Raw genomic sequence first — 144,179 nt, 5'->3', positions numbered from 1 at the left:
TCGTCGAAACATTCAGTGCGTTAGTTCGACGTTAAAACGCTAGCAAAAATAAATTATTATTATTATTATTATTATTATTATTATTATTATTATTATTATTACTGATAATGATCTTCACTGTGAGAGTGCGCAAACTTCTTCCATAAAATACGAGTATTTCTCCAATAATTACATTTTTGGCATTGTTAATCGCTTATTTACGAGGAAAAGTTGCTGTTTTCGGGAATGTTTAAGTCTACCTTTCTCATAATCTAATGGATATCGGAGATATCAAGGTTTCTTTCCCAATAATGTCACCAATTTAAATTATTAGAGGTCTGGAGGGGAACACATTTGTAGCCACGTGATGGCAAAGACGAGATTGTCTGGTGAGAAAACGAATCGTCTCGGAAACTACGTAGGACTGCCTTGTCCCTGGAAATGTGTCCCTCGTTCAATGAGTAACATGAAATAGATATCGAGAGGGTAATTTCCCCATGGACTCACAGCTTATAGGTCGTGAGAGGTGACACGCCGCACCAGTCAACCAGGGTCTTCTCTTCTTTGTTCTTATCTGTTCTCTGTCGCTTTAGCTGTCTCAACTAAAGCAGCTGACTCACGAACCCAAGTTTGAAGGTTCGATAAGGGTCGATGTAACGAATGTGTGAAGGGCGAATGAAAGACGTAATTTCTTGGTATGTTAAATATCTCCGGGCGTGTACATTACTGTGCATCCACCCAATAAAATAAACTCAGGCTTAAAAATCACTTAACAGAGTCCCGTTGCATTCGTAGATGGCAGTGCGATAGGAAAATTGAAATTGATTCACAGGCCGCGTAAATGGGACAACTCCAATTTAGTCACCCAGTAGCTGAGGCCGTACAATTATTATTATTATTATTATTATTATTATTATTATTATTATTATTATTATTATTATTATTACACCATAGGTACACCTTCTCCGGCTATTTAAACGGCGCGCCTTCTCTACGGCCATCTGTGACAACTGATATGAACTTGCAAACTCCCAAGAAATTTCATCTACTTCTGTTAGATGGCGTTACCATCGATGTATTAGTGCATTCTTATGGACTAAAAACTAACCTAGAGCTTAGGAAATTTCATTCTTGTTATTGGTAAACCTTTTTTCTGTGGATTTTTTGTTGTTGTTGTTGTTAATGGACCGAAGTTGTCAAGACTTCAGCTGATTCCTTCTCGATTGTAATCAACCAATCAGATACCTTGAAATATGTTCTTCAGCCAATTAAAACTGGAGGTGTATACAGGAATCCAGCCTATCAGTAAAGAATTCTGGAATCTTCCCCTTATGGAATTATAAAAGCGAGGCACTACCGTTTTGCCTGAATTGCTGCAGTGCTTGGAAGTGCGACTTGACCTAAGGGAGGCAGGGGCGATGCCTGCGTGAGGAAGATCCAGCGGCACAAAATAATGGCAGAATTTACCTAGACGTGTGATAGCTCCTGCGGATAGTTTGAGGGGCATTTTTCAAACTCTTTTCTTTTAATGCGATTTTGTAAACTGGCGGTTTCAATGTAGAATTTACGGCAAGTCTGAGGACTCTGGTTCTATTCCCTACTGGGAAATATGTAATATTAGGGAACAAAGAGTGATGACCCTCTGTCGTTTCCCATTCAGCCTTAAATAGGGTGACTCATGCTTTCAACCTCTAAATTTCGTAAACCTTGTCTTGGCATTAACGTTTTTTCCTATAGTCACCCCCATGTAGTATAGGATTAGCCTCTGTATCTTCAGGCCGTAAGCCCACTTAGGGTTTCAACAATTTCTTTAAGGAGTACTGGTGTTTCGCCTCCTTGCCTTTTGTTTATGGCCAGTTATGTGCAACCTGTTCTATTACCATTAAGGCCACGTAGTATTGGCAATTATGCCCCCGTCTATTTATTTCTGAGTGTAAAGTTTTCTTTGTGATAGTCCTTTTGGGAACAGTGTCTAATGCAGCTGTTGAGCAAGAGATAAGCCCACACTGGGGCAACTGTGTATAAATACTTTAATGTGAGGCCAACCGATAGGTTGTCAGGTGGATTTTAGTGCACCATAAAAAACGGATGCCTTTGCGAGGCTATACTATGGTATTTGGGGCTCAGGCTCCTGAGTAGTGTATCTTTTGGGAGCAAATCGTGTTCTTGAAAAACATTGTACCTGTCAAGAGCAATAAGGCTCCTTTCTATGTAAATTAACTGCCTGGTATTATCACAAGTTTTTTATTTTCGGACTTCGAAGTCCCTGATATTGCTAGAGCTGACGAGCTCATTAATAACCTATTATATTTGTTGGGTATTTAATCAGATTTCTATCTTTCAATTTTAACAAAAGGAAAGAAATAAAATTTCCAAATTTGCTGTGTAAAGTTCTGCTCTAGTTAATTCCTTGTCCAGCTATTCAACCCAGACGCTTCTAACCCCTCTGTAAACTACGGAAATCCCGGAACAATTATTATTATACATATTCCCTACATCTTCATTATAGAAAGTTATGCCTTTCAGCATTCAGTCTGCAAGCCTCTGTGAATTTACTAAACACCACCACAAACATCTAATTTTAACTAGTTCTGTGGACTCGTTTAGCTCTATGCCTCTTATCTTATCAACAGAAACTGAGTCTAACCATCGCCTTCTTGGTCTCCCTCTACTTCTCTTATCCTCCATGACCGAGTCTCTTATTCTCCAAGGTAACCTATCGTCCTTCATTCGCTTCACTTGACTCTACCACCAAAAGTGATTAAAGCGTACTGATTCATCAATCCAGTTCATTCCTAACTTAGCCTTTATATTCTCATTTCGAGAACTCTCCTGCCATTGTTCCCAGCTGCTTGTACCAGCGATCATTCTAGCTACTTTCATGTCTATTACTTCTAACTTATGAATAAGATATCCTGAGTCCACACAGCTTTCGCTCCCGTAGAGTAAAGTTGGTCTGAAAACAGACCGGTGTGAAGATAGTTCTGGAGCCGACTCCCTTCTTACAGAATACTGCTGATCGCAACTGCGAACTCACTGCATTAGCTTTACTGTATCTAGATGCAATCTCACTTGATATACTACCATCCTGGGAGAATATACATACTAAATACTTGAAATGATCTACCTATTCAAACTTTGCATCTCCAACCTGACATTCAGTTTTCTTCGGTTTCTTAACTACGGACATCACTTTAGTCTTGTAAAGGCTTATTTTCGTATCATACACACCGCTTATTTTCATGTTTCAAAAGGTTAAACTGCAGGCTTTCAGTACAATCTGCCATTAAAACCAAGTAGTTGGCATAGGCAAAACTGCTTACGGTACTACATTTCCACCTAACTGAATCCCTCCATAGCACTTTATACCTATCAGCAGATGATCCATGTAAACTATGAACAAAAATGGTGAAAGATTGCAGCCTTGTCACTGATCGCACCCTCAATTCCGAAATGATAGTGAACACCTTGTCCGGTATACTGATCAATGAAGTACCTCGACAGCTGTTGCAACAAGCTACTTCCTGTTCGCTTGCTTATAGATAGGAGCAATTACTGTTTTCGTCCAATCAGAAAGTGCCTTAGTAACAATCCTTGCTAATTACACTATGATGCCATTTCATCCCTGGTGCGCGTAGAGGCGCGCGGCTGTGAGCTTGCATCCGGGAGATAGTAGGTTCGAATCCCACTATCTGCAGCCCAGAAGATGGTTTTCCGTGGTTTCCCATTTTCACACCAGGCAAATGCTGGGGCTGTACCTTAATTAAGACCACGGCCGCTTCCTTCCAACTCCTAGGCCTTACCTATCCCATCGTCGCCATAAGACCTATCTGTGACGGTGCGACGTAAAGCCCCTAGCAAAAGAAATTCATCCCTGCCTTCCTACTATATTTCACCATTTCATGTCTAATAATACCATCTATTACCGCTGCGTTATGACAATGGAATTGATTTGATTTACCCTCCTTTCCACTTCATCAAGCGTAATTACACCATCGACGCTGTCCTTCTTCCCCATAAGCTCGATTGTTCGCGACGTTACCAGGAAGTTTTCCTTTTACTTTGAGAAGATATTCAAAATATTCCTTCCACCTGTCCAGTGATTCCCTGAGGAGTTCACTCGATTTACCCACAACACTATTCATTTCCTTTTTCCCTCCAAGATTCTTCATTTCTGTCCAGAAATATTTCCCTGCTGCTTGACCTTGCCTTTTGAGGTTATTATCAAAATCTTCCCACGAATTCTTCTTGTATTCTTTATTATTTGTTTCGTTCTATTTCGTTCATTTACATACAATTCCCCGTAACATCAGTCCTTGTTTGGAGCCTTTTCTGAAACACTTTCTCTTTACATTTACAAGCTGCTCTCACTTCATCATTCCACCAAATTGTACTATTTTTCCTGTCTTTATACACAGTCGTTCCTAGGTATTCCCTTGCTGTTTCTACTATAGCATCCCTGTATGCAAAACATTCTCTTTCTATATCCTGAGCCTACTTACTGTCCATTGTGTGGAACTTTCCACTGATCATATCTATGTATTTCTATCTAATTTCCTCGTCCTGGTGGTTTTCTGCCCGTATTCGTGTGCAGACAGACTTCACTTTCTCCATCCTAGCCTTGAGACACTTAGTTCACTACAGATCAGATAGATATCTGCATCATTAAAATATCGTCGGAATTCCTAACGAATTTCCGGAATTCAGATTCGGTTATGATATAGTTTGTTACGGATCTGCTGCCCCTACGCTCCCATGTGTAGCGATGAATAGCCTTATGCTTGAAGCATGTATTCGTAACTGTTAATCCCATACTATCACAGAAGTCAAGTAAACTCTTCCCATTCCTATTAGCTTCCATATCTTCCCTACAATTACCCATCACCTTCAGTTCTATTGCCAACTCTCGCACTGAAATCACCCATTAGCACTATACTATCCTCGCTATTGGCCATGACTGTTATGTCGTTCGGCGCTTCATAAAACATCAATTTCCTCCTTATCTGCGCTCTCACATGGTGAATAGACTGAGACCATTCTCGTCCTAACTCCTCCAACTGCCAAATCTACCCATATCATTCGCTCATTTACCGTAGGTGTCTAGCAGAAACTATATCCCGTGCCATAGTATTTCTGATTCAACTGCGCACTCCCTAACACATCCAGACGCATCCTGTTTCCTGACTCAGTCAGTTCTATATTCTTCCATAAGCTCCCTTTAATATTGATAGCTCCCCATCGAATTCCATTTCGTTCACCAACTTGTTTCCAAGGATTCCCTCTCCTGTCAAGTGGAAGTGGGACTCCGTTATTCCCACAGGTCCGAGGCTTGCTTAAAACATTCTGAGCTTTGTAAATTTTGTGAAGTAGTATGCTACTCTACTTACACATAGCCCCAGATAAGATCTCTCCTCTAACGGGTTGGGACCACCGATGGATTGTGTAGTCCTAACCGCCTGAGTACAAGGAGGGCCATGACTCAGAATATGTCCGAGATGCCCACTATCATTCCATAGCAATTGAAATCCCGACACAGGACCACTTACTAGGCCACTCAGCTGTTGCCCTTCGTTCACGAACTAGGACCAAGAACCATTATTATTATTATTATTATTATTATTATTATTATTATTATTATTATTATTATTATTATTATTATTATTATTATTATTATTATTATTATTATTATTAGGCGCGAATAAGCCCAGTCAGGAGTACACAAAGTACTTAGAGGCGTTTGTTTTCGTCCTTTGTGCATAAATATATTTCATTATTTTCCTGTGGACTTCTTATCTTCTTTTGGTTCAAGCTGTTTCAGTTGATCTCTTCGTTTTGTCCTCTTGGTCAACTCGCCATTTGTGAATTTTGGGACTAAATATCTTCGTGTTCTGAATGTCTTCTTATATGATTCCTGAAAATTCATGGTCGTTTTCTATTTCAGCCGTCCATTCTATAGTGTCTGTTTTGTCTTTACTCCTGTTTTCATTAAATTCGATCAGATTTTGAAAGTTTGTCAGAATTCATTTCTTTCGTGTATTCGTACAGTTTTGAAGGGCATTTTCTAATGTGAATATGTGTGTGTATTGTGTCATTTTTGCTGTTTCTGAATCTATATTGTTCGTCTGCGAGTTTTGGGCCCAGAATTTTCTTTCTAATTTTACGTTCCTTGTTCACATTATTTTCGCTATCCGAAATCAGTGTTTCCGAACCTAAGAACATTTTGGTTTAATGACCATACTGTACTTTTTTAGCGTTTTGATTTAGAAAACGCACTTTTGTTGTAGACATTCAATCTGAGTTGATATCCCGTTCCCTCCTTTTTTATCTCATTTTGTTGGTTTTTATTACATTTCCTGTATTATTTCACCGATGTATTTAAATTGTAGGACTCGTACGATTTTTCTGATTTTCTTTAGTGTATAATGGTGCTTGTTTGTTCCAGGTAATGTATTCTGCTTTTTCGAGCGATACCTGGAGACAGGATGTCATCATCATCATCATCATCATCTGTTTACCCTCCAGGTTCGGCTTTTCCCTCGGACTGAGCGAGGGATCCCACCTCTACCGCATCAAGGGCAGTGTCCTGGAGCTTCAGACTCTTGGTCGGGGGATACAACTGGGGAGTATGACCAGTACCTCGCCCAGGCGGCCTCACCTGCTATAGTGAACAGGGGCCTAGTAGGGGGATGGGAAGATTGGAAGGGATAGGCAAGGATGAGGGAAGGAAGCGGCCGTGGCCTTAAGATAGGTACCATCCCGGCATTTGCCTGGAGGTGAAGTGGGAAACCACGGAAAACCACTTCGAGGATGGCTGAGGTGGGAATCGAACCCGCCTCTACTCAGTTGACCTCCCGAGGCTGAGTGGACCCCGTTCCAGCCCTCGTACCACTTTTCAAATTTCGTGGCAGAGCCGGGAATCGAACCCGGACCTCCGGGGGTGGCAGCTAATCACGCTAACCACTACACCACAGAGGCGGCTGAGACAGGATGTACAAAACTAAAGTCGGAGTTACAAGAAGTAAAGGGTGTATTCTGCCCGAAGGCAGGTCCGAACCTCCGCAGAGGTGTGCCTGAGCCGAAGTTTACGAGCGGTAGGGTGGCCAGTTCCTTTCCGCTCCCCCATTCCCTTACCTCCACCAACAGGGCGTGACAACCCATCCAAATCTTGACCAAGACCAATGTTGCTTAACTTCGGAGATCTCAAGAGATCCCGTGTTTCAACACGGCTACGGCCATTGACGTTACAAGAAGGGTGTTTCGAAAATTAACATATATTTTGTGCAACTGTGGCGTCCAATCTGAAACTCACTGGCGTGTCGTGTCACTGGTGCCGCTTTAGGGTGTCGAAGAATGAACACTTAAAGGTTTCATCAATGAAGCGACTGCAAGCCATTGAAATGTGGATGTATAGTAGAATGTTCAAATCCCATAGGTAGACCACGTCACCTAGGAGGGGTTACTCTACAGTGGCGGAAAAGTCTTAACGCTCACCAAATTCAAGAAAACAAACTATTTCGGTCACATCTGAAATGACAAATACAGCCTTATACAACTGATCGTAGTAGGCAAGGCAACAGGGAAACGTCTTAGTGGTTGGAGAAAATTGTCCTGGACGTGGAACCTGTGACAGTGGTTCGACATCCACAACATAGCAACTCTGATGCGGGAAACACAAAATAGGAAAACTTACTGCATGATGATCGTCAATTTTCTGTGAGGAGACAACACCAGAAGAAGAAGATTAATTGGAGGTGTGATGCATCAACAGCCTAAGCCACAATTTTCAAAAAACGGAATACTGGAGCCATCTATCGCCTAAAGAGTCAATCTAACTGCCCGAATACTCATGGAGCTCTGTTTGAATTTAAACAACTGTAACAGAAGAAAAACTTAAGTGCCACTATCATAATGCGGGGTTAGAACAAATACAGTAGAGACAAAAAGGGACACTCAGCGAGATATCGAGGGGCAGCTATTAGATCTCTCTCTGGCGGATTGACCTGGGAACTACTGATTCTGTCATAAGAGCACGTGTATTTGTGTGTGAAGTTTTGGGCGTAATTTGTGCGTTTTCCGAGAGTTGACATAATTAAATAGTAGCGTGTGTCATTCCTTGATATCTCCTCTTAACATGAGGGAAAAGGTATGTGCTGTGTTTGGCCGCAGTAACTATGAAGTAGAGAAGAATGCGCGGTCTTTCTTCCGTTTCGCTCGTGACAAGAAAATGTAAGTAATATTGTGTTTGCATATATATTCTTCCAGTGACAAAGAGATTTTTATAGCACTTCATAATCTTCTCACCTTCTCGACCCACATTTTAACTGGCTTAAAATATAATACGCATATTTTATTGCATAGTGCAGCAGTTAACCTTCAATACCGATGTGCTGTTGTAGGTGTGATCTGTGGGTTTGATTTAATTCAGGAAAATACATATGCATATGAGTGTGGCTGGTTGTGTTCCAAGTTACCCCATTTGGAATGCCGTAATGCGTTGTTAAGCACTGAAGAAGATATGGGTGATTTAAGAAATGTACATATTTTGTTGAAACAATATGATGATGCAAATTTCCTTTACCCTAATGTAATGGCATTATGGCAAGTATTGCTTATAGGGAAAGTTTGAATGTTTTTGAGGCTAAATTTATAGATTTTCTTTCCGTTAGTAGGCTTCAGGTTAAAAGGAAAATTGTCCAGCTCTTAAATGTAAATTCTTTGAAGGATGTGTGTAAGCAATGTGCCGATATTTTTGTTGACAAGTGTTTTAATATGATGATACAATGCTTTTAAATGAAAAAAAAAGAAAAATCTAGCCGTGGACGTTCAGGCAGGAATTCTAAAGCTAAAAACGTAATGCATAAATGAAAGATCAAGCCCTTTCACAGCAGACCATTTCACATCTTGATTGTATGTCTAATTTCAGTTTTTAAATAATAACCCGTTAAATAATTCGTCATTCATTTATCCAGAATTGCTTTAGCAACTTTGAAGTTAATATATTAGTAACACTTTCTTTCTAGACGTAATTTATTTATCCATGTCCGTATATACATTTCTATTGATATTTGAATTTAGCGAGGATTTTCAGGTCAAGCCACTAGGAGCGCCACTTGCGACTTGTCTCACATTTTAACAAGGCTAAATCCGGAAGTGTCGCGTATTGTCTCTACTGTATTTGGTTAGAAGTTACGCATCAATCGTCTATCCACCTTATTCAAAGAATCGATTCGTCAAATCGCATTTGGCGTTCTGTAACATCCACCCATATATCAACAGGTATGCAGTACGAGTTATCGACCATAGGGCCTACAGTGCATTATCATTAGTGCATGCTTGTTTTTTACTGTATCACACTATAAGTGTAAAGTTGGCTGTTTGGATTTAAGCAACTTAATTTCACCAAGCAGGTTAGTAATACATACAGCAAGCTCATAAGCTTTAATTGTTAATGATCAATTATAAATCATCCACTAAAGCCTTGAAGTAGGTGTGCTACCACAGGTGGTAAACGTGTACCTGGAAGGATGTCGATGCGATTAGGTACTCGTCAGGTAATCAGAATTTAGGAATGGTACTACCATTTCCTTTTGTTTCTGCAATGTGTTTTACAAGTTCAACACTTACTTGTTCGACGCTTATTTGTCTGCATGTTTCTGTGAAATTCTTATATAATAAAATAGTAATAGGTATAGGAAGTCCGTCTGTGTGGTGTAGTGGTTAGCGTGATTAGCTGCCACCCCCGGAGGCCCGGGTTCGATTCCCGGCTCTGCCACGAAATTTGAAAAGTGGTACGAGGGCTGGAACGGGGTCCACTCAGCCTCGGGAGGTCAACTGAGTAGAGGTGGGTTCGATTCCCGCCTCAGCCATCCTGGAAGTGGTTTTCCGTGGTTTCCCACTTCTCCTCCAGGCGAATGCCGGGATGGTAGCTAACTTAAGGCCACGGCCGCTTCCTTCCCTCTTCCTTGCCTATCCCTTCCAATCTTCCCATCCCTCCACAAGGCCCCGTTCAGCATAGCAGGTGAGGCCGCCTGGGCGAGGTATTGGTCATACTCCCCAGTTGTATCCCCCGACCAAGTGTCTGAAGCTCCAGGACACTGCCCTTGATGCGGTAGAGGTGGGATCCCTCGCTAAGTCCGAGGGAAAAACCGAACCTGGAGGGTAAACAGATGATGATGATGATGATGAATAGGTATAGGAAACCTAATATTCTATTGCTGGTTCTTGGTAATTAACAAAACCTCACATAGTGGCGCTTAACTTTTTGTTGCATAACTAAATGTTCCTGAGCATTAACAAGTTAACCTCCACAGTTTGGCGTTTAGACGCTTCGGTCCACAAACTGCAAATAACGCTAAGTTAAATTTGAGAAAAACAAGGGAAATATTGCGTGAATGAGTTTTCTTCTGAATAATGGCATTACGCGACGTACCTGAACCATATTTATTTGTTTTTAATAAAATATCTTTTCTAAGATGGTTTTAAATACGAAAACCTTTGAACGCGTTTGCTCAAAACTTAGATTTGACGCATAGCCGCTTGGTGCATAACACCGTCCAATTATATGAATTATGCATCCGTACATCTACGTCTCCTAGGCGGAGAGAATAGCTACAAATGGTCTAGACGTTAACCTCTTCAATCTGAGTATTAATTAATTAATTAATCACCACCATCCGTCGAGTGCTTTGACCAGGTGCACTTCCTGCACAACAGAGGTGTTGGAGTAATGAAAGGAACCGTCGTATGTAGCACCTACTTTGCGCTTGAATGATTGTAGTGTCAAATGTATCAAAGAGGCAATGAGCCGTGACTTGTTTGGCCCCGTGTGCCGCATGTATGACACATGTGAGACATTGGAGGTGGAATGTCATCAAGACAGACCTCGCCCTGTGTTTTCCTTGAGACAATGATAATGCCGAGGTGTGGTTCTCCCCCATGCCATTATTATTATATACCACACGCTCATTGTTACAGCAAGCACACTTTATTATAATAATGGTCGGCTCGCTCGTAGGGTCATTCCTCATTATATACGACCTCTTCTCCTCTGCGCACATGCCTTAACACTTACGCTTTCTCTTCGTGGATCCGGAATTTAGTCTGCCTCCATCACTAATTGATCGACTGTCCGCTTGATGAACTGATAAACTCTCTCGAGGAGATGTCTATATCCTGAAGTAATCTGGCCCACAGATTGTTTCTCATCAGGCTAAACTTTAACAAGTCTCTCACTGAAGCGCTACTGATTGTAAGTCTTTCAAGGAAGGCCATATAGCCGGAACTGATATTTGAACTACTTTAATTTTCTTGATTCCCAGAAGGTAGTGAAAGTATTCGCAGCGGAGTAAGACTCGAGAAGTGGTTTCATCTCATGTATATTGATCGTACTTCCTATGTTAAAACGTAGTACAGATAACTAGTGGTCGTGATTATTGTTTTAATAAAAACAACATTATAATCCCCTCGTAAGAAAGTGTTCTGATCTCTTTAAGAATTAGAATCCATAATCTCTTCGGATGACTTTTATGCCAAAACTCAATGTCACTAAAACAACATTTCTATGGAAGGATTAAATGCCGTAGCTTCTAGAAAAAGGTGTTGTAATTGAAATGCATAGTCAGTACGTACAGACGGTTATAAACATACTTAGTGTCGAAGAAAGTGCCCCAACATTTTATTAAATCGTTCATTTGTACAGATCTGTGTAAAAAATCATCTCCCTCCTTCCCGCAAATGACTTTGCTGGCGGGATATAGTGTTTACAGTGCACTATGTCTTCTGGTATGGACTAGAATAAATTTGTTACTTTCATTGACCTGTCTCAGTCTCATCCTTGGCTTTGACAATATGAAAGTGACCTAGGTGTGAGCGATTCTAGTAATACCGTTCCTTATGCAGCCAGTCCCTGTTATGAATGGTGTGAAAATATCGCTCATAGGGTAGGTTGGTGCATGCATATCAGTGGGCTTGGCAGATTGATATGTAATAGCAACTTCTGGCTTAGTGAGTAAAGCAACGGGAAACTACCTCACTCCTCATTTCCCTAGTATGCCTCTTCATTGACACCTAGGCTATCTATGACAGCTGCTCGTGGAGCTGTAGAGGATCAAACCAGCCTTCGGGCTGAATACCCAACATAGGTACATACTTCTCGCAAGCCGCGTGGCGTAAACGAGACTATTGTTGTCCCTGACAAACAGAGCGCGTGTCCGTACCAGAAAACTCATCACTTGTCCCAAATTGTACAGTTGCGATATTTTACGATTTTGCTTTACGTCGCACCGACACAGATAGGTCGTATGGTGACGATGGGATAGGAAAGGGATAGGAGTGGGAAGGAAACAGCCGTGGCCTTAATTAAGGTGCAGCCCCTGCATTTGCCTGGTGTGAAAATGGGAAACTACAGAAAAACATCTTCAGGGCTGCCGAAGTGGGGTTCGAACCCACTATCTCCCGGATGCAAGCTCATAGCTGCGCGCCCCTGACCACACAGCCAACTTGCACAGTTGCAACGATCGACAGGAGATGTTTTAAAAAAACATTATATAAAGACTTTGTTAACGATGGACTCAGATAACAACCTTGTTGATATACGCAACCCTTGTAAGGCAGACCCTCCGACTAGGGTGGGCGTCATCTACAGTCTATAGGAAACAGCGTGTTAGTGTGGTGGAGGATAGTGTTTTCGGGTGGGTAGGTGAAAAAATGTTTAGGTGGGCAGTCGCCAGCCCACACCCACCTCTGACATTATTCATTTCAACCATCTTACATCAGCTTAAAGAGTTCAAACGTACATTAGAGCATTTGGGAAGTTGTAGATGTAATGAATGAGTACTATGACTACACACTAAAGGTGTGAAAATACTTTTCACAAGCTCTCATTCATTCATTCATTCATTCATTCATTCATTCATTCAATCATTCGGTCAATCAGTCAGTCATTTATTCATTTGTGTATAATATCTGCAATTTATCCCACAAACAATGTGGATTAATTATCCACTAGATTCGCGTGATACCATGATTATATAACTACAGATGTTCAAAAGTTTTGAACGGGGCATTCTATTTTTTATTATCATTAAAATCTGAAATGGAACTTGCCTTCTGTTAGTGCAGCTTATTTTTTTCGGCATTTATCTATTTGTGGATACAAGAAACTGTCAACTACAATGAACTATAACAAAGCAGAATTCAGGGTGACCTTTCATGTGAGGAAAGGGAAGGCGTGTAGTGCTGCTTACCCACTGAACCTCAATGCTTAGCTACTCAGAAGTTTGGAAATTTCACATAGATTTGCTTTCTGTCATAGGCTATCAAAAGTATTTTATTCAAAGAAGGAACATGGAGGAACAGTTCTCACAGACGGCTGATTTCCTGGGGACAGAACTGAATGCCACGTGATAAGTACGACTGATTTCTCCGCCAATATTATCGGTTTACTCGACCTGGGCTGGATAGTACCTCAGTCATTCCCACAAAAGTGATCCTCAGAAAAATTTGAGAGTCGGGTATAGAGACTGGGACTTCAAGGACAGCAACTTACAAGGAAAGCTACAAAGAAGTAAGTACTGAACAGTGTTAAGACTCCAATGTATGTAAAAATAAAATACAATCTTTATTAACTCCTTATCGAAGACATACAGGCTAATCAGTTCATGACGAAAGAGGCAAAGAACTATTATATTCGTCAAGGAAACTGATTAAGAATGTTTAGACGCGGTGTAGTAAGTCAGTGCAGACCGAACTTATTAAACAGACACAATTCTGTGTAGAACTTGTAAATATATCAGTATGATAGATAGGTACGTTCCGAAAAATAGTATTTGGACAGTCTCCATTAATTTTGAGAGAGTAAAAATTTAGTTATAGGGAAGATATATTACAAGCAGTTTGAATAAATAAATAAATAAATAAATAAATAAATAAATAAATAAATAAATAAATATTACTCAGAGTTTTTCAATTAAATCTAATTCACACGGGTCGTGCCGGACTTAAAATGGTCTCACTAGATTTGCTGGACAATCGTGGGATGCAGACGCTAACACCTTTAGAACTGCACCCTTCCTACCTTCCTCCCTGCCTACTCCGTAGACGAATATTACTCAGCTGTACAACTGAATCGTTCGCATATTCATGAGCTTGACGTACAGCTTCTTCCAACGGGATCATTCTTAAATGAACCTTTATCTTTTCACAGTCCGTGCCCTCTTGCCATTTTTTCCGCCTCTTTATACCAACAATTATTCTCCCTACTTTTCTGCAACATGAAAGTGACCGAGGTATGACTGATGCTAATAGTGTGATTCTTTATGCCACTAGGGGTTGCTTGGCCGAGGCGGTAAAGGCGTGCTCGGTTCGCCCGGAAGGACGTGGGTTTGAATCCCCGTCAGGAAGTCGTAAAATTTTAGAAACGAGATTTCCACTTCTGGAGGTGCATATGCCCTGAGGTTCACTCAGCCTACACCAAAAATGAGTACCAGGTTAATTCCTGGAGGCAAAGGCGGCCGGGTGTAGAGCTAACCACTTTACCCCATCACGTGCCGAGGTTAACAATGGTGGAAGCCTTTACCTTCCACTCCTCCAAGGGCCTTCGTGGCTTGTACGGAGGTGACTTTGCTTTGCTTTGCCTTATGCCACTCACTAATCCCTGTTACAAATGGTATGAAAATGTTGCTCATAGAGTCGGTTGGTGCGGGCATTTCAGTGGGCTTGGCAGACATATGTAATAGCAACTTTTACCTCAGTGACGAAAACAAGGGGGAAACTACCTCACTTCTCGTTTCCCTAGCACGCATCTTCAGTGACTCCTAGGCCACCTATGACGGCTGATATCGTAGCTGTTGAGGTTCAAACCAGCCTCCGGGCTGAGCACTCAACATACATACGCTTCAGCTTATGAATTACAGTACGTATCCGAGTCCACGGTACTTTCATTCTCGGACAAGGAAGCTGGCCTGTAAACAGAGATGCAATGCTAAGTTTTGGCTGGGGACCCATTTCACGCCTACAGAATATCGTTGATTCCAAATCTGAGCGCATAGCATTTGCTTTGGGACACCTATGTAATAAAAACCCTTGTGGCCAAAATATTCAAAATAATCCACGCGTTCAAATTTCGTATTCCCTGCAAGGCATTAAATCCTCTTTAAGTTTCCATCAAATGATATCACTTCAGCCTTGAAAATGCAAATTTTATATCAGACTCGTTGCACTTCATTTCAAGATCCGAGATATTAGCTACGCACAATTCGTCCACGTTTATCGGGCGAGTTGGCCGTGCGGTTAGAGCGCGCGATTGTGAGCTTGCATCCGGTAGATAGTGGGTTCGAATCTCACTGTCGGCAGCCCTGAAGATGGTTTTCCATGGTTTCCCATTTTCACACCAGGTAAATGCTGGGACTGTACCTTAATTAAGGCCACGGCCGCTTCCTTCCAACTCCTAGGCCTTTCCTGTCCCATTGTTGCCATAAGACCTATCTCTGTCGGTGCGACGTAACGCCACTAGCAAAAAAAAAATCCATTAAAAATTGTTTTTTCCGCGGGTGTTGGTTTGTTGTTGTGACTAAGGATGTTTGCGATTAACTCGAATTAAATAGCAGATCATGAGAAAATGTTTATTAATTCTAAGAAATGTGACATTGCACAAGCACAATCAAATGAGAGATGAACAGGTGAAGGCTAACAACTAGCAAACACCGCAACTAATCGCTTACTAATGGTTTGCATTCCACACGCACAAAGGATCAAAGAAGGCAAATCTCATTTTGATAGACACTCCTTGGCCACGCTCGTCTTGTCTATCGCACACCAGCCAGGTTCAACCGCCGCAGGCAGCAGGTTACACGGCGGGTAACGCATTTCTATTGTCCCAGCTTTCATACAAAGGGACAATGCACACAACATACGAGATCTTTGTCAGGGGGTGAAAAATAGCGCATCCACCATCTCCAACGTATCTGCACACAGTGAAGGGGGGAGGGACGCTTGACCTTCCACAACCGACCGTGGGTAACATCGAACCTCGATCTACCAGCCACTACAGAGGAGAGCGATTACGTAGTCTAAAGTAGACATACGAACCAAGATGGTGTCGTGGAAATTAAATCAAATTCTCTTTGGTTCTCAATCCGAAGATTGGAGGGCAGCGATTCTTCTTGTCCACTCCTCCCTTAGTTCCGTTAGTTGCTTCATTCCAACCCAAAAACCGCAAGGCACTTAACGCCCCCTCGAAAGGACCTTGGCCTGCCCAGCAACCGCTGCACAGCCCGAAGGGCTGCAGATTACGAGGGGTCGTGTGGTCAGCACGACGCATCCTCTCGGTCGTTATTCTGGGCTTTCGAGACCGGGGCCGCTATCTCACCGTCAGGTAGATCCTCAATTCTAATCACGTAGGCTGAGTGGACCTCGCACCAGCCCTCAGGTCGAGATAAAAACGCCTGACCTGGCCGGGAATCGAACCCGCTGCCTCCGGGCGAGAGGCAGGCACGCTGCCCCTACACCACGGGGCTGGCCGCTTCATTCCAACATTCACTCATAATGGACTTAATTAATCAACTGCAATCTTAGTTTGCCTCTTCTTCTCGCATCCCTATTCACCATAAAAGCGTTATGCCCCGTACAAGTATCACTAAGAAGTATATTTCGAGAAAAATAATTCAGTGACTATTATTAGTTTTAACTGCTCGTAAGAGAGACGTAACCCATTGCTGGTGAGATATAATGTTTACAGTGTACTGTACTCAGTCTCATCCTTGGCTTTGACAATATGACGATATCAGTTGCCTTTCCAGAGTAGGTCTCGAAACGCATAGTGGGATCGATAATCGAAATTGTTGCTGTTGTTAAGGATTTGAAAATAACTAATTTCTCATCTCAAACGCGGTTTAATAATTCATCATCATCATCATCTGTTTACCCTCCAGGTTCGGTTTTTCCCTCGGACTTAGCGAGGGATCCCACCTCTACCGCCTCAAGGGCAGTGTCCTGGAGCTTCAGACACTTGGTCGGGGGATACAACTGGGGAGTATGACCAGTACCTCGCCCAGGCGGCCTCACCTGCTATGCTGAACAGGGGCCTTGTGGAAGGATGGGAAGATTGGAAGGGATAGGCAAGGAAGAGGGAAGGAAGCGGCCGTGGCCTTAAGTTAGGTACCATCCCGGCATTCGCCTGGAGGAAAAGTGGGAAACCACGGAAAACCACTTCCAGGATGGCTGAGGTGGGAATCGAACCCACCTCTACTCAGTTGACCTCCCGAGGCTGAGTGGACCCCGTTCCAGCCCTCGTACAACTTTTCAAATTTCGTGGCAGAGCCGGGAATCGAACCCGGGCCTCCGGGGGTGGCAGCTAATCACGCTAACCACTACACCACAGAAGCGGACGGTTTCATAATTATACCACTAAAACAGATTTCCCACAGCTCTTCATTACTCAACGTAGATTCTTACCCACCCCAATAACAAGCGACCCAGCGCTTGTTAACCTCACTGTAGACTGTAACAGAACTTAAAACTAAATTTATAAATTGGTACGTAAATTAAATGCAGTTTATTTACATCTTAATATGATCATACAAACAGCACCAATGCTAGTAGATGTCATCAGATAATGACTTCGGCACGCAATGTGAAGTATCGTTGGCTTTCTTTTAAAACCTCGAATGTCCCACTGCTCTTTCTACCTATATATTCTTTAAGACTGGTCACGCCTCCCAGCTACATATTAATATGCAGTCCATCAGAATCATTTTTGTTGTGCTCATTTTCCTGTGCTGATGTGTAAAGGAAAATTGACCTTACCATACCGAATTCTGGGGATGTTATCTGCGTGGCGAATTTACCCACTTCTACAGTATAATGTATTTAAGATTCATTTTCCTTTACACATTAACGTAGAAAAATGAACGCAACGAAGATTGTTCTGATGGACTGCAAATAAATATGTGGCTGGGGGTCGTGACCAGTCTTAAGGAATATAATGGGTAGGAAGAGCATTTGGTCCGCCTCTGTGGTGTAGTGGTTAGTGTGATTAGCTGCCACCCCTGGAGGCCCAAGTTCGATTCCCGGCTTTGCCACGAAATTTGAAAAGTGGTACGAGAGCTGGAACGGAGTCCACTCAGCCTCGGGAGATCAACTGAGTAGAGGTGGGTTCGATTCCCACCTCAGCCATCCTGGAAGTGGTTTTCCGTGGTTTCCCACTTCCCCTCCAGGCAAATGCCGGGATGGTACCTAACTTAAGGCAACGGCCGCTTCCTTCCCTCTTCCTTGTCTATCCCTGACCCCTGTTCAGCATAGCAGGTGACGCCGCCTGTGCGAGGTACTGGTCATTCTCCCCAGTTGTATCCCCCGACCAAGAGTCTGAAGCTCCAGGACACTGGCCTTGAGGCGGTAGAGGTGGTATCCCCCGCTGAGTCCGAGGGAAAAACCGAACCTGGAGGGTAAACAGATGATGATGATGATGAATGTCCCACTGCTCTTCCTACCTATATAATCTTTAAGACTGGTCACGCCTCCCAACAACATATTAATATGCAGTCCATCAGAATAATTTTTCTTGTGCTCATTTTCCTGTGCTAATGTGTAAGGGAAAATTGACCTTACCATACTGAATTCTGGGGATGTTATCTGCTCGGCGAATTTACGCACTTCTACAGTATAATGTATTTAAGGTTCATTTTCCTTTACACATTAGCGTAGAAAAATGAACGCAACGAAGATAGTTCTGATGGACTGCAATTAAATATGTGGCTGGGGGTCGTGACCAGTCGTAAGGAATATAATGGGTAGGAAGAGTATTTGGTCCGCCTCTGTTGAGTAGTGGTTAGTGTGATTAGCTGCCACCCCCGGAGGCCCGGATTCGATTCCCGGCTCTGCCACGGAATTTGAAAAGTGGTACGAGAGCTGGAACGGGGTCCACTCAGCCTTGGGAGGTCAACTGAGTAGAGGTGGGTTCGATTCCCACCTCAGCCATCCTGGAAGTGCTTTTCCGTTGTTTCCCATTTCTCCTCCAGGCAAATGCCGGGATGGTACCTAATTTAAGGCCATGGCCGCTTCCTTCCCTCTTCCTTGTCTATCCCTTCGAATCATCCTATCCCCCACCAAGGCCCCTGTTGAGCATAGCAGGTGAGGCCGCCTGGGCGAGGTAGTGGTCATCCTCCCCAGTTGTATCCCCGACCCAATGTCTCGCGCTCCAGGACACTGCCCTTGATGCGGTAGAGGTGGGATCCCTCTCTGAGACCGAGGGAAAAGCCAACCCTGGAGGGTAAGCAGATTAAGAAAGAAAGAAAGAAAGAAAGAAAGAAAGAGCATTTGGACATAGGAGATTTTAGAAGAAAGCCATCGATATGTTTTAACAGCTTCAGGCCCGAATATTTGTGAAAGTACAAACAATACTACAATACAGTTTTATTACGATAATGCCCTACAGAATGCTATATATTAATTATTTTCCCAAAAGTGGCGTGGAAAATCCAAAACTGTGATGCACATAGTCATTTTAATCGGTTAATTTTTGATATATAACATCTGATATTGCAGCCGGCCCCACAATCTAGGAATAGCGAACCTGCCTCTTAATCAGAGAACCTGAGATCGATTCCCGGCAGGATCAAGGATTTTTACCTGGATTTGAGGGCTGGTTAGATGTCTACTTACCGTACGTGAATACAATTTAGGAGTCATCTAACCATGTGATAGCGGCTGCGATCTAGAAAACCAATAATAACCGCTGAGAGGATTCGGTACGCTGTCCACGTGTCACTTCGTAGTCTGCAAGCCTTCGGGCTTGACAGCAGCTTCTTGGTAGTCCAAGGCCCATCAAGGCTGTAGCACCATTGGGTTTGTTGGGTTTATTTTTGATTACAATTCTACACGAACATTTACTGCGCAAACAGTATCAGTAAATCCATACTAGACCGGCCTCGCGGTGTAGGGGGCAACGGGTTCGATTACCAGGACGGGTCAGGGTTTTTTAATGGTAATGATTAATATCTCTGGCCTGGGGACTGGGTGTTTGTGACGTCCTTAATCTTCCTTTCCTCACACACAACATTCCACACTACCGTCATTCCAATTAACTTACACGCAGGTTCATACAATATGGTGCCAGTAGGGGGAAGAGATCCATATGGGTGGACGCCCCGAACAAATAGCATTTTAAATAAGAGAAGAAATCCATCCTGCGCTGTTTTACATATTATAAAATGTAAACAAAGTTTGTAACCCAACCTCGACCAGCTGAGGGAAGACCATTCATGTTTTCTTCACCGTGTCATAGTTCCGTATTATTTAGTCTATAAGGATTCATCACTGCCAAAACTTGGTCCATCAGATTTGAAAAATTGTGCACAACATATCTCGAGGTCTCTAACTGATTTTTGACCAATAATCTTAAAAAGCATGTGCCTAATTATACACGGTGGGTCCGAAGGGGTTGGGAAAGATTACAGATATTCACAAATCCTCTCCTAATACTAATTATAGGGGAAATTGGAGAAGTTTCGACAGTCGTAAGAAAGAAGGTATCGGAAAGAGAAAGGGAAGGGCTACAATGGGTATGAAAATGAAATACTGGGACAAGTGTGTGGAAACTGCCATAACAAGATACAGCTCCCGTGTTCGTCAGCATACAGTACACTTTCAAACTGAGGGCCTATAAGGTATCCCTTCTAGCCCTTACAATGCTAAACCCGTATATATACGTTGCACGACAGGTTGTCGTCGGTGCTAAACCTGTAGGTTACGTGCATTGCTCACTTCAATAGATCCTTGAAATTATGTGGAATATCAGAGCAGTTGAAACTGAGAGCTTCGAAGGTCGGAATACGAGGTACTCCGCTTTTTTCGAGTAATATTGATATGCTTTGGTTCTCTAGCAATGGTGAAATGTCAGCCCCGTGTAGATCCGAACACAACAACAACAACAACAACAACGGCTACGCTGCGCAAGACTAGACATCATGGCGATGAGGAAATTGAGCAAATTTTAGTTGATTGGGTGATTAAAGAAACAATCAATGTGTGACTGGTGATCTGATGACACAAATAATAATGGCAATAAGTGAGAATAAAATGACAGCAGTTGATAAAGATGACAGTAGGAATCAATCTCCACCTCCTCTAACGAAACTGCCAAAAAAAATGATCATTCATCATTATTTTCGTAGATTGCTGGCCGGTTTGTTTCCCTTATTCACACTGTCTATATAAGTAAGTAGACAATACATTAGGTGACAGTTCCGAAGAAATAGAATTATTCCTATATGTATTCACCGCTGCCTTGGTTTAGATTATTGCGCAAGCGAATGAATATTACACGATTTCCTAGAATAGTAGAGTTCAGAAGTGGCGTTAGTGTGGATCAAATATATATTTTGTTCTGACGACGCTAATGACAAGAATGAAAACATTGAAGATTTCATAATATCGCTCCCCAAATGCCAAGTTTTACACCCTGAATTTTCTCTAATTGACTATGGCAAGATACAGGCACCTCATTCCTTTCAACACGCTTCATTTCTGAAACCTTACCCCTACAGAAAATAAGGCAAACTGTACACGCTGAAACCCATTACAGATCATCTCAGAAATACTTTCAAAGACCGGGTGAGTTGGCCGTGCGGTTAGGGGCGCGCAGCTGTGAGCTTGCATCCGGGAGATAGTGGGTTAGAACCCCACTGTTGGCAGCCCTGAAGATGGTTTCCGTGTTTTCCCATTTTCATACCAAGCCACATTCGCTTCCTTTCCACTACTAGGTCTTTCCTATCCCGCCGTCGTCATAAGACCTGCCTCTGTCGGTGCGACGTAAAGCAAATTGAAAAAATTGTACTTTCAAAGATAAACTGCAACACTTCCAAGAACCCAGAACAGAGTGTTTATATATGCATGAGGAAACTGAGCAAATTTTTAGTTGATTGGGTGATTAAAGTAACAATCAGTATATGATTGGTGATCTGATGACACAAATAATAATGGCAATAAAGCATAGTATTGAAATGGCTAGTCACCTTTTACTCCTACGCAGGAAAAGTTTTGATAAATAGATAGTAGTAGTCTGATGCACTCGGAAGGCAATAGTTTTAAACATCAGCAACTGATTGGCTGTTACATAGTGATTGATGACGTCCTCCACTCGGAAGTAAGGCCCCTAATCTTATGAAGGATATGTTTTAATAGAGGCGAACAACTTGGTACACTGGAGACTTTCTTAGAATTTTTCTTATCCTTCTCGTTTCTGCGGAATTTTGTGGATCTTTTATCTCTGTCTGTGGGTTCTACAAGTAATTTTACGACTAGATTCCCTTCTTGTCACCATCTAATGTAATATTCAAAGTACCAAAGGAAGCTACCGGGATTCGAATCGCGCCATCAAACTTCTCTCCTTTTTTCACGAAAAAGTTGAAATATTATGTGCTGTAATAGCATATGTGGGAGTGAGTCTTATTCCTGCACCTGGTGCCCTTGCATAGGTAATTGGATTCGATTTTCCTGTACTGAACTGAACGTCAGCACTCGGCAGTCAGACTATCTGTTAAAGATCTCCTGATAAAATTAGGTATGAAGAATCATTCCATACCCAGAGGCTCTTTCCGGAGTCCCATGATAAGGCAGCTTGGACGTAGCCAAAAAATCGGCTAGCTAGCATCAGTCATTCAAAATTCGACCACTTATTAAGAATTCTCCATGAGAATTCATCTAGGAAACTTAAACATTCAGTGAAGCAGAACTGCAGAAAAGAGGCAAATTCTCTTGCAACTTACTACAGTGTGTATGAAGTATATGCCGGAAAACGCATGAAACATGTTCATCATATTACTTCCACCGCATATGGCGATATTCATGTTGATGATGTTGTTGTTGTTGCCGCTGCTGCTGCTGCTGCTGCTGCTGCTGCTGCTGCTGCTGCTGCTGCTGCTGCTGCTGCTGCTGCTGCTGCTGCTGCTACAAAACACCAGTGGTTTTATGGCCAACTCATGTGCTTCTAATAGCAAACCATCCAGCCACTTTTGCAATCGACTTCAACAGTCACCATGTAAACTGTAAGTACGCCCAGAGTGATAACAATGGTAGAACTCTCACTGAATGGGCTGATGAATGTAATTTACACCCGATCTTCGATGCTAAGGACCGAAGAACATTCACAACAAGAGCCAACCACTGCCCACAATGAGAAGCGTACAACGTGATTTTACTCGTAGCCAGCACAGACCAGTATTCCTAGTAATAGAATTGTCTGTCCCGCTTATAACATTATTCCCTCGTCCTGGATGGCACTTCAATAATGCTGACTGGGCAAAATTTGATAATGAGTTAGATAAATGCATCAGGTGGATTCCTCCGAGATTAATTGCTAGCACAGGTTCGTTGAACTTGTAATGTCAGATGCCAAGAAATGTATTTCTAGGGGATATGGAAAGGAGTATGTAGGTTCCAGAATGCAACGAACAAATTGTTACCCTCTGCAAAGAATATCTGGAAACAGGAAAGCCCTCAAGGTGGAAAAATCTCTGGTTTCGACGGCATGCATCCTGAAATTCTCTTAAATCTAGGGAAGAATTCTAGGAAATGGCAGCTTATTTTTCAGTGAAATATTAAATTCAGAGGTTGTAGCCAAAGAGTTCAAGGAAACTAAAATTTTTGCTCTCTTGAAACTTGGGAATTGTAAAGACCTACGCCACAGGCCTATGACACTGCTAACCTAATGCTACAAATTTCTTGAAAGTCTGATTTATAATAGGGTAAGTCATATCATCCTGTGCCATATTCCTGTCGGGAAGGCCGGCTTCAGATCCAATCGTAGTTTCTGTGACCAAATTCTTTCTTTAACATCCCACATAGGGTCTAGTTTTCAACTTTACAGTAGCTAAAACATCTGTTGTGTTTCTGAATCTGTCTCCAGATTATGATACGGTATAGCGGGAGGGGATTTCGTCTTATCTGTCTCGGTGCGACGTAAAGCAACTATTAAAAATAAAACGAGGAAGGGAATTCTCTAAACACTGTTGCAAGTAACACCTTGTAAAAATACAGTTCAAATTATTGCTAATAAACTCCGCAGCAGACTTTTTTCACGTCATCTTAGGAACAAGAATAAGCAAACGAATGAAGATGAATAACGGGCTTCCCCAAGGATCAGTTCTGGCTACCTTTCTCTTCTATCTGTGCATATCGAATAAGTATTGTTACGCTTAAGATACAGCTCTAGCTATAAGGCACCATAAAAGTACTAATATCATGGAGAATAAACTGAATAACGACCTCGCTATACTTGGACGATATTTGAACTGATGCTCCATTTGAACAACAGAATGGCAGACAGCGGGATACACATACCGTATGAGGGATCAGTTCTTAGGTATAAAACATTCCCCAAGTATTTGGGAGCTCCAGGGAACCGAACGGCTTCTTTCAAGAAATAGCTCGAAATGCAACTACCAAAACTAGAAGCCGCAATAATATATTGAAGTTGCTTTGTGGTACAACTTGCGGTGCTTCTGCAACAACTGTGAGGTGCTACGATTTAGGTGTGGTCTTTTCTAAAGCTGAATTCTGTTCTTCCGTTTAACTGAACAGCCCCCATACGATTAATCACTGGCCTAATCAAACCGACTCCCACCTATTGAGTTCCAGTTCTCAGCAACATCATGCCTCCTCATCTGCGACTGAATGCTATCCTGACTTGAGAATACAAGAAGATCGTAGGAAACACGGAACTGCCTATTCGCGAAGACCAACCTGACCTCAATAGCAACTATACTCCGAACGGCCCCACTTCTAAATTGACGTTTTGGCAGATTTTGGCTCCGTCTGGTGGTTATGAGCTGAAGCATAGACATCCAACCAATCCCAAGCTGCCATTCATATCGATTTATATCGGCAGAGCACGATCTCGAAACCTAGTTGCCAACTCTAATATTTACATTCACCACGTGGTTAACCTATCTCGCTCAGTGTGAATGGTATTCGGTACGGTTTGCGATCTTTTGCATTTCCCTTCAGTAATTAGTGTGTTTTTCATATTGTTGGAGAGTTCCTGTGACTCTGAGATCAGTAGAATGTTCCCTTTGTAGGCCATAACATCTTTATGTGCCAGTCATTAGCGGTGAGTGATGTGTTATTTCCTCATTCTCTTTTATTCTTAATAAAATATTCTCTCTTAGTGTCAGATGTTAGCAAGTGTTTTTGTGAAATTGTTTTCAATCCATATTCATTAGTTTTTCTGAGTACGGTACTACATGTGACAAGGGCTGTATTGCATCAGCTGTTCTCGCGGGTGTAGCGGGCTGGCAACAGAGGAAAGGCGATGCTCATTTGTTTTGCGAAACTTCAATTTAGAAGTAAGGCCGTGCGGAGTATAGCTAAATATTACAAATATGGACCAATGAGTTATGTCCAGAGATTAACAGAGAGTCACTATGATGCAAATGCCCTGGAAAGAAGAATGGGTGTTGAACACGTCCTCAACTTTGATCTTGTTCGAAGTTAAACAACCTACATCTGGTTTCAGTCTACCAAGGAAAATTTGGATTTAAAAGGATTACGACCAATGATGGATTCTGCGTTGAATCTTTTTATAAATGGGACAAAATCCCATCTGGGGAGCTCCCATACAGTCTATTTAACACATTGTGTCCGAATGTAAGACAAGGGCACATCAAATATACTTTTCTAATTTTCAGATAGTAAATTCCCGGAGCCCTAGAGTGGAGTAGCACAATATATCTGAGGCTAGAAGCCCTTCTTGTCACGTGCCAGTTAAATAATTGTAAATATTGGTACATAATATTGCCATACAATACATAAATAAATAAAATAAATAAATAAATAAATAAATAAATAAATAAATAAATAAATAAATAAATAAAATAAATAAATATACTGCATGTAGCATAATTAATACAAATTATTCAGTCACTTAAAAAAATGAACATCCACAGCCTGTTTCCAGTCATTCGACCGGGTCAGGAATGGAATGAATGAAGCCCCTATCTAGCGGCGAGGATAGGAATTGTGCCGGCTGCCGAAACCTGCCGCACTCTTCTGAGGCAATGATTAATGACTGACAGACGAAAGGAAATGATATTGGAGAGTGTTGCTGGAATGAATGTTGACAGGGAAAACAGGAGTACCCGGAGGTTAACATATACCGCATCCGCTTTGTTCAGCACAAATCTCGCATGAAGTGACCGGGATTTGAACCACGAAACCCAGCAGTGAGAGGCCGACACACTGTCACCTTGGCCACGGAGGGTATTATTCAGTCATATTATGTAATAAGTCAGACTCCTTCGCTAAATGATTGGAGCAGCAGCCTTCGATTCAGAGGGTGCCAGTTCGATTTCCGACCGGGCCGGGGATATTACGCATGTCTAATTAATTTCTCAATACTGGGTATTTATGTTTGTTTTAACACATCCATTTGCTCAGAAAACACCGCTCTAACAACTACCATAGAAATACGTAAAAACTTAACACAACGTTCCAAGTAAAGTTGGAATCAGGAAGGATATCCGGCCTTAAAAACTGGTCAAATCAGCATTTGTGTGACAAAGATTTCAGGCGTACCCACCACAAGTTTGAGAGAAAAAGTGGTGAAGAAAGAAGTCATTTTTTGGAACAAAAGGTTTTTTCCTCCTATAGTGAAAATGGCTGTGGGAAATATCACTATTTGAGCAATAGCAGTCTATATTAAGCCATGTAATAATGCATGACAGTGTATCAGTGAGGGGATTGTTAGCTAGTTTGACATGTTGCAAGAACAGAGAGGGAGAGTAAAGGAGTGCTCTGTACTCCCGGGAAAACGTGGGTACGACTCCCAGTAAGAAAGCCAAACAAGTTTGTCTCAAGATTTCTACACATAACCCTGCGATTCTTCTCAGACTACACTAAAAATGAATACCAAGTTAATTCCTGGGAGGATTCCGGCTCCATGGCTAAATCGACAGCGTGCTGGCCTTTGGCCACAGGGGTCCCGGGTTCGATTCCCGGCAGGGTCGGGAATTTGAACCATGATTGGTTAATTTCGCTGGAACGGGGGCTGGGTGTATGTGTCGCCTTCAACATCATTTCACCCTGATCACGACGCGCAGGTCGCCTACGGGAGTCAAATCTACAAGACCTGCACCTGGCGAGCCGAACATGTCCTCGGACACTCCCGGCACTGAAAGCTACACGCCATTTGATTTCCTGGGAGGACAGGGGGCCGGACATAGAGCTAACCTCTCTTATTCCTCCTTGCCGTTTCCCAGTTACCTGGGTCGGCACTTTGAATGGATGAAGCCTAGTTTTATGGCCAGATGCCAATCCTATGCGAGGGATACATTCAATATTGTATATTTCTGTGGTGGTGTGTGGTGTGATGTATTGCATGTATTTTTAGATTTGTATTAAGACAAATACAAATATACCCATCCCTCTCCCCAGAGAGAGGAATTAACCAGAGGCGAGTAAAAACCCCGGCCTAGCAGGGAATCAATCCCAGAGCTCTCTGAATTGAAGGCCAGTACGCTGAACATTCAGTCAAAACGCCAGACTACAAGAACTAACCACTTCTATCCTTCTTAGTACCGAGTTTAGAAATAGCGGATGCTTTTACCTTCCAGTCCTCCATGGACCTTTCGAACATGTACTGATGTGTTGTTTAATAAAAAGATATAGCATCTAGCCCGTAATGACTGATGATAAATCAAAAAGTATAAGATCCGGGTGCAGAATTCCTCAGTCCAGATCTTTTTTTTAATTTTCTTTTCTTTTTTTTTTTCTTTACGTCGCACCGACACAGATATGTCTTTTGACTTCGATGGGGCAGGAAAGGCCTAGGAATAGGAAGAAAGCGGCGGTGGCCTTAATTAAGCTACAGCCCCAGCATTTGCCTGGTGTGACAATGGGAAACCACGGGAAACCATCTTCAGAGCTGCCGACAGTGGGATACGAACCCACTCTCCCGGATGCGAGCTCACAGCTGCGCGCCCCTAACCGCACAGCTAACTCGCCCTGTAGTCCAGATCTAAGACATGGCAAACAACAGTTTTCAAATTTCGGACTGCGAACTATTATCAGAAATAGAGAAGTATCGCGCCCCAGCCAGTAGCCACATCGCTCAGAGCAGTGTGAATTGAGTGTGTGTGTGTGGGGGGGAGGGGTGATCGTTTGAAACAACTACGAACTAAAATGTATCTAAAGAACCGTACGTTGACTATCATCTTATACATTCAAGAGTGAAGGTAAATATGTGAATACGACTGGTTGAGTGGTTAGTGCGGTGCGTTCATACACTTCATTGTTATTTTACCTTTTCACTGTCCAGACACAAAGGTGTTTTTTCCTTAGCGACCATTTGCATTATAATGGAGTCCTCCATGCCACACTTCAACTTCATACTATGTTGAGATGGTTAGGGATATGTACTGGTGTCCTTTTTTACCCTCTTCTGCAGCCATTCCTTCCGTAGTTGCTCCATACCTTATTTCAGTTTCCCCAGTTGAGTTGTTTTTATTCTGAGTTGTATGCTTATTGATTCATCACTTTTCAACCCCTTTTGAAGCTGAATGACGGAGATTTCTCACTTTTCTAGTCCCTTATTTTGAAATAGTTTACATTTTTAACCGGGCAAGGTGGTCGTACGGTCAGGGGCGCGCAACTGTGAGCTTGCATGTGGGAGAGAGTGGGTTCGAACCCCACTGTCAGCAGCCCTGAAGATGTTTTTCGTGGTCCCCCATTTTCACACCTCGCAAATGCTGGGGCTCTACTTTAATTAAGGCCACGGCCGCTTCCTCTCTACTCCTAGTCCTTTCCCATCCCATCGCCGCCACACGACCTGTCTGTGTCGGTCCGACGTAAAGGAAATTGTTTGCATTTTTAAATTTCATAGGTTTAATCCTGTCTGTTGACCCTATATTTCAAATTATTTCACTCCTTACGTCAGGACATGACCGACTCTGTGGTGTAGTGGTTAGCGTGATTAGCTGCCACCCCCGGAGGTCCGGGTTCGATTCCCGGCTCTGCCACGAAATTTGAAAAGTGGCACGAGGGCTGGAACGGGGTCCACTCAGCCTCGGGAGGTCAACTGAGTAGAGGTGGGTTCGATTCCCACCTCAGCCATCCTGGAAGTGGTTTTCCGTGGTTTCCCACTTCTCCTCCAGGCGAATGCCGGGATGGTACCTAACTTAAGGCCTCCAGCAAGCTATAGCTGATATCCTGGATTCAGAAGGTTATATTGTCTATATTGCGATTGACCATTGATAGGCATTTGATAGGGTAGATCATAGGAGACTACTGGCAAAAGTGAATGCAGTTGGACTTCACAAAAGAGTGACTGAATAGGTGGCTATGTTTCTAGAAAATAGAACTCAGAGAATTAGAGTAGGTGAAGCTTTATCTGTCCCTGTAATAATTCAGAGGGGAATTCCTCAAAGCAGTATTACTGGCCCTTTATGTTTTCTTATATCAATGATATGTGTAAAAAAGTTCAATCAGAGGGAAGGTTGTTTGCAAATGATGTTATTCTGTACAGAGTAATAAATAACAAGATTGTGTGCAACTGCAGAATGACCTCAATAATGTTGTGAGATGGACAGCGGGCAGTGATATGATGATAAACGGGATTAAAAGTCAGGTTGTGAGTTTCACAAATGGGAAAAGTCCTCCCAGTTTTAAATACTGCGTTGATGGGGTAAAAGTTCCTTTTGGGGATCATTGTCGGTACCTAGGTGTTAGTATAAGGAAAGATCTTCATTGGGGTAATTACATATATGATTCTAAATGAAGGGTACAGATCTCTGCACATGTTTATGGGGGTATTTAGGGGTTGTAGTAAGGATGTAAAGGAGAGGGCATACAGTATGTCTCTGGTAAGACCCCCAACTAGAGTGTGGTTCCAGTGTATAGGACCCTCACCAGGATTACTTGATTCAAGAACTGGAAAAAAATCCTAATAGCAGCTCGATTTGTTCTGGGTGATTTCCGACAAAAGAATAGGGTCGCGTTACGCAAATTTTGGGCTGGGAAGACTTGGGAGGAAGGAGACGAGCTGCTCGACTAAGTGGTATGTTCCGAGCTGTCAGTGGAGAGATGGCGTCGAATGACATCAGTAGATGAATAAGTTTGAGTGGTGTCTTTAAAGGTAGGAAAGATCACAGTATGAAGATAAAGGTGGAGTTCAAGAGGACAAATTGGGGCAAATGTTCGTTTTTAGGAAGGGGAGTTACCTAGGGAGATGTTCAATAAATTTCAAATTTCTTTGCAATCATTTAAGAAAAGGCTAGGGAAACAACAGGTAGGGAATCTGCCACCTGGGCGACTGCCCTAAATGCAGATCATTAGTGATTGATTGATTGATTGATTGATTGATTGATTGATTGATTGATTGATTGATTGATTGATTGATTGATTGATTGATTGATTGATTGATTGATTGATTGATTGATTGATTGATTGATTGATTGATTGATTGATTGATTGATTGATTGATTGATTGATTGATACGGCCGCTTCCTTCCCTCTTCCTTGCCTGTCCCATCCAATCTTCCCATCCCTCCACAAGGCCCCTGTTCAGCATAGCAGGTGAGGCCGCCTGGGTGAGGTACTGGTCATACTCCCCAGTTGTATCCCCCGACCAAGAGTCTGAAGCTCCAGGACACTGCCCCTGAGGCGGTAGAGGTGGGATCCCTCGCTAAGTCCGAGGGAAAAACCGAACCTGGAGGGTAAACAGATGATGATGATGATGACGTCAGGACATATGAAAAGTTCCTTCCTTAATGTTTAATCCAGTGTGCATGTATACATTTAAATATGGGTAGCCAGTTGTCGAAAGCCATACAGAAAATTCATTTTTCTTTCACATGGACTCATCATCTCAGTCACTTTGAAAACACTCTGACTCCGTCCACAAACTGATGGATGTGTGTCTTCATGTATTTTTGTTTTCTGAATGACAAGTTTTACCCCGCGGATCCAGTACAGGGGAAGGAGGGATGAGGGCAGGAACCATTTGAAAGTCGGTGTTATGATTCCGTGTATACCAAACAAAATTAATAATCGAAAGCGACTTTCAACCTATTAGGTCGTGTTACGTACATTTAGTACGTGTTGAAGAGATGTTAAGTACAGAACAAAAATGGCCAACCAGACACCTGTGCGATCCGAACCCACAACCTCCCGATTTCGCGTCGGTTGCTCTACCAATTGAGCTATGGTGGCCTAGGCCATCTTTGTTCTGTTGGAAGGAATCTAAGCTACAGGTCTGGTACTACTACCATCACACTGCAGAGTGCGTTTAAGTTGCCCATTGAGGGCCAAGTCAATAATGCTTATCCGTCCGGCTCCATGGCTAAATGGTTAGCATGCTCGCCTTTGGTCACAGGGGTCCCGGGTTCGATTCCCGGCAGGGTTGGGAATTTTAACCATCATTGGTTAATTTCCCTGGCACGGGGGCTGGGTGTATGTATTGTCTTCATCATCATTTCATCCTCATCACGACGCGCAGGTTGCCTACGGGAGTCAAATAGAAAGACCTGCACCTGGTGAGCCGAACCCGTCCTGGGATATCCCGGCACTAAAAGCCATACGCCATTTCATTTCAATGCTTATCCAAATAAACAATTCACTGTTCAAAAGAACAAGGATGAACGAATGTTACGCAGCATTAAACTTAAGCGCGTGATGTCACACGCCCCCTCAAGATGGTCGTCAATTTAGAGTGGAAAATTATATGTTCGCAGCGTGGCAAAATTAGTATAACTCGGAAAATGTGTACGCGTGGGACGTTGGGTGAGGTGTCGCTTAACAAAGCTCGACGCTTACTATAAAGTAAAATAGTGACTATTGATTAGGGTTTCGGAGGGATGATTGCTCAGTTGTACTTCCTCTCTTAAAACAATAAACACCACCATTTTTGTCTGGAAGTTGAAAGGATAGACCATTTCCGCAGCGCCATTTCCCTCCAACTTTAATCCATAGGAGTTTGTGCAAGAAGGTAACTGATATATCATTCTGTAATCATTCAGACTTATACTGAACATATCAAACGTGAAGAACATGCCATTGGAATAAACAGCTGACCTATACATAGGCCCATCAAATAAAATCTCCGGTCGGTGTTATTGTTTCCGTGAGCAAATGTCGAGAACAGCTAAATGGATTTTCACTATTGTGTAGTGAATTTATTTACGAAAGTTTAGTTGTGGGAAATATTATTTTGTGAAAAATTGGAGCCGAGGAGTGATGAGTTTACTAAAGAAATTCAAAGAAAAAAATGGCCCTTCGAGAGATTTTTTTTCTTCTTACGCTACCTAAATCATAAGCAGTACACTTCAAATATATGTCGAAGAATGTCGTAGAGCAAGAAAATCTCTATGAAGGAAAGTAGGTCGAATCAACAGTGAAGATATACTGAATATGGTGAGTGAAGAACGATTTGGCGATATTTGACAAGAAGAAGAAAAAGACTGATTGTACACATCTTGAGACCCCCAGGACGCTTTAAACTAGTTTTTGAGGAGAATGGGGTAAAAATGTCGGAGTAGACCAAAGTATGAATATGGCAAGTAGATTAGAGCTAGGGTTGCCGTAAGGTTCAGGATGAAATTCAGGACACCAACATCGACAAGTTCCAACCATAGGCGCACGACTCCATGGGAGCACTTGCCCCCATACACATAGCAGTACGGGGACGCAATTGTGTTTTAGCTCCCGTAAAAATATTTTGATATGTTCATTCTTGTCCCCCGTGCTCAAGACCAAAATTTGGCGCCTATTGTTCCAACGAGTGTATTTGGGTAATTCCATGTGAACTGCCCCATCGATTACCAAAAGACACAAAGCGGAATCACGCTGCTCCCGGGTGGAAGTAGATAGCGTTAGCGTAGGTCAAGCCTGTTACCATGACAATGTCCGGTAATGACGACAGACTCTGCTTCAAGATGACCAACCAAAAAAAGTTCCATAATTTTCAAAAACTTTTCAGCAAAATTTTAAATAATTTGCTCCGATTTTTAAAATTTAGGACATTTAGGGATTTTTGAAAGTTCAGTCAGGACGTCGGGATACATGCTCAAATTCAGGACAATCCCGCATTTTCAGGACGTATGGCAACCCTAATTAGAGCAGATGAAAGATGTAGTAGTTATGTAGAACTGGAAAGGCTAGTTCAGGATAGACTGACTATGAACTGGTTGACCTAAGCAACATGTTATAATTTCCACAAATAAAACAATCTTAAAACAAGAAACCATGTTCTGAGATCGATCACGTAATCCTTATCAAAATATACATTTTATTTTATTTGTTGTTCCTTTAATCGCTTAGTATTCCGATAAGAAGCCACTTGCTCTTCTCCAAAACCTTCCCTGGTCCTTCACGGATATTCAAAGTTTTCAGAAAGATGATGTTGAATGTGCCAATTTAATGAAGGAGACCTCTATGGGCAGATGTACTCAGAAAGAATTTTTAGTCAAGCGAGGTTTGCTGAGGTATCGAGGCATTCGCGTAAGCGCCTAATAGTTTCGTCCCTGTTTCTTTAAAATGATTCTGAATTATTTCCATGATTCGTATCTGGGTGCTCATCATGGACAGTATAAAACACTCCATCAAATTTCCGTGTCATTTCTTCTGGTCCGGTAGGAAAACTGTTGTTCTGAAGTACGTGAGAAGGTGCGGTGTAGGCCAGAAATGTAAGCCGGCACAGAATACTCTGGTGGGATTCCACTCTGCTGACATTGCAAACTGTAAAATATCTATCTTGGAAATAACGTATCAAACGCTGATTCAATTACGACCAAACGAGAGAAATGCAATTCCCAAAATATTGCAAGTTCTGTAGTAAACGCAGAAGAACGAACTCCTTTCTATACGTAACTCAGCGCAGATCTGTATTCGGTCAATTAGCGAATCCCTAGTTAGCATAATATGGATAAATACATTATTTTAAGCAATAGAAAATATCGAAATCAATAGGATTTACCTTAAAAATAGCGAACACTCACCTAGAAATAACGGCACATAGTACTTGAATCATTCTTATATCAACAAACAAGTTTGTTCGTCATCTCAAATTCAGTCCACTGTCTTTTGACGAGACATATTGTACTTCCTTTTACATTTCCGTTATATTCTGCAGAAAAACAACTGTCATCTGCAGTGGTTATAAGCGGGCGTCATTTCCAAGAATTAACTGTTCGAACTTCTAATATCACTCAATTTCTTTTCCTAATTTCTTGGAACTCTTGGATTTGGTATTCATATCCCGTAAAGTGCTTGTCACTTCTCTCTGTTGGAAATTACACCTGTTTATGCAGTAGAGAAAATTACTTGTCAACACGTTCTACCTCCCCGTTGATTAACTGAGAGTTTAGTGGACCATGGATGGTGTTACGTACAATAGTACAGCTTATTTACATACATACATACATACATACATACATACATACATACATACATACATACATACATACATACATTCCAAGAAAGTGGCCGCGCGGTTTGGGTCACGTTGCTATCAGCTTGCATTCGGAGATAGTGGGTTCGAACCCCACTGTTGGCAGTCCTGAAGATGATTTTCCGTGGTTTCTCATTTTCAGACCACGCAATTGCTGGGAATGTATCTTAATTAAAGCCACGGTCGCTTCCTTCCCACTCCTAGCCCTTTCCTATACCATCGTCGCCATAAGACCTACCTGGTCGGTACGACGTAAAGCAAATTGTAAACATACATACATACTATACCCGTCTCTTCTGTTCATCTTGCCGGGCCGAGTGGCTCAGACGGTTGAGGCGCTGACCTTCTGACCCAACTTGGCAGGTTCGATCCTGGCTCATTCTGGTGGTGTTTGAAGGTGCTCAAATATGTCAGCCTCGTGTCGATAGATTTACTGGCACGTAAAGGAACTCCTGCGGGACAAAATTCCGGCACCGCAGCGTCTCCGAAAACCATAAAAGTAGTTAGTAGGACGTAAATAAAATATAATTATTATTCTTTTCATCTTGTTGCCGACTGTTCAGGGAGAATCTTCTCTAGGGCTGAAGTTTCGAATGGGTTCCGACGGGTGAAACTTTTTTGTTTCGACGCAGACCTTTTAACGATAGCTACTGTACAATCTGGCTTCCTAATTAATTAAAAACAGAATATATATAGCCTTGCTGACAAGGACTTACCTGTTTACTCTATTTTAAAATGAAATAAGAATAAAGACATTACGAAAGTAATAAACTCTTTTAATCATGTGTCAGTTACATAACAAAGGTTACACGGTTCGTTATGATTCATTTGGTATACATTCATTTTCTTGAGAAATTATATCCACACATCTATATCTCATTAATATTTAATATCGACACTGAGACCAAGAAACGCCATCCGTTATTCACGTTTAATAAATTACGTTCATCCTCTTTAAGACAAGTACTCATGTCATTCACTAACAAATCAACATGAAAGTATTTAAAGTATGAAAATTAAATTTAAATTTCAAATAAACAACGCTACAAATACGAATCTGACTTATGATTATGTATCCTTCTTTCATCATGGTGAAATATATTGGCATGATACCATAGAAAACAATATTTACCTTCCCTGCATTATCGGCTCCTATTTCTATTCTATAACTTTTCTTTAAGTTCATGAAACTATACTAAAAATTTCCTTGAGTAAATTTAAATTGATCCAATTAATAAAATACAACAGTGGTCCCTTCATGCAAAGAATAAAATCGACATTATTATTGCAGGAATATTTTTGTGGTTGATATTGTTTATTATCAATGCAATGACGTAAATCACAATCACATAATCGGATATAGGACACAACCAATTCATAATTATTGACCAAAAGTGGAATAAACAAGATCAACATAACTAACTACTCTATAAGAGAACAAATTCTACTAATGTCTCTTCTTCTAATATTTCGTTTGACAGATGAAAAAATGATGACTTCACATACGTTATGCATGACGATTTTAATTCTAGGAGATACATACTGAATACACATGGGAATTCATCTATAATATTCATATGGCCATTGCGTATAATTATTTGATGACCACTGACATAATGTTGAATATTTCCCATAATTTCACGTTCATTGATATTCTTTGAATAATATACGCCCTCCTTTCTTCTGTCTTTCACAAGGAAGACTTTCATTCAACACAAAATATTCGCACTCATAGGTTAATCTAAAAAATTATACATACTATACGTCTTTACTCATTTTTCAAGCACATAATTTCATTTCTAAGAATCAGTTATCTCAATGTACGTCATCTACATCCTAAAATCCTATATCATTACCACGAAGATCCGTGTGAAGTTTTTCTCGAGGCATTCTCTATCATTCATTCCGAATATATCCTATCATTCATTTAATAAATAACAAATTGAAAGCACAAGTTGGGTTTCAAGCGAAGATCACGGAATACTTCGTGTTTTATCATCATTCTATGAATCATCTTCCTATCTCAAACCACATTGATTATCACACGAAGCTACATCTCCACATATTATCATCATCAACATTATCATACAGTATATCAAAGAATTTATATAACGTCAATTATTATAAACATAACAGAAATATCAGAAGATCTCTAATAATATTCGCCATCAACGCTCTTCCTCGCTATATCGTCGGAGTTCAAAATGCAATGATTTACAGATCCGAATGAAAACCCTTTATTCGCTTGAGGTTATATTATGACTAAACGTTCATTATAGGTTTGAAAGATCCGAATTCTTTACTCTACAACTCGCAAATGGGTATCCCTACTTACTGAATACGACATGATGATTACAACACGAACGAATAATCCCAATAAAGCTACGAAGACAGAGTTAAAAATCAGCTTACTTAAGTGAATGAAATAGAAAATCCTAAATATAGTCTATTGTAAAGAAAATACTAGAATGAGAAGTCAATAACTTACAACAATAACTCAAGAGAAGATATATAAGAGAAAAAAGTTTACTTATATTTGGCGTCTTTATCTCCATGATTTAGAGAACTCAATAACTTACAAAAATAACTAAAGAGAAGATAAATGAGAGAAAAAGAAAAGTTTACTTACAGTTGACGTCTCCACCCCATCTCCATGATTTCCTCATCTCATGATCCATCATTTCGGCTTCCAAACATAGGGAACTTAGCTAGACATCTCGGCCAATTTACAGTTCTTACTCGGGATATTCTATTGTGACATTCCAGAAACTGACGACTTCATTAACATCTGGAGACTTTTCGGGATGTTAATCTTTATTCAATTCAAGATCACTTCTCTGGCGTATACGTAATTCAAACTACTCGTAGATCTCATGAAAATGCTTTGTTCGATTAAACATTAACCGTTTATTCTCTTATGCATTCTTAATAACGTAGTTACAATTATTCTTTCACAATGTGCACCGAATTTCTTGAATTACGATGTTAAGACTCTCAATTTACTTTTTTCTGAATTGATGCAATGAACTAGATTCGTTAGTATATATTCATCAAAAAGAAAGGAACACATTAATCTGAAGTAATCAAAATGACTGGCATATTAACGTGAAAACTAACAAAATGGCGTAACAGTGGTTCATCACACATACAATATTGTTTCACATACACAAATATCTTAATCTCAGAATATTAAATGTACCTTCATTAATATGAACCATTAACCTTTTCAAATCTAAGTTAAGTGAAAGGTTATAATACATACGAGTTGTATACATCCATCCATTCATCAGAATGCCTGCCAAAACCTTTCAAAATTATCAAAGTAATTGCGGTTCTAAAACTGAACAAACCTCCAGATGAAGTAGAAAATGGCCGTCCAGTAGCGCTGCTTAATTGCCTCCATAAACTTCTGAGAGACTTCTACTAAGCACAATATCCCCGACGACCCTGAAAACACCCTAGTGAAACAAGCTGGTTTCAGACTTAAGCGGAGCTGTACAAACCAGGTCTTAAGTCTAACTACACACATCGAAGTGAGATTTCGAAAAAAAGTAAAGATATCCGTAGTTTTTGAAGACCTGGCCACTGCTTACGACATGGTACGAAAAGGACGGATATCGATGTAAATGTTTGGCCATTTTGAAGCTGTTGCTCTCTGAGAAACATTCTCTAGTGATCCAGGGCAATCTCAAAGCAAGCAAATAATAATAATAATGGCCTACCTCACGGGTCGGTACTATCCCCTGTAAATTTCAACCTTTATATTTCTGACTTCTTGAACCTAGTGCAAAGAAGTTCGGATATGCTGATGACTTTACCCTGGCTGTTCAACAAAAGGAGTTCAAAATTGTTGAGAATGCTCTAGCTGTTGACCTTAACAAACTACATAAATATTTCACCCAGTGGAGACTCATAAAAAATCTTTCAAACACAGGGATCAGAAGCTTTCATTTACAGATTTGAACTCAAGGTTCATATGTGCGATGCTTTTCTACGACAGTCACCCAAATTATCTTGGAGTGACTCGGAAAAGGATATTATCTTTCATTCTCTTTCAAAAACAACTTGAATTTACATCTCAAAAATGAATCACTCGAAATGATTTCGTTCAAAATCTCTGCATCACCAACTGGGAAGCAACAGTAGATACGCTTCGAACTAATGTGACCATCTTAGTGTTCTCTACGGCCGGTGTGGACGAATAGCTCTCACATACAGAATATAGATACAGAGCTGAATATATCAATGAAAACCATCTCTGGATGCATAAAAACTACTCCACTACATTGGCTCCCAACACTCAGCCATGTAGCCCCCTCCGCGTTAAAAAGACAAGATGCACTGCTGAAGGTATATTTGAAAACAATGAACAATTCCAGAGTTTTGATTCATGATGATTTCCCATTTTTTGCAACAAAATTGCTTCGTTCCAGAAATTCACCCCTGCGACTATCCCAACAGCTTGCTAATAGCAGCTTCAATTTTATGCTAAGTGGCATGACTTCTCAATGAGAGTACTCCATCCAAAGTGCGTGACCTCATCTACAAAAGAAGTCATCTCCGTACAGGCCATGAAGGCCCTTGGATGGGTGAAAAGTAAAAGCTTCCACTATCCGTAACCTCCGCACTTCATGCGGTAGAGTGATTAGCTCTTCGCCCGGCCACCTTTGCTCCCAGGAATTAACCTGGTACTCATTTTTGGTAGCCTCCGTGGCTCAGACGGCAGCGCGTCGGCCTCTCACCGCTGGATACCGTGGTTCAAATCCCGGTCACTCCATGTGAGATTTGTGCTGGACAAAGCGGAGGCGGGACAGGTTTTCCTCCGGGTACTCCGGTTTTCACTTTCACCTTTCATTCCAGCAACACTCTCCATTCTCATTTCATTGCATCTATCATACATTAATAAATCGCTTTGGGAGTGGCGACCCCATCGTACTAACAGCCTATATCTGCCTCATTCATTACATCCCTGACCCGGTCAATGACTGGAAAACAGGTTGTAGGTTTTCATTTTCATTTTTGGTGTAGGCTGAGTGAACCTCAGAGCCATGTGCACCTCCGGAATTGGAAATCTCGTTTCTTAAATTGTTCGCCTTCCTGACGGGGAATAGAACCCACATCCTACCGGGTGAACAGAGAACACCTTTACCGCCCTGGCCAGGCAGCCCCCGCCCGTATCGACAGTATACAGAAACCTAAGGGCTTTGAACTTCCGAGATATATTGTACCCTACAGGGCACAACAACACTGCAGGATCATACTTACCTGCTCACCTGTTATTACATACGGGCACCAGCTCAACTGCAGTCGGCAGAAAGGTCGTTTACTGGGTTCTTGTGACGAGAGGATTATGGGGAACAATATAATTACAGTAAACTACTGAATGAGGAACACTTTGGCTACGATATGAATTTTGAGCATAAGACAGTATATTAGAAAAATTAGGGTATTTACAATAATTGCACCTGTAATGCCAAAATAAGTGCCTCGAGGGCTCACATCTACAATTTTAAAAGAAAACAAAGAAAATACATTTTGCGTGATGACGTGCTGAAGTTCTAGATCTGTGAACCAGGGAAAAAACGGATGTGTCCCCTACATGGAAACAGCACCACTATGCCTACGACATAAAAGGCATGGTGGTAGAATTAGGGATATTCCGCAGAAACTGGAGCTATTATTAGAAAGTCCTCTCCCATTTTGGGAAATTTATATATACCTAAATAGCAGCACAAATAAATATATTAAAAAAACGCCTCAGATAACCTACTCTACAGCCATGGTTTACATATATACCTGGACGTGAACCCACGTCCACCAGGCAAAAACTTTGTGTCAACAGATGGACTATCATTACCAATTATATAGTGTCAAGATAACTTAAGTATAATACGCAACCATAAGAAATGCGAAACGAACAAAAAAAAAAGAAAGGTCAAAATAAATGAAGCAACTGTGTCCCCAAACCACTTCTCTTCCAAAAGAAGAAATGACCTTCCCCCGGGCAATTTAAAGATGGCCGAGCCTACCCCCCACTGAGCAGGCCTTACATTGACCCTGCTGTCTCGCCAAGGGCCTGGCCGACATCACCAAAAAAATTTGTTAACAAACTACCGCCTGACTTCGTACCCTATATCTGGCGCTCTTCCAGCTCCCTTCACAATGGGGTTTATACTTCTACACATAGCGAAGCAAAATGACCATAAAAATGAGTGAGGAAAAACACCTCGCACTCTACGTATCCGACCACATTAAGAGACCACCACGGGCCGCAATTATATAACATAAAGTGTTCTACCATACTATCTCGTAAAATCATTCTCTTCCATAATACGACGAGTTCCCGGTAACCTTGGGGGTTAGATGTTCAAGCCCGTGTTTGGCAGAGTAGCAGAGTCAAATAGCTGTAATGCCTGCGCCTACGTTACAGTTTACGTCCATCTAAGTCACGTAAATAGAGCCATGCATATAATTAAATACCGTCAGCATGCACACCTTACATTACGCAGATATGTCTGCCCTTGCCCCTGGAATGTAATGGTAATTACTCATAGTAATCCTACAAGGAAAACGTATTCAACGACCGACCCAAAGGAAAATATCCGGTCTATCGCACTCAAACAACACATATCAACTAGGCACACTACCTCTTGCCGCGTTATCAAATTACGTCATTGTTTGCTTTACCTAAAGAGAAAAATCTAACTACCCCTATATATTAGATACATCAAAACACTTTAATATGCAGCCTGATAGGCTACGATCACAACCTATATTAGTATTTACAAGTTTAATCCTTCTATTCCTGCGTAATTCCCCCCAATTCTACTGCATGCCTAGGAAAATCCCAATTATCTCATTATGATGACCGCCTCCTCTCCCCATATGGGTAGGCTATAATGGTTTAGTCCATTATGGTAGCGGTCTCGTCCAGTGTCGATCCTTGGAGTCTGGTTTTCACGTACAGCTGGTCCATGGTGCCGTCTTCTTGAGGGATGACTCGTTCAAGGTAGCGTCTTCTCGAAGCCACGTTCTGAAGGTCTTGCACCTCTCGTCCCTTGGAACATGTCTCGGCCTCTTACTACAATGAGACGCCTACTTCAATTACAACACATCATTCTGGACTTTTATTTAAGGTTTAAGCTAGCGTACAGTTCTAACACTCTGCAACATTACAACTCCTTGTCCTCTATTCTCGTATAACCGTATACTCACTAACTTGTGCACTAAGTCACTACCTGTTTTCAGCCCTCGAACCTATCTACTCACTTATCGTGTTTTCATGCCTGCCTAATTCGGATTCACAAGTCTATCAGAGAATGAATATGGACCTCCTTAGCCTATTGTCCGCACTTCCTCTGCACCTCGCGAGCTTCGCCCTTACCGCTTCTTATTGACGTCTATAAGTACAGCGTTCTTTTGTTGCCAATGAATTAGCCATACGTGACCTCGCTGGTAAGTATCTAAATATTGTCACACCTATGAATCTACCACATGTAACTTTATAGATTACTGATCCACTGAATCAAAGCGCACTGCACTAATTACTCACTGTCTTTGTTCTGAACAAAAAGGTTTCTGGCGCAATCTAGGCAGACGCGACGCGCACGAGCAGCAATGTGATCGTTGAATGAATGCCCTCCTCCTCATCTCTCAGCTCTTATAGGAGACACCAAGCCAAACGGCTAGAGAATGCCCCGAGAAACAACTTGAGTCTGGAATGTGGCCACTAAAGATCTTCCCACGGTGGTTCGGCTTGCTACGTATTTATTGATTTAATTATATGTTAATAGACTTTGACGTATTGTTGGCTTCGTAAAATTCTGGCTATAATTTCCATCCTTTTACTGTTCTGAAAACCCTTCAAATCGAAGAATTATGGCTCAATTCCCGTGGTGTGGCGAACCTGTCTGCTCCCGCTTAATATTTTGTTAGGGTGGCGCTGGGACTTTCCATAACAAAATCTTATCTCTCTTTCTCTCTTCCACATATATTCTTTCTCACTTGTACACAGCCACACCCTGCCTCGGGAATTACCTTCTGGATTCCCGCGCTCTGTATAGCATCACGCCCCCACAAGCGGCGTCCTATTGCGCAACATTTTTACTGCGTTAAATACCCATTCTCACGATTAAACAGAATGATACAATATGTGTAAAAGTCTCAATCGCACCTGAACAAGATATGGAATATGGGTGTACAACTTACACAAATGGGATAAACAATCAAGTCCAACCTGTGATTGTGGAGCACTATACCAAACAATCCGACACATTATCGAGGAATGCAATTTGAGACCCTACACTGGCGATTTGAGAAACATTTTCAATGCTACAGCATTGAGCCTTGAGTGGAGAGATATGCTGGGTGTTAGGTTACAGCATTCTTTTGTTTTGTGCTATTCCATTAATATTTTGTTAGTTGTATAGTTGTTCTGTAGTTACAACAATTTTTCTTCCGTGTGCATTGTCATACACTAAATAAATACATACATATATACGTACACACATACATAATTTCCAAGAATTTTCGTATTACGGTGTTATTTTGTCAGTCTGTTGGAGATCTGGAGAAATTGCTCAATTGTTTGGACAGTCTCCGAGAATGAGTAAGAGCTGAACATACAGTAAACCCTACTATTTCGGACTTCACTAATTAGGGATTCACGATAATTCTCACTATTTTAATCGCGTAGTAAAAACAAGCACTATTTCACTGATCCAGTCCACGGACCAAGGAGTAATGTTTACTTGTAATCTCCTCTATAGATATAAGCAACTTGATGAAAGTATGGTACTCTTCGGTGATGAAACTGGTGATATAAGTTTTAAGTTTTATAGTCTGTCGAAACAAACCTGTAAAAAGCGTTTTCATTAATTGTATTTATTACAGGTATGCTATAGTGTTTCTAAATGTCTTTCTATTTGACTCTCGTAGGCGACCTGCGCGTCGTGATAACGATGAAATAATGATGAAGACAACACATACACCCAGCCCCCGTGCCATTGCAATTAACCAATTAAAGTTAAAATCCCAGACACGGCCGGGATTCGAACCCGGGACCCTCTGAACCGAAGGCCAGTACGCTGACCGTTCAGCCAACGAGTCGGACAGGAAGCCGATGATAACAGCGGAAGTAAAAGAACAAAGTTTACGCTGTTAAACGTAAAATACACTTTTGGGCATTCTTATAAATTTCATTAATATTAATCCGTAATACGGAAAATATTGTCTTGCACTAAAAGAGACACAAATAGCGATAAAACAACAGTGTTGAATGTCAGACGAAAGTAAGTTTCCTCTTTAAAGTCTTTATCAACAGATATTGGGGGCAACAACATTGTCTCGGCTTGAACATCAGGCAGTGGCAGTTTCAGATGACAGAAGCAAATAACTGGTTAAGTACTATTCTAAATGTAGCCTATGAAGTTCTAATACAGAATTTTCATTTTTATTATATATGCTTACATCAGTGTATTATCTTATCTTATCTTATCTTCTTCTTATCTTAATCTGTTTACCCTCCAGGTTCGGCTTTTCCCTCGGACTCAGCGAGGGATCCCACCTCTACCGCCTCAAGGGCAGTGTCCTGGAGCTTCAGACTCTTGGTCGGGGGATACAACTGGGGAGAATGGTCCGTACTTCGCCCAGGCGGCCTCAGCTGCTATGCTGAACAGGGGCCTTGTGGAGGGATGGGAAGATTGGAAGGGATAGACAAGGAAGAGGGAAGGAAGCGGCCGTGGCCTTAAGTTAGGTACCATCCCGGCATTCGCCTGGAGGAGAAGTGGGAAACCACGGAAAACCACTTCGAGGATTGCTGAGGTGGGAATCGAACCCACCTCTACTCAGTTGACCTCCCGAGGCTGAGTCGACCCCGTTCCAGCCCTCGTACCACTTTTCAAATTTTCGTGGCAGAGCCGGGAATCGAACCCAGACCTGCTGTACTATGACAAGTTTAGCTGCTTTTATATTAAATGTACTGTACTGTATTAAATGCCAAGTAATATTAGGGAGTCTTTTTATGCTTACGTACTTTTGTATAAGATACATGCTGTATTCCAGTTTTATTCCCACATTATAGCTTGATAGAAGATAAAGTTAAAAACCAACTGAAATAAATGCTGTAAAGCAAAAGATATTCACACAAACAGCAATAAACAAACGTAATCGTCAAAGCGTCACTAATTTGAATAGCTGAAATAAAAAGTTATCAGCATGGCTGCTAGTGAGCAAACTGTTCCCGCAGTTGACTACTGATATTTAAAGAAGCTAGAGAAAGAAGTAGCTATAATGCTGGATATTCCCAGCTTTAAAGCCAGAGATAGGATAGAAATGGTAAGAGAGGGAGTATTCATTCTGGTGAAAGAAGAATTTGTAAGCTACGAAAAAGTTAAATATGACAAACATGAAATGATAGGCGTAAGGCTTATTTCTAAAGATAATAGGCAAGTTGATGTCTTTGGAGTGTACAGACCGGGAAAGGGTAGCGCTGACGCTGATTCAGAATTATTTGGTAAAGTAACGGGAGATCTGAATTTACCAAACGTCAACTGGGAAGGTAATGCGAACGACAGGAAGCATGACCAACAAATGGCAAATAAGTTAATATGGAAAGACCAGCTGACTCAGAAAGTGATGGAACCAACTAGAGGGAAGAATATCCTGGACGTGGTGCTGGTAAAACCAGATGAGCTCTATAGACAAACCGAAGTAATAGATGGTATTAGTGATCATGCGGCCGTTTTTGCCGTAGTTAAAAATAAATGTACCGGGTGAATTGGCCGTGCGGTTAGGAGCGCGCAGCTGTGAGCTTGCATCCTGGAGATAGTGGGTTCGAGTCCCATTGTCGGCAGCCCTGAAGATGGTTTTCCGTGGTTTCCCATTTTCACACTAGGCAAATGCTGGGGCTGTAGCCTACCTTAATTAAGGCCACGGCCACTTCCTTCCCTCTTCCTTGTCTATCCCTTCCAATCTTCCCATCCCCCTGCAAGGCCCCTGTTCAGCATAGCAGTTGAGGCCGCCTGGGCGAGGTACTGGCCATCCTCCCCAGTTGTATCCCCGACCCAGAGTCTGACGCTCCAGGACACTGCCCTTGGGGCGGTAGAGGTGGGATCCCTCGCTGAATCTGAGGGAAAACTGAACCTGGAAGTTAAACGGATTAATAATAATAATAATAATAATAATAATAATAATAATAATAATAATAATAATAATAATAATAATAATAATAATAATAAATGGCTTACTGAAACCAAAACCCTACACACCAGTCATCCAGCCGGAAGCCTTGTACGCCATAGAATGCCTGTCACTAAATATAAAAGGCTTGGTTTTTAAAAGACTGAAAATCGGAGTGAGAAGTATTCTCAGAAATACGAGTATTCTAGGTCCGGATACTACAAGATGGGGAATACCGGAGGCGTCACAATATTCAGAGCACTATTATCAGACAGAGGCTGTGACAGGATAAGGAGGGTAGCTTTCTATGGTCGTGTAGTGAGGTTGTCTCACCTTGTGGTGAATCGAGAAAGTCTGCACCATACGGCTGACGGAGACTAAGAAAGGCATAAAAGGGGCTGATAGACTTACAAAACAGACAGTCTGTGAGACACATACTGAAGAAAGTCCTTGACTTTCAGGATAAAAACACTGAAGGGGAAAGGTAACTCCTGGTCGCAGGAAAGAAAGGAGCTACGCCGAGAAAAGATGCGGAAATACTGGACAAAGATAAAAGCCCAACAGTTGAACAAGCATGGTCAAAAAATCCATTCGAAAGAAGAAAATAAGAAATGACGTGAAATCAAAAGGCCTGCACACGTTAATTGAGGCCATACTATTATTATTCCACCTACCTGTTGTAATAAATATAACGCAAACTAGCCAAGTCCATGTTCTTGGCCTCTAGTTTGGTTGGCAGATCAAGAATCAGGAATATGTAAGAACAAGCTCGAGGGTGGATCTCCAGCGAGATAGGACTGAACACTCGCGGTGTTGGAGAAAGCTGAATATAATGGGACGTCATTTGTCTTGTGCACAAACTGGAAGTAATAAGTGTCAAAATGCATGAGATAAAAGAAACAAAGAACTGTAATGATGACGATATATCTTTACCCCAAGGGATGTCAGTATTATTAGAGCAAATAGCCAAAATCTCTGAACTGGTTTAACAGGTGGGAATGTTTAATTAGTCACGGTGCTGGCAGGGGGTCCGCCACTCCTCCGCTACCGAGTTCATTCAATGGTCTATTCTACAGCTAAGGAATGATTAGCTTTGAATTCTTTTGAATTATTGTTATTATTATGAAATATAGCAAAACCTGCTTCCTTGAACCAGAAACCTGTCCATATTGGAAAATGTTTCCTGTCCTGCGAATTATCGTTCATTGTTCACTACAGCAAGTTCGTCTGTATAGAGCGGAACTTGTCTGACCGGAAAAGGAAGGAAATTTGATGTTAATAACGGGAAAAATATATAAATTTTGAGCCCGAAGCACCAGATTGTGAGGAGACCACGACAGTGGTGTTTCATATAGTCTGGACAACTTTGCTACTGCAGGAATGCGGAAAGGTGATAGCCTGAGGCCGGGAACATAAGAAACCTTTCATCTTTACTTCATTTTCTCACCCTGCAAATCTAATCTTGACAGCCTTGTAGTGTTATTCACCCACACAGTTATTATGACAGATTTTATGGTATGAGTATGATTGAGGGGATAGAGGAGTTCCGGACAGTGGGGATGCTACCTGCTACCTGCTGAATAAATAAATAAATAAATAAATAAATAAATAAATAAATAAATAAATAAATAAATAAATAAATAAATAAATAAAAATGCCTTCATTTGTGCTGAAGTTAATTTCAAGGTCCTTTCTTACACTTGACCACTTTTACGCTTTACCACTAACTTATAGTGCAGTGCAGTTCTCCTGTCAACTTAGTGTGTTTACCGCAAATAGTCGCGGATAGTTGTCTTGTAGCTGCAGGAGTTTAAAAAGAGATTGAAGGGGTATATCGTTCAGTCGTTGAAATGAACATATTAAGGCAATAATACTGTATAAATACCTTTGACGGTTTTTCGCAGACGCCAAGGTGACGGAATTTTGTCCTAGAGGAGCAAATCTACCGACACGAGGCTGACGTACTTGAGCACCTTAAAATACCACCGGACTGAGCCAGGGTCAGAAGGCCAGCGCCTTAACCGTCTGAGACCCTCAGCCCGGTAACACGTTAAGTTTATAGAAGCTAGTGAGAACAAACTGGCTGTTAAGCAGATCGTCGCAAAGTTTAGGGTCGAAATTATGTGTAATACAGTATAGTGCACTGTGAAGTCCTAAGTAGGGAAGGATTTACTGTTTATGTACCGAAGGTATATATCTAGGTACTTATGTTTATCATTTGTGTCATGTAGTCACGTCCACCTCTGTGGTGTATTGGTTTATGTGATTGGCTGCCACCCCCAGAGGCCCGGGTTCGATTCCCGGCTCTGCCGTGAAATTCGAAAAGTTGCACGAGGGGTGCAACGACGTCTGCTCAGCCTCGGGAATTCAATTGAGTAGAGGGGCGTTCGATTCCTACCTCAGCCATCTTTGAAGTAGTTTTCCGTGGGTTCCCACTTCTCCTCCAGGGATGGTTCCTACTTAAGGCCACGGCCATTTCCTTCCCTGTTCCTTGTCTATCCCTTCCAATATTCCCATCCCCCCACAAAGCGCCTGCTCAGCATAGCAGATGAGGCCATCTGGGCGAAGTACTGGTCCTCCTTCCTAGTTGTATCCCCCTAACCAAAATCTCATGCTGCAGGACACTGCCTTTGAGGCGGTAGTGGCTGGATCTCTCGTTGAGTCCGAGAGGAAAACCAACCCTGGAGGATAAACGGATAAGAAAGAAAGATGTACCGAAGGTTTTATTTTAAACTGCTTTACGTCGCACCGACACAGACAGGTCTTATGGCGACGATGGGATAGGAAAGGGCTAGGAGTGGGTGGGAAGTGACCGTGGACTTAACTAAGGTAATTACAGCCGAATGCAAACCGGAGTTATTTGCCTGGTGTGAAAATAGGAAGCTACGGAAAACCATCTTCAGGGCTTCCGACAGTAGGGTTCGAACCCAGTATCTTCAGAATACAAACCGGAGAATACGGAGGTCGAGTCATAAGTCATGGCAACTTTTTTTTTTCCTCGCGAACAGGAGACAACACGGAAAATCTAAGATATGCATTTGGAAACGTACGGTATGTACTTGCGTATGATGCCACTAGATGGCGTATGTAAACAACAGTGTGGGTCTAAGCATGCCCCCAATTTCAGTGTGTGAGTGAGAGCGTCACAAATTGGAAATCAACAAGCAGGAGCAACGATCGTATATTAAAATAGCAGTTCTCCGCGGCAGAAATACGGGCCAATGCCATGCAGAGCTGCGGGAAGCATTAGGAGTGCATGCCATGCCCTATAGAACAGTGGTGGGCTGGGTAGAGACGTTCAAGCGAGGTAGAGTGTCAACTGCCGATTTGCCTCCCCCAGGCCGTCCAGTGTCCATGGACAAAGATGTACGGGTAATGGTGATCGATCAATGTTTACATGAGGACAAGCGCTGGACTCTTGGGTGATTATTTCGACGGTCTGTAACCAGTGGAGACCTGTCCTTTATACGTAGTCTTGTGTATTTGCTGTCTATATCATAATAAAACAATGTTTAGCAATAGCCTGTGTTCTGTCACTTTCCTACGTGAATCTCCTGACGTCAGAATTTGTTTTCAGGCACTATGCATAAGTACATGCCCTACATTTCCAAATGCATATCTTAGATTTTCCGTGTGGTCGCCTGTTCGCGAGAGAAAAAAATTGTTGCCATGACTTATGACTCGACCCTCGTATATAAGATTTTCATTTGCATCTTTTAGTCACGTTTATCAACAGGAATCCGGCACACAACGTAAATAAGTTGATAGTATCTGCCCCTTGAGATTTTTAAACACGTTTTACCGTACGTTGCAACGGGGAGATATCTCAGTGGCACTGTCAGCTTATCTTCATTCCAATTTCAACTTTCTGTTTTACTTTACCAGATGGCAGGAAAACCAGACCTGTCGAGTTCTAATTTTGTAACTCCCTGTGTGGATTAATGGGAGAATGTCGGTCTCCGGAGGCCACAGGTCCACAGAGTGACCTACCTGTAGTTACCTGTACAAAAACTCCCCCAACAACTTTCATATAGATACACTAGAAGCGCCGGGTTGTGCGACTTGAGGCCCGCTCACACTTACCGGAAAGGAGCCGTGGAGAGAGGAAATTCTGAGAATCATTTCTCTTGTATGCGCTCATACCTATTGGAAGTGCACCTCGTCATTTGGACAGCTGATCGTTAAAACCTGTCAGTCAGCTGTGTGTGTGAAGCGTTAATAATAATAATGGCGTATGGCCTCCGGAGAGGCCTTGTGCAGGTCTTCTTCTAGTAGACGGCCTGTCTGCATGTCTGTGAAGATGAGGGCCCTACCTAGGGTGATTTCTAATGTTGAATACGCCACACACACTCAGCCCCGAGCCATTGGAATTAACCAATTAAGGTTAAAATCCCCGACCCGGCCGGGAATCGAACCCGGGACCCTCTGAACCGAAGGCCAGTATGCTGACCATTCAGCCAACGAGTCGGACTGTGTGAAGCGTTGGCCCAGCCGAACACAACTAATGGATCACATCTTAGCTCTTGTTCTGTTGGTTGAAAATGGTGAAAGGGAAGAACAAAGACAAAATCGGAAATTTTGAGTTCACGTCATTATCTAAAAATAGTTAATTTTCTACAATGTTTCAATCGTTGTTGCGCCCTGAAGATAAATTGAAAGTGTATTTTCTTATGATTGTGAAATTTCAACTGTTATTTCAATGGTATTGCTGTATAGCTTATGACATTTGTCATATAGAAAAGCGTACTTTTCAAATAACTGAATATTGTTTTTTCGCAATTCATCTTCAACACAGTCCAGCGTAATATTCGCAGAGGAAGGAAACACCATGTACGGCATTGAATCAGCGCGATTGCGAAACATTCGAATACTTTACAAACGTTACCGACATTCAATTCCAGCGGGAGAAGCGGAAGAAATATTCTCGCCAAGCGACTTCCTCTTCTTCGGCGCGGCGCGTTTCCCCTCCAGTAGGTGTGTGAGCCACCACATCTACTACACAACGAAAGAATATTTTCCTGCTCTCCGGCCGCGTCTCACACTTAGCGGTAGGGAGACGCGGAGAGAAGAAGTTCCGAGAAGAATTTCTCCCGTATGCACTCATACCTACCGGTAGGGCGCCTCGCCATTTGGAGAGCTGTCACATCTGTCACAGTAGTGTGTCGAACGTAATTAATGGATCGCTTGTTAGCTCTTGCTCTGATGGCTGAAGATGCTGAAAGGGAAGAACAAAGACAAAATTGAAGATTTTGGGTTCACGACATAAATTTATCCAGGAATTTAAATGGTGAATTTTGTACATTGTTTCAATAGCTGTTGTGCGCTGAAGAGAAATTCAGTGTGTAGTTTCGAATGAGCATTGTGAAATTTCAACAGTTATTTCAGCTTGTTGAAGAACATTTAAATAAGTATTTTACGAGATTTCGTGAACCTATATCAGCGACCCTACGACTGGTTGTATGTTTAAAGTGAGTTAATTATGTTGAATATTGTAATAGTTCTAAATGTTCTATTTATTATAAAACTCTAGTGGCATACATATAATAAACACAACTAGAACTGCATGACAATATATATTAAATATTAAAATCAGCGATGTACTAGTACTCAAACGGTTCTGTTAATACATATAAGTTAAAATAATTACGAATAACAATGCCATTTATAACTAAAAGTAGTAACATATAAAATTGCCACTGAACTGAATTATGGGTAATTCCAATGATACAGTGGCCTGTGCCATTCTAATGACCCGCATTTCGCAGTCTGTAACAGTATCTAGCACTCTTTCTTTTACCTCACATGAATTTCGGGTAGGGGGAGAGGGGGAGGGAATGATTTCACGGTTTCAGCCATGCTTTGAAAGAAACTGGAAATGGGATCTTGCACTGCCGAACTAATATTAGTCTTTTCCAGGTACTCTTTGAACACTTTAGCTAGGGAGAGACTGTGATCTTTCTTCCTCTTACGACCCTCATAAGCAGGCCTGTTAATTAGGGATGACGATGCTGAAAGAGGAGAATCCTCAGACACACTAGTAAAGGCTTGTACTTCGGTGGCATCACTTTTCTCTTGTGTGTCTAGCGTCTCAATGTTTGATACCTTACTTTGTTGACATATGAAGGGTTTGAGGAAATATAATTCCTCCTCGTATTTCCATGGTTTTTTCACTTTCACCCCTTTACTGCCACTCTTTTCTCTTGAGGCCATCGCTTTTCTATAGCATTCCCTAATACTTTTCCATTTTACCTTGCATTCACTTCCTGAAAGAAAGATATACTTGAAATTAATTATAAGAAAACAAGACCATGGGCAACAAAACATGCTGCTATGTGTAATTTACAAAGAATCAAAAATCGGACAGTTAGACTACTGCACTCCCATTTGTTTTCAGATTTCTTGCTACTGATGACAGTTTCAAAAAAACTGGATTCAGGTTCTCAGGTTCCGGCTTGGCCATTCAACAGTAGTCACTATTGTTCATGAAACATGCCGGATATTGTGGGAAGTTCTTCAGCCAATAGTAATGCCACAACCGACATCGGACGTGTGGAAAAGGACTGAAGCAGGCTTTCGAGACAGATGGCAATTTCCAAACTGTATTGGTGCAATGGACGGCAAACATGTATCAATTCAAGCACCTGCTAGGTGTGAATCTACATTCTATAATCATAAACACTTCTTTTCTATTGTTCTCCTTGTATTAGTGGATGCTGGCAACAAATTCATTTACGTGGATGTCGGTACAAATGGCTCTAACAGTGACGGTGACGTTTTTCGAAATTGTAATCTTGCAAAAGGATGGCATACAACAGTCTCAATGTACCACAAGGGAACCCTTTGCCAGGGACTGAAGTTTCAATACCACATGTTGTGATCGGGGATGGAGCATTTTCTCCCCGAATGTACTTACTAAGGCCCCATGCAAGATCCCAGTTAGGAAATAACTATGAGAAAAAGCTTTTCAATTATCGTTTAAGTCGAGCTCGCAACGTCGTAGAAAATAAATTTGGTATAAGAACTCAGAAATGTCTGATGTACCAACGACGCTTGCAACTGACACAAGCACACGCTACATACACTGTGTTAGCAACGTGCCTTCCGGAATAGCCAACAACTGCCACGAGACGTACAGTTCTTCAACCGCTAGAAAATATCAGGGGAAATGCTTCGGTAGAGGCAATGGCAATTAGAGACCATTTTAAAGACTATTTCAATACAACAGGCGGAGTTGATTGGCAAAAAAACATTGTGAATCGTGGACGTCAACCAGTTAATTGACTGAAGATTATTATTTCTCTAAAAGCACAATGTGGCTATGACGAAACGTGCATCAAGTACTATGTAGTCTATAACAATATTAGTAACTATATAATAGTATACTGTTCTGCACAAATTAAATTCCTGAAGAACAAAGCACAAAAATGATCTGATTTTACGATAAAGACAAAACTATTCAGCCCAATTTCCATCGTATTCTGAAGTACACATAATTATAAATAATATTTAATGCATTCTCTAAAATAGTTACGTAAGATACAGCATGTTCCATACGCAAGTGACTATATTTAAATATCGTATTCTGTTAACTTAAATGGATATTGAGATTTTAATTCATGACTTGTGGATAAACAGCCTGTTATTTATCATTTTTAAGCTAAAATATCAACATTTTTCCCAGTTTCTTGCTTATCTCATCCCACGCATTATCTCTTGAAATGGTATTGCTATGTAACTTATGGCATTTATCATATAGAAACTTTGACTTTTCAACTAATTGAATAAGTTTCTCGCAATCCATTTTCAGCACAGCCCAGTTTAAGCGTCTCTCAGGAATGTGAATATCCACTGTGTACCGCCAGTGTACCTCATGGACTCAACGCGGTTCCGAAAGCGCCCGACTACTAGACGAATGTTACCGAAGTTAAATTCCGGCGGGAGGAGTGGAAGAAATATTCTCGCCAAGCAACTTCCTCGTCTTCGGCGCGGCGCGTTTTCCCTCCAGTCTGCGTTAGTGTGAGCCACCGCAGCTAATCTTCTTCTTTATCTGCTTACCCTCCAGGGTCAGTTTTCCCTCGGACTCAGCGAGGGAAGCCCACCTCCACTGCCTCAAAGGCAGTGTCCTGCAGCCTCAGACTCTGTATCGGGGGATACAACTGGGGAAGATGACCAGTACCTCTCCCAGGCGGCATCACCTGCTATGCTGGACAGGGGCCTTGGTTGGGGATGGGAAGATTGGAAGGGATAGACATTGAAGAGGGAAGGAAGCGGCCGTGGCCTTAAGTTAGGTACCATCCCAGCATTTGCCTGGAGGAGAAGTGGGGAAACCATGGAAAACCACTTCTAGGATGGCTGAGGTGGGAATCGAACCCACCTCTACTCAGTTCACCTCCCGAGGCTGAGTGGACCCCGTTCCAGCCCTCGTACCAATTTTCAAATTTTGTGGCAGAACCGGGAATCGAACCCGGACCTCCGGGGGTGGCAGTTAATCACACTAACCACTACACCACAGAGGCGGACAACACCGCATCTTATACGCAGTAAAGTAATATTTTCTTGCCTTCGTGTCACGTCCCTCTTCCGCTAGGTGTGAGCGGGCCTTTAGACAGAAGATCACTGACCTACTAAGCTCTAATTCGCGGGTTCGATCCCGGTTGAGATCAATCTTAATCGAAGGTACTCAAATATGTCGGCCTCATGTTGCCAGATATTCCAGCATTTAAAAAAATCTTCTGTGGAACGAAATTTCGACACCTCAGTATCTGAAACCTTTTAAAACAGTTAGTGAGACGTAAGACCAAACCATAGATGATTAGTTGGAGAACATATATTTCACCTCTCATGATGTGCCGGAGGGTACCAGAACGTTCGTTCCTTGACGAATGTTAGAAGCTCTTTCTTCTTATTTAACAAGTTGAGGACTTCCTCTTTTCTCTTCTTTTCTACTGTAAAGGTTCAAATCCCGTTACAAGGTGATATCTGTATTTTTATTATTATTATTTCATCTGTGATATTGTATTATTATTATTATTATTATTATTATTATTATTATTATTATTATTATTATTATTATTATTATTATTATTGCTTGCGTGATCGTAGTTAAATGTATGCATATATACGTGTGTGTAGATTAACACTAAAAACATGTACAGTAAGAGTTGCTGTATATCAGATGTGGATATGACATTGCTACATTGTGCAATACTACTGGCGTTACTGCCAAGTCATCGTTACGTCATCGTGCTTATTTAGCGGTGAGCTCACGTTCTTGGAGATATCTACTAGGTGCCGCGGGCGATTTCGCCATAGTGTGAAACATTTGTCGCGAGGTGGGTGTAGATCATAGTTATTTCTGGAGATTGCGTAGGTGTGTCAACTGTCCCCTATATAAGGTGGCTGTATCTTGTAGCGTGAGTCATTAATCAAACGGAAGGTGAAGAGAGAAGAAGTAAAGAGGACGGTGAACAGTGATGGAGTCAAGTGGAAGGTGAGACCTCAGTCGGTCAGTTCAGTTAGAGGGATACACTTACCATGAAGGCATACAGGACAGACTTACAAAGAAGTCCTCTCGATGGAAAAGAAGCAGTCACATGGATACTTAGTTGTCAGTGAAACAAAAAGGATACATCACCAAATTAGGCTTGATGCATCTACAGTAAACACCATATTAAAGGAATACGTCGTAATTACACTCAAAGTGTTGAAGGTACAGTCAAGTGAACTAGTGAGGGATAAATTTCGTGTATAATTGTTAAATGTCCGGTCAAGAAGAATTCAAACTCATGCCTACTTTCTTTCAGTTGCAATGTCATAATTTTATATTCCCAGCTGTTTAATCGCAGCAGTACTCACTATTTTTATTGAAATTATTTCAAGAATATATTTTATTCTATCAAATTAATTCATCGTTTTATTTAAACAGTAACATTTCTTAACCTCAAATTTAGTGGGGAAACCGAACGCCAGTCTCCTTTTCCCAGAACTTATATGGTATGCTGTCAAAAGTAAGCTTATTATTCATTCTATTATTGCTGCACTGAGTTGTAGCTGGCGCCCTTCAAATAACGTATATGTAAGTAAGCAGGTAAGAACTAAGTGTGAGTACAAGGTCCGACGATTGTGTATTTTATTTAATGAATATTAATTTTCATAATTTTCAATTTTAATTCAGATTAGTATGTTTGTAAATTCAGTAGAAAGAGTTTAGGAACTTTTTCACTACCTAGGAAATTCTAAGCATTCTTCTTTATAATTACATTTCTAATGCTTAAATCCGTCTCTCCAGCAAATGACAAATACCGATAAAATAAATTCTAGTTCGTTTAGCGTTGCGTTTTCGGCGACGCAAGGAAGAGAAAGGGCTAGGATTGGAAAGGTAACCATCTTCAGGGCTGCCAACAGTAGGGTTCGTACCCACTATCTCGTACACACTATCTCCGAATATAAGCTCACAACTGCGTGCCCCTAACTTTTAAATATTTATTTCCGCTTTAGGCTCTTTGTAATTGTAATGGAAAGGACATACCAGGGATATTTTGTCCCCCTATATTGTGGTCAGTTGCATCACAACAATGCTCCCCACTTGTATGTGACCACAGGTACCGTCACTTCACATGATGCTTCCCAAATATACAATCTGGTGAATCTGGTTCACCACCTCATTTCTGCCAATCTTGGTAACAATTCAGGTTGTCACGGTCCACAACATGATGTCAACACCACGAGGGCCCATCGCTTTTATATACTCAGCAGTGGTCATGACAATGGGGTCCATGGGGTCAACCTGTTTATTGCGTCTGGGAACTGAGATCTCAAACTGTTGGGATTTGTGTAATGAAAATGTATCGCCGTTTTCACTGGAGAATAGATTTTTTTTTATTGTACAGGTTTTTCACAGGATTTCCTCCGAATTTCCACCACATCCTCAGTTTCTGATAATAAGACGCCATTAGCATTGCGAATGGCCCATGAACGAGGTGGGAAATCCCGAGTGATCTGTCACTGGTTTATGCGGAGTCTGCATGCGTCTGGTTGTCGGAGCATATTTTATTAATGTATTTATTCTTATCTCGGTGGCATCGATCTCTGCTGATCTGCATTTAGGACAGTCGCCCAGGTGGCAGATTCCCTATCTGTTGTTTTCCTAGTCTTTCCTTAAATGACTTCTCCCTGCATAGCTCTTAAGAGCTCGGTGTCTGGTGAATGCATCAGTTGCCCAGTCCTTTCACTGTCAGTTTGCGTCGTTCTTTAAGAAGCATGTTGTCAGAGATCCACGTCTGTTCAATTGGGTGTAACTTAGCCCATAATGTCTCTGTTGGAAATTTCTCGAAGTTGATAAGTTCTCGCTGAATGGTCAGTTCAAGATTCTCAGAGAAAGCGTACTCTACACGGAGAGAAGTTTTAGGGCAGTCGTTCTTGATGGCGCCTTAAGCTTGATGCAAAATGTGGCAATAATTGGCAATCCGAGCCGCAAACCGCCCGTGGCTATTCTCAGTGAGGTGTGCCAACGTGTCCGTGCCAGGACATAATTTATTTGATTTTTGTACATTCTGTTCGGAGATTTGCATGTGTACAGCCGTCTCGAATGCTATTGAAAGAGATTATTTTCTGTTATAAAACCTTGTCAATACAGAACTGAATGAGGAGTTCACCTCTTTCATTACAATTACCCAAGCCGAAGTGTCCTACTACAGAGCGAATGTGGTCATCCGCAGTCACGTCTCTAGTCTTGGTATTGAAATCACCCGTTACTATGAGAACTTCGCTGCCAAGGACATGGGAGACAGCGGCATTAAGGGACACATAAAAGTTCTTAATTACCTCATCTTCTGCATCTGCGGTAGGAGCGCACACCTGTAACATGTATAGAATGCAGGGCTTGGCTTTGATGCTCAGGGATATCAACCGCGGGGTTATAGGTTCGTACCCCAGGAGTAACATACTGACTTACTTACTTACTTACTTACTTACTTACTTACTTACTTCTTTACTTCCTTCCTTCTTTCCTTCCTTCCTTCCTTTCTTCCTTCCTTCCTTCCTTCCTCACTCACTCACTCACTCACTCACTCACTTACTTACTCACTTACTTACTTACTTACTTACTTACTTACTTACTTACTTATTTACTTACTTATGAACTTACTTACTTACTTACTTACTTACTTACTTACTTACTTACTTACTTACTTACTTACTTACTTACTTACTTACTTACTTACTTACTTACTTACTTACTTACTTACTTACTTACTTACTTACTTACTTACTTACTTACTTACTTACTTACTTACTTACTTACTTACTTACTTACTTACTTACTTACTTACTTACTTACTTACTTACTTACTTACTTACTTACTTACTTACTTACTTACTTACTTACTTACTTACTTACTTACTTACTTACTTACTTACTTACTTACTTACTTACTTACTTACTTACTTACTTACTTACTTACTTACTTACTTACTTACTTACTTACTTACTTACTTACTTACTTACTTACTTACTTACTTACTTACTTACTTACTTACTTACTTACTTACTTACTTACTTACTTACTTACTTACTTACTTACTTACTTACTTACTTACTTACTTACTTACTTACTTACTTACTTACTTACTTACTTACTTACTTACTTACTTACTTACTTACTTACTTACTTACTTACTTACTTACTTACTTACTTACTTACTTACTTACTTACTTACTTACTTATGAACTTACTTACTTACTTACTTACTTACTTACTTACTTACTTACTTACTTACTTACTTACTTACTTACTTACTTACTTACTTACTTACTTACTTACTTACTTACTTACTTACTTACTTACTTACTTACTTACTTACTTACTTACTTACTTACTTACTTATGAACTTACATGCCTTTATAATCGTCCATCTATGTGCTAGGGAAGTAAACGACGGTGTCATCTGTCGTGAGTGGCTGCTTCCTTTCCAATGGGTTTCAGAGAGGCTTGCATTGAAGTATTCCAACTATTGAGCTCATTTTGTACAATAGAAAGTTTTCCTATATAAAGAAGGCATCTTACATTCGATGCGTATGTTTGTTCGAACCTGAATAGCATCTGCTTTACTCCTTGTTTTACAATTCTAGATATTATATAACATACCATACGATACACATGAATATTAGATATGGAATATCGTTACATTATAGCATCGATAGCTTGTATGAAGAATTATCCTGTTGCCTTAAAATGAAGTAACTACGTGGTTGCCGACCTCATATAACTGAGGAGGGTATGAGGATGAGTAAGAAGCCGAGGTATACAGAAATGGAGAACTAAAAAATTTTACTCGCTTTTCAATAAACTGGTATGAATCGAAATTGCAGTCAACGAACCGGTTAGAGCCACCGACTTAAGCGTGTTAAATAGGCATTTAGACACTACATATTTTATAATACATATACTTATAATGAAATAATACAGTCCTGGATATTATATAGGCCTACATATGAACAACAGATATGGAATAACGGGTCATTACAGCATTAATAAAATGCTTAAAATATGGGGAAATTATATTGACACGGTTTCATGGTAAAAATATAATGAATGCAAGAATGACGAGCTTTTTGTAGCCCACTGGCCAGCTATGAGTTTAGATCGCTGTACACATCATCAGGAAGGTATAACCCCCAGAACACTTTTCAGGTGACTCTTCCTGGTTCGAGCACGTCTGCTATGGTTGATAAAGCATGCCCTCATCGAGAACACACTTAATTGAAGACGGGTCCTCCCTCCACGTGGCAGTTTTTACCTCATCCAGCTGACTTGGCACAAAAGCTTCCAATTAATATGTAGCTGGGCGCTCGGTAATTGTTAAGCCTGTCCCGTTCCCGTCTCAATTAACCAACACAGCAGGAGAAAAACAACATCAATATTGTCTTAATAATAATTGTGGAGCCTCCAATCGCATTCCATCTGCTGCCACTCCTACTTAACAATTACGCCTTGCAAATTTCATTATATCGGTGATGTCTGTTGTCTTAAAACACCGTGACTACGTCGTATAATTGAGGATGGTATAAGGATGAGAAAGAAACAGAGGTATAGGGAAAGGAAAAATCTTTTTTTTTTTTTTTTTTTTTTTTTGCTAGTTGCTTTACGTCGCACCGACACAGATAGGTCTTATGGCGACGATGGGACAGGGAAGGGCTAGGAGTGGGAAGGAAACGGCCGTGGCCTTAATTAAGGTACAGCCCCAGCATTTGCGTGGTGTGGAAATGGGAAACCACGGAAAACCATTTTCAGGGCTGCCGACAGTGGGGTTCGAACCCACTATCTCCCGAATACTGGATACTGGCCACACTGAAGCGACTGCAGGCAGCTCTTGTTTTTTACTTTTTTTTGCAAGTTGCTTTACGTCGCACCGACGCAGATAGGTCTTACGGCAACGATAGGGAGCTTTTGTAAGGCAGACCCTCCGATAAGGGTGGGTGCCATCTGTCGTGTATGAGAAAATGCGTGTTATTGTGGTGGAGGATAGTGGTGTGCGGGATGTGTGAGTTGCAAGGATGTTGGGGACATTACAAACGCCTACTTTGCTGTACGAGAGTGAGGGCTGAGTGCACTCAGAATACCTTATTGATAAGTTTAAAGTAACAGACATGAAAGCGAGAACGATTGCTAGTATAAATGAGAAGAACGACAAGAAGGTACTCGAAATGAGGAGAAATAAACTCAGTAGATGAAGCTGTAGGCTACGAATCAGCCGATTCCGGCGCTGAGGTCATGTGAGGTGAATTGACGTTGATAGGTTACCTATGAGAATAATAGAGTTTGCCTTGGAGGGTAAGAGATGTAGAGAAAGCCCAAGGCAACAATGGTTAAACTCAGTTCTTAATGAATCATAAAAGGTGTGGAACTGAAGGATGGGTACATTCTGCTGTCATTTATTTCGAGATAATATTTGTGATTATTTTAAATCGCGCATTAGTTTAAAATAGTGTCGCATGTAAACTACTGTCTGATGTCTTGTATGAATATACCTCGAATATTCAGTTCAAATACAACCATATTCTAGTTTTCAAAAATTAAATTTCTCTAAGTCCGCCTCTGTGGTGTAGTGGTTAGTGTGATTTGCTTCCACCCCCGGAGGCCCGGGTTCGATTCCCGGCTCTGCCACGAAATTTCAAAAGTGGTATGAGAGCTGGAACGGGGTCTACTCAGCCTCGGGAGGTCAACTGAGTAGAGGTGGGTTCGATTCCCACCTCAGCCATCCTGGAAGTGGTTTTCCGTGGTTTCCCACTTCTTCTCCAGGCAAATGCTGGGATGGTACCTAACTTAAGGCTACGGCCGCTTCCTTCCCTCATACTTGTCTATCCCTTCCAATCTTCCCATCCCCCACCAAGGCCCCTGTTCAGCATAGCAGGCGAGGCCGCCTGTGCGAGGTACTGGTCATCCTCTCCAGTTGTATCCCCGATCCAATGTCTCACGCTCCAGGGCACTGCCCTTTAGGCGGTAGAGGTGGGATCCCTCGCTGAGTCGAGGTAAAAACCAACCGTCGAGGGTAAACAGATTAAGAAAGAAAGAAAGAAAGAAAGAAAGAAAGAACTTTCTCTAAATGGCGATCATTAATATATAGTTATTTACTGAACTAATGTATCTTTTACCACTAAGAAAAACCAAAAAGCTGGGAACATTTTCCTTAAATAAATTGAAAATTGAATTTTCTGCAAAAATGAGCAAAAGCATTTTCTTCGTACTCGTATGGTTCTCCAGGAAACTCATTTGTTATGTGTTTAAGCACCCGCTCCAGAGCACCCGCCGGACTAGCACCGTTCGGCTGGGTATTTGGCAGGTAGATCCTGCCAAATCAAACTGGACACCGCTGTGTCAGAAATTTGCTGCTGAAGAATTGTATTGTAACCGTCCAGGCTTCTCCAGCCATACTAATTTATTGTACAGTCCTATTAAGTCATATCACTCTATATCAAAATTATCCGCCATCGGCAATTATTCATGAAGACATATTAATTTAACTTCAATCAATTGTAAATAAGGCTTTTGGAATCATATTGTATATATTAGAACATCATTTATTATTTCAATTATAAGAGGAATTCATTATGTACTGTAAATATGGTTAATACAGTATATTGAGTCTGAGTTTGTGTCATTTCATCTCATATTGTACACGGAAAAGTTATTCTTGAAACAGGGAATTTATGATGAGTGATTGGGTTTAACTCACGAGTACTGTATTATACAGCGACCCGCGTGCAAGGCTAGCAAGCTAGGATAGTACATCATCGACACGCCTACTGGTTACGGGTGAAGAATGAAGACAGGGAAGATATGATATATCAACGAATCCTATGCTACGTTGTAAAGAGATTTGGCAGGGAGCTGTTACCAAGAGTGGGGAGAGCTCGTGTATATTATCTGGCGCGGAGCAATCTTCAAGCGAGGACGAGCTTGACTGTGCTAGCGAGAACACGTACGTGTCTCTCGCTCCGCTGTCCCTCTCCTCGCCAGACGATCTGTACTTCCTAAGTGCAAGCCAGGCAACTGTACTTATTAGTACTCGTCCGAAGGAGCATTTGTCTAAGCTGAGCACTTTTCAGTGCTCGCTTTCTCTCTCTTTCAGTATTTATTTTCAGGAGGACAAGGATGGAGAAGTTATCCGTTCCAGTGAGATCGGCCGACTATGACTCCCGACGCTGTTGGTTTACAACCGTAGGGGGCGGACGACTACCAGGAGACGATCCGCATAATCGATCTCCTTACGGTGATCGCGGAGCTCATCGGGGATTCGATCATCGAGACCATCGGCGAGGTGATCACTGGCTGGGCGGTGACCATCCACCCCGAGGACGCAGACCGCTTCCGGCTCTACGAAGAGCTGGCGTCCCAGCGACACCAGGTCTTCCGGCTACCAGGACAGAGGGCGCAGCTGGACGGCCGAGGCTCAGGCTACCAGGAGGCAGCCACCCAGACGGAGCCAAGGACCAAGGACGACGTCGGCGCTCCCGAGAGCCGCGACGGCGCGCCCCCAGTTGGACCGCTGTACTTTACGAAGTACACGCAGACCAACAAGGCCGCCAATCAGGACCGTCGACCACCTACCAGGGCGAAGTGGACGCAGACGCAGGCCTACCAGGAAGGGCCTGTTACCCGGGCACAATCCAGGAAAGCGCCCGGGACGGCGGAAGGCTGCACAGCAGAAGAGGAGGACGCCCCCTGGCGTTCAGAGGTTGCTGTCCAGGCCCAGCCTGCCAGTGTTATTGTCGAAATGCAGAAATCGACGCGCGCCCCACAGGACAGGGAACGCAGTCGAGTGTTAGTACCGACCGACGCCACCGCCGCCAGCCAGGAAAAGGAAGAAGACGGCGACGCAGCGGAACCACCCGCTAAACCGGGATCACCAGGCCGGGAGGAGGGCCACGAGGAAGAGGCCTCTTGGCCTGCCGAGAAGAGATCCCCGAGAGGAAGAAGAAGACGCCGCCCTAGGACCAGGAGGAAGAAGATGACGCTGGCATACCAGGAGAGGGCCGCCAACCGCAACACAGGACTGCTCCCAGGATAGCAGCCGAGCGAGGAGCCAATCAGGAGAGGACCTCAGCGGGTAGCGGGAACCAGGTGAGATCGAAACGTCCCCCTCAACAGCTCTTGCAGTGTTTCCGCTGTTTGAGATGGGGTCACCGGCAGGAGAGGTGTGGGCTCCAAGTGAGGTGCAACCGTTGTGGGGGTGATCACCACTACACGGCCTGCGCAACACTTAAGGAGGCGCCGGTGTGCGCCAACTGCCCGGCCCACCCAGCCTCCCATCGCAGTTGCCCAGTCTACCGGGCCATGGCGCGGGCAGAGACGAAGGAGGCCCGGTGTCATGACCCACCCCTTCCAGGAGGTCCCCGCCCCGGTGGGCTTGGCCTCATTCTCCGGGATCGGAGACTGGGTACGACGGACCCCAAGGAGGTGGTGCTGTGCGGCGGGCCCTAGTGGTACTCGACGCATGGTTCCGCAGCCGGCAAGGCCCGCGCTAGTCACGGCAGTGCCCAGGCGGACTGATCCCCTGGCAGATGGAACGGCGAGACTATGGTTCATGGCTAGCTGGTGCATGATACCTCTTCCCAACTAACACTACCACTGGACCTTTCTCCAGCCCACATCCTTGCATGTGCTATCAAAAGATGTCAAGTTTTACATGTAGGCTCTTTCTCCTCCTGTCTATATGGTTTTCCCCTGACCCTTCAATACCACACCTTAACACTATGCACCCATTACAAACTCTTGCCGTGGTAGCGAGTCTAACTCGGAAACCGGTAGATAATTCTTGTATCACTTCCCACTCTTACCTGCTATCTCTTTCTTCCTAGAAACTAATAGCATGTCGGAGGCCAGGTAGATTGAGTCAATGGTCATGGCGGGGGAGCGGGCTACGGGGGCCCCCCGTAAAACAAATCCTCAACACACAACTGCAATTTAGACAGTGAGTGGTCGCTTCGAGACACAAGTATTTTCGGGGCAGTGAGTTGTCGCTTCAAGACACAGTACGTAGCTGCTGTGATGTTGTCGGATCAGGGTGAGACGAAACAAGTGTACGGCTTGTGATATATTCTATAATTATTCTGGACGAAGAACTACGTTGGTTCAAGTCCACGGAACTTGGTACAAGTCTGTATTGTATCATTAGAATAGCTAAGTTGGATTAAGATTCTGATAACATGGAAAATTCACAACACTAAATTTTCTCCTCATACGATCAACGGTGATCAATTTTCTCAAGCATAGGGCCAATGTCTAATTTAAAGACTAGGCAATTAGGGAGTGCTAGTCCAGATAACCCAAACCATATCACAGAAGGAAGGAAGGAAGGAAGGATGTCCGTGGAGCCAGTCTGCAACTTGAAAAGGGGAACGAGTAACCACAGAATAGAGATGACCTCAACGGAAGCTACAATTTGTGAGCCGCAATTAGACAATGCAAGCAACAGTAAATTACAGTAACGTTAAATTCTTAATCAATTCTTAATTAATTCGATGGGCATGACAGTATTTTCATTTCTTAAAAAGTAAAATTCCTCTTATTCATTCAGCAAAAAGTAATATATTTACATAATTGAAGAAGGTAACTGCTTGATTTTTCACAGTGTTGTTGTGTTGTTTGAATTTCCCTGTTCACTGAATTTTAAATCAGTATTTAAAACTTATCAGGCGTCCGATGATAATACAGTAGCTAGTCTCTAAATGGCGAGTTAGTTTCATACCGAGTGGGGACATTAATATTTACTATCCAAGATTAAAGTACAACAGCAATATACATTGACTATATCGTAAGAGAATTCAGCAATATCACACTTAAAGCCGCAGAAAATTCTGTTCCAAGGACCAACAATACAACTTACAGAAAATCAGTTCCTTGGTGGAATGATTCCTGTAAAGATGCAATTAAAAAGAAAAACCAAGCATTTTACAAGTATAAACGCCACCCCACTTTAAAAAATAAATTACTGTTCCGAGAGAGTCGCGCTGCAGCCCGAAAAGTCATAAAAGAGAGTAAACGAGCATCTTGGCTGAAGTATGTGTCATCTCTTTCTCATCAGACCCCACAAAACAGAATTTTGAACACCTGTGAAAAATAAAAGGGCTTAAAAAACCCTCACGTATCGAAGCCCTCAATAAAACGACTGGATCAGTTACAACTACACATCACGATATTGCAAATACATTAGTGCAGAACTTTGCAAAAATTTCAAGTGATTCTAACTATGAACAATAATTTTTATCCTCTCTTGAAAATTGTCCTGATTTACAGTCACACATCCATCTAAGTGCTGACTAATGCCACAACGATAATATCAGTATTACTGAAGTACTACTTGAACTCAGTAACTGTCGAAGTACAAGCCCAGTTCCTGACGATATTATACAGTATATGACTTCTTAAAAGAACTTCCTCCTGAAGGCCTAGCATTCCTGACTGAAATATTTAATTTCATTTGGTCACAGAAAGTCTTTCCTGTAGCTTGGAGGAAAGCTATAGTAATTCCAATACCTAGCCTGGCTGCGACCACATGTTACCAGATAACTATCGACCAATAGCTCTAAACTGCACTGTGTGCAAACTAATGGAAAAAATAATAAATAAAAGACTAAAATGGGAGCCAGGGTTTCTTCAATTTCTTCAATGCAGAACAGTGTGGCTTCCGACAGTTTCACTCAACAGCTGACACCTTAGTAGTATTAGAGTCAGAAATCCTAGATGCCTTTCATTTCGGACAAAATCTCCTTGCAGTCTGCCTAGATATTCACAAAGCGTATGATATGGTGTGGAAAACTCACGTTATTAAAACTCTACTGCACCATATATTAAGGGAAATATGATCAGTTTTATCTATAAGTTCTTGCAAGAGCGACGTATTCAAGTTCGAGCTAATGAGTCCTGTCCCAGGAAGTCAGTTTAGAAAATGGTGTCCCACAAGGCTCAGTTCTCAGTGTAACACTATTCTTAGTAGCTATAAATGGCATCATGTCATGCGTCAACCCTCCTGCAAAGACCTGCCTCTTTGCTGATGACATGACTATTTTTGCAGAGGTCACAACCTGTCAACCACCCAAAAAATTGTACAAAATTCTTCAAACAAAACTAAATGCATCTTATTTTCCAAACAAAAGAGTGATAGTAACTGCCCAGAATTGTACCTCAAGGGAAATAAAATTGAGATACTAAGTGAAATAAAAATACTAAGAATGACCTTTGACAGAAAATTAACATCTAACTCGCATCTAAAACTGTAAAAGAATATTGCCTACATCGAATTTATGTACTCAAATCATTGGCAGCTAACAACTGGGGAACAGATCTTCAGGTATTAATGTGCACTTACAAATCTATAATTCTCACCAAACTGGATTGTGGTTCTATTATATATAATTCAGCTACAGCATCCTCACTGAAAATGCTTGACCCGATTCAAAACACGGCTCTCAGGATTGCCTTGGGAGCATTCAAAACTAGCTCGATCTCAAGTTTACTAATAGAAGCTAATGAACCCCGCTTCGGACTCGCAGAAAACAACTGACTATCAACCACGCAGTAAAGTTAGCGGCCTCTCCTCATTCCAGAGCACATGCTTATGTTTTCCCACGCTACCATCCTCAACGCTATTCCTCGCAACAAAATAGACATATACCCTTTCACATTAGGTTTACGCAATACTTACAGGAAATGCATTCTTCAGTTCCCCCCGATTGCTTCAAGAGCTATAAAAGACATCACATTTCCTCCATGGAAAGTTGAACCACCACCAATAATATTAGATTTAAGTGAATTCAATAAAGAAACAACAGACAGTGGTCCAGTACAAACATGGCGCCTGCCGGTCGTGTTGCTCCTCAAGCTGTTGAGAATTTTCAGAAATGTAATAGTTTAATGGAAAGCAGTGAGTGCATAGAATTTGATGACGGGATGAAGAAGAAGAAGGTGTCAAATATCAGTGGAAGTGTGGATCAGGACATAGGCCAAAGGAAAAATAATTCACGAAGTGTTTGCGTATGTAACGCACGCATCGTGCATGCGGAAGCGGGAAAGTATGTTGACTGTGTTAATTTATTATCCGAACTGGGCTCAAGGGATGAAATTATTCGAATGTTAAGGGAAGACACTGAAAGTATTAAACGTAATAGACTTAGTTTAAATGGTGTGACTGAAGTGCAAACTGAGACATGGTCGGAAGTAATTACAAGGAGTTGCAACAGTAGGCCTAAAACTAATACTGAACTGGGCGTAGGCCTAAGTTTTGAATTAAGGAATTAGTTCCAGGTCCTTGAATCAATTACCTCTAGTGAAGAAGAATGTGTAAAGATTAATAACCGTTCCAGCCATTACAAGGAAGCCAGCACTGGGGTTGACGAAAAAAGAATGTAAGGTAGTTGTGTACGGGGATAGCCATGGTCGGGGTATTGCTGTCGAACTTGGTGATGTGCTACCGGGGACTGAAGTTGTAGGTTTTGTCAAGCCAGTTGCTCTGTTCAAAGAGGTTCTTAAATCAGATATGGAAGAGATGGGAACACTTAATGAGAATGACTACGTGGTTATTATGGCAGGGACGAATGATTTTGCTAGAAATGAAGCATCAAAAGTGATTTATGGGGTGAAGGAAGCTCTTTGCAAATTAAAGATCACCAATGTAATATTATGTAATATTCCACATCGACATGATTTAATTGAATGGTCTTGTGTAAATAAGTTAGTTGATGATACAAACAGGCGGCTACAGAACATTTTCAAATGCTTTTAAAATACAGAAATTATTGATATGAGTAATATGGATCGAGGATATTTCAAAAATCATGTCATGTATCTTAGCAGAAGAGGGAAGAAGCAGCTATGTAATATGATAAGGAAAAAATACAACATACTCCAGGAACAACTATCATGAATATTGCCATACCATTGCTGTTCGATAAAGAGGAAGTTGCAGAACCTTTTCAGGTAAAGAAAGTAAGAAGAGTTGAGGAAGTAGTTGAGGTGAGTGTTACCACTAAAGAAGGATCCCCAGGAGAAGAAAATCAGCTGAAAGGGTTTAATGTGATTCTACCACAATCATCAGAGACAGCAATACTAGAGAGCACCGAGTTCTCAGGGAAAACTTGTGAGGAAACCATTGAGCTCGTCAGTAGCAGGCACTTGGATGAACGAGCAGAGGAGTTACTGGAGAAGTTGGATGTTTGAGCACCATCAGGACGAACTGAAGGAGGGCAAGCTAAACAACCAGAAATAAGAACGTCAAGTAGGACAAGGAAACGACCAGTATTACCAGAGTAGGATTTTTAAGGTAAAAGGTAGCAATAGTACTAATCTAAAGGGAGAGCTAAATTTGTTCCACCAGAATGTTCAATCGTTAAGAAATAAAATTCTAAGTATGAAGGTTCTGTTGGCAGATAACCTACAAGGGTATGATTTTTATGCTTAACTGAACATTGATTGATAGAGGATGAGATCTCGAGATCTCAAACTTTGTATTAGAAGGTTATGCTCTTGCAAGTAAGTTTTTTAGAAAGAAAATGATGTGTGTAGGTTCATGTATATATGTCAATAATAATATCAAATGTAAGTAGTTGGATAAATTTGAATATCTGAATGTAGAGGAGTATTTCGAGGCTAGCTTTGTTGAACTAGTGGATTATAAGTTAATACTTATATGCATTTATAGAAATTCTTCTAGTAATGTTGAAACTTTTTGTAATAATATTGAAATTATTTTAGATGACCTACAGAATAAGAACAAAAATGTAATAATCATGGGCGACTTTAATGTAGATTTTTTAGGGAATAATGGTGGGCGAGATAAGCAAAGGTTAGAAATGTTGCTTTCCTTGCATGGTCTAAAGGCAGTTGTAAATCAACCAACTAGAAAATCAGGGGATACAAAGTTGTATTGAGTGAGGAAATGTGGAATTATGAAATAGAAGTTTATGACACAGGTTTTTAAGATCCTTTTGCTCAAATTGTGCATTTAAATTTTAGGGTAATAGGAAACCGTAATTTAAAAAATAACAATGTAATTTACAGGGAAACTAGAATGTGTACCAAGTAAAATATTTCATATTTTAACCAGTTATTGGCCAAAGAAACTTGGGGGAGTGTATATAGAAATAACTCAACTAATGCGGCCTTCAGTGAGTTTTGGGGTTTGTTCAACTATTATTATCAAGTGGCAATACCAGTCAAAAGGGTAATTGTAAAGAATTATAGGAATGGGTGGATTAGAACAGGAATTAGAAATTCAAGTAGACGATTAAGGTTTTTAAGCAAATGTGCGAAAGGGTGTAACACCTCATCTGAATTGACGGATTATTATAAGAAAAATAAAAACATATATATCGAGCAGTTTTGAAGGCTGCCAAAAGATTGCATAATGAGAATGATCTAAAAATTCTAAAAACACGTCTAAATGTATGTGGATCATTATAAAAAGGGAGAAAGGTACTCTAGTTCCATTAAAAAATTATATTACTCTTACAAATGCGGGGAAAGAAGTCAGTGATCCAGAAGAAGTTGCAGAAATATTTAGTAACTATTTTCTAGAAGCAGTTTTGAGGTTAACGGAAAATTTTCAAACATCAATGACAAGAACAAACTTGAATACAGTTCACAGGAATGAATCATCCATGTTTCTTACTCCAGTGACTGAGCAAGAGATGGAGAAGATAATAAAACAGATGGGTAAAAAGAAGTCTTCTGGTTTAGATGCTTATTAAAACTACTTTATTAAATGTTGTTACCAATATATAATCAAGCCTCTCTGTTATTTGATAAATTTGTCACTAACCACTGGTAAAAATTTCCAGAAAAATTCAAGGTAACAAAAGTTGTTGCGATACATAGAAAGGGTAGTGAAGAAGATGCTGGTAATTATAGGCCTGTCTGCCTCCCCTCTGTATTCTCCAAAATACTGGAAAGAATTATGTACGATAGGCCATAACAAACTGACTGATGCACATATCTTCTTCTCCAACAAACTTCCACCAATATGTGACACCTGTCAAAAAAGAAAAAGAAATGTTGACCACATTTTAATAGAATGCCATCTATACGATCAACAAAGACAATTGTGTGATTTAATCCAGAATAATAGTGTATGTGACATCTTGAACAAAGACACTCTGTGTAAAAACATCATTAAATCTATTCAATGACATGTAATTAGCGTAATCACTATCTGATCAATATGTACTGTTGTTATTTTTGCAATTGTAAGTCTATCTAATCAATGTAACTATCCTTTATGTATAATTATGAATGTCGCGATATGACTTTCTAAGGTAAAGCGACAATAAATACACTTAAAAAACAACAATGTGAATGTATCTACCAAATAGATGTATAGTATGCCTTCAAATAAATAATCTAACTAATGTTATTCCCGGTAAGCATGATTGGATTGTTGGTGAGTTTATCAGATAATTTAAAACTAAGCAACCACAAGCCACAGCTCATCCACTTGAACTCTGTATTATCTTAGAAATGCTTCTAAAGCACCTCTTAAAATTTAAAAGTGAACATTGTAATTAATTACGTACATTACAAAAATATTTGAGGTTGTTGGCCTAACTCTTTATTGTATCTGGTCAAAGTACATAAACTGCAATGAAAACATAAATAGACCCTAACTTATTTCTTACAATGTAAATTGAAAATGACATGGATTTCTGTCCACTTTCTTTCATTATTTTCTGCCTCGATTTCAAACTCGGGTATCAGAGCAGTGATCGAGAGTGACTGTGAGAACTTCGCCCAATCTCCACGTAACCACGTCACTGGCTGAATAGCATACGTTCATCGCCTGCCAGTGCTGGGAACCCGCAGGACGATTTGCCCAGCGTGAGCACCTCTGATCTACACTAATGCATAGTCACTTATGATCGTGGAATATCACGTCTCATAAAACGTTGCTCGTCGACGAATGCACTTCTTCCGAACGAGCTCTGCCAACACTGCAACTGTACGAGTGTAACTCACCCCACCTCAACCTTATATTGGTCACTCGCTCTGCACGTAATTTCACAACTGTGCAACGTTAAATAAACAGCATTAAGTATTGAACGAAATCGGAGAGTAAATACCTCGAACCAGTTGCGTAGCCAGGATCGAAAGATGGAAGGGAGGAGGGGGTGAGTATAGTTTAAAAAAAATTATGATAATATAATCAACCAATCAATCAATCAATCAATCAATCACTACTGATCTGCATTTAGGGCATCGCCCAGGTGACAAATTCCTTATATGTTGTTTTCTTAGCCTTTTCTTAAATGATTGCAAAGAAATTGGAAATTTATTGAACATCTCCCTTGGTAAGTTATTCCAATCCCTAACTCCCCTTCCTATAAACGAATATTTGCCCAAATTTGTCCTCTTGAATTCCAACTTTATCTTCATATTGTGATCTTTCCTACTTTTAAAGACACCACTCAAACTTATTTGTCTACTAATATCATTCCACGCCCTCTCTCCACTGACAGTTCGGAACATACCCATTAGTCAAGCAGCTCGTCTCCTTTCTCCCATATCTTCCCAACCCTAAATTTACAACATTTTTGTAACGCTACTCTTTTGTCGGAAATCACCCAGAACAAATCGAGCTGCTCGTCTTTGGAATTTTTCCAGTTCATGAATCAAGTATTCCTGGTGAGGGTCTCATACACTGAAACCATACTCTACTTGGGGTCTTACCAGAGACTTATATGTCCTCTCATTTATATCCTTAACACAACCCCTAAATACCCTCATAACCATGTGCAGAGATCTGGGCCCTTTATTTACAATCATATTTATGTGATTACCCTTAATGAAGAGCTTTCCTTATATTAACACCTGGGTACTTACAATGATCTCCATAGGGAATAGAACATAATGAAAGTGCTTGGTGTGTGCGTTACGCGCATGTACGAGTGCCATAATGACACTGATACAGGTAAATGATGTTGATAATAAAATTGCAGTCCCGGTACATTACAAAATCTTACTTTAAAATACAGAACAAGAAGAATATGATCAAACTAAATCGTTTAACGGTGAATGGACTGTTCAGATTACAATCTAAAATCGAACTTTCGAGGCTTCTTAGAAAATAGATTCAAGAGATTTGTTACTTTTACAATTATGTGTCTATGAATATTCAAGAGAACCAACACAATGAATCGACTTTCACTTGTTTATTGTCAGTTTCTATTTATTTTCTTTTGTAAAAATTCCATGGGGGGTTCCAATCCCCAGTAACCATCGTTGGCTACGCCCCTGCCTCAAACACTTTGTGATTGTACGTATATCACACACACCCGCACTGTATTTATTACAACGCATCATGTTTATTTATATTTTAATTTTGTTGTATGGTATAGAGCAGAAACTGGAAGGTCTCAATATTGTATCCTGTTCGTAAGTTAATTTGTACAGTAGTTGGGAAATACAAAGTTAAATACAACATTGCATATACTTTGAGTCACGTCTGCGTAAACAGCGTATGATATCAGTATGACAGTATGGTATCTATGGTCCCCAAAGTTCTATTTCAAGGGGAGGCCTTGCGGGACGACTACGTTGGGGATTAAGTGAGGTAAACCTCTCTCTCTCTCTCTCTCTCTCTCTCTCTCTCTCTCTGTACAAAACGCATGTGTTCGTTACGTTACAAATGCCAGGCGTGATGAACACATAACATCCTATTACATACAGCTACAATGGTTGAAACTCCATGAACGTCGAGAAATCTCAGTAGCTGTTGCCACGCAGAAAATTCTCAAACTGAAGACACCATCTTACCTTTATAATGCATTTAAACCTATGGAGTCGGTACATAACAGAGATAATAGGTTTAAAAAACCACCCTTCAAATTCCCCTTCATCGTACCATTAAATTTAACAAATCCTTTGTTTGCACTGCATCACGTATCTTTAACGTCTTTAATCTTCACCGTTTCCCAAATAACACTAACTGTACACAACTAAAGCAGTTCTTAACATCTATCTTTCTGGAGGAGTACACAAGAGGCTGAGATCAGGCATTCTTGCGTCGAACAATCAGAAATATGTATATTTCGAAGAAAATTGTTTCTCTGCCTTAGCTTTATATTCTTTAAATCCATGTAGTCCAAAATAACAGAAGGGCTTAATGACTTAATTTCTTACTTATTATATATTGTGTGTCTTAACCTTACTGGATTTGGTATCTGTATTTTCATTTTTATTTTTATTTTTTGGTTTCATGTTTAGTTTAATACTTTAATATTATAAAAATGTAGTTACTGTGATCATAAATTTGCATTGTATTATAAGAAGACGCTACATAAAGGGGCTTTTCAGCCTCAGTGGCACGTAAATCATGATCAATAAATTCAATTCAATTCAATTCAATTCAATTCTCTCTCTCTTCATTGGATAGCCACAGTCCAAGCGGGGTACGTCATGACAAACTGGACCCAGTCCAGTGTTCCATTTCCATTACTGGTTAAGAGTCAATAGTGTATGAATATCGGCATTGTTCTATCGATGATACAAGGTAGTCTACTGCTATCTGTATTTCGTCTCATATTTTGTTGTAGCGGATCATGTGCTTTCTTTGACAACTTCCTGCAGCAGGCTTGCTTAGATAGATAATATGTTACCCATGAATAGCAATAACTACGTGGTCAAGAGTAAAAATGCCTAATATTCTACGGCACGGTTCCAAGACATTGATAAGCAGCGTGTGTTTGCTTAAAGTGAAAGTATAATTAAACCAAGTGATAAAATCAGTGAATATAAAAAGGTATAGTATTAAAGTGAACGAATTCAACTCCGGACACTATTTGTTGATGATGAATGTCTGAAACTTGTATTTACACACAAAACAAGTGAAGGCCACCAAATATTTGAAAATAATCGATCTCACTACAAATGGCAGTTCATTTCTCGCTGTATTTCCCAGGTGCTTTTATCACAGGACCATTTTGCTGTATATGGCGAGAATCATCCAGCATTTTCAGTGTTTACTGAGTGTGTTTATATTTTATGTTTATTGTGTGTCGATGCAGTGCTCTTGCAAGCCTTATGGTTATATCAAAATACAGATAAATGATATTTAAACTTCTACAAACTAGGTACCGTTTTCAGAGGGTTAGGTAACGCTCGTAAAGGATGTACCAGTGCACAGCCTCATGTACATGCCCTGGGAGAGTTGAAAAAATAATCATGTTCTATCTAAAATCGAGAGATCAATTTTGGTGAACTCTGGCGCCCAAATTATGGACATTCAAGTAATTATTTTATCTATTTATTCATTCATTTGAATCAAGGTAAATTAGAATCAATAAAATTCCAATTGACGTCCAATGTGTGGAATATTTTTTTTATTTTATTGTTACGACTTCCCTTGTGAGTCTCATCCTTGGCTTTGGCAATACAGAAGTGACTGAGGTATGACTAATGCTAGCAATGTCATTCTTCATGCAGCCAGTTCCTGTTGTGAAAATGGTACTCTCAGGGGCGGCTGATTCATGCATTTCAGTAGACTTGGCAGACTGGTATGTAATATCAACTTCTGGATCGGTAAGGAAAACAACGTGAAAAGATATCACTCCTTATTTCCCTAGCACGCCTCTTCAGTGACGCCTAGATCAACTACGACAGCTGATTGTAGAGCTGTTGAGGATCCAACGAGCCTTCGGACTGAGTACTCAATGTACATAATGTTAATGTAGTGACTATTTAAAAGTATTAATTTTTTTACACTTTTCAGTCTGTATATTTGCCTTTTAAGTAGGCACTCCCAGTTTGCGGTCTACACAACATGCGAGCTGTGATGTAATTTTATAACCAGGTGTCTTTCCTGATGAATGACGCATGTTGCAGTGGATACAAGTGTGATTTGTCATGAATAAATAGAAGGGTGCGTATTTAGACAAAACATATCATGATCATGAATGTCTTTCGGTAAATGAAACTCAAATATTGATAAGGAACGATCTATTTTCATCATTTCACAGAGCATCTTTGACGAATAAGGCTTACGGTAACGACTAATGTGACGTCACTGACGGTACACTTTCTATTTCAACACACTATATTTATACAAATCCACAGCCGCAGCATCTTTAGCGACCAAGACCTACGATAACGACTAATGTGACGTCACTTCCGTAACACATTTTGTCGCGTAACACTAATTTTCGGATGATCCCTAACCATAAGACGTATTCATGTCAAAATAGGCACTGACGGCTGAGTGGCTCAGATTGCTGGCTTTCTTAGCCCACGTAGACGGGTTCGATCCCGTTTGGGTCTGGTGTAATTTGATGGTGCTCAAACACGCCAACTTCGCGTCGGTAGATTTGCCGATGCTGAAAGGAATCAATGTATTCTTGTACGGTGCAGAGACGTGGATCATTCTGCAACGCGATCATACGCGAATAGAAAGTTTCGCTGGAGGAAAATGCTGAGGATTCCTTGAGCAGCTCATAGTACAAACATTTATTTATTTTTCTTTCTTCCTTCCTTTTTCCTTTTTTCTTTCTTTTTTCCTTTCTGTCTTTCTTTATATAGTAGGAATCAGATACAGGTAAGAAGTTCTCCATTTTACGCTGACTGTATAACAATATAAAATATGAACAGTAGGAAAATAAACAAAATTTAACAAAGATGGGACTTCATATTAACAAATTCTTTAGAAATTAAATAACAAGGAGAAAAAATACATAAATAATGCCCGTGTCACTAATTACTATCTGCGTCTGAGGAGAAGTCGCGGCAGCTTGTAGGTACGTCAGGAGTAACGGGTACTACACCGAGCTGCAAACATTAGTTGTGATAAGACAGAACGAGCTCTCTGAAACAGATCCATGTTCATTATTAAATGGTTCATTATTCAGTACTTACAGTAAATACGACCTGTGACATCGTTAATTTTCAGTTCCGGTCCTATGTCTGACCTAGTTCGACACAATGTTAAGATTATACAACCTGTGTCAATAAAGTTCGGTGAATGAAGTCAGAACGGTCGATCCGGCATTACTGCCGACACGCAACGCTGCACTTGCGTAGCAGCAGGTTTTGACCACCTACTCCCAACGTTGTTCAGTTGAGCATCATGTGTGTGCCGTGTAAGACCTCTTTGACACAGTGCGTGTTTAGTGCGTTGGTTCTGAACTGCGAACAGGAACATGAACAGACAAAAGATCAATGTACAGTTTTGTTTTAAGCTTGGCAAGACAGCGAATAACGCATGCGATGCTGGTACGTGTTTATGAAGATCAAGCACTGTCCTTGAAGTGTGTGTACGAGTGGTTCGCCCGTTTTCGAGGAGGCCGGGAAAGTGCTTCTGACAACCCCCGTAGCGGAAGACCGGCGACCGCCGTCAGTGACGAAAACATTGAGAAGGTGAGGACATTAATCATGAACGATCGGTGATTAACTGTGCGCATGATAGTGGATGAACTGCAGATTAACCGTGAATCCGTGCGACAAATCGTTACCCAGAAGTTAGGGAAGAGGAAAACGTGTTCTCGTCTTGTGACACATCACTTAACTCCCCATCAAAAGCAGGCACGGTTAGAGGCTTCACAGGATTTTGTCGAAACGGCGGATGCGATACCAAATTTCTTGAACTGTATTGTCACTGAGGATGAACTGGTGTCTCAGGAACGACCCGAAACGAAACAGCAAAGCATGGAATGGCGTTATCCAGGATTCCCTCGTCGCGAAGCTAGATGGCTGAATTAAGTTGGTCAAAACACCTTAGCCGGGAGGCAAAAACGAATAAAAATAAAGGGATTGTAAGAAGAAATTTCGGTACTTCCGCATCCCGGAAAACCGTAAACACAGTGGAACGTAAAACCAACAACAAATAAACAGCAACTGAACAGACGTGGCCAAAAACCTGACCTGCTAATGAATAGAACCCGCGGCCCTCTGACCCGATATATGTTACGCTGACTATCCATTTGATAAAATTCGATGAAAGTAAAATAACAGCAAATGATTATAATTCAGTATTTCTTAATATCACTCAACCTTTACCTTCCACTCCTCCAGGGACTTTCAATATGTGTACGCACATAGCTTTGTTTTCTTTCTATTTGTTCCGTAGATGTGGGGAAATACTCTGTGCATCTATTGCAGGACTCAATAAACCATGTTTTTCCTACTAGGTTGCGACTAAATCCCGTTTTGTAAGGTTCGCGTACCGTTACAGAATTTGGAAATATAGCAATCCCGGCCTTCAAGAAAGCTACACTACTCTCAAGGTTTATTACAGCCATTGAATAAAAACGGCTCTCGATTTCTTCTCATGACAGTTCGCATTTGTTTTGAACGTAACTGCAGGAGCACCCTGTTGACGCTGTTAGTAAGAATTAATTCAGCTTACACTAACAGCTTATCGCAACATCTCCTGGATTCATTTCAACCCACGCGGCTGTTAAAGGTTATTGCTTGAAGGAGGTGAGTTCCTCTTTCCTCTTCCCTTTGTTTGTTATTCCTCGACAGGTTCAGCTGACTCACGCTCTCTGAACTAACCAAAGGGCGGACAAGAGAAAAGGAGCGCCAATCATTTAATCTTCTCATCACTTTCTTTCGTAAATTGAGATTCAAAATTAATTATCTCCCACGAGTTCGCAAGTGACTCAGTCACGTGGTTGGTCAACGTTTTGACAACGGATATGATGAGGACGTTGAGAATGCAATAAAATCACAATAATCCCTTACTAAAGTAATTAAGTCTTTAATAACCTGTAAATATGAACCAGATTATTCTTGTTTTGTTCTTCTTTTTCCAGTTATTAATTGAACATGTTTGTCCTTACTTCTCCTTTTCCAGTGATGTCATACGATATTTCTGGGTGTTTTAGTGTAGGGGTTTCACCGAGCTCGATAGCTGCAGTCGCTTAAGTGCGGCCAGTATCCAGTATTCGGGAGATAGTAGGTTCGAACCCCACTATCGGCAGCCCTGAAAATGGTTTTCCGTGGTTTCCCATTTTCACACCAGGCAAATGCTGGGGCTGTACCTTAATTAAGGCCACGGCCGCTTCCTTCCCACTCCTAGCCCTTCCTTATCCCATCGTCGCCATAAGACCTATCTGTGTCGGTGCGACGTAAAGCAACTAGAAAAAGAAATAGTGTAGGGGTTTCAAAAGGTCCGCGAATCGCATGCGACCTGCGATATCATTCCAGATCGCCCACAACAAAACACGTTATATTAAGTTTAGCCATAATTTATTAAGTCCTTAATGAATAGTAGAAACCAACTATCTATCTATCTATCAATCAATCAATCAATCAATCAATCAGTCAATCAATCAATCAACCAATCAATCAAGCAATCAATCAATCAATCACACAACTGAATACTCCATTGACAGATATGTATAATTAATTAGACTGATCCTCTCTAAAGAACCAGAGAAACAAGGAAATGCCGTTTGGTCCTTGTTTCAATGACGGTGAAATCCTGACATTTGCATATAAAAATAATATTTTATATGCAGGCGGCTAACGAATGAAGGGACTGATTATCTCCCGGTATAAGGAGATCCCCTATACCAAGTGCCAACAGTCTCTTTGAGAGTGGATGAGCGGGTATGGGTAAGGGCACTCTATTGTCCTGGGGACAAGAAATTGTTCCCAAAGCCGGAGGAACCGGTTTGGTCAACGGCATTAGGATGCAGAAGGCAACGGGAAACCACTGCATTAAAGATCCTGACAGATATTCCAATAAATCCACATGGCATGGCTGCAACGTCAAGATCGGAGCTGGCCGTGTGGATCGTCTACCTCCGTTTGGAGACGACGGCTTAAGAAGAAGAAGAGTTAGACTGATACAGTACAACACTCGATTCCAATAATTGAATGAAACACTTATATCGTTTTCCGATCTACCGTCAGAGGTAGTATGTTCGCTCACAGAAGGAAGAGATTCTAAGATACTTTCATGTTTGGTAGCAGATATATTTGTGATCAGTTTTCTCCCTCTTACATGGGAACAAATACAAATTTAAGAAGTCATCTTCCAGATGAATATTTAAAATATAGTATAATATTATGAGAGTTGTATCAAGTCAAAGCATTTTACTAGGTTTGGACGTATGGTGGGCGAGAAGTCATGCCATTACTTCCAGTACAAGATAATTATTTTATCCTACATGCCAATGCAAACTCTTTAAATTGTATTCTCGCAGAATGTATATCTTGCCTTACAATTTGCTCATTTTAATTTGTTATTTTTATACCACATTGAGGTATATAAGATTCTAATCGAGTAGGATTTATACTTTATCAATTTCAAAATAAATTTGAGACGTACATCCCCCATTTGAAATTTTCTTGTCTCGATAGGTGACCCACTCTGCTACCCTGATAAAATTATATAACTCGATCATAAGCTTGACCTGTTCTATCAGGTTTATAATTCGTAATGAAGCCATGTGGCATGACGATAATTAAACTCGTGGTGTTAGCAGATAGGTGGTAACACTGCGGTAGCTGACCAAGATAAGTGAATATTTTCACGACATATAGGATATAAAAGAGACACTGTTCTTAAAAATGTATGATTTCTGTGATTTACATTTGTTGCTTTGAGCGTGCTTTTAATTTCAAATATTGTCGCATAGAGAGAAAATATTGTGTACTAGTATTTTCGCCCGTTCTTCCAGCGCAGTTTGAATGGATTTTATGTTTCCTTCATGAATTTGTACGAAGTTGCCATCTTTAGGGCTGCCGATATTTGGATTCAAGCCGACCATCTCTATCCTCTTTTTTAATAAGGCATGTTAAACTGATGTTTTTCTCCGAAAGCACGTGGCAGTAACCTGAAGTACGTTAAAGCTGAACAAATTCGAGACAGAACGAGGACGATATCCGAATTTATAATGCGGTACAGCTCCTAGTGCGAAGTTATGCGAAATTCTCCCTGCTTCTCAGTTACATATTGTTTCTCTGACCGCTGGCTGCGATTGAAGACTCACAAAACTCATTATTGATGATTCCTGCCTTCTTACAGTATCTGCTCTATCGAAAGAGTAAAATGGCTCTTTGTTCTTCCATTTAACCAACCTTGAAATAGCAAGCACCACGTGTCCCACGGACTCGAATAAAATAAATTCGTAAGCATCTCAATTATTATCCGCCGTACGATAAATACAGATATAGCAAAAACGATCGTAAATTACATATTCTTAAACGTTTATTATATGCTTTTCTTTGTAGTGGTTTAACGTCGCACTAACACATCGAAAGTTTCCACTTATTGTACAACATTTTAAACACTGTGTAATATTCCTTACTCCTTTAGTAAATTTACAAACATACTTATCTGAATAAAATTGAAATATATGAAAATTAATATTCATTAAATAAAATACAATCGTCGGACCTTGTACTCACACTTAGATCTTACCTGCTTACTTACACACACGTTATTTGAAGGGCGCCAGCTACAACTCAGTGCAGCAATAACAGAATGCGAATCTTGAATATCTCTAGGGTGTGGGGTAATAAGCTTACTTTTGACAACATGCCATATAAGTTCTGGGAAAAGGAGATTGGCGTTCGGTTTCCCCATTAAATTTGAGGTTATCTAATTCTGTTATTAAAATAATACGATGAATTCATTTGATAGAACAAAATACATTCTTTAAAATGTATAGAAAAATAGTAAGTCTTGTTGCGATAAAACACATGAGAATGTGAAATTATGACATTGTAACTGAAAAAAACTAGGCATGAACTTGAATTCTTCTTGACCGGACATTTAACCATTTTACACGAAATATATCCCTCACTGGTTCACTTGACTGTACGTTCAACACTTTGAGTACAATTACGACGTATTCCTTTGATCTGGTGTTTACTGTAGATGTACCAAGCCTAATTTGGTGATGTATCCATGTGACTGCTTCTTCTCCATATCATACGACTTCTTGGTAAGTCTGTACTGTATGACTTCATTGCAAGTGTATCCTTCAATGACTCCATGGTAAGCCTTCCCGTCCGTATCTTCAACTAAGAGACCGACCAACTGTGGCCTCACTCTCTCAATGACCAAAGACTAATGGCTCACTGAATCTTCTCCATCTCGTTCACTCTCGTTGACTGACCGACTGAGGCCTCTGCATCCGTATGACTTCTTCACTGTTCAGCTTCCGTTTAACTAATGACTGACGCTACAATATGCAGCCACCTTTCATAGACGTTGGTTGACACACCTACGTAATCTCCAGAAATAACTATGGTCTACTCCCACTGAACCCTTGAACTTACCATTCCATCGTTGGTCGGCCACGGCTGCTATAGTAGAACAATTTAGAACTCTTAAATCTTGGGTCGTTGCGGGAATACATTCGGTCACGATCTTAACCAAACGATGGGGTTCAGAAGAAAGCCTAACTACTTGAAATGAGGAGCAAAAATGTGCTTACTAACTTTTATTAAACTGAAAGAGCACGATAACATCGTTAATTTAATATGCATTCTTGCCACAAAAATATAAAAAATTGAATTATTGATTTTTGAAAAGTTCCTAACACAGTCACATTACATAACGTCACTTCGTTTCTTCCAATGTCGAAGAGTTGCTTCAGAGAAGCTAATATGTTAGTGGACAGCGAAACTGAAAAACTGAAAAAGGGAAGACCTGAAAACCGGGCACCTATCATTCCAAACGAGAACTGAGAGTTAATCCACACGATCCGTGGAAAATCTGACTTTCAACAAGTAGAACGCCTGATTTTCTCTTAATTAAGGTTATCCACCAGTCAAATACCCTTCACGGATACGGAACATCCGCCGAATGGACCCTTAATCGAACCAAACTGACTATCAGTTGCTTTGGATAGGTTGCGAAATATTATAGGAAAGCATGGTGTTCACTACAAGTTAATGGCATCATTCACAATTGAAATAAAATTCCACCATGTATTTGTCATTCATGACACCCTTAAGTGATAAGGTAGTCCCGATGCTAAACGTGCATCACCCCAAACAACTGTTCGGAAGGAACCAACAACAACATGATCCGGGAGGATCTTACGTTAAGTCGTTCTAAAGGAACAAAACTGCGAACTGCAGGAAACACTTACTAATCATGCATTTAGAAGAAATGCCAAACACTGAAGTTAATCAAAAAGTGAAAAGTCACTTGAAAATATTATTATTGAACCGATTTTCAGGTTAGAAATGGGTTTATTATGCTTAATAAATTTACCAGTCCACGCTAAAATTTACTACAAATTTAAGGAATTCTTTCCCTTGACAACAATGCTACCAGTACAGATCTCTCTATTTACTGTCTGTCCCAACACACTACTGGTAAAGTGATTACTTACTTATTCTAACTATGAATACGAATGAAAATACGACAAGATTAAAATATAAAATAAAATTACTGGCTGACGAATCGAAACCGCATTCGCAACTCAAGTCTCATTCCAAAACACTGAGTGTCAATAATGCACACTATCAATGAAAACGGACGTCAAGACAAGGAAACAATAAAGTCCGTAAAAATAAATTAACATCACGAAGTCATACAGCTTAACACGCACGAAGAAACACAGTAAAAATGTTTAATCTAGATCGGGTCGATGTCCCACACTTGGACAGCCCTCGTTTGTCAACAGCAGTCCCGTTATCTCAATGAGAGCTTCGCATAGACCCTCTGCAATAAATCATATCGCACTGTAATGGCTACCTTCAACCAGGCCACTTCACAAAAGAAACAAAAGAAGGGAACATCTTAACCGAGACTTGAGTGTGTACAGCTACCATCCCAGACCTATCGTCGGGCTCACTTGAAATCTGTACAACCTAAACCTAATCATTATATACATGATGCCTTCCAAGTCCTATCGTCGGGCGTGACCTAGGACGTCTCATCATCAATGACTCCAAGAATAAACACGTGACGTCCTAAATCTATCGTCGGGCGTCAAAGTGGGTCGTACTACGTCTCCCTTAACATATCAGGCGAAATGCAATTCTCAAACAACTCTGATATTTAACACTAGATTTCGTCAAACAAATACGCACGACGGAACCCACGTCTCTATTATCAAATGAATGCAAGTCGAAATACAGCAAGTGTCTACCTCTCGAAAAATACAGTAAGTGTCTACCTCATTATAATATGTGAACTCAAAAAAATAAATAAACGTGACGAACGGTTCTCCACCTCGAACACAATCTCAGCCTGTGCACTGAAGTATTAGGGAAGCAAATGAAAATTCCCAACACACGTTTCCCTTTTAGTGGACGCTTTCAAAATAATAATCATCACCATCGCATTCGAAATTCTCAGATCGCCTATCATCAACTCCAACCATCTTATCCATGACCTCTCCAATGAACAAATTAAATATAACCCAAACCGTGTGTCCAAAGTGCTCTTTGATCCTGAAGATCGTTCATTCTCTTATCATCCATGCGGGCTTTACGTAACATAGATCACTGGATGTGTACTGCCCAGACTTTAACATTTTACAAGAGTCGTTTTCACTTGGAATCTTTCTATAAATTTCACAATGCTTCACATCATAGTCATCTCAAATTCGGATTGATTGCGGAAAACAATACAGCCTGTTTCACACAGCCTGTTTCTAAATACTTCCTCTACAAAAATACAACTTGTCTCAACACTCTTTCTCCTCGCTTTCCAGCGGCATTACTCCCATCTATCTCGTCTCCACATACATATCAATTCATCGCACTCAATTCCTTTTCCTTCAAGATCCTTTTTCATACATCGATCCCCTGGTGAAAACGACAAACATTATTAAACACATCTCTTACTTTACTATTATTAAGGCTTTCGGACCTCAAGAATCCAAGAGCACACATCGACCTTTCGCAATTCAAGTATACACGATGTCTCAAAATTTCCTTCCCATTAACGACTGAGACTCTAACAAATTTTATTGACATTATCTAAATATGCCTACGATCCTTGTAGAAATAACTGGTTAAATGTAATTTAACAGAGAAGAATTTCCTTATCCCGCGGTAAACATTATTATTATTATTATTATTATTATTATTATTATTATTATTATTATTATTATTATTATTATTATTATTATTAACCAGCGTTTCTAAATGCAACTGACACCTGAAATTACAATATTCGCCACGAAAAATTTACACTTATAACGTTCACAAATCCGCACTTTGAATGATATCTCATCTCAACACAAAATTTTAAGCGTCGCATTTTACCGTTCTTGACATGAAATTTACACACTGAAATTTTCACACGCTGACCAAAATTTACAACGCCTTTCGCCTGATAATCACGCATATCACCCGACAATCATCTGGAAATTTTGGTTAGGACAGACAGGAACTAACTAACTAACTACAACATAATGTAAAATAGACAGACCTGCACATTGGTGACATTCTCAGCATTCTGATTACATCATCTCCAGCAACCTCGTACTTAACCACTCATTTTCACGGACAACATTTTCATTTTCAACATTTCACTCATCCAAACACTACCCTTCACACACACACGAGATTAAAATTACCATAAATAATGCACTTTCTTTGTAACTTGCACCACGAACTTCCCTCGTTCTGCAGTCGACTCTAACTGTCTGATGCGCCTCCCAGAGTGGTTTCTCTCCCCGTTGTTTCAACAAGAACAGGTGTTCGGCCGATAAGGGAGTAGAACTATTTTGAATCGCTTCCCCCAGACCTTCTTCACTTACAAGAGTACAGGAAATGATAAAAATAAATTCTGCTGTGTATTTTTCAACCAGCCTACACCTTCCCAGTTCGTCTGCAAACGTTCACAGCTTCTCCAATCACTTTTCTTCTTAACTAATATATGGACTTTAGCCACGAACATGTATTGAATTATTGTCGGTCAATCTGGCGCGAATTTCTAATGACGACGGGCACGAGCTCCCGCGGCTTCAAGTTCCAGATCGACACTGAAAAATCTACGGTGGGGGGTTTCTTTTATAATTTCCAGAAGGACGCTATCCCCTCTATGAGGCTTGGTTGTGAAATCTGCCAAATTTGCTTCTAATAGACCAATTTTGATAAGATTTGTCCCAGAACTCCGGACAGACTTGCACTTATGTTCGATGTTAATTTTATAATTTTCCTACACTCACAACAGGAGGAATAAATTGTTTCTGCCCGTGCGTTTCGCGCGTTTTCTTCTGCCCACGACCTTGGCACGTGTAACTAGCTCGCTGTTCTCACGCTAACACACACTTAGGCTTAACTGCATCTAAAATTGTCCCTGGTGTCACTACCTTCACAGAGGGTGTATGAATAATTTTGCTTATTTATTTCTTCCTTTACTATCTTGTCAAAATCCCTCGTTGTGCAGAATTCATTAATTTAGAAAATTGTCGGGCACTCGAGTTCCACCGAGGTGTCCCGGCAATCCACGAGCTCGCCTTGCGGGAACCTTCCCACGCAACATTGGGCTCTTGGGAGCGCAAAATGGCTGCCCTCAAACATACAGTAGTTTCTGAATACCAAATAAATATTTGTGAAAAATAAAAATTTTTCTCACCGTAGAATTATGGGTTCACCACATCGCGACAAATGTTACACCCGCAGCACCCAGTAGGTAACTCCAAGAACGTGAATTCACCGCAAAATAAGCACGATGACGTAGCGATGACGTAGCAATGACTTGGCAGCATCGCCAGCAGTATTGCACAATGTAGCAATGTCATATCCACATCTGATATACAGCAACTCTTACTGTACATGCCTTTAGTGTTAATCTACACACACGTATATATGCATACATTTAACTACAATCACGCAAGCGATAAGCATTGCAGAACTGAATTGAATTGAATTGAATAGCAATTATTATACAATAATAGTAATCTCACAGATAAAATAATAATAGTATGGGCATAATAATAATAATAATAATAATAATAATAATAATAATAATAATAATAATACGATAATAATATCACAGATGAAATAATAATAATAATAATAATAATAATAATAATAATAATAATAATAATAATAATAATAATAATACAGATATCGACTTGTAATGGGATTTGAACCGTTACAACTGCCCCTCCTCAAAGTTGTACCCTGTGCTGGCAATACACCCTTCCCATCGTTTCTTCCATTTTTGAAAAGCCTCCTGGAATGCACTTTCAGTGATGGGGCACAGGTCCCTTGTCGCATTGTCCTGAATCTCCTCTATGCTTTGGAAACGACGTCCTATCAACGTGGTTTTAAGTTTGGGAGACAGGAAAAAGTCTGCGGGGATTAATGGACAATGTCTTTGCAGTCAAAAAACACAACCAATATCACCTTGATCTTTGACCGACTCATGCATTGTTCTTTTCTTTTTTGGACGAGGAGACTCTTTGCCCACCCACTGCGACGAATGCACCTTTGTTTCAATACCATGTCTCCGTGAAAATTTTGCTAAGTTTGTAGCTAAATTTCATACACACACGTTGTTCTGTGGCACTAATCCAACGAACAGCTCGCGCACGTGCTCACTTTAGCCACTGTAGCTCGCCAACTAACGGTCAGAGCGAAACGCGGCAAATGAACATTTGTTGTCTAAACCTGCCACTTAGTAGCTGCAGCGCGCTCCCTTCTTCCAGTTGGCGCACTATTTCAAAAGTTTGGTTTCTTTTTTAACACACCTCGTAGACCACTTCTCCTGCCCTGCCGGCCAACATTCTGATGGTGAAAATGTTTTCGACCAACGGGATTCGAAGCGGCTGACCACGATGTCATACCATATAGACTTGACGCTTTAACGATCATGGCCACCAGGCGGTTTAACGTCACCGTTGGTTTTAAGCCCTAACTCATTGTTGGTAAACATGTTCTTAAAGGAGGTACTTTCCGACAACTAGCGGACTGAAAACTCTTCCGACGAATGATAATCGATGACAGTGGAGGAGACAAGCAGCTCCTCAGAGGCCACCAGGCGGCTTACGATACCCACACACTGCACTCTTGCCCTAACTCATTGTTGATAAACAGGTTCTTAAAGGAGGTACTTTCCGACAACTAGCGGACTGAAAACTCTTCCGACGAATGATAATCGATGACAGTGGAGGAGACAAGCAGCTCCTCAGAGGCCACCAGGCGGCTTACGATACCCACACACTGCACTCTTGCCCTAACTCATTGTTGATAAACAGGTTCTTAAAGGAGGTACTTTCCGACAACTAGCGGACTGAAAACTCTTCCGACGAATGATAATCGATGACAGTGGAGGAGACAAGCAGGTCCTCAGAGGCCACCAGGCGGCTTACGATACCGACACTCCGCACTCTTCTTGCTAGTTGCTTTACGTCGCACCGACACAGATAGGTCTTATGGCGACGATGGGGCAATGAAGGGCTAGGAGTGGGAAGGAAGCGGCCGTGGCCTTAATTAAAGTACAGCCCCAGCATTTGCCTGGTGTGAAAATGGGAAACCACGGAAAACCATTTTCAGGGCTGCCGATAGTGGGATTCGAACCTACTATCTCCCGAATACCGGATACTGGCCGCACTTAAGCGACTGCAGCTATCGAGCTCGGTACTCCGCACTCTTGCCTGAACTCATTGTTGGTAAACATGTTCTTAAAGGAGGTACTTTCCCACAACTAGCGGACTGAAAACTCTTCCGACGAATGATAATCGATGACAGTGGAGGAGACAAGCAGCTCCTCAGAGGCCACCAGGCGGCTTACGACACCGACACACTGCACTCTTGCCCGAAATCATTGTTAGTAAACATCCCACAACTAGAGAACTGACAACTCTTCCGACGAATGATAATCGATGACGGTGGAGGAGACAAAGCAGCTCCTCAGAGGTGTCGATGTCCATGTCTGCATCCGCAAGTGAATCACTGTCGGTAGTATCCGGACTGCTACGAGGCTGAGCGGTATCATCGGGTTTACGTTTCTTCTTCTCCCCGTAGAGTGACTCGGCACTAGTAAGTAACACCTCCTCGGGATCAACACGAGCTGCTCCTTCTTCTAAATGTCATTTTCTGAAATGCCGCTTGTACAAATTCGGCATATGCCTCAACATTGTCTCTCTTTTTTATTTCTGTTTTGTAACTCTCTAATTGTGCTTTGTACAGAGTGGTCAGAAACAACGTGAGCCGCGCATATGAGCATTAGAGTTGGTCATACTGATAAATAATTTGAAAAACATATTCAATATCTCAGCCTCCGTGGCTCAGGCGGCAGCGCGCTGGCTTCTCACCGCTGAGTTTCGTGGTTCAAATCCCGGTCACTTCATGTGAGATTTGTGCTGGACAAAGTGTAGGCGGGACAGATTTTTCTCCCGGTACTCCGGTTTTTCCTGTCATGATTCATTCCAGCAACATTCTCCAATATAATTTCATTTCATCTGGCATTTATTAATCATTGCCCCAAAGGAGTGCGACAGGCTTCGGCAGCAGGCAGAATAACTGGAAACAGGCTGTGGATTTTCAAATTTCAATCCAATATTTCTCGCCGTTGCCATTTTATCAGCTGCTGAAATTAGCGAATCAGATCGCTTCAAATGTGGTTTGCACGGCAATGCTCCTAAATCTGCATGTGGCATAAGACTGGCTTGAGAGCACCAGTCTAAGGAAGAAAAATCGCCATGGGGGGGTTTTGAACACGGACCTTCGACCTGACAGAATCGGGCCTCAGCAAGTACGCTGCTGGCTGGAACCCACGGTGTGTTTGATGCTGCTTTCTCGGCATGGTTCTCATGCCGATCTAAGTCACCTGCAGATTTATCAACACCGTTGTGCAAAGTCCATTTGAATTCGCCCGCGAAACGATCTGATTCACTAACTTCACCAGCTAATAAAATGACAAAGGCGCAAGATATCGATTTTTTTTCAAATTATTTATCAGTATGACCAACGCTAACGCTCATATACCTAGTTCACGTTGTTTCCGACCACTGTGTATAGCTCAATACAGTATAATCTTCTTCTTCTTTATCTGTTTACCCTCCAGGGTCGGTTTTTCCTTCGGACTCAGCGAGGAATCCCACCTCCACCACCTCAAGGTCGCCTCTGGGTCAGGCATACAATTGGGGAGGGTGACAAGTACCTCGCCTGCTATGCTGAACAGGGGCCTTGGGGGGGGGGGATGGAAAGATTGGAAGAGATAGACAAGGAAGGGGGAAGGAAGCGGCTGTGGCCTCAAGTTAGGTACCATCCCGGCATTTGCCTGGAGCAGAAGTGGGAAACAACGGAAAACCACTTCCAGGATGGCTGAGGAAGGAATCGAACCCATCTCTACTCATTTGACCTCCCGAGGCTGGGTGGACCACTTTTCAAATTTATTGGCAGAGCCGGAAATTAAAACCGGGCCTCCGGGGGTGGCAGCTAACCACACTAACCACTACACCACAGAGGCGGACTCAATACAGTATATTCGGGAGAAAATTATTTTTACGGTTAATGCCCGTTTTCGGTCTGAGACTGAACGCTTGAGAAGTGTATCGATTCCTCGTCGCGGCCTTGAATATTTTCAAGAACCATTCTGATTGGCGGACGGGTGAGCTCTTGCCATGTATACACAACACGACTGTACTGTGCGCTGTTTGTATTTTGAACTTTTTGAAATTCAGCCCTTTTTTTGTCTCGCTCATCTTTGAATGTATACGACATATTGAAGTAAAACATTTCGTACGGTGGTCTTCAAACAATCAGAAGCGTATAAAGGACGTCAATAATCCAATGTTATTGGTTTTACACCCCCACTAACTGCATTTTTATGGTTTTCAGAGACGCCGAGTTGCCGGAATTCTGTCCTGCACGAGTTCTTTTACGTGCCAGTAAATCTACTGACACGAAACTGATGTCTTTGAGGACCTAAATATACCACCGAACTGATCCAGGATCGAACCTGCCACGTTGGACTCAGAAAAGGTCAACGCTCCACCGCATGAGCCACTCAGCTAGGCTGAAAGGCGTCAAACGCGGAGTGAATTCACAAAAAGGACAAACAAACTTTAAACATTACATCAAAAGATAATGAGTTCCCTAGAGGACAACTCAAACCTTCCTCCTCTGCTCTGTTTTGTCGTCGTCGTGCATGTCTGAAGTTTATAGCAGGACACACCTATTCGAGGCATGTTGATGTTCACATTACTCTTTTATTTTACAAAAATTAAAACAGCTAATATGAATTTAATTAAGCTTAAAAGTATGTTATTTTATTCAGCGAGTAGTACTTTATACTGATACACCGACCATCAAAGCTGGCGCGTGGGAGTGATGAGGGATCGAACAGGGCGTCAAGCTTTGGACACAAGCCAGTGGAATGTGTTGATTGATTATAAATCAAATTACATTCCTTAAGCAAATCCTAGGCTATACAGAAATTATTTATTCGCAAATACTGTGATTCAAATGTGAATGTGGTCATGATATGAAGAGAGGTAAGAAAAAGGTAAAGAAAGATAGTTGGGAGTATTAGTGGAAAGTATTTTGTGCAGAAGTGATAACATGTGTAATTCACGACGCTGGTGCACTCGAAGCCACGACAATTCCTTATAATATGGTGATATGTGAGCATCATATCGCAGATTAAATATATATCTTACGCAGCTATTGAGGCTCCGGTCGAGTTTCTTGTTACTGTCGCAGGTAATTTCAGTCAACACAGTGTCACAATAGTCAAGTATAGGTAGTATAAGAGAGTGAATTAGTTGTACTTTAAGTCGAACCAAGAATGCATTGCAGAATCGCTTCAGAGGATATAAGCATTTGTGTACTTTATTACATGTGCTTATCACTTGTTGAGTCCAATTTAGGGTCTCAGTCATAATTATTCCTAAGTTAGTCACTGAAGTAGAGTAGGGTATGATTTTATTGTTTAAAATTATTGGAGAGATGTCCCGTTGCTTAAGGGAATGTAGGTTTTTACTGGTACCAATAATAATAACTTGAGTTTTATTCGGGTTTATTAGTAAACTGTTATCATTTGCATAGTCACTAAGATGTTTTAGGTCGGAATTTATTTTAGTAATTGCAGTATTTCTGCGTCATGGGCATGGAATTTGCTACCTGCGAACATTAGGGACAATCCCTCTCATCGCAAGTTTAAAGTGGCGTGCCGCGAGTATTTGTTGAGTAGATCCTGCTGACTTGCTGGATAATTGTTGAGTGAATGAAAGAATGAATGGGATGAATGAACGGATTATTGCAGTGTATTTTACTTTGTGTATTTTAAAATTAAGGATTCTTTTGTTGTCATTTTTAATATTATTACTATTGTTTTTGCTATTAATATTATTTGTTTTATTTGTATTTGTAAGTACTGTATAAGTTATGTACATGTATACTCGTCTAGTGGTTAAGTGTAAGAGAGGGCCTTGAGCCCTAACTTCGCCACCAATAAAGGCATTATCTATCTATCCATCTATCTATATATCAGTGTTGAAAAAAGAAGCAGCAATCCAGAAAGGTGTGAGGCAAGGCTGCAGTTAGCCCCCTCTCCTTTTCAGTGTTTATATAGAACAGGAAGTAAAGGAAAAGAAAGAGGAGTTTGGAAAGCGGTTGGAAAGGGGTTCATAATTCAGAAGAGGAAATCAAAAGTCTGAGATTTGCCGGTGATATTGTTATTTTATCTGAGTCTGCTGAAGATCTGGAGAAATTGCTGAATAGTGCATCTGACATAAAAGAATGATAAAAGAAAAATATATACCGGGCGAGTTGGCCATGCGGTTAGGGGCGCGCGACTGTGAGCAACATCGGGAGATAGTGGGTTTGAATCCCACTGTCGGCAGCCCTGAAGATGGTTTTCCATGGGTTCCCATTTTCACACCAGCAAATGTTGGGGCTGTACCTTAATTAAGGCCACGGCCGCTTCCTTTCAACTCCTAAGCTTTTCCTATCCATCGTCACCATAAGACTTATCTGTGTCGGTGCGACTTAAAGACACTAGCAAAAAAAGTAAAATAGTTTACATAGCTCGTAACTAACTCTTTTTTAAGCGAATACGAATTAATTACAACAAATTATACTACTGGCAATTTTTAACATAACTGGAGCGGTCAATATTATAAATATTCAACACGAATGTTCATTTAATCTGTTTCTTGCAGGTCATTTCTCAACATTACACACGTGTATGGAACGTTTTTTAAAGTATATTTTCCTTGGAAAGGCGAAGAGTCAATAGAAAACACTCTGAGAGACTCGCACAATCATTGCAGTAGGCTAACGTGTTGATGCCCTAAAAGCGACTTGTTAAACCCCTTGACAAACCAGGCAGAACAGCAAAACGATGAAATATTATCGGAGGAATGTAGGAAAGTAAATCTCAGGAATCTAAAAACAGAGAACATGCATGTAACTAGACGTATGAGACGGTGACTTACTTAAATACCTAAAAAATGCAAGACGGATTTATAGGATATGCCTACATATGAAAAAGTAAGTTATGTCCAGCCCTAGGCTGAATGGTCAGCGTTTTGACCTTCGTTCATCGGAGCCCCAAGTTCGATTCCCAACCGCGTCGAGGGATTTTAATCGTAAATGCTTAATTTCCTTGAGACTGAGTGTTTGTGCTGACCCCCAACATTCCTGGAACTCACATGCCACCCACAACACTATTTTACAACATTAACAGGCAGGTTTCTTTACAAATACATGCCGCCCATTCTCACCCGGAAGTCTGACTTACAAGGACTACACCACGCTAGAAATAACCACACAAAATTAATAAATTATATGTTAATTATTTTGTTAATATTCTGTTATTTGAAATATGTTTAGTATGTTGTATTTTAAACTAACTGCATGCATTAGTCTTTCTTTCTTTCTTAATCTGTTTATTGTCCAGGGTTGGCTTTTCCCTCCGACTTAGCGAGGGATCCCACCTCTACCGCCTCAAGGGCAGTGTCCTGGAGCTTCAGATATCGGATCGGGGGATACAACTGGGGAGAATGATCAGTACCTCGCCCAGGCGGGCTCACCTGCTATACTGAACAGGGGCCTTGGTGGGGGATTGGAAGATTGGAAGGGATAGACAAGGAAGAGGGAAGGAAGCGGCCGTGGCCTTAAGTTAGGTACCATCCCGGCATTTGCCTGGAGGAGAAGTGGGACACCACCGAAAACCACTTCCAGGATGGCTGAGGTGGGAATCGAACCCACCTCTACTCAGTTGACCTCCCGAGGCTGAGTGGACCCCGTTCCAGCCCTCGTACCACTTTTCAAATTTCGTGGCAGAGCCGGGAATCGAACCCGGGCCTCCGGGGGTGGCAGCTAATCACACTAACCACTACACCACAGAGGCGGACGCATGCATTAGTAACGATTGCAATTAATCAATCAATACTCCCTCAAAGTACGATATGTTTATTCTACCAAGGGCTTAGCCAGGGGGGAGTTGCTGGGGGTTAGAACCCCACCCCCCATAAACTTTTTACAAAAAGAAAATAAACATAAACTGACAATAAACACTAAACTAACAAACATTCAGAGACATAATTGTAATACAAACAGATATCTTGAATCTATTTTCTGTGGTAAGGTAAGGGCGTATTCTGCCCGAAGGCAGGTCCGAGCCTCCGCAGAGGTCTGCCTGAGCCGGAGTTTAAGTACGGTAAGGTAGTCTGTTCCTTTCTGCTCCTCTATTCCCTTACCCCCCACCAACAGTGCATGGCAACCCATCCAAATATTGACCACGTCCAATGTTGCTTAACTTCGTAGATCTCACGGAATGCAGTGTTTCAACACGGCCGTTGGCTTATTTTCTAACCCTCGAAAATGGTATATTGTATGGTAATCTCAACATACAATTTACTGTAAAATTGTTGACCTTGGCCATATTGTTCTTGTTCTGTATTTTAATGTAAGATTTTGTAGTGCACTGCAATCAGAATATCGTCCGCCTCTGTGGTGTAGTGGTTAGCGTGATTAGCTGTCACCCCAGGAGGTCCGGGTTCGATTCCCGGCTCTGCCACGAAATTTGAAAAGTGGTACGAGGGCTGGAACGCGGTCCACTCAGCCTCGGGAGGTCAACAGAGTAGAGGTGGGTTCGATTCCCACCTCAGCCATCCTGGAAGTGGTTTTCCGTGGTATCCCACTTCTCCTCCAGGCAAATGCCGGGATGGTACCTAACTTTAGGCCACGGCCGCTTCCTTCCCTCTTCCTTGCCTGTCCCATCCAATCTTCCCATCCCTCCACAAGGCCCCTGTTCAGTATAACAGGTGTGGCCGCCTGGGCGAGGTACTGGTCATCCTCCCCAGTTGTATCCCCCTACCCAGAGTCTGAAGCTCCAGGACACTGCCCTTGAGGTGGTAGAGGTGGGATCCCTCGCTGAGTCCGAGGGAAAAACCGACCCTGGAGGGAAAACAGATTAAGAAGAAGATGACTGCAATCAGAATTTCAACATAATTCACTCGTATTAGTGTCCTTATAATGACAAGTCATTCATGCGCGCACCGCACTCGCACCTGCATTATGTTCTATTAGCATTTTAAAACTATCCCGATCCTGGCTACGATACTGGATTCTACGAAAGTGTGCGAATATGTGAGTATCGGAAAAGAGGAATGACACTGTGCTGTTCTTTACTTGAGGTAAGGTACATCTCAATACTTTCCTCTCACAGTGACTGTTGATAGCTACGAGCAGAAACACCCGGAATTCAAACCTGCGATCTCCGAACGTTGTAGCTTTGATGAAGCTGACTTAACCGCTCAGATCTGAAGGTGGATAAAAAGAAGGAGAAGAAGAAGAATGAATTGCAAAGCACTAAAGTAGTCTCAATCTAATATGCATTTCTAGTAAGGGTAAGCTTTTGTCTGTTAAAAGTGGTTTGATTGTCATTCTCTGTGTCACATTCTGCGTGGGTAGCGCTACATCATTCAGTCAGTGGATTGAGGATTATGGACCCAGCACACATTGCGTGCAGGGAAGGCAATGCTACACACCACCCTACTCGGAGGGAGTGGAACAATGGTAGTTCCTACGACAAAACACTTGGAACTTCCCTGATCAAAGCAACTCAAGATGTTTGGAACAAAAGCACATATAGCCTCCCCTTCTGCCTATGTCAGTGTTTCGGTAGTCACGCATCACACGAACGTACACAATGCAATTGTCGACGGCACTCCTGCAGTTAGGAAGGATGGGGAGATTCTTACACCTGAGAAAAATGAAATCAGAGGAATATCGCACACTCTGGCCACTTGTAGAATGAATTAATGTTCTAGTATCTCTCTTTTGAAAACTGCACGGTCCAATAATTCCCAGCGCTTGCATCCAACTATTACAGCGCGTGCAGGAGGTCTTCCTACACATTTAGCCAAGGTCTAGTGAAAAAACTAAGACAGGTACAGTAGGTTGAAAGCTCTATCTGCACTCGGTGAAATGTGAAGAAAATAGATATGGGAATTTATTTTGTTATAGTAATACGTGCGTGATGTGGTCAAATACTCTAAAAGATAAATGTGTATGATGTTAAGATAACAAAATTAAAATGAATTTTCTAAAATTAATGATTTTTAAAATCACAGGTAACTACATAACATCCATAAATTATTCAAATATGCTCAATAACCATAGTGTGAATAGCTTGCAGCAGACACGAACGCATTTGCAAAGATAAAAAAAGTATGTTGCGGATAATCTGTTTCTATACACCACAGAATATATATCGACGTGGAGGGTAGAATAAATTGTATTTTCGTCTACCTGAAACTGTAGGTGACCACAAGAATCAAGGAAACCAAACAATGTGCGATATAAGCTTAATACAGTACAATATGGTTGTTATTAAATCAAAGATTTTAAGGATAATCTCCAAATTTCAGTAGGTATTACCGAGTCCGGGAGCAGCCTCTGTGGTGTAGTGGTTAGTGTGATTAGCTGCCACCCCCGGAGGCCCGGGTTCGATTCCCGGCCCTGCCACGATATTTGAAAAGTGGTACGAGGGCTGGAACGGGGTCAACTCAGCCTCGGGAGGTCAACTGAGTAGAGGTGGGTTCGATTCCCACCTCAGCCATCCTGGAAGTGGTTTTCCGTGGTTTCCCACTTCTCCTCCAGGCGAATGCCGGGATGGTACCTAACTTAAGGCCACGGCCGCTTCCTTCCCCGTTCCTTGTCTATCCCTTCCAAACTTCCCATCCCCCACCAAGGCCCCTGTACAGCATAGCAGGTGAGGCCGCCTGGGAGAGGTACTGGTTATTCTCCCCAGTTGTATCCCCCGACTCAATGTCTCACGGTCCAGGACACTCCCCTTGAGGCGGTAGAGGTGGGACCCCTCGCTGAGTCCTAGGGAAAAACCAACCCTGGAGGGTAAGCAGATTAAGAAAGAATTACCGAGTCCAGACATAGTTGATAAACTTAAAGTAGAAGTAGATATGGTGATGAAGAATACTGAAGTTCTGACGTGACATCTCACTCCGTAGACCTGCACAGAAAATTGCGATTATGAAAAATCAGCCTGTATATCATACGCTGTTTGTTCCTGGCAAACTACAACAAGTGATAGGTTCCATATTCTTATACTACTAGGTAATTCAAAGACTCAGCTAAATATCTCAACGATAAATTTAGCGGAATGAAACAATCTCCCCCCGTGGTGGCATTTTTCTTTGAGCCCTAGCTTACGCGTGCTCAGTCCACTTAAGAGTGGCCATCAAATGAATGCGTTGACCGATTTATAAGATTCTACTCGTATTATGTTCACAAATAGACATATTAACAAATATAAGTGACAATATAGCGAATACAAGAACAGTTTGTTAATACATGACTGTGAACGAAAAATTTGCAACAAAAGCGTTGCAAAATCGGCTATTAGATCGTCTAAATATTAATTCCGAACCCTCATGTGGAGTAGCAGTAAAAGACTCTAAGCCCGAGATGATGTTCTACAAGGATTGCCGTTTGAGTCTTAGATATGATTGGCCGAAATTTGAAGAATTACTTAATTTGCTTTATATCGAATTCTTCTTCTTCATCTTCATCTTCTTCTTCTCAAGTGCGATGAGTCCCGATAACACACGGGGTCACTGATGTGGATCCGTCTCCTCCATGTATTTCTATTGAACCCTAGGTCCTCCTCTAACTCCAGGTCTTAGCGATCACAGATGACAGGGTTCTTCCATCTCCTACGGGGCCCGCCCATTCTTTCCCGGTAGAAAGTATATCCATAAGGCTTCATCCTACATCATCACTTCCTCTCCTCATGATATGACCAAACCATCTTACTCTTGACTCCTGGATCTTGTTTTTAACGGTGGTCATCTTTACCCAGTCCCGTATAGTTTCGTTTCTGATTTTATCCTTCTTTGATACGCCGCGTGCCTATCACAGCTTTCTTTCAGAGGTCTTTGTCATTGGCACTGTTAAGACCGGATGAATAATACTCTAATATGTAAAAGCCTTTTGTTATAGGGTATAGTTAGTCATCTATGTCGCTGGAGGACCGGCCAGATATGTTATTGATGTTATGTATTGCGAGGTCCGCCTCTGTAGTGTAGTGGTTAGCGTGATTAGCTGCCACCCCCGGAGGCCCGGGTTCGATTCCCGGCTCTGCCACGAAATTTGAAAAGTGGTACATGGGCTGGAACGGGGTCCACTCAGCCTCGGGAGGTCAACTGAGTAGAGGTGGGTTCGATTCCCACCTCAGCCATCCTGGAAGTGGTTTTCCGTGGTTTCCCACTTCTCCTCCAGGCGAATGCCGGGATGGTACCTAACTTAAGGCCACGGCCGTTTCCTTCCCTCTTCCTTGCCTATCCCTTCCAATCTTCCCATCCCTCCACAAGGCCCCTGTTCAGCTTAGCAGGTGAGGCCGCCTGGGCCAGGTACTGGTCATACTTCCCAGTTGTATCCCCCGACCAAGAGTCTGAAGCTCCAGGACACTGCCCCTGAGGCGGTAGAGGTGGGATCCCTCGCTAAGTCCGGGGGAAAAACCGAACCTGGAGGGTAAACAGATGATGATGATGATGATGGTGATGTATTGCGAAATAATGTAACAACCGTAAAGATAAAATCAGTTAATTGTGTTTTATTTTATTTTTTCATTTAGCAGCAGAAAATACCCGTTGTTGTCGGAACGATTGTTGATGACGTCACTGACTTTTGTTCTTCCCCTTCGTTGAAGTGTTTCTTTAAGCTACAACATTCGTAACTCTGGTGTCCAGTCTGAATGAGCAGGATCTACCAAGAACAGCGTTCGGCCGGCGAGTGCTCTGGAACATCTGCTTTAACATTTTAAAGCCGAAATTCCTGGAAAACCATGAGAGTTACACACAAAGTGCATATGAATTAGTTTTGCATAAAACTGGATTTTAAATGCACAGGCTGGGCTTTGTTTAGTGGCAAGTCCATGTGGCCAGTATTTTGGATTTGGGAGGATAAAACATGAGCAAGTGCAGTAAATACCTATTATTAGTGGCCGCCATTTAGAAAGGTTTATTTAAACAAATATTAGAATGGTCTTGTATTTTAACTTTATATCTGAGGTATCCCCATACCAAATTTTAGCTCATTTGGTCGAGTCATTCAGGCGTGATAGGGCTAGAAATGAAGAGGTACCTCGTCCTAAACAACTGTGCGATATTTTGAGTTCGCAAATATTCCATTTTGAGGGCAATATCTTGAAACGTATCAGAATGAGCCGTCGTTGGAATAATTTAAAACTGAGTCTAATCGTCGTTACCGTGGCCTCCTTCAACTTCTCTTATCTCCTAGAGCACTGTCCATAATTCTTACAGGGGAACTATCCTCCGCCATTCCTCTTACATGACCCCACCGCCAAAGTCAATTGATACATACAGTTTCGTATATCGAGTTAGTTTCTCACAGACTTCATTTCCTCGTTCCGAGTACCGAGATTTCACACCAGGCAAATGCTGCGGCTGTACCTTAATTAAGGCCATGGTCGCTTCGTTCCCACCCGTAGCCCTTTCATATCCCATCGTCGGCATAAGACCTACCTGTGTCAGTTCGACGAGTACCAGCCTGCCATTGTTCCACCTGTTTGTACCTACGAAGAAACATTCTCATTACTTCCATGTCTGTTACTTCTGACTTAAGAATAAGATATCCTGAATCAACCCAGCTTTCACTCCCGTATAGCAAAGTTGGGCTGAAAACAAGCCGATATAAGGATAGGTCCGTCCGATAGTTCGGCAGCCGCTTGTTTGAGATACGGATATACAAAAAGTATTAATAATTATGTAACGTTTTTATGTAACGTTTAACTTATAAGGTAAGGTAAGGGTTATTCTGCCCGAAGGCAGGTCCGAACCTCCGCAGAGGTGTTCCTGAGCCGGAGTTTACGTGCGGTAGGGTGGCCAGTTCCTTTCCGCTCCTCCATTCCCTTACCCCCCACCAACAGCGCGTGGCAACCCATCCAACTCCTAAGCACGCCCAATGTTGCTTAACTTCGGATATCTCACGGGATCCGTTGTTTCAACACGGCTACGGCCGTTGGCTTAACTTATAACACAACGCTTTAAATCGCGGTTATTAAATCCTACAGCCATGTGCTTGACATCACTATTTTTCAAATGTTCCTAAGCTTAATGTACTATAATTCGAATTTCAAATTCCGTTTTAAAATGATAAACGAAAAATACAACGGAATCTGTAACTTACAATTTCATTTGTCCCAGGCATTTGATCGGCTTTGGCGCTTTTAGCGCTTTTGAAGTTGCCCCCTTAGAAATATGTGATCAATTAGGAAAGATAATTCATTAAGAGATGAGCCTCCGTGGCTCAGGCGGCAGCTAGTCGGCCTCTCACCGCTGGGTTCCGTGGTTCAAATACCGGTCACTCCATGTGAGATTTGTGCTGGAAAAAGCGGAGGCGGGACAGTTTTTTCTCCGGGTACTCCGGTTTTCCGCGTCATCTTCCATTCCAACAACACTATCATTTCATTTCATCTGTCAATCATTTATCATTTCCCCAGAGGAGTGCGACAGGCCTCGGCAGCCGGCACAATTCCCATCCTCGCCGCAAGATGACGGCTTCATTCATTCCATTCCTGACCCGCTCACTGACTGGAAAACAGGTTGTAGGTTTCCATTTTCAATTCACTAAGAACTATTTAGCTCATGCCTCCAGCGATCAGTCATTGGCTTTCTACTGCCACTATATTACCTTATTTTTCTTCTTTTTTGTTGTCATACTCGTATTATCGCACTTACGGAAGAGTGCATTGAAACATCTTCAAAAATACATTTTCCCACAGACCACACAGTCAACAGGAAATAATTGTACTATTCTGATGAGGCCAATAACCGACGTACGGGGAGACTGGAGTCCACCCCAAAATGATAGACTTAGCTGAATCATAAAATGCATATTAACACAACGGGATACATTCGCCTATAACCTATAGAGAGAACGAATATTTCAGCATGGAAATGTATTGTTCTATTTTTACATTTAAAGTCAGTCCGATGGTATTTGAAGGTGCTCAAATATGTCACCTCTAGTCGGTGGCCTTAGCGGTAGGTAAGAAAACTCCTGCAGGACAAATTTCCGGCAGCTCAGCGTCTCCGAAAACCGTTATAGTAGATAGTGGGACGTAAATTCATTATTATTATTATTATTATTATTATTATTATTATTATTATTATTATTATTATTATTATTATTATTATTATTATTATTAAACGTTTTCAAACACCATGTGCAGACATTTTGATCTGACAACATCTAGGCTACCTGAAATGTCAATTTCGATGTTCTGTTTCACTCCACGAGGTGGTAGAAATAGTCTACGAATCTCTGTCGGACGATCTCTGACTGAGTTTTCGAATTAATTTTGCAGGGTAGCACCAAAAGTGACACCAGAGATATTTTTCATGTCGATGTCTAGTGCTGAAAGGACTAAACCGTGATCTTGGAATTTGGAAGCCGACACTCTACCGCTGCATATCGGCCTTCCACAGAATTGCTAAAGCCTACCTGTCTTGAGTGTTGGAATCATGTATATTACACGTAATTCTCCTTGGAGTCGGCCAGTGCTCCTAAGAGAGCGTGTCTCCACAACAACACATGACAGAACCAATAGCTAGTTTCCATGGAATGTGACGTCAGGGTGGAGGTTATCAGAATGCTCAGTGAAACCTCTTAAATGAGGCAAATAACTGCATCAGGCGATGTGCGGTTATCAATCATCAGTTATTAATATCAGGGGAGATCACAATATTAACCAAGTTTAGCTGTTGATGCTTTACTAGTCATAACATATACAGTGCCAGGACGCTGATAATCTGATTAACGGGTACTGCCAATGCACTAAGGCTAGGGATCTAATAGTCGTGATGGTGGTCGCTGTAAAGATGATCTTTAGGCCTACTTCAATTTTTGTGTCTACCTCTGTGGTGTACTTCTTGATTATACTCATCGATACGGTCATGAAATGGACGACGTGTAATGAAAAGAGTAGCGTTACAAAAATGTTGCAAAGTTTGGGTTGGGAAGAATTGAGAGAAAGAAGAAGAGCTGCTCGACTAAGTTATATGTTCTGAGCTGTCAGCGGAGGGATGGCGTGGAATGACATTAGTAGACGAATAAGTTTGAGTGGCGTTTATAAAAGTAGGAAAGATCACAATATGAAGATAAAGTTGGAATTCAGGAGGACAAACTGGGGCAAATATTCATTTATAGGATGGGGAGTTAGGGATTGGAATAACTTAGCAAGGGAGACGTACAATAAATTTCCAATTTCTTTGAAATCATTTAGGAAAAGGCTAGGAAAACAACAGATAGGGAATCTGCCACCTGGGCGATTGCTCTAAATGCAGATCAGTATTGATTGATTGATTGATTGATTGATTGATTGATTGATTGATTGATTGATTGATTGATTGATTGATTGATTGATTGATTGATTGATTGATTGATTGATTGATTGATTGATTGATTGATTGATTGATTGATTGATTGATTGATTGATTGATTGATTGATTGATTGATTGATTGATAGTGGTTACTGTGATCAGCTGTCATCCCCGGAGGACGGCTCCGTGGCTAAATGATTAGCGTGCTGACCTTCGATCACACGGGTTCCGGGTTCGATTCCCGACAGTGTCGGGAATTTTATTCATCATTGATTAATTTCCCTGGTACGGAGGCTAGATGTATGTGTCGTCTTCACCATCATTTCATCCTGATCACGGCGCGCAGGTCGCCTACGAGCGTCTAATCGAAAGACCTACACCTGGCGAGCCGAACATATTATCTTCGACTAGCACATCCACAATGTACATGATAAGAAGTTGACATTTATTTTCGTACCTCAACCATACTTTTACGTTTAGCCTTTCCTTCGATAGGGTCTCACAGGAAAAAAACTTATCGAAATTAATCTTTATTTCTTTCTTAATCCGTTTGGTTTTTCCCTCGGACTCGGCGAGAGATTGCACTTCTACCGCCTGAAGGGCAGTGTCCTGGAGCGTAAGACTGTGGGTCTTGGGATACAACTGGGAAGGAGATCCAATAATCGCCCAGGCGGCCTGAACTGCTATGCTGAGAATGGTCTTGCGGGGAGGGGGGCGGGAAGATTGGAAAGGATAGACAAGGAAGAGGGAAGGAAGCGGCCGTGGCCTTAACTTAGGTACCATCCCGGCATTTGACTGGAGGAGAAGTGGAAACCACGGAAAACCACTTCCAGGATGGCTCTACGAAGATGACCTTAGGAGGCTGAGTGAACCCAGTTGCAACCCTCGTACCACATTTCAAATTTCGTGAAAGAGCCGGGAATCGAACCCGGGCCTCCTGGGGGGATAGCTAATCACGCCAACCACTACACCACAGAGGCAATGGTAGTGATGTCATATATAGTAATTTCAGCCAATGACAGTGGTTCTTCAGTCGGTATGCGTGGAAAATGGCCTATTCGTAACATTTTGCTACAAAAGTAAATATATTTCTGAGGCTTGATGATGGGTCTCTAGCTTCAGTAATGAACACATCTCTCTCTCATGTATGTTGTACTAGATAAGATTTGTAAGATTTGCATTGCTAAAAATTGCACTTATATTTATCTGAGGGGGAAGTACAACTAGATAACCATCCGCTTTTAACACTAATCAGAGGAAAGAAATGGAAGAGGGTCAATGCTTCAACAAATAAGGCTATCGGGCTAAAGAAAGGGGAGGGCCTTGAAGGGCGTGAAAGTGAATGAATTCCTAGGCCTCTCAAACATCATACCATCGTGGACGGAAGAGAACAAGAGTTGACCAGAGGAGCCTGAGTAGGAAAACAAAGTGAGAAGTCTCAGATGAGGGACTCATGGGAGTAATATTCTTCTGCCCCTTCTTGTAGTGACAGAGCTATAGTGTGTTGCTATGGGATGACAGAAGATGAATTTAATGTGTTTAGATGTTTCACAACGAGGATGGAACCACCATATTAATTTAAAAATGCAGTATATTTTTACTCCGTTAACGTTAAGCGTAAATGAAAACAATACATCTCACAGAAAGATTGCCATTGGCAGACCTTGTTATGTAACACTGGTTGAAATCGGAGTGTTAAAAAAAAAAAAAACAGCGAAAACACGTGCAGTGCCCAACTGAGTGACTGAGTATGAAGCTGCAGTTTGAATTCGTTTTTTTCCCCCTTTTTTTTTTTTTTTTTTTTTTTTTGCTTTACGTCGCACCGACACAGATAGGTCTTATGGTGACGATGGGACAGGGAAGAGCTAGGAGTGGGAAGGAGAGGCCGTGGCCTTAATTAAGGTACAGCCCCAGCATTTATCTGCTGAGGAAATTGGAAAACACGTAAAACCATCTTCAGAACTGCCGATGCCGGGCGAGTGGGCCGTGCGGTTAGGAGCGCGCGGCTGTGGGTTCAAATTCCACTGTCGGCAGCCCTGAAGATGCTTTTCCGTGGTTTCCCATCTTCACACCAGGCAAATGCTGGAGATGTACCTTAATTAATGCCACGAACGCTTCCTTCTAACTCCTAGGCCTTTCCTATCCCATCGTCGCTATGAAACCTATCTGTGTCGGTGCGAATTAAAGCCACTATCTAAATAAGAACTGCCGACAATGGAGTTCGAACCCACTATAACCCGGATGCAAGCCCAGAGCTGCGCGCTCCTAACCGCACGGCCAACTCGCTCGGTGCTTCAACGGTGCGTTTGAACCCCACTGAGGACAGCTTTTCATCTCTTATTTAGACCAGTGCTTTCATTAAAGACAAAGTCGTTTTCAATCTTAAATGTTTGCTGGTCAGCCAAATGCGCTAACCGCTACACTACGAAGGTGTAGCCTACCTAGTAATATGTGTCTGCGACCTTATATTTTCAGTAATCACATAGGAAGACACACAAGAGGCAGGTATTTATATCCGTTCGTTCGTAATCTGTTTACCCTCCAGGGTAGGTTTTTCCCTCGGACTCAGCGAGGGATCCCACCTCTACTACCTCAAGGGCAGTGTCCTGGAGATTCAGACTTTGGGTCGGGGATACAACTGGGGAGAATTACGAGTACCTCGCCCGGGCGGCCTCACCTGCTATGCTGAACAGGGGCCTTGTGGAGGGATGGGAAGATTGGATGGGACGGGCAAGGAAGAGGGAAGGAAGCGGCCGTGGCCTTAAGTTAGGTACCATCCCGGCATTTGCCTGGAGGAGAAGTGGGAAACCACGGAAAACCACTTCCAGGATGGCTGAGGTGGGAATCGAACCCAACTCTACTCAGTTGACCTCCCGAGGCTGAGTGGATCCCGTTCCAGCCCTCGTACCACTTTTCAAATTTCGTGGCAGAGCCGGGAATCGAACCCGGACTTCCGGGGGTGGCAGCTAATCACGCTAACCACTACACCACAGAGGCGGACAGGTATTTATATCCAAAATTCAGAAATGGCGAGATGACCAACAGAACAAACCAAAGAAAATATCTGGAACAACATGGACCAAGGAGCGAGAAGAAGCCCAGAGCAAATGGCTCAAAGACGTATAGACACAAAGGGTGGCAAAATAAGTCCTCTAAATACTTTGCGTAGTACTAATGAGCCTATCCACCATCAGTATATGCCCTCTTCCGTAGCGTAACGGTTAGCACCATTAGCTGCTGTCATCGCAGTCCCGGGTTCGTTTCCGATACTGCCAGAAATGTACACTGACTGACAGAGCAAATGCAACACCAAGGAGGAGTGGTTCGAAAGGGATGAAAGTTGGGGAAAAAACAGAGACGGCACGGACGAATAATTGATGTTTATCAACCGATATGCAGGTTACACAATGCGCACGGCATCGACTCAGTAGGATGTAGGACCACCGCGAGCGGCGATGCACCCAGAAACACGTCGAGGTACAGAGTCAATAAGAGTGCGGATGGTGTCCTGAGGGATGGTTCTCCATTCTCTGTCAACCATTTGCCACAGTTGGTCGTCCGTACGAGGCTGGGGCAGAGTTTGCAAACGGCGTCCAATGAGATCCCACACGTGTTCGATTGGTGAGAGATCCGGAGAGTACGCTGGCCACGGAAGCATCTGTACACCTCGTAGAGCCTGTTGGGAGATGCGAGCAGTGTGTGGGCGGGCATTATCCTGCTGAAACAGAGCATTGGGCAGCCCCTGAAGGTACGGGAGTGCCACTGGCCGCAGCACATGCTGCACGTAGCGGTGGGCATTTAACGTGCCTTGAATACGCACTAGAGATGACGTGGAATCATACGCAATAGCGCCCCAAACCATGATGCCGCGTTGTCTAGCGGTAGGGCGCTCCACAGTTACTGCCGGATTTGACCTTTCTCCACGCCAACGCCACACTCGTCTGCGGTGACTATCACTGACAGAACAGAAGCGTGACTCATCGGAGAACACGACGTTCCGCCATTCCCTCATCCAAGTCGCTCTAGTCCGGCACCATGCCAGGCGTGCACGTCTGTGCTGTGGAGTCAATGGTAGTCTTCTGAGCGGACGCCGGGAGTGCAGGCCTCATTCAACCAATCGACGGGAAATTGTTCTGGTCGATATTGGAACAGCCAGGATGTCTTGCACATGCTGAAGAATGGCGGTTGAAGTGGCGTGCGGGGCTGTCACCGCTTGGCGGCGGATGCGCCGATCCTTGCGTGCTGACGTCACTCGGGCTGCGCCTGGACCCCTCGCACGTGCCACATGTCCCTGCGCCAACCATCTTCGCCACAGGCGCTGCACCGTGGACACATCCCTATGGGTATCGGCTGCGATTTGACGAAGCGACCAACCTGCCCTTCTCAGCCCGTTCACCATACCCCTCGTAAAGTCGTCTGTCTGCTGGAAATGCCTCCGTTGAGGGCGGCCTGGCATTCTTAGCTATACACGTGTCCTGTGGCACACGACAACACGTTCTACAATGACTGTCGGCTGAGAAATCACGGTACGAAGTGGGCCATTCGCCAACGCCGTGTCCCATTTATCGTTCGCTACGTGCGCAGCACAGCGGCGCATTTCACATCATGAGCATACCTCAGTGACGTCAGTCTACCCTGCAATTGGCATAAAGTTCTGACCACTCCTTCTTGGTGTTGCATTTGCTCTGTCTGTCAGTCAGTGTATGAACGGCAGGAGGTCTGGTACACGGTACATGCAGCTAACCTCCATTGGGGATGTGCCTGAAAATAGCTGTACCACCTCGGGATGCGGGCACGACTTTACCATTAATAAACAACCAAGTGACAATCCCAGTTAACGCATCTATATGAAAAGTTATAACTGTACCTTACAGCTCAGATTCCAGTTTTAAATGGAGGTCCTATAGCTCTGGTCACAATATCCAAAGTCATTTGAAATTACAAATTTGTTTAATTGCATTATTATTATTATTATTATTATTATTATTATTATTATTATTATTATTATTATTATTATTATTATTGTACCGGGCGGTACACCTCCACGCCGCTAATTTAAAATGTGCGCCAATTGAAACTCCTCTGCTGGAGGAAGTCTGAACTTTATTGACGGTATTAATTTTCAAGTTTCTCAGAAGATGTCACTACGTGGAAAATTTGGAGTTTTTGAACTGTGTCATTTTCGACGTATTTTTGTTTTGCTTGTAGAAAGAAGTGTGAACTTTCTCTTCTAGAGGACACTACTGAAGATCAACAATAGTGCACCCTAGTGCGGAGTGAAAGAACTGGTTTTTTTTTGGAGAAATTTTTATTTCAAAAGTTTGTTTCTTGTTAAATTTCTTTCTGTTATTGTTTAAGTTGGCTGTATACCCCTCTCTTTCCCCTTGTTTTGTATTTAGCCAATCCCGAATTTCTTTTATTAATTTCTGTCCAATCGGATGTATGTTGCTGTATCCTACCCAATAAAGTTTTTGTGGGAGGGTGTTCTCATTCCCCCTAACGCCTCGAACTTTCCGCGAGAGGATATAAACTGCTGATTTTTGGGTCTCTGGGCCACTTCTGTTCCATCTTTCAGTGTGTAAAGTACATAGCAGGGGGCGGGAAGCGCCTCTTTCTCCGGCAGCGGTCAACAACCAGGTAATGGCCGATTAATTACTTCTTTTCTTGCTTGCTCAGCAGCTTAAACTCTCGAGGCGGGTCCGAAGTTTTTCCATTATGTAACCTTCCTTAAAATGTAAAGAAACTTGTATCTATTCCATCTTTTAAACTACATATTGGGATAGAGAGTGCTTAACCCTCTCGAGCTCCCACTCATATTGTTTTGAGGTGAACTTATATTTTTCTCAACCTATTCTTCTTCGACTTAATGTAAATTGTTTCCTTCTTAAGTCACCTCTTTAGTATGGGATTAGCCCTTGTATTAACGGCCTAGTGCCAAGTAGGTTTTAACAAAGCGTATTAGGAGCGCAAGTTCGCCTCCTCTCAAATTGTTATTTTAGAGGTCAAGTAATTACCCTTTTTCATTTAATAGACCTCAGTAGGTTGGGTATTTTACCCCTGTGTCTATGTCCAGAGAGGACAACTTGAAGGTGGAGTTTGGTGTGGCCTTTGAGAGGCTTAAAGTTGAGAGCGAGTGACTCTTTCTTGTAAATTATGTGTTGGATGCCTCGTGGAGGCTTTTCGGTGTAATTTGGAGCAAGTGCTCCTGAGCATGAATGGGGTTTTCTGCCCCTCTGTTAATACTTATTTTGAAGTAAGGTTGGGCTGACTGCCCAAGCATTGTAAAGTCAGGGCGCGAAGCCCAAATCCTGTAAATATTCTAACTACCTTTGTGACTTGCTACTCTGTACCTGCCATGCTTGTTATTTCCTTATTTTAAAAAGAAAATATAACCTTGTTAAATTTTAAATTAATTTTATTTTCGTAGCTTGAGACCTGTTCACCACCCCGCACCTTCTTTCACGCATAACTACCACAAAAACACGGTAACAATTATTATTATTATTATTATTATTATTATTATTATTATTATTATTATTATTATTATTATTATTATTATTATTATCCGCCTCTGTGGTGTAGTGGTTAGCGTGATTAGCTTCCACCCCTGGAGGTCCGGGTTCGATTCCCGACTCTGCCACGAAATTTGAAAAGTGGTTCGAGGGCTGGAACGGGGTCCACTCAGCCTCGGGAGGTCAACTGAGTAGAGGTGGGTTCGATTCCCACCTCAGCCATCCTGGAAGTGGTTTTCCGTGGTTTCCCACTTCTCCTCCAGGCAAATGCCGGGATGGTACCTAACTTAAGGCCACGGCCGCTTCCTTCCCTCTTCCTTGTCTATCCCTTCCAATCTTCCCCATCCCCCGCAAGGCCCCTGTTCAGCATAGCAGGTGAGGCCGCCTGGGCGAGGTATTGGTCATTCTCCCCAGTTGTATCCCCCGACCAAGAGTCTGAAGCTCCAGGACACTACCTTGAGGCGGTAGAGATGGTATCCCTCGCTGAGTCCGAGGGAAAAACCGAACCTGAAGGGTAAACAGATTATTATTATTATTATTATTATTATTATTATTATTATTATTATTATTATTATTATTATTATTATTATTATTATTATTATTATTATTATATTATTCGTCTTACGAGTAGGCCTAAATATCGTTTACACAGTAGCTTGTTAACTCTTCATTTCTGAGGCTGGATGGATCTTCAAGATGCACCGGCGAAAGCTATGCGATTATAGAGAATCCGGAAAGAAAAGAAAAAGCTGAGTCTAATAATTCATGCTGGCCTTCTGACACAAGTACACATGTTCGAACCTGGCTCAGTCCGGTGATATTTGAAGGTGCAAATACGCCACCAGCCCCGTGTAGCTAAAAGTAATCAGTGGGACTTAAAATGCTAGTAGTAGTAGTAGTAGTAGTAAAAATCAATGATGGCCCTATAATGAGGCGTACAAGGCATGATGAGAAGTGACGAAGTTCTCCATTGCTTCCATCAATGGTACAGTAAGTGCTCCTGCAGAGGGACCGGCGCTATGAGTAGCACCTTTCATATATCCATTATTAAGTCATGTTGTGAATGTCATTACTTAGCACCACCAATTACTTCCATATTGCCATAGCCATGAGACAGATGTCTGTAGAAGTTACATTTTACTTTGTCAAGAGGTATATGCAAAAATATTGCAACCATCAAGATGTGGCAACAGGTGATTTACATAGTTACAGGCCCTACGGTCTATAGGTAGGGAGCCTGTCTCTTACTCGAAAGTCCCGGGTTCAATATACGACCAGATCAGGGATTCTCACCTGGATCTGAGAGGTTGTTCGAAGTCCGTTCAGCCTACATGAGAACAACTGAAGACCTATCTAACTCTGAGTAGCGGCCCCTGTGTAGAAAGCGAAGAATAGGAGCCATGATCATTCGTAACGCTGACCACGTGTCGCCTATGAGTGCCATAGCACAAAGGGGTCTGATATTTTTGACTTACACAGGTACGGATAATGAAAGGAAGTTAGGTAAGCAAGCTTGTAGGTTTTTTTTTGCTTTACGTCGCACCGACACAGATAGGTCTTACGGCGACGATGGGATAGGAAAGGCCTAGGGAGTGGAAAGAAGCGGCCGTGGCTTTAATTAAAGTACAGCCCCGGCATTTGCCTGGTGTGAAAATGGGAAACCACGGAAAACCATCTTCAGGGCTGCCGACAGTGGGGCTCGAACCCACTATCTCCCGATTACTGGCTACTGGCCGCACTTAAGCGACTGCAGCTATCGACTCGGTGCTTGTACTTTTATATGAGTTGATATCCAGATCATAGACAAGGGTCCTCCAGTTTTACATCTGACCTAAACCATAGGAGCGTAATGTTTCATTTCAGAATACCCGCATGTATGGCTCGAAATTCGAACCGCGGTGTCCTGGTTAGATAGTAATTTTGTTCGTTATTACACACCCTGATTTACGAAATTTCAGAAAAAAAATGCTATGTCTTCAACGAGATTCGAACATGTGACTGAGATAGTGATGGTTCTCAGAACTATCGTGGAGCATAAGAAATCACTCTCCTCTACTTCCAGAAATGTAGAATGCTAGGTGTTGCCTAGCTGCTGGGGTTGTGAACTTTGGCATGCTATCTTGCACTCGCGATGACCTCTGTTGGCGTATTGTCTCTTCTCGCACGCATGATGACAGGTCAGTTTGAAGAGGATATTTTTACATTCGAAACATCTTATCGCTACAGCAGGCAGACCATGCGTTAGTGTAGGTCATTCATGAGCAGCGATAAGATGTACGACCACTCTCCTGTTTCTTCTCACCCTCCCAGGCTAGCGCATGAAATTACAGTAGCTGTGAGGAACTCGTAAACTGTAGTCCAGAAACAACTCTAAGGACCGAAAACATTAGCTTTTTACAATGGCTCATAGCGGTCTTCCTAATGGTGTATATCACATCAGTATCTGCTTGGTTCCTGCCTGCTGTCATTTCTTGATGGATACAGTACTTTTGCACCCATCTCTTGGCACAGGCCAGAGTAAAGTGTAGCTTCCACCGAAGTCCCAGTCAACATCCATGGCTGTGACAATATGGAAGCTGTTGGGGTATGGGTAGTGCTGAGTAATGACATTCAGAGCACGACTAGTGCATCTGAGTGTTATGAAAGGTGCTGCTCACAGGGTCAGTAGTGCTGCAATAGTACTTTCTGACTCGGTGAGGAAAGCAATGGCAAACTACCTCACTCCTCATCTTGCCTAGTACGCCTCATTTTGGTGCTGCCATTAGTTTTGGGGGTTTCCTTATAACCGCATAAACTTTGGTGGTGCTATTTGAGGATCCAACCAGCCTCTGGGCTGTTGACCTGACAGACAGACATCTGCTTGGTTAGTAACTACTCGAACAGAACTTTGCTTACAAAGTAGCCAAAATGTCTAACGTCTACGGCACCACAGTTCCTTGAATAATCGAATGGTTCTCAATGGTCTTACTGTGAGAACGTTTGACCAATAAATCCGTCCGTCTATCCGTCTGTCATGCAAACACTGCTAGACCAATCGAGCTTAAATCTGGCAAGTTTATTGCTGGCACCTTCGGTTAATCTGTAGGCTACTCACAGTATATGTACGTATAGGCGAAAGAAGCAAGTCAGATGATACTGTACGCCTGCAAACCTTTAAAGTAAATACGCTGCCTCAGAGGTTAGTCCTATTTAAAATGAAGCCTACCAAGTCTACTAACAATTAAATTTTCTAGAACAAAGTTTATATGTATTTTCGTCTTAACTCTTAATATTTTCCAGAAGAAAAAGCCTTTCCGTGTTCTGATGCATGCTTTAATATTTGAACCAAAATAACATGTTAAATTATTATACTTGCAAACAGAAGAAGCATACATGCAAGATTTAGAATTACATATCCTATACAAGTCCTCATGTGCGTTTTGTTCGTAACTGTAACGATCTGCCAAAAAAGGCGCTTTTTTACTCGTTAAAGGAACATTTCGAAGATGCAGTGGAAGGCGCATACACATCCAGCACGGAGTCGCCGGTAATATGTATGGATCAATATCGCCAATAACCTCCTAGGTATTCTTTAAAAAAAACTACACAGTAAGGAATACGTGATTACAGTCAAGGAGCTATCTGAAGGTGAGATAGCGGCCCTGGTCTAGACAGCCAAGAATAACGGCCGAGAGGATCCGTCGTGCTGACCACACGACACCTCATAATCTCCAGGCCTTCGGACTGAGTAGCGGTCGCTTGGTAGGCCATGGCCCTTCGGGGCTGTTGCGCCATGAGGTTTGCTTTAATAATAATAATAATAATAATAATAATAATAATAATAATAATAATAATAATAATTGTGTCCCCCTTCGTGGTGAAGTGGTTAGTGTCATTAGCTGCCTCCTCGGAGGCCCGGGTTCGATTCCCGGCGCTGCAACGAATTTTGAAAAGTGGTACGAGGACCCCTCGAACGGTTCCACTCAGCCTCCAGAGGTCAAATGAGTAGAGTGGGTTCGATTTCCACCTCAGCCATCCTCGAAGTGGTTTTCATTGATTTCCCACTTCTCCTCCAGGCAAATGCCGGGATGGTGCCTAACTTAAGGCCACGGACGCTTCCTTCCCTCTTTCTTGTCTATTCCCTCCAATCTTCCCATCCCCCATAAGGCTCCTATTCAGCATAGCAGGTAAGGCCACGTGGGCGAGTTACTGGTCCTCCACCCCAGTTGTATACCCGACCAAATGTCTCACGCTCCAGGACACTGCCCTTGAGGCGATAGAGGTGGGATCCCTCCCACAGTTATGTAAACAAAATACAATTTGTAATATAAAACGACTGACAGGAAGGGTCACGGCAGTTGTTTCGGTGAATAGATTTTCATTTTTTTAATGATCGGAAACACAAACTCCTTCCAAGTATAATGCAACGGTGTGGATAGGAGGGAGGGGTAAGTGCGGCGGTGTAGATATCCCCTACCAACCTACAAGCAGTGCAATGGTCACAACTCACAAGACAGATTTGTGTTGTCCCCTAGGGTAGCTCACATTATCTGAATGGTGCGGGAGTGTGTTTACACGTTACGTTTGTCCAGTACGGGCGCCTTCAAGAGTGAGACAGGCGGTAATTATGAGACTATTGGTGGATTACTTTGGTATTTCGATAGACGCGCCTACGGTTGAAGAGCGTGTTGTTTGTGAACAAAGAAAGGAACAGTTAGTTGTCAGGGAAGAAACTGTAATAGCAGAGATGAGTGCACATGCAATCGACGAGATGGCATCAGATGAATAACGAGATAGTGCTGTGACGGTGAGTGATGAAACAATGTCACCAGCGGTGGATGTCCAGGGAAGTAGCAGTTCATCTTATCAGCCATCTCCTCCAAGAAAAACAAAAACGAAGATTCGAGAAGGATATCTGGCTAATGCATACAAGAAATAGACAAAACAACAAAGGGGAAAAGATGGAAATTTTGACCCTCCCCATCTGTGTCGTCCTGCATTAGCAATTGATATGACACCTCACCTGAAACATACAATCACCTTGGATCATAAAAGAAGAATAAGGAGTAGGAATGTGTTACAAAACTTCGAAAACACACTCAAACAGCGACACTCTCGTCAGACCCGAACAGCCTAGAGGATATGATAAAGCAAGAAGTGCGTAACTATTTCAAAGCAAAGAGACAGTAAAACGCCAATAATACATGACCATACACTGTGACTCTGAGTAATGAAATTAAAAAGAGAACTGACCTTCACCACAACTCGTAGGTAAAATAAAATAAATAATATCGTTTGTTGGAAAATAACCCGCAAAATTGGCGAGCGATTTGTTGAAGAGGCTCCTGGTATTGAACAAAAGGTTAATAAATTCGTGAGAGTAATCAGGGTTTTCATTGAGGAAAACGTCTGTCACCAGATTAAGTAACTAATGCCGACCAAAGATTTGACAAAGATTTGCGATCTGAACGAACCCACGCAGTGAAGGGAAACAAGCACATACCGGTAGTTGCTGCATTTGGAGCCATAGCGGCACTCTTGCATGATAATGCCAGGAATTGTGACGGTCGGTACGCTGCTATACGCTGCTACGCTATACCTTTAAGACATGGGACATTAAGGTGATCATGAGATGATCATGTGACGCACTGGCTTTCTTAGGTATAGTTAACAATTCTTACCCTAAGAAGATTTATCTTTAACTGATTAGCCAGGGTAAGCTTAAAAAGGGGACGGGCGACCGTTTACTCTTCGACTTTCTTCATTTAAATCGATACTGTAACATAAAAACGCGTATAGTGGGCTATGTGTTAAAAATAGATATATACTGTTCCGGACTTTGTTGTACTTTTATGCTGAACAATTGTTGCCCTCATAGATGTATCTTGAACGGTTTGACCAGCGTAAACTTAAAAAAAAGGCGCACGAAAGGCCGTTTTTCTTCGACTTTCTTCTCTGAAATCGTTACTGCTCGGCTTCTTTTGGTCATATATGTGTTTAAGCATAAATATTTCTCGAAAAAATCTTAATAGAATAGTGAAAACCGCATCAAAATCCCTCACAGACAGACAAGATCGATGACTAAAATAATTATACTAAGAAAAAAGATTCGTCGTAAATCAACTTCTTCCATAAAAATTTGTATGATGCCTCCATAGTCATTTTCATAGTCACAGTGACGGCTGATATCTTCAGTTGTAATAGTAAATAACAACTTACATTTATATGATGTATATATTCTGTTTCTCTATTAACTGCACTGTTAACATGATTGGTGCAACAACATAGGTCTATCGTGAGGCTCTCTTCTCAATGTTGTTAACTGAAATTCTCACTTTACAGCAAATTATATAATTAATAACTGATACAATTATTATGATTTTGAATATTCAAGGTGGACATATCGATTCCTATCCAATATTCTTTGGTTTATTCTTCCTAGTAAAACAGCGCTGCCAACCCAATCACGGGAAACGTCGCTGGAAAGAGACTGAAACTTTCTCAGTATTTCGTTATTATTTTATTAAAGATATCGTTGAAAGATGAAATGTTCAGCACACACAAGTATCGAACGTGCCCGACTTGTAAATAGGCGAACTTGTGCACTTTAATTCCAGTGTACAGGAAAATTTTGATAAACTAAAACGTGAAAATAAACATTTCCCACATGCCTAAGAGACAGTAAACCCAAAACTAATCGTTCTCTCTACCAAAACCTGGGTGACCTAAATTTATGGTTTTCCAGATGTAGGTTTAAATTAATTGGGAACATGCATAATTTTCAAAAATATTTTTTTTGAAAAGTACACCAATGAAATAGTACGTAAACGTATTACATTGTGGTATGTTGCCTTGTTTTCTACCATTAAAAAAATGTTTAATAGTGCCTTTCCGCAAGGCGAGTGAAACGGCCTCTGACGTAAGCGGCGCGCTGTGACGTCACGATCCAGTACCGCATGGAGCTCTACCAGCCGTTGTGCATCAGCCGTTGCTAAAAGCCGATTGTTTATTATTCATGATCGCGAGTATCTTCGAAATGACAGAAGAAAGGTTCGAAACAGCACAGTCAGACAATCTACCATGTGTAGATGTCATCATTCTTGAAAAATGTGACTTTTGTGGCCGCAGAAATTCGCGGATAACAAGCAAGTTTGTAAGTGGCGTCTTTTATATACGTGCAATGTACTGTAACCCATAGTATTAGGATAACAACGAACGTGGATAGATATCACATCACTTTCAACATTTCCTTCTAGACTGATTCCCCTATTAAAGAATAACATTACATTTTCGGGCTTTCAGCATTAGTAAAGTAAGAAATCGGATTTCAGCACTAACATAAACATATAGGTAGCATTATAGTACTAGTCCGCTTCTGTGGTGTAGTGGTTAATGTGTGCCACTCCCGGAGGCCCGGTTTCGATTCCCGGCTCTGCCATGAAAGTTGAAAACAAACAGTACGAGGACTGGAACGGGGTCTACTCAGCCTCGGGAGGTCAACTGAGTAGAAGGGTTTCGAATCCCACCTCAGCCATCCTCGAAGTAGTTTTTCGTATTTTCCTACTTCTCCTCCAGGCACATAAGGCCACAGCCGTTTCCTTCCCTCTTCCTTGTCTATCCCTTCCGATCATCCCATCCTCCAACAAGGCCCCTGTTGAGCATAACAGGTGAGGCCGCCTGGGCGAGGTAATGGCCCTCCTCACCAGTTTCATCACCATACTCAAAGTCTCAACGTTCCAGGACACTGCCCTTGAAGTGGTAGAGGTGAAATCCCGCTGAGTCCGAGAGAAAACCAACCCTGATTAAGAAAGAAAGAAAGAAAGAAGGAAAGAAAGAAAGATCATAGTACTATAGGGCTATAATCTATCATTCCCAAAAAAATATATATTTATGGTTGGGACAACTGGCCTACCCACTTCCAGGGCCCATGAAAGAGAATTAAATATCTTTGTGGAGGGAAAAAGTTAAACATGATAAAGATAAATATGACTTCATCTAGTTTTCACAAGTCGGGCTGAGTGGTTCAGACTGTTGAGGTGCTGGCCTTCTGACCCCAACTTGGTTCAGTCCGGTGGTAGTTGAAGGTGCTCAAATACGTCAGCCTCGTGTCGGTAGATTTACTGGCACGTAAAAGAACTCCTGCAGGACTAAATTCCTGCACATCGGCGTCTCCGAAAATCGTAGAAGTAGTTAGCGGGGCGTGAAGCCAATAACATTAATTACATTTGGCTTTTAACAAGCTGAACATATCAGGAAAGAAAGTGTCCTGGTGACATTTTAGTCGCTCAATACAGGAATGTCTTTGGGTGCTGTGACTTTTACTTTTTTTTTTTTTTTTTGCTTTACGTCACACCGTCACATATAGGTCTTATGGCGACGATGGGACAGGAAAGGCATAGGAATGGGAACAAAACGGCTGTGGCCTTAGGTACAGCCTCAGCATTTGCCTGGTGTGAAAATGGGAAACCACGGAAAACCATCTTCAGGGCTGCCGGCAGTGGGGTTCAAAACCCACTATCTCCCGGATGCGAGCTCACAGCTGCGCGCTCCTAACCGCACGGCCAACTCGCGCGGTATTTTTACCCTTCGGTTTATTGACTTGGCTTGTATAACCTAAAACTTAGGCTAAGTTGGATAATATTTTAAACACCTACGTCACTATTTTCACCTGTGTGCAATTATGTTATTTATTTCATTAATATTATGATAATTATTATAATTGAGCATTGTTAACTTATAAGACCCCAACAGACAAGCATTGGTTTTGTGTAGAGTTATACATTTGTTAAATTCACGTTGTTTCCTTTCATGATATACACGCCTATTCTTTGTTACATTATAGAGTATTTAGATATAGCCTAAATTTCTTTACCAATTAAGCTCTTCAATAAAGACATACATAACTGTCCCATGCCAAGATATATTGGTAGAATTTGTTTGGTATGGTATGCGATGTCCTATTGCACATCGGAACTCTACACCATTAATAAGTTTTCTGCCTCACTGTCTGCGCAGGATTCATTTTAAGTCTAAAATATACTACTCAGATTATTATCCAATGTATAGACCTCGAATTTAACCATACTAGACACTAACGTAAAGTAGAAATACGCGAAGTGTATCCTACTTCTCACAGCACACTATGTGTTATTTCGTCTGCTAATTCAGTCAACCTGTACGATGACGTCAGACCAATGAGATCGCGTGCTTGCGTGACGTGACATTTTCGTAGATTTTTATCACGTTTGGAGTTATTATTTGTACATTCTGATCACATTTTTGAATTCTGCATGAAATTTTGAATCAGATTAGCATATTTTTAATTAAAACCCCGGATCATGCATGTTCCCTATTGCAAGCCTGTACTCCAGTCATATAACTATGACGAAATTCTTAAGTATTCAAGGATGTAGAAAAGTGTCCCCGGATTAGTTCTGTAGTCCGTCAAGAGATGGTTTCGTTAGCAGGTACAGTGACCTTCAACCTTGATAATGCAGTGTGCCAGTAGGCATTGCCATGTTACCAGCGGTAAATGTTATAGTGGCGTTTTTGTGAACAAGTGCGTGTGGTAGTCTGCGATTACATCGTGAACAGAAAGATGAAACAGTGAACCCAAATGAAATTTTGCGTTAAACAGGGAAAATCGACCGCAGAGAAATTGAGTATGCTTTGGCAAACATACGATTATGAGATAATGAGTCGTACGCACTGTTTCGAGGGACACATGTACTTCACAAGTGGAAGAACATCCCTTGAAGACGAAGAACGATCAGGAAGACCTTCCACTAACGTCACTGCCAAAAATATGGGTCGACGTGTGCGTGAGGTTCGTTGGAGGACAATCAGTAACAAAGGTATGTCGTACGGATCAGTGCAGACAGTTCTAAAGTCGGAATTGAACATGTAGCGTGTCGCTTCCCAGATTGTCCCCCAACTGCTGAACACTGACCATAAGGAACATCGCGACGCAACGTGCCAAATCTCCGTGAGTGTTCCACGTGAAATCCAACCATCACCAAGATCATCATCGGCGACGAGTCTTGGGTCTACAGTACGACCCTGAGAAAAAACGGTCGTTGCCACAATGGAAGAGCCCATTATCTCCACGGCCCATGAAGGCGAGCATGAGCCGCAGCTCAACGGAGATCGTGGTCATCGTCTTTTCCCGACATCAGTGGCATTCTTCCTCCCGAATTCATCCCACAGAGCACGACCGTGAACTGTGACATTCTGTGGAGTTTCAAAGACAATACTCGACGAAAATAACCGGATTTGAGGCGCGCAAAAAATTGCATTCTCCACGACGACAATATTCCCGGGTATCGTTCGTGAGTGTCTTGTCAAACGCAGCATGTTATCGCTTTAGCAACCACCTTACTCACAGATTTCGCTCCCGCCGACTTCTTCCTTTCCCCGAAGACGAAGATGCAGCTGAAACGTCACTTTTTCACACCATTGATCAGATTCAGGGCGAATAGCAAGAGGTTTCTGGATTCACTAACGCAAAATGACTTCCGGACCGCACTCCAGCTGTGGTAGAAAATATGGAATCGGTGTAATACTGCGCATGGTGGCTATTACTAAGAAGATTATGTTCAAACTTAGGTACTTAACGTACTTTTTCGTCAGTGGAGGTATTCCGGGAACTTTGTGAACCGATCTAGCATCCTTACATGGGTACCGCGACGTGGCTGGAGGCGAGATTACTCACGACAGCACGGTCAGTTACAACGCCTATTCCATTTTGCTCAAAATGACCCCTGAAGAAACATTTATTTTACGGGAAAAATCACACATATTCACAGTTTCATGATTTACCGATATAGTCCATTTCCTCAGAAGTCAGAATGTTTACGCCTTCCAGCTACCTTTCTGCCATTATTTCTAACACTAGAGGCTATTAACAAAAGGGATAACCCCGCCTAAACACTTCCCGTCCTAGTCCAGTGCTACATATCAGGCTGTCTTACAAGTTGCAATATCACAATAAGCTTCATATATTATATTATATTATATTATATTATATTATATTATATTATATTATATTATATTATATTATATTATATTATATTATATTATATTATATTATATTATATTATATTATATTATATTATATTATTATTATTCTTTCCGAACACTGTCCCAATTTAATGAGCTCAGTACTGTATGTGTATTTGGCCCAGTTTTGCGACCGGACGCATATCCTGCCACCATTCCTATGCAAAGGAATGAATTTACTATTACATGTTCCTGTGGTGGTTGGCTGAGAGTGTGTTGTATGTACAGTGGATGAGGTGTGCATTAAAAAAGAACACAAATATCCAGTTCCCGAGCCAGAATAATTACTCTAATTATACGCAGTTGAAATCACCGGCCACCCGGGAATCGAACCCGTCGTCCACTGAATTCAGATAAGTAACCGGACATACACATTAGAGATTACTATGAATTAATATATGCCTAAGTGTTATGTACACTGTACATATCATACATCTTAATGACAGAGATAGTATATCGGGTCATTATGAACTCCAGAGCGGATGGTCATATCTAGGGCTAATATAGGATTTTGATGACCTGTAAATTATCAACCCGGTCTAGAAAGCCAAGAATAACGACCGAGAGGATTCGTCGTGCTGACCACACGACACCTCGTAATCTGCAGGCCATCGGGCTGAGCAGCGGTCACATGGTAGGCTAAGGCCCTTCAAGGGCTGTAGTGCCATGGGGAAGAAAGAAGAAGGAAGAAGAAGTAAATTATCAAACCATCCCATATTAACATGACATTTATGACCTAAAACTCCCACAAAAATTTCCTAAAAACACAAGAAATGAACTAAAAGAACATTTTGTGTTCTAAATGTATTTAGTAGGAAATGAGTTTTTGAACTTCTTATCATTTAGACTAGTAATTAATAATTGTCAGACCAAGCTCGATAGCTGCAGTCAGTTAAGTGCGGCCAGTTTCCAGTATTCGTGAAATATTGGGTTCAAACATCACTGTCCGCAGCCTTGAAGATGGTTTTCCGTGGTTTCCCATTTTCACACCAGGCAAATGCTGGGGCTGTACTTCAATTAAGGCCACGGCCGCTTCCTTACCACTCCTAGCCCTTTCCTGTCCCACCGTCACCTTAAGACCTATCTGTGTCGATGCGACGTAAAGCAACTTGTAAAAAAAGAAAGTCACACTCATATTGAATTAAGGTATTAATGTACGTATTTATTTAATTATGTATCAATTGTACAGAACTTATTTTAAATGATGTACTTTCCGCAAGCAGTAGTTAGTGTTACTTTTTATTTTCACTTACTGAGTTGCAGTATACAATAAACACTTCATATAACTTTGACGACTGCTGGCTAGCAGAGCCTTATACACAGAAAATCTTATTTCTGCGTCAATGAAATAAGAGGGATATGGTTAAAATGCACAATATATCTGGTCACTAAATCAATGTCGCCTCTTCCCTCGGTGAATATTATTCTCCAGATAGAACTTTGGATGTGGGGCACATCATTGTGAATACTTATTGAAGGAATGACTGTACTGGTGGGCAATGGAGTGGACGTTAAAATGAAAATATTGAATGTGTATTAATGGCAAAAATATGCAGAAGAAATATGTTATAACAATGGAAATGAAACTAAAGAAAAGTATGGCATTAGTGGGGATTTCTGGACAGAATTCTGTAAAAAGGCGCTCAAAATTAAAACAACGAAAATATTCTAGAGACAAAAATTCAAAAAAGAATGGGTTAACAAATACGTCTTAAAGGCTCTATTTATCAGGAAACCTGCAAATACTAAAGCACCTGTCTTTCTGTGTTATCACTAAGTGAGTTAACTGTGCGGTTAGGGACGTGCAGCTGTGAGCTTGCATTCGGGAGATAGTACGTTCGAATCCTACCGCCGGCAGCCCTGAAGATAGTTTTCTGTGGTTCTCCATTTTCACACCAAGCAAAGTGTGACCTTGAACCACTAACAAAAAAGTCTGTGATACCAGAAAAAGGAGGCGAATTTTCACCAAAATCCTAGCCCTAGATATGAGCACGCTGAAAATGATGTTGCCTCGCACAAACACAAACCAATCATTTTAGCATGTAAAGATCAGTAAAAACAAAGGACCTTTTAAACTGTGGATAGAAAAAGCATTCTTCTCTTCAATATTTCGTAATTTTATTCAACAGATGTGGATTATTGCAAGCTACGTCTCTGCAATCCCGATTAAAGTGCGCTTGTACTGGTGTCGTAACACACACACACACATTGTACGAACATGATCATTGACGTAATTTTCCTTATGACGGTACAGTATCTTCTCCACCCACTGCTTATGCTCTTCCATCACAGCCTGCAATAAGACTGTAAGATAAGGAGCAAACTTTCGTAACATTGTTTGCCATCATTCAAATGAAGTAAGATACATTCATTTCAAACTGATGATACTGTACAGAACATGCTCAAGAGGTCTCACAATATCATCATCATCATCATCATCATCATCATCATCATCATCACCATCATCATCTGTTTACCCTCCAGGTTCGGCTTTTCCCTCGGACTCAGCGAGGGATCCCACCTCTACCGCCTCAAGGGCAGTGTCCTGGAGCTTCAGACTCTTGGTCGGGGGATACAACTGGGGAGTATGACCAGTACCTCGCCCAGGCGGCCTCACCTGCTATGGTGAACAGGGGCCTTGTAGGGGGATGGGAAGATTGGAAGGGATAGACAAGGAAGAGGGAAGGAAGCGGCCGTGGCCTTAAGTTAGGTACCATCCCGGCATTCGCCTGGAGGTGAAGTGGGAAACCACGGAAAACCACTTCGAGGATGGCTGAGGTGGGAATCGAACCCACCTCTACTCAGTTGACCTCCCGAGGCTGAGTGGACCCCGTTCCAGCCCTCGTACCACTTTTCAAATTTCGTGGCAGAGCCGGGAATCGAACCCGGGCCTCTGGGGAGTGGCAGCTAATCACGCTAACCACTACACCACAGAGGCGGGTCTCACAATATACCAGACCAAATAGTTTGTTAAAATGCTTATAAATACAACAAAACAAAGTAGAAGCACGACATAATATGTTTCTGAAAGATAATATTTATTTATTTATTTATTTATTTATTTATTTATTTATTTATTTATTTATTTATTTATTTATTTATTTATTTATTTATTTATTTATTTATTTAATTTATTTATTTATTGCCAGGTGGTTTTAAATCTGACCCATTTGGTTATTGTTGATAATTAAAAATAAGTGTGTACCTAACTATTTGATCTAACATGACATATTTACTGAAATATTATTGAATTATAAAAAGGTGCTTATATAAACAAAGACGTGAATATTGTACTATAGCTGCTAAACATAGTATTATTCTTAAAATAGTACATACATTATGAAAGTTAGTAATTAATAACTGAATTACTTATAATTAAGTAAACTAAATGTTAAACAAAACATAACTAGAATACACTTTAATTACTGACATGGAAAGGAGATAATACGCTAATGTAGTTACACCAGAACTCCCACCCAATTGCTTTGAAAGCGTCTCCGCTTCGTATTACTCTGATATTCACAGGAATTTGGTTCCATTCACAGTATGCGCAAACTGAAAAGGAGTTAGTGAACGTCGAAATTCTATCATGGTGTGAGGAAAGGTAATTGAAGGAACTTCTCACGTAGGTGAGTTGTGAAGAATTCAATATTTTGTGAAGGATGCTTAGGGTGTGGTAACTACGACGAACGTCTAGACGTGGCTAAGACAGACTGATGGTTAAACGATGGGGATACACGATCAAAGTACAGAACCTCAAATTTTATATGTATCGCACACATGCCTTCTACCCTATCTGAGGTCGAGTTTGTTGGTTCATTTCAGCGCCCCTGCACACAACGTCACAGTAATCAAACTGCGAGTATCAGTGTTTCACCGGGCGAGTTGGCCGCGCGGTTACGGGCGCACAGCTTTGAGCTTGCATCCGGGAGATAGTGGATTCGAGCCCCAATGTCGACAGCCCCGAAGATGGTTTTCCGTAGTTTCCCATATTCACATCAGGCAAATGCTGGGGCCGAATCTTAATTAATGACACGGCCGATTCCTTCCCACTCCTGGGTCTTTTCCATCCCATCGTCGCCACAAGACCTTTATGTGCCGGTGCGACGTGAAGCAAGTTGTAGTATTAGTGTTTCAACAATTATTCCATTTAGTTTCTTCGAACACGTGTGTTTTAAGACGACTAAAGAGTGAACAGAAAATTATCCGTTTTACGATGTTAGAAATATTGGAATCCAAGACAAGTTTTTATCCTAGGTAATACCAAAGCAGTCCGCCTCTGTGGTGTAGTGGTTACCGTGATTAGCTGCCACCCCCGGAGGCCCGGGTTCGATTCCCGGCTCTGCCACGAAATTTGAAAAATGGTATGAGGGCTGGAACGGGGTCCACTCAGCCTCGGGAGGTCAACTGAGTAGAGGTGGGTTCGATTCCCACCTCAGCCATCCTGGAAGTGGTTTTCCGTGGTTTCCCACTTCTCCTCCAGGCGAATGCCGGGATGGTACCTAACATAAGGCCACGGCCGCTTCCTTCCCTCTTCCTTGCCTATCCCTTCCAATCTTCCCATCCCTTCACAAGGCCCCTGTTCAGCATAGCAGGTGAGGCCGCCTGGGCGAGGTACTGGTCATTCTCCCCGCTTATATCCCCGACCAAGAGTCTGAAGCTCCAGGACACTGCCCTTGAGGCGGTAGAGGTGGAATCCCTCGCTGTGTCCGAGGGAAAAGCCGACCCTGGAAGGTAAACAGATGATGGTGATGATGAATACCAAAGCATTTCACTGGATATGTAAGTGCTTATCTACTGCAGCAGGTTACATATATTTCCGTCACGTTATACTTTATCTGTGCTAGGTATACCTGTCGAGTGACTACTAACTGAGTGAAAGATTAATAAAGGAAAAGACAACAACATAACGCACATTTGTACGTTGGTCTACAATATAAAAATTGTAAAACTGGAACTCTTATCAATTTGTCCATATGCCGTACTGTAACATGTACCATGTTACACGCACGGCAATGTACGTATGTTTTATATTATTCATGTGAAATATTTCATTACTTGAGAAAGTAGAATTAATTTCTCCTAAGGGGGGTGGGGGCTGCCTCCACTATCTGCATGCAACCTCGGCACTTGGTGGGGTAGAGGAGTGGTTAGCTGTGCGTTTGCCCCTAGGAATTAACCTGGTACTCATTTTTGATGTAGGCTGAGTCGATCTCAGGGCCATGTGCAACTCTGGAAGTGGAAATCTCCTTTCTTAAATTTCTCGACTTCAGACGGAGAATCGGACCCACGTCCTTCCTGGTGAACTGAGAATCCCTTTACTGCCTCGACCAGGCATCCTACTAATTAATTTTTGGTACCAGTTTATCTGCTATAATAATCAAGTAATATATTTCTTGTATTTATGCAGGGTTTAACAATAATGTAGGCCACACGTAGAAGAAAATATCTTACATAGACATTGGTTCGGAAAAGCTTTATTTGCATGTTAGAACAGGCGGCTCCGCGGTGTATGGGTAGCGTGCCTGCCTCTTACCCGGAGGTCCCGGGTTCGATTCCCGGACAGGTCAGGGATTTTTACCGGCATCTGAGGGCTGGTTCGAGGTCCACTCACCCTACATGATTACAATTGAGGAGCTATCTTACGGTGAGATGGCGGCCCCGGACTAGGAAGCCAAGAATAAAGGGCCGAGAGGATCCATCGTGCCGATCACACGACACCTCGTAATTTGCAGGCCTTCGGGCTGAGCAGCGGTCGCTTGGTAGGCCATGGCGCTTCGGGGCTGTTGTGCCATGGGGTTTGTTTGCATATTAGTACATTAATCGTGGGAAACACACAAGAACAGAACGCACAAGTCTAAGGTTTCGTAATCGTAACACAAAGTTCCACTGTTGTAAAAGAATGAGTGGTTTAGCGTCGTACCTATTCAGGCAGGTGTATTGACGATGATAGGATAGGAAAGGGTTAGGGACTGGGAAAGAAGCGACTGTGGTCTTAAACTGCGGTACAGCCCCAACACTCGCTTAGTGTGAAAATAGGAAACGACGGAAAATCATATTTAGAGCTGTTGGGGTTCGATCACACCATCTAGGAAGGATAAGATAAGAACCAACCCTCTAACTCACAATTTCCATCCAAAGACAACGGGGAAAAAATAAGGTATTGTCCTTTACAATTTAAATCCCGCAACTGTATAACTTCACAATCGTTCATTTACTCCTTATATGTTGCTAAATTTCGTTCACATCATGTTTCTTCCTTTCTTACTGCGTGTGAAATGAGTAATGACCTGTCTTCATATCCAGGGTAGGCTACCTGGTTGTGAAATAGTAGTCTAATGTTATCTTTGCTGTATCACGTTGGATGCAATACTGGCCTGTTTCTCAATCACGCAGTTTAAAGTGCATTTGCCATGAGAGTGTCGATGTTTAGCTAAAATTGCTGCGCGTGTGTTATGCAAAATGCTATACATACCAGCGTCGTCCAGACTACAACGCTTTTTTTTAATACCTGGATTGCCGTCTTGGAGGAACAGGTGCACAGTACCTGGGTTAGACTCAGGGGTAAGAGCGCGTGGTGCGTTCGGAAATAAATACGGGCGACGTGGAGAAACTCTAAAATAGCAACAAAAAATACTATCAAGTAGATGGACAGGATAACGGCTACATTTCTACGTGAATAAGAAACGAATATGGGGCTAAGATAGATTTATTAAGTAAGATATAGATTTAATTCACACTATAAATCACAAATGAATAACAAAATCCTTAAGCTCGACCCAGATTGGTCAGGAAAGTCAGAATATGTGCCGCGCGCATGACTAAAGTTAAGTTACAAAAGCAAATGAAAACAAGATAACCGGGTAAAGACCCGGAAATAAAATACAAACTGTACACATTTGAAACTTGGGAAAAACGTTACATTTGGATGGTGTATTGACTCAGGCTAAATTTTCTACATCCGAGCCTCGAAAGGTTGCGATAATTATATCGTTCATAAGCCGCCGCGGTAAGAGCAGTAACACTAACACTTTATCCAAATATCTACAAATATATACTCCGATAACATCGGACACAAATACAATACACAAGCTCCTCCAGGGCCGTTCCTATTCCTCCCACCAAAATATCACTGAGTTTACTATGGGACCGTCCCATATGCAAATTGGATGACACAAAAGCCTCCATCCCTTGATATAGCTTTCGAGCTACCAAACAAACAATTTAAGCAACGCAGATCAATTATGACACACGTAAAATTACAAGACAAATAAAATAAAACACACATTGATATACAAACACATGAAGAAACCTGTAATAAAAGGACATAAATATAAACACTTCTTGAGAGAGCTTATTGGGAATATACATCCAATAAATGTGGGCGCAGGTTTGTGTCTTCACGGAGACACAACAAATCGTTCTCTCTCACTCACCACGTGGTTGGGGGTCAGCTGTGACCTAGAGGCGTTTAACTGTGTGGCAAAGGAATGCAGTGGCTTACTGAAACATACGGTCTATTCTTGGAGCAACTATCACTTGAAGGAGTCGGTGAGAACGGTCAGCTGTCTTTACCTGCTCTCCGGGATCAATACTGTCGGTTCTAAAGCCTCGTCTTTCTAATACCGCTGGAGACATAAAAACTCTCTCTTCCTACTAACAGCTCAGTTTCTGCTATCACGCAAATTCATCAGCTGTCTCATAACATCACATAACTCTGCTTCCTTCCCAGCTATCTGAAATATATATATACACTGGTCAAAGGACTCGAGCATTCAGTTAGCCCTGAACGACATTTAAGTTAATCACAATAAAATAAACCAGCAATTGCCACTCTGGCTGACATTTAAGCTTAAACCTACTCTAATAAAATGATCTTGTCTAGTGTTATTCCTTCCACTAGCATGCTAAAAATTGGACATTGAAACAACTTGGTCGATTCTCAGCTATCAGCGGCACTCACATAGCCGCTAGTGCCACAAAGATTAGGCCATTATGACGACGAAATCCAGGGTTTTAGCGGTCACTCTGTCGACTCTGGGTGCTGTCATAGTTGTCCTTGTAATGCTGAAATCTCCTGCAATACAGATTTTATCAGGCGTCTGCTTCGCCGCTCATGTTGTACACGTGTACTGGATCTTGCCCTTAATGATTGGCTGACACTAGACTACAGCCTGTGTACGGATATGAGTCCTGTCCGAACACCATTAATTTAAGGAAGTTATTCCCAGGCAATATCAATCCTTCTCGGCGGTAATTAACGATACGCACACGTACTTTTCACGATCCGCGAGCGCGATCCGAATAGTTTATTGCTACTCACTGATTTTAATAAATCTGCGGAATTTCACACGTCGATCAAAATTATCGTTCATACCGTCTTTTAACTAGCATTAATTAAATTTACACACCAGAGCCCGCACCTTGGCGTCATTTCAGTATTTACCGACTAGATAGAGGTAACTATCTTTCTTTACGGTTACTGTTATTTACCACGAATTAATCAGTTTACACAATACATACATTGTGCAATTAAATATTCACCGTCAGAATAACGAACGTTCGCATCAAGCGTCCAGCTAAGTTCAAATACATTCAACTGGATAAAGCGTCCTCAACAAAACACAGTGACTGTAGGCGGTCTTTTGTAGTCTTGCAGATTTCGGTTGAGACCGGGGAGTCCCCATGGTATAATAGCGCGACTCTCCAACGGCTACTCATGTTCAAATGGCTTCCCGTTAAAACTGCAAAACGCTCTCAGCAAACACAAGTAGTCAATATTTTCGCACACAGATATTTATAAATTCTCATCTATCTCTTCGAATAGATCAAACTGTGGAATATCGGTGCGGGGACGGATTTCTCACGTAATATTTTGATAATTCTACTCCTGCGGTAACGAGGTTGGTTAACCTGGATGAGTTGTCTTGTGACTCCCAGTCTTCAAGTATTTCCCCTACCAGAGTTTGGTTGGTTGATTTCGAACTCGAGGGACAAAGAGCGATGCAGCGGCACTCCCTCAACGACTACTTTTAAACTTAAAAATAAGCATAGGTACTGGCTCGGTATCGACTTGTCTCTTACTTAGGCGCGGTCTAGTACTCAACCGGCCTTTATTTGACTCCCATGCAATGATGCATTATTAAATAAGCCCACGGCGTTATACATACATAAATGGTATACAATTAGAACATATATCGATATGGTTCACAGGGATGTTTACATGTCGTTGGCATGATACTGGGTGAAGTTGCACCATCATGATGCAAGAGAATTACCAACGTGCTTTGCATGAGGTTCTGATGACCTTCGAACATCTGTCCGTTGCGTATCACGTCGAACACATCTGGTTGTTAATTAAATACCCTAGGAGATAAATCTACGCCCTTTCCATTTCGCAAGGGTGCAACATTTAAGACCAAAGGATTGCCAGCTGAGATTAGAATATTATGTAGTGGGTTTTACACAGGCTTCACTAAGAACCAAACTTTAGTGCGTCTCTACTAGAGTTACGCGGCCATATTTACTAATGAAGGACTATTAAACATCCACAATACCCATTACTGCCCAACATGGAAGAATCAGCTCTTGTCGGTAAACACGACGGCTGTCACAGGACAGTATTTACTTCCTAAGAGAGTAAGCGCACGCATATACCGTACTTTCTTGTGGGATGCCCAACCGAAACTAATATAAGACGCAGCACTTCAGTAACATCAGAGAGTGGGATTTTATCAAGACAAAGCACCGGATTTCATCAAGACAAAGCACCGAAACATCGAGAAAGGACCGTGCAGCAGCATTTGAACGCAACTGGACCAGACGCTGGAATGGTCGTGATCATTCCATACAATTTTCTGCAAGGCCTGCTGATTTACATCTGTTCATTTTTTTTCTAAGGTTCGTTGTATATGAAACCAAATAAACTGCGGACATTTTCGAGCTAACTGGGTGCATGCTGACCTTGTTTCAGTTAGTGAAGCAAATAGTGCTGCTGAAGGTGCAGACGGGATTGATTCGATACCTTGATATGTGTGTTTCTTCTAATGGGGGCATCGTTGAACAGTTACTGCACATCAGCCAATGAGGCGTGTATTACTTTACTACGATGCATGTTTGATTGCTTATTTAATTTTTATGTTATTGATATTGAACCATGAGTTAGGCCTCTCAGTCTATTCAAATATTTCGCTAGTTCTACGGTTATGTAATCTGTATCACACCTAATGAACTATCTGATTGAAATAGCTTCAACTCTAATGAACAGATGTCTCTACTGGCTATTTATTAGAGAAGCCTAGCGTTTAAAGACTTAACTACTATTGAACAAAGTTATTGCTTTGAAGTCGGTCACATAACCTGCCTTCATTTTATTTGTCTGTTACCATCCCTGTTATTAAATTGATTCTCCAACCATCCATCTTATCTCCTAATTCCTATCCTCCAATCATGTCTACTTTTTTTTTTATTCCTTCTGGAAAACTCCGTCGATCTACACTATAAGGAGTGACCTTTTCTACTAATGTCTTGCGTCAGTGAACTCTTAAATGAATGAGAATACCTTCATTACATGAAACATATTTAAAATTAACACAAATGGCCCGATATGGAAAATCATGAAATATCTGCACATTACATTCCGACGGAGTTAAATGTTCACCAGATTATGGCAGACCGCCTGGTGGTCATCATTATTAAGGGGTCAAGTCTTTTATGGTCTGACTCCGTGGTTAGCGTGTTTGACTCCCGGTGGTGGATAAAAAATTCAGCATCAAAATAATTGCATTGCGTACCAAAGCCTGGATTAAATTCCACATCTTATCGTAGTTTTCTTATGGTGTGAGGGCATATGACGCTGTTGATGGTAATTCGTCCGTATGACGGTGACGTTATGCCTTGAGCAGATCCCATTGGCGTTATTCGACAGGAGTAGACTATGTGCCGACAACTAGCTTCACCGTTTCTTTACCACATCATCATCATCATGAACGTCATCATCATCATCTCACATCCAGACGTGCAGGTAGCCCATCGTCGTCAAACAGACAGACCTTTACCGAACAAGGCGAACATATTCTCGTAAACTCTCGGCATTAAAAGCCATACGATGGTTGGTGATAGTTTGAGCTCGGATTAGTATGCACAAGCAAATAATAAAGAATGTGTAAAAATATGCACAAAACCGAAAACATATGATACTTAAATCACATTTTAAAATATCAAATGAACTATTTTGTAGGAAACTTTACTTTATTCTTAATTGTTAGAGTATATAACGAAAGTTGTACTGCCTAGTAATGATTGAATTTGCTTTGACTGAATGACAATTGATGGGAATTAGCTAGACATCTTGTTGGTTGGATATTTTCTCTCATTTTGAAATAGTTTGTAGTTGGATCCGCACGTTTGGATCTTAATTTCGTGAGTTTAGTGGCCTTTTATAGAAGGAACATATAAACTGTGCCATAATATATTCAGTGTTTGATACTGAATATCTTCAGAATAAAGAGAGTAGAGTAAACCGTAGAAAAAGGCTGAGATGGGGCATATAACACCACGAGTAGCAAGAAACGATAGTACTGACGCCTCCAAATGGTAAACCACTAAAACTGAGGTCTTGCATCCGGGAGATAGTGGGTTCGAATCCCACTGACGGCAGCCCTGAAGATGTTTTTCCGTGGTTTCCGATGTTCACACCAGGCAAAAGCTGGGGCTGTACCTTAATTAAGGCCACGGCCGCTTCCTTCCCATTCCTAGGCCTTTCCTATTCCATCGTCGTCATAAGACATATCTGTGTCGGTGCGACGTAAAGCAAAACAGCAATAAAAAACTGAGGTCTCGAAACAACATGTGCCAGAATATTGCAATTCGGATGCCATGCAGCGAGTTGCAGTTGAAAGGGAGAACGCCTACACTTGAACATGGAACGACACTCTAACTACTCAGAATGTTACAAAAGTAAAACTGAAGTTTCATAACAACATGTGTGGCGCAAAACTTACTGTAGTTGTGGGTGTAAGGAAAATAAATTCAAACATCTCAGTGAAGCAACGATCAAAAAAAGACAAAATCTCACAGTAATTGGACGTATGAAGGATGCTTTTTTGCTAGTTGTTTTACGTCGCACCGACACAGATAGGTCTTATGGCGACGATGGGAGAGGTTGGGCCAGGAATGGGAAGGAAGCGGCCGTGGCCTTAATTAAGGTACAGCCCCAGCATTTGCCTGGTGTGAAAATGGGAAACCACGGAAAACCATTTTCAGGGCTGCCGACAGTGGGGTTCGAACCTACTATCTCCCGAATACTGGACACTGGCCGCACTTAAGCGACTGCAGCTATCGAGCTCGGTGTATGAAGGATGTACAGCAGATTTGTTCGAATGGCTTTGCAATGTACATAACGATTAGAATGCAAGAAAATACCAAATACAACCGCTACTGTTAGCAAGAACCTAAGAGTGTACCTGGGTGTTGTATCGGTGGCCCGCAAGGATAGCACTGAACTCATTGTACACTTCTTTCTGGCTGAGAGGTGGAATTCATATTCTCGAAGTTAATAATATTATTTCTCAGCTACTGCTTAACAGAGTGAAGAAACGCACAAGGAAATATTGATTGTACCTATTTTAATACTGGCAATTTTCATGAAAAAATCTTTCATAGTTTCTCGCGTTTATATCTTCTAAATTGAACGATAAAACCAGGCAAAACTTTCAAAAATGATTGATACCGTCTCTATATCGCGTATACCCTCTCAAAAATGAACAAAAACGAATGAACAGATAGATACTACATTATTAAGATATGTTTCCGAAGTGTGAATGAATAATCCGTGAATATACACTATTCTTCCCTGGCGAAGAACAGTTGTTTAGTGGACAGAAATAAATGCACCAGATAAATGCTGACATGTGAACCACAGATTTTTCTGTCTCAGATTTATGATCCAAATTGGTAACCATGTAGCCACTGGTGCCAGTGGGAGGAACGCAAAATGACTTAACATTTCTGATGACATGCAGTCAATAAATTGGGGATGCAAATTTCTGTGCACGACGAAAACATTGAGCTTTGTTAAGTATTCATCTGTCTCCCAGCATGAAGCAATGTAGTTGTGTGGGTGTTCCCCTAACTCAAACATGGATTAATTATTGACTATATTTCAACACTTGGAGACGTGATAAACATGAAACCATGTTTTTATGTCCTCGCCTAGTGGTTCAAACAGGTATCGTGGCTTTAACATTGAACTGAATCAACCCACGCTCGCAGCATATATTCCAGATACAGCTATGTCCTGTACGTAAGAGAGAATTATGAACTCTTCTCCACACATGTTTCTTGGTTTCTCTCTCTGTGAACCAAATTATACGCCAAAACTCTCACCACCTCGAACCAGCGGGAGGTTTATCGAGCAACACGAGACATAGGTTTGTGTAACGCATAGCGAGCTTAATAAGTAGACTCGTCCAGAGCAATTGGCTCTGAACAAAAGCGTTTCTTAAAAACCTTTCTACATTTTACTTCTCTCTCAAAAATCCTTGGAATTAGTAGGCACATTTTTTAAAATTAAAATCAGGCAGACATCATTCATTCCTTTTACAAAACATTAGTGATTCTTCCCACTTGAAATGTTGTTTCTTTACGTCGCATCGACACAAATAGATTTTATGGCGACCATGGGATAGGAAAGGGCTGGGAGTGTGAAGGAAGTGGCCGTAGCCTTAATTAATATATAGTACCGGCATATGGCTGAGTGAAAATTGGGAGACCACGAAACACCATCTTCAGAGATACCGCCAATGGGATTCAAACCCACCAATATCCTAAATAAAGCGTAAAGCTGGACGATGCATTCCATGTAGTAAATTCACATATTCTTATTCTTCTTCTCCTCATAATTATTATAATTTTCAGACCAATGGGGTAGTTGAAGGCCCCAGGTTCGATTCCAGGCCAGTTCAGGGATGTTAATTTTTGACTGAGGACTGGAATAGGGTTTACTCAGCTTCTTGAGACCAACTGAAAAGCTCAGTCATCAGCGCGGCTGCTTGGATCCTCAACAGCTCCACCATTAGCTGCCATAGTTGGCCTAGGCATTACTGATGAAGCGTATTAGGGAAATAAAGATATCCTATGTAGAGGACTAAGTTGTGGTAGCCAAACAATACGGTTGAGGATGTCGTTGCGTTGACCACGTGATACTTTAATGTCCGCAGGCCGTTTCGACAGGCAGGTACACGGCCCAAACCGATCAACAACACAAAATGTTATTTTCTTCACTTCATCCTGGGTATCTTTTGGATCGATGTCGATAGTTTTAACTTTGGACAGTTAACGTTCCTGACCTGACGTGATTTTCGGATGAAAATTTTGTTCTAGCATTCACTACCTAATCACACCTCCCTCCTTCGGCCCGCAAACAATTACAACAACAATACCAAATGTATCCATTAACACTGATGCAAAACAGGAGATATAAAGTTTGGTGCTTTTCAGACATTTTAGCAGCGAGTAGTATTTATTGATAAACTAGCTGATGTACCCGTGCTTCGCAACGGAATTCTGCATTGTGTACAGAATTATATGCTAGGTAGTGTATACGTTGAGTAAGATTGTATTAAATTGCATAGCTCTTATGTTACTCTAGAAACGCGACGGGGAAGTCACCAAACGGCTTTTCTTTTGTGAAAACTGGGTTAGGGAATTTTCATTGTATACTAGGCCCTTTTGCCTACTATCAGTCACAATCTTTTTTCTTTTTTTTTCACAAGTTGCTTTACATCACACCGACACAGACAGGTCTTACGGCGACGATGGGACAGGAAGGTGCTAGGAGTGGAAAGGAAGCGGCCGTGGCATTAATTAAGGTGCAGCCCAGCATTTTCCTGGTGTGAAAATGGAAAACCACGGAAAACCATCTTCACGGATGCCGACAGTGGGGTTCGAACCGACAATCTCCCGAATACTGGATACTGGCCGCACTTATGCGACTGCAGCTATCGAGCTCGGTCAGTCACAATCAGGTTGAGGAGTTTTCATTATAATGGCAGACAGACACTCTCTACCTGCCTTTTTTACATCCTCAGAAAGACTGTCTTAGTGGTTTTCCAACCACAAAGATTCCAAAAGGAATGTCGCGATTTAAAGCATTGCTATCATATGAAATACTCGATCAAATGAAAAACCACACATTTTCTCACTTTAACAAACAGTACTACGCTGCCGATCTAACATTCCAAAGTTCCAGGTCGCAGACAGCCGTGAGCCGTGAACACTCTTTTTTTTTTTTTCGGTGGTGAGGGAGGAAGGGGGCGAATATTGGAGAGTCCCAAAGCAAAACTCATCTGTTTCCTATGAGTATCCGATTAGTCGGAACATCTCAATTTACTATACTGGCGGGGGAAGAACTATCTGACTAGGAGGCAAATTTTTCCTCGAAGTCAGAGGAGAAACCCCTTCGCTGCTAATTTGGAATAAAAATGAATGTAGAATTTAATAAAACTGAAGAGGAAGACGCTTTTCTTAAGAAACAGCTGTTTTCAGTGTTTTTGAGTTATTTAGCGAATTGTGGTGCCATAATTTGGAATAGGACGAAATTGTAATTCTAGACCAGGTCATAAGTGAGCCAATCAGTCTGTCATTATTCCGTTAAGCATGTACACTGATCATTCCAATTAGCGCGTCGAAGTAGGGATACTATGATGAACCAGTGTGTTACGTACCAGCAGTATCAGAAAATGTATGAATCATAGGAATGGCATACTAAAGAAGAATGGTATCTAAGCTATTTCCCGCCAATATTCAGGCACGCTGTTATACTCGTACGCAGCAGTAATCCCATCTATCGGAGATAAGTGGCAGCATAAGAGACAAAGAACATCACAATAAGCAATGGTAAATGTAATGTTGTTGTTGATCAATTTTATGACCTTTTGTTGTTGTAGGCCTTCATATTTAGTTTTCTTCCGACTCTGAAATACCACTCTTATAGTTGGTACGGTAAAACTGAATAAAACATAAGTGATCGGAAATTGTATTCTCTATAACTTTTGTTATGTAGTACTTTTCGATTGGACCAATAACATAAGTATTTAAACATTAAATTGTAGGCGCCTTACCCTAAACTACCACTTATTTCTTATAGCTTAGAATGTAGTTTCTTATTCCCTGATTCTATATACCGATTTTCATAAAATTCTGTTCACCCATTTTATCGTGGCTCGACATTGATATGGACTTAGCAACAAAAATTGAAATTCATGAATATCTCTGTTATCACAGCCCGTACAGTAAAAATGTATAGGACATAAATGATCGCAAATTCTATAGGCTATAACTTTAATTATATGGTATTTATCGATAGGACCACTAATAACATAAATATTTGAGAATTAAATTTTAGGCCTTTCACTAAACTACCATTTCACTCAGTGTCACTAAAATGATATATAGCCTAGATTATAGTGGCTCATTCCCCGACTTTACACATCGATTTACATTAAATTATCTTCATTCGTTTTCTCGTGATGCGCGTACAGACAGACAGACATTACGGAAAAGTAAAAAGTGTATTTGCTTGTTGCTGTGGACACGACCAATACACAAACATCATTCTTTTTTTAATTCTGAGCAATATACGGACAAAACTTTTATTTTATATATATAGGGTTAAAGGGTTAAAGGCACCTTACCGCTAGGTCATCGCAAATTTTGCCTTACTTTGAAGCGCTATTTCATAAAAACTACGTTTCAAATTTTCAATTGTTGTTTCCAACAGGTGGCCTCATCTTTAGCCTGTCAATTGAGACGTTAAACATAATCGTAAATTAGATACTCTCGCCGATATACTCGTTCTGCCCAAACACTAAAAGAGTCTTATTTTTTCTTTCCATGTAACGGTTGTCGAGGAACGTAAGTCTACGTTAAAAACGAACAGCAGCATCTTAATAATAATCAAGGCTGTCTGAGGCGTATCATACGATGTAACGGAGAGAAAATAAAATGAAAGGTCTGCAATGACACTGACTGGGACGGGTTAAATGTGAATTGCCCATTGATGTTGGCAGCAGTTGAGCAATTGAAGACAAGCAGTGAACAGGGAAGTGAAGACCAGAACTGCCCAGAGTTCCACGAGGCGGTCAGTGATGGAGCTGACCTCTTGGTCTCTCTGACGTCGTGGGTGGGTGTTGTTTTTCCCTCTATCAGTATTTACATTCATCTCGAGATAATTAACACGTTGCGTCACTTGCCTTTTTTTGACGTCATTAATGATCTATCAGTTGATGATCCAACCTTGACCTAGCAAATTGCAATAGATGGATTCTGACCTTCGACGCCCTCACAACACACTTACGACTATAACCTTGGGATCTACTTGCCTGGGGGGCAATTCATGGCTATTTGTGGTCTCATAGCCCCAGAGAATGTTACTTCTGTTGAGACTGGGCAGGCAATGTGCTGATCTAGTTCGATAACAGCGCAATAAACCGTAATTAAGCACATCTTATCGCTTACAAACGGACTTAGCATGTCTCCAATCCTTGATAGAAAGTTGGGCTTCTTGGCTGATTGGTCAGCGGAGCGGTCTTCGCTTCAAGGGGTCACAGGTTCGATTCCCAGTCAGTCTGGAGATTGTATCTGCGTCCAGATAATTTCTCTGGCTCGGTGTGGGTATTTGTGTTAGTTTAAGTTCACATCTCATAATTTACACACATTACATCACATTACAATAACTCCACATAGAGTTAGCGTCAGGAAACGCATCCCGTCGTAAAACTGGGCTTAATTCACACGTAACACAAATTCAAGTTCAGCCCATTGTCCTTGGACAATGTATCTCCAAATTATCATTCTACTGTCACTGAAGGGGGAGGAGCGTAGTTTACCGCACACGCTGCACACGTTGCTCGGCTTTTTGCCTGATATTGGCGTGTAGATAGGGGTAAAACAACTGTTACTCAGAAACACGAGTAGTTCCGGTGCGCTCACTGTCCAGACAGTAGTGAAAGAGAGCCTTTTTTTATGTTATGCCATTTTTTTGGAGATTTAAAAAAATTGAGACTGGGACTTGTAATATGACGGTGTACGTTTACGTATGTTACCCTTTCTCAGTACACATGCATTTTCAGCGTGTGGGGGACGCTCTCACCGTGCCTCGTGTGGATGTGTGCGCGTTCACCCACCCAAGAGGTGAACACAGTGGATGTTGGTTAACAATTACCGAGCTCGATAGCTGCAGTCGCTTAAGTGCAGCCAGTATCCAGTAATCGGGAGATAGCGGGTTCGAACCCCACTGCCGGCAGCCCTGAAGATGGTTTTCCGTGGTTTCCCATTTTCACACCAGACAAATGCTGGGGCTGTACCTAAATTAAGGCCACGGCCGCTTCCTTCCCAAGGGGCCGATAACCTTCGATATTAGGTCCCTTAAAACAACAAGCATCATCATCAGCAGCAGCAGCTTCCTTCCCATTCCTAGGCCTTTCCTATCCCATCGTCACCATATCTGTGTCGGTGCGACGTAAAGCAAATAGCAAAAGAAAAGTTAACTATTTGTATGTTGTTGACATCCTCAACTCTTTTAGTGCTGATGTGATGCGAGGACGCTCTCACCTTGACCACAGGCAGGTAAGGGTGGGCATTCTCTTACAACTTCCGCGGTGTAGAGTGTCACCCATCCAAGAGGTGATCACTCCGGATGTTACTTTACTGTTGTTATAAGTCCAATCGTGTCACTTTTTATCAGTTTGGATTTATAATGATTGGTATTCAAATTACGGATACTTACAGTTAGTTCAAGTAAGAAACTAAACAATTCTTCGTTCTGGTACGTAAACAAGTTGACCGAAGTTCGAAGAGTAGATGCCCAAAAATTTAATAACATTAGTGAAACAAATCACCAACTGCTAAGAAACTGAGAATTTTATTAGATCATATCTAATGATTCTCGGTTCGCCAGGAAGGACGTCGGTTCGAATCCTATTCAGGAAGTCGTAACATTTAAGAAACGTGATTTCCACTTCCGCAGGGTGCATATGGCCCTGAGGTTCACTCAGCCTACACCCAAAATGAGTACCAGGTTAATTCTTGGGGGCAAGGGCGGCCGGGCGTAGAGCTAACCATTCTACCCCATCACGTGCCGAGGTTACGAATGGTGGAAGCCTTTACCTTCCACCCCTCCAAGGGCCTTTTTGGTCTGTACGGAGATGAATTTGCTCTTATATCTAAGGATTATCAAAAGAGATTGGGTAAAAGGAAATACTCATTTATGAAGGAATTAACACGAAAAGAGATAATTGGTACCACTGTACAGTTGTAGAAAATGTGACGGGCATAAATGAGGAACAAATTATTCTTGAAAAATTCTCCATTAATCTACAGCCCCAAGTTATTTTTTATAAATGAATTTCTGTTCTTAGATACCTTTCTCCTGTTTTCCTAATGTCGAACTTTTAGTTCTGTAAAGCAATTTGCTCTATAGAAGTGCCTTTCCAAAATAATTCCTAATATGTTCGTGTAATTACTGATCAAAATATTTTCCTTTAGCATATAATGCCTGCTTTGTCAAGGTTATTCTTCTCTCATTTCCATCATGCATCTCTTGTATTCTGTAATCATTCTTACAAAATAAACGATTAAGCAAGAATCAAACTCTGAATCACAAATAAATATCCAGAGCAAGAAATTAATAAAAGAGACTTCTTTACCTTAACAATGTTGAATATATATATTGGTTATTCTGATATTATTCTGATTGTATATCGGTATATTGGTTTTGATTTCATTGATAAACTTCCTTACGTGATTTAGTTTTTATTCAATTTCAGTTTCCATTCCTTAAGAGTGTCAGCTCTTGTAACATCTTGTTCATTTCCTTTTCTGAATCTGCAATGTTATGTGCTAATCTGATACAATGTATCCTTTCACCATTGATATATTTTGTAAGCACTTAATTTTTACAACAAAAGTATATTTATCGAAATCTAATTGAATGGCATTTTTCTTCTAAACTTTATTGGACCAAATCAGACATCCGGAGTAAAAGGAATTGGACTGCAGAAGGGCTGACACATCAGAGATCAGCGAAGCCAACAGAATAAATTAGTAAGACATATGTTTAGTTCAATGACCTTTTTTGACAGGTAAAACTTTTCGGCTAATTTTTTTACATCGCTTGTTTACGTCTAGTTTTGTCAAAATTTCCCAAACTTTAAATGATTCCTTGATTCCGTGGTTACACTGTGAAACAAAGTTTACTAAAACAGGCATGTTTAACCGAAGGCACATAGATTAACCATAGGGAAAAAAGGAAGAAAACAACTCTCCTGAATGTATACAGTACAGTACATACATTGTTTCCACATTCAACGAATTTGTTCTAAAATCATATTACATTAACCCACACGTAAAAGTTTCAGTTGTTTCTGTTTTTTTTTTGTTTGCGATGTGTTAACTTCGTCAGATCCAACGTATATGGAGGGATGTATTTGTTATGTTGATATGTTATGTATGACTGTAAGTGAAGATATGTATTTCGGTTAGCACAAACATCCAAACAAGAATTAACCAGGCGCGGTTAAAACACCCGGCTTGACCAGGAATCAAACCTGGGGCTCCCCGAACTGAAGCCATTGCTCTGACTGTTCACAAAGTAGCTGGACTGACAGCAGCTAACTGTACGGTAAGAATTTGTTATTCCTGCTAAGCCGCAATCTCGACTTGTAGGATGTGGTCCAGGAAAAGTACGGTATGTTATCACGAACAAGGACGCACAAACGGGATGCCCATGAACTGCTTATCGTCGGGCACTAAATGTTGCTGCTTCATACATTTATGTAAGCAGGGAGACAATATGTAAGCAATGGGCAGCCGTGAAGATAGTATTTATTCTTTTAGACGACTGGAACCGGTATGTGCGTTTATGGCAACAGAGAAGAAAAAAGCAACCTCAGCGAAAACTAGACTAAAAGATGCGGACGTGAATGCACTTTTGCCGTCATAACTGTGCTTATGTTCAGTCCTTATTTTTCTTTTTGTGATAAGAGATATATTTACAGTACGTAGTGGATCTTCTCAGCATCTTCGATCAAGGACGCAGCAGATTCTGATTCTGTTTACGTAAAATGTATTCTCTCATACAGAATAGCATATCATTATGACGCTTACGGATTGATTGTTAACTGCTGTGTAGGTTACTGGTGATCTGAGGTTACAGGTTCTAAATCGTTTCTTGCTCTACAGAAATAAGTTATCAGGTGGTATTAGAAATTGCAATGGGTCTTTAAGTACCACCCAGGTATACAAGATAATTAGGTGCTCTGTTCATGGTATCCGGAACATCCGCCTACAGAACGACGCTCCCGAGGCACTGATTTGGTCGATTTCATTCCTCGTCCACTTTTCTCATACCCTAGTGATAGTAGCGTGAGCAGCAACTTATTCAGCATGACACCCGTTCTCGGGCAGCATTTCGTCTCTACTTGTTTTTTCATACCATCTCACCTGCAAATCCAAAATGTTTCTTCTATATTGATCAAGGCGCCGTATGTGAAAAGTCTAAGATCTCGAACCCCAAATAAAACAAGGAGGTGATACTTTCCGTAGTCGATTATCAAATGTTAGAGACAGATAAAATATAGTATATTAATTTCCAGTATATTCATTAGCTTGGGAGTGGAATACTGTAAGTTTGAGGCAGACGTATCGACTATGTGCTGGTTCCCTCTGGTTATTGTCAGATAACAGTGATCTCAGCTTCGTGACTTTACGCCAGTGTATTCTCATTTATCATTCAAGCAACACATTGTCGTTTCTTTCTGTCTCAGAAGTGAGACTATTTAAATACTCTGTAAACCTGAGATAGTCCAAGATTTCAACAATGGAGAGACTGGAGGAGAGAGAGAGAGAGAGGGTTGGAGGGGGAGGAAGGGGTACTTTAACGTCGCTCTAATACATATGAGTTTCCGGTAACTGTAGATTGGGAAAAGACTAGGACTGGGAAGGAGGAATTCATAACCTTAATCAAGGTACAGCGTCGGTATTTGTTTGGTGTGAAAGTGGGAACCCTGCAGCACTGCAATGCTGCCGACTGCGAAGTTCGAAGCCTGAATGAAATTCAGTTGTATTCAGGTATAAGGAAGCCTTACAGTCTAGCATCCTATTTTGAGGACAGTCTCGCACTAAGCACTAGAGACAAATGGGGAACATATTCGTTTTATATGCTGGCATGACGTAGTGTTTACAGTGCACTATGTCTTCTGGTATGGGCTAGAGCAATTTTGTTACTTTCATTGATCTGTCTCAGCTTTATCCTTGGCTTTGACAAGATGAAAGTGACTGAGGTATGAGTGATGCTAGTAATGCCATTCCTTATGCAGCCAGTCCCTGCTATGAATGGTGTGAAAATGTTGCTCATAGGGTCAGTTGGTGCATGCATTTGAGTGGGCTTGGCAGACTGATATGTAATAGCAACTTCTGGCTCGGTGAGGAAAGCAACGGGAAACTACTTCACTCCTCATTTCCCTAGTACGCCTCTTCAGTGATGCCTAGGCCATTTATGACAGCTGATGGCGGAGCTGTTGAGGATCCAACCAGCCTTCGGGCTGAGGACTAAACATACAGGAATAGGAATTAGGAAATTGAAGAGTTTACCAACAAAGATGTTCGGTAAATTTCCAACTCCTTTGAAATCATTTAACAAAAGCCAGGTACAAACAACTAATAGGAAATCTGCCACCTTGCTGATAGTCTTAAATACAGATTAGTGGTGGTTGTTTGAAGTCGAAAAGTAAGTTTCTCTATTTTTCTTGTAGGTGAACGGGATGAAAAACACTCTAATATTTCAGCATAACTCCTTTGTTTTTCGACTGTGTTTTCTTTTTTCGAGCATTTGTCAAAGTGTAAACTAGCTTATTCCATTCCATGACAATAGAGTGGTGTCTTTCTTGTTGATCTATTTCTTCATTAGTGTACAGTACCTCCAAATAATTCATCGTCACATGTCTGTTCTCTCTTAACCTTTCATCTCCAGTATACCTCCAACTAATTCAGCGTCAAACGTCTATTATCTCGAATCATTTCATTTCCATTAGTCTTGCATAATTTAAATTAACCACATGACTTATTACTTTATTGTCATAAATATGCATTTAGTTCATTATCGTTTAATCATATTTTTTTTTCTTATATAAACTTGTATGCTTTTACTTCGGATTGTTTTTGAGTAGCAGTGCCCCTTCTCAGTCGATCCACCACATTGTTGCTGACAGTTCGGCTCCATGGCTAAATGGTTAGCGTGCTGGCCTTTGGCCACAGGGGTCCCGGGTTCGATTCCAGGCAGGGTCGGGAATTTTAACCACAATTGGTTAATTTCGCCGGCACGAGGGCTGGGTGTATGTGTCGTCTTCATCATAATTTCATCCTCATCACGAAGCGCAGGTAGCCTACGGGAGTCAAATCAAAAGATCTACATCTGGTGAGCCGAACTTGTCCCGGCACTAAAAGCCATTCACCATTTCATTTTTATTGTTGCTGACTGCCCAATTCGAGCTTTCAAAAGAAATCTAATGGACATTCGCCGCACATCGGATGAAGCAGTTGATTGGGTCAAAGAACTAGACCTAGAGTTGTAGTATTGTACGGACTTGCGACTACGTACATTCATCCTGAAACTGTATATATATGTACATACATTCATCATACGATAAATAAATAAATAAATACATTTCCAGCACACCTTCAACTAATTTAGCGTCATACATCTGTTGTCCCTCACAATTTCATGAATGATATAACGAGTGCTTCTGATGTTGAGGATAATAGATTATGTAACATCAGTTAAGAACTCACCACCCTGGCTTAACGAACTTCTAAAGGACCCAAAAACGCAAACATAAGTTAAACAGACATTCTAGAAAGAAACATCTTTAGACAAAAGTAAACAATTGGGAAGCTACATCAGAGCAACCACAACAAAAGCAGTACAGACTGAAGTGGTCTGCAGAACGTAAACAAGCCTTCTCAGAAAGAATGAAAGCCTGTTGGAAAACAAGAAGAACCCACAGAAGAAATGAGTGAGTTATTTGCTTAACGTCTTCCAATATTGGGAGAATTTGCTACTACTACTACTACTACTAATAATAATAATAATAATAATAGCAATAATAATACTTAATACTTATACTACTACTAATAATAATAATGCGAATTAGCGAGAAAATTTTTAAAATACAAATATAATATGATTAACCTCGAGCATTCATAAGAGAACTTTTACGAATGGCTATTCACCTTGATGAGCAATTAATACTCAGGTTTAATGAGAAGAAATTGTTGTCAAAGACAATCTTACATGACAATGCTTTTAATTGTTTGTCTGATTTTAAAATATTAAATTTCAGCAAATCTGAATGATTGTTATCATCATATTATACTGTATATTATATGAATTCGCGATAGGAAGTATTTTTAATAGGTTTAGAACGATGAGATTTCAGTTTATCCCTTACAGCATGACATACAAAAAATTGGAACATTCAAAATTTGTCAGTGTGAGGTCTCTTCACGCAAGCAGGTACTTTTAGTACAGCCAGAGTGTAGCCTGGTAGCCTGTCCATCAGTGTCAGAGAAGTCATATTGAAATTTATCCTTTGACACGGATTTTTACAGAGCACTTTCAAAATTCAGACTACGATGTCGATTTTTCCAGAAGTTTCTTCTTAGGATGGTATTGGTTTTATTTGTAAATGTAATCTAGTGA

This window comes from Anabrus simplex, chromosome 5 (genome assembly GCF_040414725.1).
Source record: "Anabrus simplex isolate iqAnaSimp1 chromosome 5, ASM4041472v1, whole genome shotgun sequence".
NCBI classification, from domain to species: Eukaryota; Metazoa; Arthropoda; class Insecta; order Orthoptera; family Tettigoniidae; genus Anabrus; species Anabrus simplex.
Note: the sequence above shows the minus strand (reverse complement) of the source record.